This window comes from Protopterus annectens, chromosome 2.part1 (assembly GCF_019279795.1).
Source record: "Protopterus annectens isolate FY-2018-M chromosome 2.part1, PAN1.0, whole genome shotgun sequence".
NCBI classification, from domain to species: domain Eukaryota; kingdom Metazoa; phylum Chordata; order Ceratodontiformes; family Protopteridae; genus Protopterus; species Protopterus annectens.
The window spans coordinates 692647670-692791848 of NC_056729.1; the positions used below are offsets into that span (position 1 = coordinate 692647670).

The following is a 144179-nucleotide window of genomic DNA, read 5'->3' on the forward strand; positions in this document are numbered from 1 at the left end:
CTATCCTTCCCCCAAAAATAATGCAGTCAGCACCACAGGACAGTAGAAATAGCTGCTCTGCTCCCAACATAACATAGGTGCTCTGCCCCCAACATAACATAGGTGGCATCCAAGATATCTGCAAGTAGCTCCCCCCTAAATGAAATACCAGCCACAGTACCACAGAGCATCAGAACAAACTGTCATGGTTCATAGCATATAGTACTGGCAGCACAACAACCAGGCAGAACAGAATATGATCTTCCCTCAAAATAATGAGAAAGAGAGAGAGTACAAGCCCAGGTGAATGAAAGAGACAGGTGTTTGGATGAAAAAAACTTCAATTTTGCCATTGTCAGCATTATGACATGTTTGCTACATTGCATTTCCCAGTGTTTCTTACAAAAATAACAAGCAGAACAGATGCACATGCTAAACAAATAATTTATATCATTCAAAGTTTTAAAAAGAAACAGCGGCTTTAACCTTTTTGTTGTGTTTTATTTATTTATTTGTTTATTTATTTATTTACTTGACATTTAAGTAGAGGAGTGAACTGGTACAAATAACCTTTTCACCCTCAATCTAGAACACAATGGCAATATAATACAGAGATCAAAAATATCAACATCAATTAAAATTGACAGTTATAAAATGCAATGCTGTACACACAAGACAATGTGAGAAGCATGCACATATGAGATTAAATGCATGCACAGATATAAAATAATGATGTGCGCCACTAACATAACCAATGCAGGAAGTTAACAAACAGGATTAAAGGCAGCTGCAGTGTACAATAATTATGTGCCCCAGTAACATAACCAGTAGTGCTGCAATGTCAAATGTGTCCTGGAAAAGCAAACAGAGAAAAAAGTTAGCAGCAGGGAAAATTAAATCAGATTATATCAAAAGGTAAAGCCTCTTGTCAGGGTCAGAAAACAGTTATAACATTCTCTGAAACATCAGTATCAGACACTAGATTAACAGAAGCAGATAATAAAGAGCCAGATACCACTAGTGAAGGTCTCTGATTAGTCAAGACCTAAACTATTGATAAAACTGGTGAGTCGATGGTGGGGAAATGATGGGTTAAATAGTACTGTAATCTGGGGAGAAGCCATGTTGCCTGTCATGGACAATGTCATTTTTTGATGATGTCATATGTTTTTATTCATACAGTATTATTTCTAGAATTTTAGCAAAAGGCAATTGATTACTGTTAGGATGAAAGTTCCCTGCAGCAGGACTGAAGGTGGTAGGGAGGAGTAAAATGAAATAACTGTAGAGTGCTGTTTTAGTAGTCTGTGAAAGATTAAACATAAATGTTCTGGGTTTGCATAACAGATGACTCCCTAGATTAAGGATTTTAGGGTGAATAATGTGAAACTTGACAGTCCCCTGCAGCAGAAGGATTGAAGGTGGTGGGGAGAGATAAAATGAAAGTGTGTTTAAAATTGTAGAGTACTGATTTAGTAGTCAGTGAAAGATTAAATATAAATGTTCTGGATTTGCTTAACAGATTAAGGATTGTAGAGTGTATACTGTAAAATTGTGGGTGCTAACTGCTGGAATTGACATTTCTGAAGTGTTTTGTGGCTGATATTTTGGAAGTAGAGCAGTGAGAACTAAAACAGATTATCTAGCAGGGAGGATGGATTGATCAGTGCCCTGTTGTTTGAGGACCACATTGTTGAAATAGGGTTGGTTTTGGTTTCTTTGATGATTTTATTAAGTTTTGGGAAAGGGAAGAGATGGGAGTTTTTTTGAGGAAGAATTTATTTCTTGCTACAATTTCAATAGTGTGCCAAAATCTTTTAGCCTGAGCAAACTGAATATTTTGAACATGCTAAAGAAATTATGCTTTGGCATCACTGGTGTTGACACAAACTTCTCTCTTAAGTTTCAAGTATACTGAACTCTTATAGACATTATTGGGATCAACCTTCCAGGTCTTCCAAGCAACAACTGTAAGAAGATGGCTTCTTTTGCTTGCAATTTTATTTAAGGAGCAAAGCCTGCCCTATATAGGGGAATTAAGTTCAAGAAAGTAAAGAGGTAAATGTGTTTTTTTTACAGTTATCGAGAGGGTCACAATTGATAAGCTGGATTGTAATAGATGTGCTTCTAATAAGTATGGTATATATGTAATGTGTATTAATCTGGCTGTTTATAGAGCAGGAGTGACCAGGTGGTGACTAAACATTTATGATCACTAAGTTTGTCAGGCAGAACACTTATTATACCTAGTTTGTCTGCAATGCAGGTAATAATACCATCATGTGGTGCTTAGTTCTGATCCCTTCAGACTGTAATTGTGCGAGATTATATAATGAAATGTATCAGATGAGGGTAGAATTTAAATAACCTTTCAAGTTCATAATGAATGAGTCTGTGATGTTCCTTGTGGTCATCTGCGACATACTTTGTATGACTGTAAGACTGTATGAGGTTTAAACATTAGTACTGTTACAGTGTAAACGTCAGTAATACTGACATCCTGATACCATTTAATGTGTGCTGTCTTGTATTTCAGCATTTTGTCACAAGAAGATTCATAGTATTTTGCAACCTAACAGCAACTTTGTCATTATGTGAAACTACTGGCTTAAACATATTTTGTGCATGCAGCCTTACATTCTTGCATTTTAATGCATGGCATTTCATAATGTTTAAACTGCTGAACTGTTTAGCTGTTGGGATGAGGCCTCCATTTCCCACCTTGCTGTTAACATTCTTTTATCATAACAAAATGCAATGGAGTTACATAACCAGTTGGACAAAGTCTGTTTAGTAAGCAGGCTGCTTGTTTGCCTTCAGCAAATATAACATCTGTTTTTGTTTGTTTTCCTAACTGAGGCAGCTCTGTTTAAGCAGTATCTGAGTTGCCTGTGAACCCCGTTCTATACAGTAGTCTCCCCCTCGTTCAAGATTCAACAAACACACATTCTCTTACTTTGACATTACACAAGAACAAGGATATGGATAGTTTAGTATGATCGTGTCAGTGTGGTTCGTTTTCATTTATATAACTGTATGATTGCTTGTGTCGTAAGTGATGGTTTAATAAAGATGTTTCTTGTTTTAAAAAAGGGGATAGGATTTGAATAATTTATGTAATATTGTTTAGGTTATATGATATATAGCAATATATGTGAAGTATAATTTTTATTAATGTTAATTTAATGCAATTTGATTACTTTTGTATAAATGTAAATTTGCCTATGTCAAAAGTGACAATCCAATAAAGATGTTTAAAGAAAAAAAGAGTTTTCTCTGAAACTACTTTAGGCATTAGAACAATGGCTTGCTTTCAGAGACTGTCCTGATAAAATGTTACATATAGTTTAATGCAAATCAGTAGCTGTAATTCTAATCATCTCTTTATTGATACACCTGCAACCTGATACAATGCTTTCCTGGCTGCATTTATTTATTATTTGTTCACCGAGAAAGTTCGACTAGGACAGAGCCTATTTTCAGCAGAGGCTTGGGGAGAAATACTCCAGACGCATGTCTGTGGAATATGTGAGGAAACCCACACAAACACAGGGACAACATGGAAACTCTGCACAGAAGGCACCCCGGCCGAGAACTGAACCAGAGAACCTCTTGCTGTGAGGTGACAATGTTAATGCTTAGTGCTGAACAATTTTAGTACCTCCGAATATTATAAAGCAGAATATTCCAACATGAAATTTTAATTCAAAACAGGAGAAATTTTATACTTAGCTGGTTTTAAGTGCAGGTTCCATTTAGAATAAAGTAAATAAGTAAAAATGCTTAGGAGTAACCCAGCACAGAACAAAATCTTCAACATAAATACTCCAACATGAAATACGGTCTCCAGCTTTAGTTGAGTAGCAATCCAGTAATATAATTATAAGCAAGAATAATTTGTTCCAAGTGAGGTAGAATGCCTTTTAATTTAGACACATAAAAAGGTGTGCGCTTTCGCCAAAAGGCTTTATCAAACCATTAGCAAACAAGTAACAAAATCAACTGCTATCTAATATATAGTAAAAAGTTAATTGAATAATTAGTTTCAATGACATCACCACTCATCTTAAGGTCATAAACTGAATAAAACAAATACATAATAAAAAGCAAATAAAATACATAAAATACATAAATCAAATATTAAATAACACTCACATAAGAAATCAGATCAAATATGTATATTTGATTATATAGCAATCATAAATAAAATGATTAAAAGCACTCTAAGCATCAAATATATAAAAAATATATATGACAAATATATGATATATAATATATGCTAATACCCCAATCTATTTGACTGCTAACTTCCTGTTTTTCAAAACTGGTTTTAATGGAATTTTACCGTTCAAACCTGGACTGACGTGTGCTTTAAACTTAATTATCCATTTGATTTCTATTCTTTCCGTAAAATTTCTAACATCTCCTCCCCTAATACTAGGGTTATTCACCTGGAGGACCATGAATTGGAATGTGTGTTCAGTGCCAGTCTCAAGAACATGTTTAGATAAGGCATTAGTACCAGATCAGATATGTATCTGATATAGGTGTTCTCTTATCCGATCTTTGAGCCTTCTATCAGTTTTACCTACATAGAATGTAGGACAACATATGCACAATGCCAGATAAACTACATGTTCAGTATTGCAATTAGCCACTACCTTAAATTGAAAACATTGTGATGTAACTGGGTGGACAAACATATTATGCTTGTAAATATAGGAACAGAAATTACAGTTGTTGCATGGAGATGTACCATTTTTACAAGAGTAGTTAGGGACTGTCAATATATTGGGGTAACATAGCATTCTATGCAGATTTTTCTTATTTTTGAATAGAAATTTTGGGTTCTCACCCACTAGTTCTTTAATTGATGGGTCAGTAGTCAAAACCTTCCAGTGTCTATAAATAATTTCTCTGATATCTTTAAAATCATTGGTATAAAACATGGAGAATTTCTGCATAGCCTTTATTCATTACCCATATTCTCAGAGCTGGAATGTGTAGAATACAAATTTCTACCAAAATCAGAAAAATATGGGCATGCTCTCTCATTTCTATGAGCTTCAATGCTCCGATAGGTGCCATGTATTTCCTGTTCATTGTATGATCTATCTAATAACCTCCTTTTAAGATCTGTGAGTTCCTTATTATACCCTTCTTGCGTTGGATTAAGCCTGGAGGCTCTAATGGCCTGTCCTTTAATGATATTATTAAAGACAAACCTCGCATGCATACTTCTTCTGTGTAGAAGGGTATTCCTATAACAAGACTTTCTATATACTCCAGTGTTAAGTTTGCCATTGTTCAGCCTCTCTATGTAAACATCCAGAAAATTTATTCTACAAGTGGATTCTTCGATTGTGAATTTTAAATAATCTGTAAGTGAATTGATTTCATTATAGAACATATACAGATCACTTTTACTGCCTGTCCATAAAAGAAAGAGGTAATCTACAAAACGTTTATAGAAAGTCACAAATTTCTGATATCTTGGTAGCGGGAATAAATGGTCTCTTTCCCACATAGCCATAACCAAGTTGGCGTAGCTATTGGCACAAGATGTGCCCATAGCTACGCCATCTTTCTGTTTAAACATTTCATTCTTAAAGGCAAAAAGGTTATTTTCTAATACTATTTCTAGCAATGAGCATATCAGCTCTACCCTAGAAGAAGTAAACTCAGAATATTGTGTAAGATATGTATGTATATTCTGTATACCTATTTGACTGGGAATGACCGTAAACAATGATTTGACATCTAGTGTCACTAGGAAATATGGGAGAGTATCTTCTACTGAGGTCATTTTAGCATAAAGATCCAACAAAAATTGTTTTGTATCTTTAAGTATAAATGGATTCTTATCTACTAAGGGCCTCAAAGACTTCTCAATAAAAACTGAGATAGGTTCAGTGACCCAACCTCTGCCTGCAACTATCGGCCTCATCAGGGGATGTGTTGGATCCTTATGTGTCTTTGATAGACCTTGGATAATTGGCAAGAGAGGGTATTCTACCCATAAAAAAATATGCAGTTCTCCACTAATAACTTCATTCTCCTTTAAATTCTCTAAGGTGCTATATACCCACTGAATGTGAGCTTGGACATCTCGCAGGAAAATAGGCATATAACATTTTTTCTCATCCAACATCTCATGCATAAGTCTATCATATCCAGCCACATCCATAATTACTATAGGACCTCCTTTGTCGGCTGGTCTAATAATAATATTTCTATCATTTTTCAATCCATCAATTGCTAATCTCTGTCTATAAGTTAGATTCCCTTTCTTTATTGTGTGTGAGTGTACACACATGTTATAGACATCTTCTTCTACCATTTTAATGAATGCATCAAGTAAAGGATGATAGTTGGGAATAAATACACTAGGTTTAGAGAAACAAGGACCTGCAGATTTAGTAGTAACATTCTTAAACATCAATTTTAGTTGTACATTACGAACAAATAATTTGGTATCCAAAATAATATCTGTCATATCACTATGTGTGGTTGGTATAAACGATAATCCCTTATTCAAAAATTCTATTTCTTCTTTATCTAAAGGTCTGTGAGAAATATTCCACACTATGTTGGTGTTAATTTCTCCCACATTTTCTTCAAAGTGGGTCCTCTCTGTTCCCCACCAGATGCGTTCCTTTTTTGTCTTCCTCTGCTCATAGAGTGGCTCCTTCCCCTTCTGGAGATGTTGGTGATGGGGAAAGGAGGTGGGTGTATCAAATTCTGCCCACTAGTGGAGGGTAATACTTTAGGCCTAACTACTAATTCAGTGTTAGCTGGATTAGGCAAGTGGGAACCAAAATGTGGGCTATTCAGACCTAGATCTATAATATTACTATGTTGACTAGAACTAATATGGTCACAAATGACATCAGTATTAACAGAGTCTACTACAGGCAAAGCATTAGGAGCATCAGAAATATTAACAAATTCATTAACATAAACATTGACAAATTCATTGCTATGAGTAGTAGTATCTTTATCAACATTATTACTGTTCGTATCAACAATCGGAATGTTCCTAGTAGGAACAGTAACTGTAGAAGTATGCACAAGTCTATTATTCCCATTAATATGATGTTGCCTACTGTTAGAATTATGAGGCCAAGTAAAGACTTGGCCATTTGAAAAGTCAAATATGTCTCATTTCAACTTATGCCTCTTCTGTTCAAGAAGCCATTTCCCAAACAGAAACAGGCTATCAAGTAAGCGTTCCACCATACACTCTATCTCTACTGTTGGAAAATTGTCTATGATATCATTCTGTTGCTTTTTGATAATGGGCAGGATTCACGAAGGCTTGCACAGAGTGTAAGAGACGTGCAACACTCCATGCAAGCCCCGCGATCCAGGAACAGCCCTAAACTCCGTGTAAGAGACCAGCTAAAGCGTCTCTTACACGGACTGGGTGTGGACATGCTAAATACCTCACTTGCAGCCAAAAGGTATGCAAATGAGGTATATTAGCGTTCCACGAAGCAGAAACCAGTCAGTGTAAGAGACGTTTTAGCTGCAGAAATGTACGCAGTTGACAACTGAGTACATTTCTGCAAATTCCACAACGGAGCCATGTCAGCTCCAAAAAAAGGGTGCATATGTCTCAGGCAGCATGCCAATGGCCAAATATGTGGCCATTGGCAAGGTAACCCGATGCAAAAATATTAAAAATATAATTTTTTTTTTTTCGGCGATCGCCGATGTTTAAACCCAGCGCAGCCCCGCGCAAACGGGCTGCGCTGTATAAAACCATAAAAAAGAAGGTTATAAACCCACAAATGTGGGTTTCATGCAATACATGGAATGACAATGCAGGGACCAGCAGACCAAAAACAACATGGCCACCGTGTAGTGGTTGCTAAGGGGGGAAGCTGAGTCTAAGACATGTAACTAAGCATTAGTAGGCAATCTCATGTAAATGAGGGTTAGGATACTGAATCTCACAGTCACATAGCAAATGAGCACAGTCTGAGTAGTGTAAGAGATACATAAGGGGGAGGAATAGAGTAGGAGATAGGTGACATCACAGGGGGGAATGGTAGAAAAAAATGCAGTTCATTGGAGGTCAGTGTAACATGACAGATGACAGACACAGATCATGGAAAGAGGTGTGCCACTAGATAAGTCAGGGAAAGTCAAGAAATGGAAGGTGTACACTGTTACTTACACCAAAGTTTCTTGCTGGGCGTGCATGCGCACGTGTGTGCATCATGAAGCGCGAGTAGGGCAGTGTGCATGCGTGTAAGGCAGACTGAGCATGTTAGAACGTGTTGGGAGATGTTTAACACTGTTTGCGCTGGTGTGCACGCGTGTAGGGCAGGCTGAGCATGTTGGAGGCTGTTGGCAGATGTGTAACAGTGTTTGCATGGGTGTGCGCGCGCGTTTTAACCCGAATAAGTAGATTCTGAACCGTGTAAGCACGTGTGCATGCGTGTAAGCCACTGTGAGCGTGTTTCTGCTGGTATGCACGTTGCTCCCCCCTGAGGAAACAGAAAGGAAAAAGGAAGCAACAGAATTAATAGGAAGCTAGCAAGGATAACTGCTGAAGCTAGCAGGTGAAAACAATTAGAAGGAGGCAATTACACAGGCAGAATAGTAGCCCAGCCCAGCACTTAAAACACTGCAAACAGTAGTGCAGGATGTTTCTCTTAAGAGACGCTGCAAGACAGGAGTAAGCTAATAGAAGTGAAAAAGCTTCACTCAGAGCAGAAATGTTAGGGGCTGCCATAGCTGTCATAATGAGACATAGGCGACTTGCGGAGGGTGATGACAATGCAGATGGTGCCAGACAACCCACAGTGAGGAGACGGAGAAGAGTGTACAGGCCCATGGTCACCTACCACGTGTTACATGAGCTGGAGATAGTAGAGCGCTATGGAGTGGACAGAGAGCTCCTGCAGCAAATTGTTGAGCTGTGCAGGCCACGCCTCACACACAGAACCAACAGAGGGGAACCCATCCCAGTGGAAACCAAGGTATGTGTTGGCCTAAGAATACTAGCAACAGGTACCTTCCAGAGACCAACTGGCAATATGATGAGGATATCACAGGCATCAGCCTCCAGGGTACTGCACCAGTTCCTGGATGCCATGTCAGCACATGTCGGTGATCATGTATATTTCCCCAATGCCCGTGAGGTATTGGCCAGCAATATGTGTCTCTTCCAGCAAATAGCGGAATACCCTGAGGTAGTGGGTGCAATAGACTGCACGCACATACGCATCAAAGCACCAGCCGGTGAGCAGGGTAGGGCCTACATTAACCGCAAGGGCTTCCCCTCCATCAACTGCCAGGTCACGTGTGATGCCCAGGGCATAATAATGAATGTGTGTGCTGGCTGCCCTGGGAGTTACCACGATTCCCACATCTGGCATTTGACGCAGCTGTACCAGACATTTGCCAATGGGGACATCCCACACGGACACCTAGTGGGGGATGCAGGTTATGCACTGGAGCCATGGCTGATGACACTCATCAGAAACGCACACACACCTGAACAGGAACGCCATAATGAGGCACACGCACAAACACGTAATGTAATAGAGCGTGTGTTTGGGCTGCTCAAGTCACGGTTCCGGTGTCTGGACACATCTGGTGGAGCCTTGCAGTACACACCAACTACATGTACCCAAATTGTCATGGTATGTGCTATGCTACATAATATGATCTTGCGAAAACAGCTGCAGCAGGACCAGCATAGGGCTGGGCCAAACAGCCCCCCACCATTGCCAAGGCCATCACAGGCAGAGAGTGACTCGGAGGAGGAACAACCTGAGCCTGCCCCAGTAGGCAGAAGGAGGTGTGACCAGTATGCCCAGGCCTTGGCAAAGAGGCAACACATAGCACATACATTGGCTCAGTAGGAACCCTGGGAATGATACCCCCTCTGACTCACTCAAATAATAACATGGATGCCTAAAATGACATGACCTGCTCACAAACATGTACAGGGAAGTGTAATATGCGCATCCGACAGAGGCAGCCCTGCAGCACCACCTGAGTCATGAATGCCATGTGTTAAATAATGTAACACCATGTAGTATATGCACACCTGAGCACCCTGACTAACATCCACCCTCACCAAGTATGAAGCCACAAAATGACGATGGGATGATCAAGTGCAATAACTGGCTAAAGTAATGCAGTTAGTCAAAGGGGAGCCAATGTGTCTCAGGCTGGGAAGACATGCGGAGCTTGACATGATGCACCACCTGCTAGGGGTGGTGTGCACCTATCATACCATGCCCCATGGATACTGGCAAAGGCTGTCAGTACCCACAGCATGCCCTGAATAGGTAAGTCTCAAAACACAAACCCACCTTCACAGGTTCCGCAAGGGATAGGAACCTAGATGTAATGCTACCCAATGCCAGAAGTCTAAACAGCAAGATGTGTGCAGTGTAAATGCACACAGTATGGAGAATGTAGATACCAGTCCTGTAATAGAGAACTGGGTCAAGGCTCACATCAGCACCCTAACACTACCAGGTCACACCTCATACTGTGCTGTACAGCCGCAAAACATGGAACAAGCTACAAAAGGAGGGTGACTAGCAATAAATGTCAAGAATAATCACACCCCCATGTTGGTACCACAACAAGAAGAAGCATGGATTAGCCATGGTCAAATACCAATGGCTAAAACCGCCTCCCAGTATATAGCCTGCTGCAGACTACTGTCCTAATACCAGGAACTGCACCTGGCCTATGTTGGAATACATGAATATATCAAGCCCCCCAAACCACATTATATTGCTTGACTGAAAATACCCAGACATACACCGGGAGCATTATACTAGCACCAACACAGTAAGAGAAAAGTTCCCAGAATCCATAAACCAAAATGCCAAGGAACAATGTACCACTCCCACAAGAGGGGTAAGCATACTGGATGTGATAATCAGCAAAATGTGTACTGGATGGCAAGATGAGAAGTGTATCCCTCACCGGTAAGACCAGACCATAGAGTAATCACACTGGATATACACATCCTGACCCCAGTCCCTGGCCAGAATACCACAGTGAAAAACATGTGTAAAGCATAGGTTGCAGCCCTCCAAACTGATGTTGAATCCATGAAAGGCCCTGTGCAAGTGCAGAATATGGTGATACATACACATAAATACCTGTGACCTGCAGTAGTTACCATGTCTGACACATGCCTCGAGTGGATAAATGGTATTTGCAATGTATACCAATATGACTGTGTCTTACTGTGCAGGGGCTGCACGCGGTATGTGTCTATACAGTGTGGGTGTATATGGTAAAATACCTACAGCAGGGGATACACATCTGGTCTGGGCCATATAGTCTACATGTAGTTGATGTACAGGTGCTGCATGTTCTCACCTGTTGTGGGAGTGGTAACATGTCATTCCACTGCAATTCAGTGACCACATGCTGTGAACCCTTCAACTAGTGTGTTGTAGCTACAGTAATGCTCACGCACAATGTTTGGCTGGATGCAGTCCAGCCATATAAAGACAGTTCTTGAGACTGTCATATTGCCAGTGTTGTTATGGAAGATAGGTGGTCTTCCTGTGTATGGGAGGGTTGTGTGTGCCAGGCTATGAACCAGATGGCAGTACAACACACTGTTAGCTGCACATGATTAGGCCCTGATGCTTTGTGCTGTGCCAACAACCTGGAGGTGTGTGTATCTGTGGTGCCTTGGGATACCACCCCCCTGTCCATGTGTGTTACATGTGTAGGGGACGACAGGCATGGTATGGGGCATAACCTGTCAGTGATGGGTAATACCTGTGAGCCATGAATCAGGACTCTGGTACTGCACAGACATTGCAGTTCACCATGCTGAGGACAGTGTCCAGTGCATGCATCTTGCGGTGTACACTGCTGTTGTTGTGTAGCAGCACTGTTAGTGTCCTAACCTGTGTGATACCCGCGGAGGTGGCTATGTAAACCGTGTCCTGCAGCATAAGGCAGTATGTGTGTATCAAGGAGCTTTGCCAATATACATTGGGCCATGGGTGTCACGTGCAAGATGACCCTTGCACATCATTGTGGCTTCCCTAGCATGTAAGCACACGTTGACAGCCAGCGGATACCCCATGAATGACATTGGAGACTGAGCAGAATGTAGACATACAACACCCTTCCTACATATAGTGGTAGCATACCTGGTGAGGGTATGTTGGCAACCAAGATCAGGCTCATACTGGCCTGTGCCACATGCTGAGAGATCCATTCTATGTTCCCTATCATGTAGTCCAGGGAGGTATGTCTCAGGTCAGCCATAGTGGCATGGTCATTGAGTGAGTCATATGTGTCCATGCCTCTGACTGACCTGTATGCATGTGTTCTGTGGTGGACCATAGTGCCCCTGAGGCATATCACTGTGACCTTCACCAGATACAGCCTGTTGAGCGGGACCCCAGTGCAGCACCCAAGACAGGTACCTGACACATCTGTAGCAGGTGTGTTGTGTAGCCCAACAGGCTGTGAGTGTGTGGCACACGGGATGTGTGGCATGTGCTCTGTTCCGACGAAACATATGCCTGTGTGCCAGCTGCGGAGGTGTGTAATGCTCAGGCAGGATGCTATTCTGAGTCCCCACGTATGCCCCACTGTGTTCAGCATGCTGTCAGTGCGTGTCTATGTCTGACTTGTATTGTAGTCACTGTAATATTTTTTTATTTATTTATTTTACATTTGTTGACTGGGATAGTCCGACTGGATGCATGTCCATTTTCAGAGGGGGCCCAGGGAGAAAAGCTCCAAGGGTAGGCAGATACAGCATTACATAATACCAGCATTACATATTACAAACAGATTATTTACAGAGATTACATAAGTAAGCAAGTTAAACACGTTCCACAGGTTAAAGTTAGTCCTGAGCACAAGTCAGGATTAAATTAAATTACACAGTAAACTGGTTAACAGATTTTTACACATTTGAGTTAGCCAGGCTTGATACATTGACATAGCCAGTTAAGTGACAAATGATGTTTGAGTCTAGTTTTAAATTGACCTAAGGTGGAAAGTAAGGTAATATCAGCTGGAAGTGAGTTCCAGGATCTACTTACAGAGTTTGCAAAGAGAGAATCACCGGCTGTGTTATTAATTTTGCTAGTCTGAATTAATAGTTTGTTAGAGGATCGAAGCGGTCTAGGATTGTTATAGGGGGTGATAATATTTTTAAGTGCAGGAGCATTGTCCGGATTATAGAGGATTTTATAGGCCATAATCAGTTGGTTATACTGGATTAGGCTAGGTAGTTCAAGCCAACCAAGCTGATTTAGATTGATGCAATGATGTGTCCTAAAAGGCAGCCCAGTGGCAAACCCGGCAATGTCGTTGTAGCAAAGTGAGAGTTTGTTAAGGACAGTCTTGTTCAAATTCGAGAGTAGAGGGGATGCATACAGAAGGGTTGAAAGAAGGTGAGAGCGAGCTATGGCAATTTTAGCTGGAGGGGTTAGGAAGGCTTTTATTCTGTAAAGTGACCCTAGTTTTTATTGATGGTTTTGATAGTTTGGTTAACATGTAGGTCACATTTGAGATTATTGTCTATGATGACACCTAATAGTGTTGTAGATGGGTCAGGGGAGATTATTGTGCCATCATTTGATTTTATGGTAAAGGTGAAAGCGGTAGACCTATGTGTTGGTGAAAATAACAGCATTTTAGTTTTTTTGGGATTTAGGATCAGACGATGTTCAGAAAACCAGTTTTCTATTGTATTAAAGGTGGTCTGGGTAGCTGACCATAACTCTACTGGAGATGTGGCTGAGCAAATCAGAGTAGAGTCATCAGCATATTGGATACAGCTGACTTTTGGGATGACAGTATAAAGGTCGTTAATGAAGATGGAGAACAGCAAGGGCCCTAGGATAGAGCCTTGTGGTACTCTGAGGGTGTTAGGTAGAAGGTTAGAGAGTTTGTTCTGCCAGAGGCCAGCCTGCTGTCGACCATTCAGGTAGGATTGAAACCATTGGAGGGCTCCAGTATCTAGACAGAATGTTTGCAGGGTGTGGATTAAAAGTTGGTGATCAACCATATCGAATGCCTTGGAAAGATCCAAAAAGAGGGCTGAGGATATATAATTATTGTTGCGATTATGGTTTATGGTGTTAGTAAATGCTAGGAGGACTGAAGTAGTGCTGTGATGAGGACGGAAGCCATGATGAGTGTCTGCCATAAGGCGATTTTGGATTAGGTGGTGCATGAATTGTCTGTGAATACATTTTTCCATAATCTTTGCAAGTGGAGAGAGTATAGCTATTGGCCTATAATTGGAGAATTCAGTAGAGCTGCCTCCTTTGTGAAGTGGGATTACATAGGATATTTTCCAGATGGTGGGAATTTTAGCTTCTACTATGGTTTGATTGATTAGTATTGAGACGGGGTAAGCAATAGCATCAGCTGTATTTTGTAGGTACTCGGCAGGGAGTTGATCAGCAGAAAGTGTAGTGGGTTTTAATTTTTTGATCAAGGTACGGATAAGTGAAGTGATGACTGGTTGGAAGCTGAACGCAAGTAGGTTTCTAGGGGTGCTACTTTCAGGACCAGGGGAGCTAGGAGGTAGTTGGCTAGCTAGGGCTTGAATTGTCTCAGAATAGAATTGGTTAAAACTATCAGAAACATCTTCAGGGGTTTTATCAATAGTAGCAGCAGGGATTGGGGTTGAAGTTTGTCCAGGATGTAGTATATATGACATGCCACCTGACAGGGTATGGCATTACTGGGTTCAGAGAGCTCAGTCCCCAGATTGGCTGTGTGGTGGCATCCCACACATGTGTTGTATGTTCCTGGCCAAGGGTGATGGCTGACTGCATACATGTGGCAGCTGTGACATTGCCACATGACTCACATAAACCACAACTGGACCAAAGAGGTGATTCACAGGTTACCTTTGCACATGCTACCCTAGCAGTGTGATTGCCATGGTGAGTACCAACACATAGGGCCAATGGGGAACAACATACTGAAGGTGTGTATGTGTGGGTGTACTGCTACTGTTTCATAGCACTGGCATATATGACTGCACACATGGGTAAATGCCAGGTAAGACATGTGCAATGTGTCACAGGCAACGTACATGCGTACAGGACAGACAGTGACGTTCTGTCATGTGTAAGTTGACATACGTATCGTACGCTATGCAGATGTCACTAGGAGTCTACAGAAGCATTGTAACTCTGCATTGCAGGTGTAAGCAGTGTTCCAGGGAACCCCAAGCGAACATGCATGCAAACAAAGCTACAGTAAGCAGGGCTGGAAATAGTGCATTGTACAACAAAGAAGGGGTAACAATGCAAATATGTATGCACTATCAACATGTACCCAGGAATACACAGCGCAGATGCCCATGGTAGAACTGATATTATGTCATAGTTAATTGTGATTTGGATTACATTGGTACTGCACACATATCAACATGCGCAAACATCCACATTGCATAGTCGTTGTGGGCAACTTGACACCATTACTGTACATGCCCACCATTGCATATCACTACTTGCATTAGCTTCCCCCCTGTGCTACCCATGTATGCAGCTATCTGTTGACATCCTTACCACCGGCATGCAATTATGTGCAGCTGTTACACTTTGGTACGTACTATGGGTGCAGATGACAATTCAGAACATTCATACGGTTACTGCATCAGGCATGCTGGGATATACACACAGTCATATCAGCACACTGTACTGTTACCAACATGATACTACTAATACACTTCTATGTAGTCACCCTGTGCATCAGCAACGTATTTATCTGTTCCCGCAATGATGTTGAAGATTGCAGGAGGTGGCACAGTGTCATCATATGCACAGGGTGTGAATTAGGTATGCCTGAGTCTGCCACTGATACCACCAATTGACGTGTGTGTATGTGTGTTGATGAGGGGCAGCAGTACAGGGTGGGGCAGTGTTGGTGCAGTGTGTGCGTGTATGTGGTCGCCACAGGTGTTAACATTTTGCATGTGTGTATGCACGCACACAGTTCCACCTCATGGCTGCCATATACAAAGGTTTGTGGACAGCCACAGACTGCACCTGGCAGGTCATACAGATCAGTGTCTGTGGGCACGGACACAGTACCTGTGCCTGGCAGGGGTGCTACGGACTGTATCCAGTACTAAGCCAGACTGGGTACTGTCATCAGAAGCGGGAGTGTGTTGACTGGACACAGGTCCCTGTTGGGACTGTCCAGAGTCACGTGCACGTGGTCTCCTGGGGCGTTCCGATGACAGTACAGACTCAGCATTGCTGGGGCTGCTGCTGGCACTATGGGGGCATGCGTGGGCCTGTTGTCGTCTGCGCCGACTGCCAGCTGCTGCTGTTGCTGGCATATGGCCACGTCAATGCCACAAACACCCACCATTGCCCTGGCTCATGGACATTTGGTTGTGGAACTGCTGTAATATGTCCCCACAACATCTGTCTATGACATCGGTGAAATTATGGATAGCATCCGCGATGTCATGCATACTGTCAGTCATGGCTGTGCAACATGCTCTCAGCTCCCTCAGACCCTGTCTGGTGTACCTTTCCATACGCGACTGTGCCTGCATGACAGCCCGAAACATAGCTGAGGTTGACAGACCTCTTTGGGGATGTCTGCCAGAGGCAGTACGCTCACGGATGCTCCCATGAGAACCCATGGGCAACTGTCTGTGTGGTACCATCGCAGGACCCTGCCCATGGCTGCTGTGTGGGGATGCATGTGCCACAGGTACCACATTACCCTGGTCAATGCCCACTGTATCCTGTCCATCACCTAGGGACAATGGTGACAAAGGATGTACTGGCAGGATGACTGTGCTCAATGATGGGGTTGACAGCTGTGTACTGCCAATTGGCTGACCAATGGCGGACCCTGACACACCTTCCTGTACCATTACACAGATATCATCATTACCAGTACCTGTGGCACCAGATTCAGGTTCCCTGCTGCAGGACACCAGAGCAGCACCAGAACCTGTGGGAGGAAGACAGGAAACACAGTTTACAGTCTCCACACATTGTTACCAGTGATGCACTTATGCACACATGCACACATGGACACATGCACACATGCACACATGGACACAGGCACACATGCAGACATGCACATGTGGACACATGCACACGTGGACACATGCACACATGCACACATGCACATGTGGACACATGCACACGTGGACACATGCACACATGCACACGTGGACACATGCACACATGGACACATGCACACATGCACACATGGTCACATGCACACATGGACACATGCACACATGCACACGTGGTCACGTGTACACATGCACACGTGGACATGGGCACACATGCACACGTGGACACAGGCACACATACACACATGTACACATGCACACGTGGACACAGGCACACCTGCACACATGCACACATGCACACATGGGCACAGACACACCTGCACACATGCACACATGCACACCCTGCAGTATACACACAGAGCACTACTGAGTTACACTAGTGTTACTAGCACTATCAGGACTATTATAGGTATTGTTAAACACACTCACCAGCATGGATGGCCTGCCTTGCTGTAACCCTGGAGGGACCTGCAGAAATGATGAGATTAATGTCAGTGGGCACAACTATGCCATTGATACTGCATATGATACAGTGCAGTAGTACACCAGTTGCCTTTCACATGTCAGCTGCTGATATTGCCAGTATCACACATGCACAATTACATACTATGATGACAGATACATACCACAGACACACCTTACACATGCATAAACTAACAGTGTACAGAACAGTCAAGTGTACATATGGCATATTACCTGCATGCTCCATGTCGTGCTGCTGTGTGGATCCAGCCTCCATCATGATGCAGGTGTACTGCTGTTGCTGTTCCAGGGCTGGAGCCACAACACTGTCTGGTGAGGGGGGGATGTGTGGCCACCCCACCTCCTGTGGCAACCTGTTGCCTGTGGATATCCGACGCACGCTGATGGACACTTCTGATTAAATCACTGCAGTGATGTCGTACCTGCTCATATGTCCTATTATGCGTGCCAATGTCATTTACCCTACGGACAAGGTCTTGCCACATTGCAGCCCTCTCCTGCTGATTCTGACTGGTGCGGGAAAACAGGATGTCATACTCCCGCACCAGGCTCTGGTGTATCTCCTCATCTTCTGCTGCAGAGTAGGTGGGATTACGCTGATGCGCCATCTCCCTGGAAGAGAACACAAACAGGATATCAGCAGACTATGTCAGCAATATATGGCACACATACTATACATGATACTCATGTGTAGTGATATACTACTACTCCCATATGTTGCATGTGTGTGTGTCATGGTGGATACACAAGTACATGGCCAGATATCAGTGCTCAGCCAACACCTGTGCAACAATACCTGCCACATTCCACACAACATAGTAGCATGCCCCATCCGTCAGCACCCACTGACAGGTCCAATGCACAACCTCACTCTGGGGGTTCATCCCAAGGTACTGTATGTGGGACACCATCCACTAGTGTGATGTGGACACAAGTTACTCGGCCTGGATATACATATCCCACCACCACCACCAGCACAGTAGACCACTTTGATATGTATGTAATTAGACAGTTATTCACTTGTTAGGACTGAGATGGTATCCATGCAGCACACTGGGCCAGTGGAAGCCACAACCCACACTGCTGACCCCTTTGCAAATGCTTACCATGGACATGCCACAGATTGCATGGAACTTGCACACACATTTCTAACCCAGACCCTATGCACAAAGGTTAGGCATCCTGTCCGGTGGACCCCAGACAGAGGCAGATTGTATAACAATAGCAGGAGGCTACTGCAGGACAGAGCAGATTCACATTAAGGGAAGGCATCTGTGGTCAGCACTGGTACTACGCTACGGTCTCTCATAACAATGGCCACGGCCTACTCTGGGAGGGTAATGGCCACAAACACTATGGATAACCACAAGGCCTTCTTCAGTTATGTTACACATATGGACCAAATGCCTCAGATATGCTCTGTGTTAATACACACCTACTTAACATTCACCAAACACACAGATATTGGCAACATTCTTGCAGACAGGTTCGGTGCACGTATCCCCCATCTTTCTCCCCCACCAGTTGAAATACTTATCACAGCTGTATATAACCTCCCTATCATCTCACATGTCCAGGTGAGGGCTGCCGTCAGCAAAGCAGAACACACAGCATCACTGTGACCTCATAGTATCCCTGGATGTGTGCTACCTGCACTCCAAGAGGACATACAACCGCATATAAGACTGATAATCTATCTTGGCCGTACTACAGGATATGTACCTGGACACTGGCATACAGCAACAGTGGTCCCACACCACTAAGGAGGCACCTCTACTGACCCTGGGAACTACCACATCATATGCATAACTGGCCTGGTCTGCTAAGCTATGGAATTATTCAGTATGGGATGCATATGCAGTGATATCGGGTACCTGCAGACACTTGTTCCCAGCCAGTTTGCCTTTGTGATGGGCTGATCCTGCCTTTTGAACCTGGCTGACCTTTCAAAGCAGTCACTACAGCCATTGCTGAGGGCAACGCACAGACAACTGCTGCCAGGATCATGGCCTAACACTGATTGACATGTAATGTATAGTCATCCCCTTTTGGTGGAACTACGTACACACAACATATCACATGGACATACCTATAGATACAGACCTATGACAGATTTGGAGGGTTCACAGTATGCACACTATTAGCCTGCTACTTTGCATTACCTGTGTTTGTCGCAGCTGGTTGCATTACCACTGCTTCTTGCTGCTACTGTCACTGCTGACAACTTAGAGTCACAGTGTGTAGCGTGTTTTTTTTTTTTTTTTTTCTCTGTCTCGGTTTGTCTCTCTCCCTCTGTCTGCTTCCAGACAGTACAATGAATGTATTGCATGTGTGGAGTGTTAGCACAGGATGCTTTTGTAGGTATCTGCATAGGTCCATGTGATGGCCTCTGCACCAATTGTAAGCCAGCATTTGCTAATTGCATACAGCCAGTTGTGTACTGATTGCAGTTCTCACTGTGATTTCAGGATAGTGTTATAAAAGGGTATGTAAGATAGGTGTTGCCCTTTCAGATTGTAAGGGCGGGGACCATGCTGGTATGCTGTGGACACTGTTCTGTGAGTGTAAAGGTTAGTATCTCTCTCATGATTCAGGCTGTGTTGTAGATTCACATTTCTTCATTCCTCTCTCCTGTTCCCTGTAGTAAGTGTGTATGCACAATGACACCTACAACTATATATAGATATATATTTATATATATATATGTACATATACATACATTTATATATGTACATTAACTGACATTATTACCTACAAGCTACCAACTACCATGGCTGTATCTGTTCACACACTACTATTATGGGAATCCAGTAGTTTTGACAGTAATTCTAAATGACATGCTTTGGGTACTACACATCCTATATTCCCTTTACATTCATCCCTACTATTACATGTTATATTTATTTTAGCACAATGTTCTTGTATAAGAGTCATGGCTTAGTGGTAGGTCATACAGACTACTGTTTCCAAGGTCCTGGGTTCGGGACTGACAGTGGGATTTTATTTTGCTTTTGAACTGACTACAGGACCTGTCAATCAAAGTGACTAAGGCACTTTTAAGCAGTTGTAACCATGTTTGCGCTGGTTTGCACGGAGCTCACCCATGCGCACTGGTGGTTAGCTCCGAGCACACCCGCGCACACCCGCTTACAACCACTTAACAGTGCTTACTCTGGCGCACACCCGCACTATTTTCTTTGAAAGAAATGAAAATGGGGAGACAGGAAAGTGGTGAAAAAGGGGTCACAAAGAGGGTAAGACAGTAGGGAAACAAGCTTGGGATTTGCAGGAGGGATGTAGGTAAGGCCCATAGCTGCCCATTTCTTCATCAGCAACAGCTGTGCATATGTATGTAATTTGGTGTGACATTTGAAACCTTCCACCCCTGAGAGAGGTGTCAGGACAACAATAATACTTGTTGTACAGCCAATTGTAATTGATAGTTTCCATGTCCAGCAGACATGTGTGTGGAATGGGCAGCTATGTATGGGGTGTAATTTTTTTCTGGGTACAGAGTGCCCTTTTCTATTTATTTATTTTTTTTCAGGTGAGAGTGGTATGTCAGGTGAAGGAAGTCGGTACAGCTGGGCAGGTAGGTTGGGTAGGTAAACAGACAAGACAAATAAGATGCATACAGGGGCAGTGTATGACACGTGTGGGGGGTTACACAATTGACGGGGACGGAGGTTTGGATATCCAGAGCCCATGAGCCCACAGATGGCAACAGTGGAACTGATATCCCCACCCATAGGCAGTTGCCACTGTTCCTTCACTGCCCAGGATGGGGCTGTGCTGGGGTCTGTGTAGGCCGGGCAACAGGCATGCCCGTAAGTTGTGCCACCTGTGCCTCAAGCTGGCGTAGGGGCTTGAGAACAGAGTCCTGAATCTCCCTACGCACCACAGTCTGGACGCTATGGAGGGTGAGTGGTGGTTCTCCTCCGGCCACACTTGCAGAGGGGGGCGAGCCCCATTCCCTGCAGCGCTTCCACCTGCAGGTGGCACAGGACCACTGGAGGAGGGTCCAGACTGGGCACTAGTGCCAGGTGCACTCGCCAGCTGAGGTGGGAGAGGTGGGTCTGCTGGAACCCGCCTTCCCTGTCGTCCTATGTTTTGCATTATGTCATGACAGTTTGGGTTAGTGACATATAATACCATTCACAATTAGTTGTAACAGCATGCATTAGTATTCCCATTAACCAAACACCCAGATATTCACACCATTGAACAGCGAGCATAACACATGCATAATTTGAACAGCAATACACAGTCCAACAACATGCAGGGTTGATTGATGGCAACAGGCCATCAGGTTTGGATGTATGAACAGGGCAGATGCATCAACGGACATGCAAATATATATGACCCAACAGGACAAAATGTCCATGGGTGTTAATTGTGATTGCATATACCATTTTCACGTGGAATGGGTTATATGTGGTTATAGGGTGGGGTGAAGAAAATAATATTAACACCTTCGAATACCAATACATATGCTGTACATTTCTAATAGCTGCACATATATACACACTACTGTTCTAACTACAGTTTCCAATATGATAACTACTTCAACTTGGTGATAGGACTGTTACTGCAACATCAATATACATTTTATTGTTCTTCATACATATTCATATCTAGCTTTGTTCAGCTACATCATCCTGCTACATTTGCTTTATATAGCTATAGACAAGTGTGGATGTTTGGTATATCAAACAATCATACAATCTGCATATTGCAGACCAAGAGCAACATATCCAGATTTTGGGATACACATTCCAGATGCAGCAACACTTTGAACAGATTTTGCTGTTTGGTTTTGATTCTCACATGCATTTCATTCTGTACTGACTGCAGTATACTTTATTCAGGGGTTATTACTACTGTATTTCTGGATTCATGACACTTTCTCACACTCTCTCACTTGTTTTCATTTTACTATTCAGGATGGTACTTACTTCTAGGCTTTATTGACATGTTTTACCTGTAGTTATTACAATCCTTTCCAGCAGTCTCACTTCTGTCATGTTTCAGTATTTCAACAGGGATATATTTCACACATGTGATTTCATCATCTTCTGCAGCTATACTTTTCAGCCTGCTGCAGGTTGTGTACTATTTTCTTACAGGTGGGGCATTTTTATTTCAGAATTTATGTCAGACATTTTCATTTTTCTGTTTGGCTTACAGACTGCAACACACTTTTGTAATCAAGCAATACTTGCAAACATTTTCACACTGTTACTTGCACATTTTATTACTTAGTGACTACACTGCACTCTTTTGCTGACTGTCATACTTTTATATTTCTTTACAGTTACTGGTAGTGGATTACTGACCTGCCTGGCAGCGCAACCGCACCAGCCTATCGCCATAGGCTCTGTGGTTCACAGAACGGACACCTGCAGCTGTAATATAAATGAAGTAATATTGGAATACACATCTCCATAATATCAGCTAGTTTAATTTCTTACATACATAATTAAATGTAACTTACTCAGTAGTGGGGCATTGGGCATTTGCCGGGCCTCCTGGATCCAAAGGTTCAATTGGTCCTGCTTGCATCTCTTCAGGTCCGCATGGTGGTGACGGATCTGCTCACCAGTCCTTGGAATCCCTGTGGCACTGGTGAGATCATGAGCCAACCGGTCCCACGCCTCAGCCCTATATGCTCCCCACAGGACCTGGCCCTGCATGAGTTGGGCCTCATGATTGTGGACTAGGAGCCAGACCATGTACCTGGACTCCTCAACGCCCCACCTCTGTGCTCGAAAGCAGCTACCCTCACCTACTCCTGTCATTCTGGCTGCAAGTCAGTTCTATAATCGTTTATGCTGTGTATTCCCGCCTATGGGGCTTATATAGTCCATTTTTCCCGCACATATCTGTGATTGGCCATTTTGCAATTGTATCAACTTCACTAAACCTGCATTGTCATGCTCCAGTTTGCATTCATTCCTATATATTTGCTATTATTGCATTTATAGGTACTGCTGTCATGGCTTAGTGGTTCAGTACCTTGACTATGGTGTATAGTATCCTGGGTTCAAACCTCGCCACTACTTTTTATTTTTTATGACTGTCTAGACAAGCTGAGGGGTGTGTCTGTGCAAAGGCTGTTTTGATACGGCTTGCTCAACGTTGCCCATTGGTTAGCTTGTTTGCGCCGTGCGCAGCTCCGCGCAAACGGGGTACGCTGGGTTAAGCCTCATTTGGCTATCAGCATGCATATTACACTCAGCTCAGTTAGCGGCACATAGATTTAGCATGTTAAACCACTGCTCAGCTATGGGCACTCATTATGCACCAGTTAAACCACTGCTCACCTACGGGCAGATGCACTCACTCTATTAAACTGTAGCTCAGCTATGGGCACATCTGGCATTTTCTATTGTTTTGTTACCTCACATTTCTTCCATATAAATGGGCTATTTCATTACATTTTACATAAAATGTGATTTTATGTGTACATATTTGTCAGGGACTTGTTTCGTGCTTATTTTGCTACAAATAAAAATTGGTGTTGTAGGGGCTCGAACCATGAATGCCTGCTCTTCAGCCAACATCTCTACCGCTACACTATTGCTTCTTGGCTTACTTTGCATATTTAGTTCTTAAATGCTTTCCCACTGACTGCTAACTGTAGCTGCGCTACGGGCACACCCGCGCAAACGAGCGCACTCACGGTTAAACATCTTTACAATTTAAAAAAAAATTATGAGATGTTCATTTGTACATTTTATGTTCGTAGTCTGTGGGGGCATGTGTTGTGTTTATTCACATTTCCATGGACTCTGTCATGGGTGTTTACTTTGGGCACTTTTATTCTTCTGGGGGGCGTGTCCGCTTACAGGGCTCGGCCTATGGACATGCCCCCTACTGTCTTACATGGACTGTGTTAGCCTTCGGTGTGATTCAGCATGCTCTCATGAATATGCAGAGCATGCTGACATCACTCCGTTTAACTGCAGCCTCCGTGTATCAGTTATGACTCTTACACGGAGGCTTCATGAATCCTGCCCAATGTCTTTAAGTTTCACTTCTTCTGGTGAAAAGAACTCATATAATAATGACATATAGTTCAGGCTCACCTGTTGCCAGCAATAAAGGAGTTCGGGATACATAGTTCCAGTCATTGGCATCTTTAAAACACGGAGCCCTCTCGGTATTATCTTATTGTGGATGCACGCTTCGAAATGATAGCCTTGCATCTGTAACCATTTAAGTTTCAGGAAGTTTGTTTCCAATGAGGCGAAAGCCTCATTCTGTGCAATGTAGTTCACCGCATTGTGCGTATTGTCATTTCCTCTATCCACTACCGCATACGAAAGTAGTGGATTAGAGTCTCCAGTCACGCAACTCAAAAACCGATCCTGATAGGTAATTTCTTTTGAAGTTTTCCCTGGATTATATGGTAGTTCTATAGCATGTTCAAATCTCTCAGCCATGGTTCCCTGGTGGTAGTCATGATAAAGAGATATAAAAAAGCAACAAAATAAAAAACTGACCACCAAAGGATAAATGCTCCGAAGCCGGTCACAAAGCAAAAAAATAAAGTAAATAAGTAAAAACACTTAGGAGCAACCCAGCACAGAACAAAATCTTCAGCATAAATACTTCAACATGAAATACGGTCTCCAGCAACAGTTGAGTAGCAATCCAGTAATATAATTATAAGCAAGAATAATTTGTTCCAAGTGAGGTAGAGTGTCTTTTAATTTAGACACATAAAACGGTGAGTGCTTTCGCCAAAAGGCTTTATCAAACCATTAGCAAACAAGTAACAAAACCAACTGCTATCTAATATATAGTAAACAGTTAACTGAATAATTAGTTTCAATGACATCACCACTCATCTTAAGGTCATAAACTGAATAAAATAAATTGTTACAAAAATGTGTATTTGAATATATAAGAAATGCTAGTTTAAAAGCAAAGTAGTATATAATGCATTTTATTCTATTAATCATATAGTAGAGAGGATTAATTCATGTTTAAATGTAAAGTAGTTTTGAAACTGCAGTGTGGCTTGAAGCAAGCTGACTTTCAACCCTGGCAGATGCTAGCTTAGCAAGTTTTAATGTTTATGCTTTTCACAAGTGATTATCTGCTGGGTCAGGAAATTAAATGTGTGAAATAATGAAATCTTCTGCTCTTTCCTGCTGGGATGATTTGGCCTTGTATATGTATTACTGAGATAGCACGCAGCTGTGTGAGAAAGTGTAGCAGAGAACAAAGATGTGTATTAAAAGACTGAATCTGCTATTGTATTCGAACTGATATGAAACCTTGAAGAAGTAACTTTACAGAGAGACATTATGTCTGACTAGGTGGATAGCAAGGCCGTATTGTTACCAGAGGAAAACTTTTTAAAATATACAGCATCAGCAGTTTTAATGAATAGAGGACTGTAAGCTAAAGTGATATAGATGCCCTGTGACATACCACGTCAGTGAGGTGGGCACAGCTTGAATGTTAAACCTATATAAAATTGTGTGCTTCCTGTTTCATGTTAGACAAAATTCTGTACTTGTATGTTTTTTGCCTCCTGGTGTACACTAGTAAACTTTTGAATCTGAACCTCCTGTGTACTGAATTCTTGATTTTATTTAACAGTTTGGTCCTTCTTAGCCGGAATTCCCTCAGACAGCTGCAGATCAGAGTCTACTGGTGGTCGAATACTGCGCAGGAGAAGTTACCAAAACGGTTCTTCTTGGGTGAAAAGACCTCCAACTGAATTGTCATTTAAAGAGGCTGGCCACTTTCTGATCTGTGGCCGAAGAGTGGATATTGGACAATTCAATACCGGAGGCTCAGGTAGGAAGAATTTGCCTTTTTTCTGTTTTAGATCAGGGACTAGGTTACAGTATATTGTTGTCAAGATTTGTTTTGCAGATCAGGGACAAAAGGAAGTACTGTATAATTGGTCATTGATCAGGGTAACAGAATAAGGTAGGCAGTCATTCTAGATACACTGCAAACAGGAACTGAGAATTTGATATCACGTGATAAAAAAAGGGTTACGTAACATTTTCTTTGCCATGGGAAATCAGTGCACTAAAACATCGCGAGATCCGCCCCTAACCGAAGATGCAAAATACATGCAATCATAACGTTCCGATAACGTTAGGTATTATACGAAATGGGTTAACAAATATGAATTTGATGGTAAACTAGATAAAACTTCACTAGTTAAACTCCTTAAACAGCTTAAATCTGATGCGGGAGGTCAGGCAAAAAAGCAACGCCAATTAGGCATTCCTCATGTGCATAGGTGGATTGAGGAAGCAAATCGTAGAGAACAGAAGCTGAAAAATTCAAAAACATTGTTTTTAGACAAAGAAGATAATAACTTGGTAATAGCGACAGCTCCTCCTCCCTTGCCCCCTCCCTTACCCTTTTCAGGATATGAAGCGAGTGGACAGGCTGGTCCACCTCTGCATTATCCTGAAGTTTCAGCAAGACCACAACCATTTGTTAGAGATCCTATTGAAACTAGGTCCCGAACATGTAAAACACATAGGGGCACAGAATGATATCAAATAGAGAGAAACCTACAGGATGAGAGTGAGGAAGAAATATGCCCACTTATAGAAGTTCCAAATCCTCAGGCAGGACAGGAAGGGCAAAACCCAACACTCTTAGTATACAGACCATGGACACCGGAAGATATCCAGAAGGATACTGAGGGAATCCAGCATCCGAAAGTTAATTTTACGAAATTTTTAGAAGATTTACAAGGTATGAGGCTGAGTTACCACTTGAATGGGGAAGAAGTAGAAAAAGTAGTAAGACAAATTATAGGTCCAGATTGGCACATGATTTGTGGTGCCTGGAATCCTCGTAATGCAGAGCTTAGACCACTCCCACATAGTGACGCAGAGTTAGACAACAGAGTAAAAGGTCTAACAGACCAAATCTCTGAGAAATGGAAGCCTAGAGCAGACTGGACTTGCATTAATCAATGCATACAACAGGAAAATGAGACAATAGATGGGTACTATGCTAGATTATTAGAATGTTTTAATAATCATAGCGGTATGTCGGTTCCTGAGAACCAAACGAATGATTCCCCGTATGAACAATTGAAAAATGCATTTTTGAAAGGTTGCATTGCACCTATTAGTAGCTTCATTACAAAGCATATGATAGACCATCGAACAGGGAGGCTACAAGCCTTACTTGAATACGCTAGACATGCTGAAAGACATTTCAATAGTAAAAAGAAAAAGAAGCCGCAAGTCTTCACTGCTGGAGACGGAGCTGAAGTGTTTGTGTTACAGTCAGGTAAAAAGGGCAAGAATAATGCCCAGGGAAACAAACAGTCTGACAAACGATCAGAAGATTTTGAAGAGAGAAAAAAGAGAGGTGAATACTTCAAGTGTGGGAAAAAGGGACATCTAGCAAGGGATTGTAAGCAAAACAAAAAGGTAATTACAGAAGATAAGGGAGATGAGGACTGACTATATGATAGTGAAAATACATCATGTGAAAGTCAGAAATCATCAGGAAAAGTTAATAAACAGAAAACAAATATAAATGTGATAGAAGGAGTAGAGGAAGTGCAAGTAGATATGGAGGATGAAGAAAGTGAAATTTTGGACTTAGCATTATTGAGCTTAGAGCTCTACTTAGCAGATACGAAACCGGAAGTTACACTTTTGGTGGAGGGAAGGGAAGTCAAATTCCTGTGTGACTCAGGAGCGTCACGGACTTTGATACACCCTTCCAAGTTACCAGAACATTCTGAATCACCTGATTATATACTAGTGAAAGCAGCAAACGGACAGCTATACAGGGAACCACTTTCCCATGATATAGCAATAACTGACCCTGTTTCAGGTATGACCCAGAGAAGTAAAATTGTTGTTTCTGCAAAGTGTCCAGTAAATCTATTGGGCAGGGACCTTATGCAGATATTTGGCATAGCAGTATTTCCAACTGTACAAGGTATGGAGGCACAGAGACAAATGGATACCTTTGTAGTGCGATCGGAGGGTGAAACTTTTTACTGGTACAGCCAGGACCTAGTCACGACTTGTCCAGGGGCAGTAACCAAGGAACTGATGAATGTAGCCATCAGTAAAGCCCCCTCCCTTGACACTGATCGACAGCATTTGTTACACTGTACTCTATACTACTGTACTACACCAGGACCTGATAGAGAGTTTGAGCAAGAATTGTTTAGAAATCGTACAACTAGATTAGTATTGCGTACTTTGTACTGGGATACTGAGGGGAACAGTGTAGTTAGCTGTTCATTACCTCAAGAATTCCTTGCAATATATAGATCAAATTGATTACCGCATGTCAGCTTGACAAAGAACAAAAGTGTAAAATGGGCAGACTTAGGAGAAAAAGTAACAAGATGGGAAAAACTGACTGATTTAGAACTATCAGAACAAGGGATACAAAAACAAAAACTGAATTGGTTAACACAGACACATCCAGCTGTACACTTGCAATCTAGCGAGGACAGCTGATTAGCATTTCTATTAGAAGAAGAAGGAGAAAAGGCCTTATGTGAAATTCCAACAACTCTTTGGTCAACAGGCAAGTCAGATGTAGGACTTATTCGAACAGCAGGACCAGTTACAATAGTCCCAAAGTCAGCTTTTAGACCACAGAAAAGACAATACCCTTTGAGAAAGGATGCAGAAATAGGAATTAAGCCTATAATAGCAGCATTACTCAAAGAAGGAGTACTGGTAGAATCTCCTGATTCACCATGTAATACACCCCTATTTCCTGTTAAAAAAGCAAATGGGGAATGGCGGATGGTACAAGATTTACAAGCTGTGAATAATGCAGTAATACCTAGACCACCTACGGTGCCAGACCCACATACTTTGTTAAATTATTTAAAACCGCAACAGAAGTATTTCTCTGTGGTAGATATTAGCAATGCTTTCTTTTCGATACCTATACATCCTGATAGTCAATATTGGTTTGCATTTACATTTCAGGGTAAAAGGTATACATATACTCGACTACCACAGGGATATTGTGAGAGCCCAACAATATTTGCACAAGAAATGGCTAGCAACCTGACAGGGTTTACCCCACCGAGAGGTAGTCAAATTCTACTTTATGTAGATGACATCTTGCTAGCAGCCCCCACCCAGCAACAATGCAGGGAGGATACTGTAGCATTATTGAAATTTTTAGCAACACAAGGACACAAAGTAAACAAAAGTAAGTTACAACTTTGGAGAAAACAAGTTAGATACTTGGGATATGCAATATCCAATGAAGGTAGAATATTAGACGAGGAAAGAAAAACAGCAATCTTGCAAGCACCCAAACCAACAACCAAGAAAGAAATTATGTCTTTCTTGGGTATAAATAATTTTTGTTGGAGCTGGATACCAAATTATGCTTTGGAATCTGCTCCACTGACTGACTTGATATATAAAACACCAATGGCAGCACAAGATATCTTACAATGGACACCCGAAGCAGAAACGGCTTTCTGCAGGTTGATAGCTTCTTCATTAGTTTTAGGACTTCCGAATTATCACAAACGGTTCTTTCAGACCGTAGATTGTAAGCAAGGATACATGACATCAGTAATGATGCAACAACATGGGGATAAGCAACGCCCCATAGCCTATTATTCATCGCAGTTAGATCCACTGGCGCGATCTTTGCCTCACTGTGTACAAGCAGTAGTTGCAGCTGCAATGGCAGTACAGGCTTCAACCTCCGTGGTGTTATTCCACCCCCTCACATTGAGAGTGCCTCATGCAGTTGCAATAATTTTACTGCAAGAAAAAGTGGCATACCTTTCTCCTGCTAGACACCTTTCATGTATGACTATACTGCTGAGCCAACCTCATATGACAATTGAATGATGTACGACATTAAATCCATCAATATTACTTCCAACTCCTGTGGATGGCACACCACACAGCTGCCTGCAGGAAATTGAACAGTTAGCCTTACCTAGACAAGATCTCACAGACATGCCCTTGGATAATGCCGAGGTGACATATTATGTGGACGGCTCATGCAGAAGGGGTCCTACAGGGAAGACTCTGGTAGGATATGCAGTAGTTACAGACACTGAAATTTTAGAAGCCCAATCCTTACCACATAACTTATCTGCACAAGCAGTAGAACTAATAGCTTTAATGAGGGCATGTACTTTAGCAAAAAACAAGTGTGTAAACATATATACTAATAGTCAGTATGCTTTTTCTACAGTACATGTATTTGCACAACAATGGAAAAATAGAGGAATGATAACATCTAGTGGAAAACCTATTAATCATGTGCAATTTATTTTGGAGTTATTAGAATCTATTCAGTTACCTACCAAAGTAGCTATTTGTAAATGTGTAGCTCATACAAAACAGCAAGATAAGATTTCAAAAGGCAATGCACGAGCTGATGCAGCTGCAAAGCAAGCAGCCTCAGACTCAGAAACTTTACTTTTGAATGAGGAATTACAACCATCTGAGATTTTAGATTTAGACATGTTAAAAACAATGCAGACGCTTACTACAAAAGCAGAAAAACAAAAATGGGTAAAACGAGGTGCAATTCTTGAGAATGGACTGTACATTTCCAAAGAGAGAAAACCGATATTGCCGTCTAATTTATTTAGATATGCAGCTTTGTTGAGCCATGGGCAGTGCCATGTCTCAAAAGGGGGGGTGGTACAGTTAGTAAACCGAATATTCCAAACATATGGATTCACAAATTATACACAAAAATTTTGTGCAGCGTGTCATACTTGTTACAAGCACCATGCACAAGGGGCATTTAAAACCAAGCAAGGAAGTTTTCCTATACCACCATATCCGTTCCATACTATTTGTATGGATTTCATAGAATCGAATAAGTGTGAGGGAAAAAAGTTTTGTTTAGTTATTGTAGACATGTTTTCTAAATGGGTAGAAGCTTTTCCAACCAAAAACCCGGATGCAGCAACAGTGGCGAAAGCCCTGATAAAAGAGATAATCCCTAGATTTGGCATTCCGGAAAGGATTTATAGTGACAATGGCACTCATTTAGTGAATCAGACAATCCAGCAACTTGGGAGATTTTTTGGTATCTCCTTAAAGAACCATTGTGCCTACCACCCACAGTCAGCAGGACTGGTGGAAAGGTACAATGGTACCCTCAAAAATAAGCTTAGAAAGCTAGTAGAGGAGACCCAAAAGAATTGGATATACTGTCTGCCTTTGGCACTTCTGTGTATAAGAACAGTTCCAAATGTAAAGGGTTTGACTCCCTTTGAAATGTTTTTTGGAAGAGCATATTATGTGCCTCAGTGGAAAGCTCTCATGCCTGCAGAGCAAGAGGCTGACAGTTCATTAGCTAGTTATATGAGGAAACTGTTAACAAATAAATCTGTTTTGCAGTTTAACTCTTTTTCAGATAAGGAACAGACCAGACCGGTGGAAGCAGTCTTGGCCCCTGGGACGTTTGTGTGGCTGAAAGTGACGAAAAGGAAGAATTGGGCGAGTCCAAAGTGGGAGGGACCGTACCAAGTTCTGTTGGCAATGCCTACTGCAGTTAGAGTGGCTGAGAGGACATCCTGGGTTCATTTGATACATTGCAAACTGGTAAAGAACTTTCAACTTGATAAAACTTTGTGACTGATACACAACCAGACCAAGATGGCCAAAAACAAAGCGAATAGAAATTTAGATCAACCCCAGAGATGTTGCATAATCATTTTGTTGAGTGTACATTTATTGACTGTAATTGTGACAATTTTCCTCTTGTTGTGGTTTATCCTACACACAACCATACAAGTAAAAGTGGGAAGGCGTGATGAAACGTCTATAGACTGGCATCCAAATTTTAACACATACCTAGCCATGAAACGTGTTTATGCAGAGACTATGAACATTTCAAATTGCTGGGTTTGTACAGCTATACCAACAGCATATGGAGGACTGATAATGTCCGCTGTCCCTTTGGGGATAAATGAGACTTGGGAGAATTTACTCTTCGATACAGGAACTGTGAGATCACAGGACAAAATAGCTTTATTTTTACCTGTCACACAAAAAGGAGTTGTATGTTTTTATAAAAATGATACCCTCCAGGTGGGCTGGAGCAATTGTAATATAACCATATCTTACCGATGTTATATTAAGAATAGTAATGGCAATACTTTTTGCAATACTAATTATGACTCATATTTGAACTCATTGAAAACATCCATGAATGACATTTGCAAAAATCCAGTTTTGCTTAAACAATTGTCAGTTATAGATCAGAAAATGTTTCATGCAGGGCTGATGCGTATTAGTACTAAAGTAGAAAACTGTTATTTTATTTGTGGGAAAAAGGCATATAAATGGTTACCTGAGAATTAGTCCGGCAGTTGTTTTTTGGGTTATTTGGTTCCGGCAATAAGACATACTGCAGAATTACCTTTGGGTAAGATACAAAATGTGAGAGAAGCAGCTCGAAAACCTGAAGGTCCAGTTGAAAAATCTGTGAATCCAGTCGGAAAGATCAAAGCTGGCTGCAAATATCATAATGCCGTGAAAGACAAAAGCAAATTGACTAATATGGACTTGAGTGACAGTGTTATATCCTGGGCAGGAATATTCCCACCCTATGGAGCAGTCAAGTCGATCTGGGAGCTGAGGAAGTTGTCGAAACTTCTCGAAGTAATGAGTAATGCAACTTTTTCTGCCCTAGAACTGGTGACTGATGAACTGAATTTAATGAGAACTGTTGTGCTACAAAATCCAATGGCTCTTGACTTCACCCTAGCAGCAAGAGGTGGTACGTGCCCGCTTATCAAAGAAGAATGCTGTGCGTATATACCAGATAACAGGCATGAAATTAATAATCACCTAGAGGTAATTCAGCAAGTATCAGCCATGACTGAACCAGGCCCAAACCCACTGATGGACTTTTTCCAGAATCTTTTTGGGGGGTGGGGTTCCATCCTAATGAATATTCTGATTGCCATTTGTGTGGGTATACTCCTAATAGGAGCATTTGTTTGCTGTGGAATTCCCTGCCTGAAAAGATTAATCAAAGACTTTATTGATGTATCTGTTACTGAAACTTTGTACCAAGATATTGAGATTGAAAGATTGATCTCAGATGATATTTTTTCTGAAGTATAGATCGAATGACTCACCTAGCTGAAAATCCTAAGTGGAAGAAGTTGGGAGATGAAATGACACTATGCATACTTCAAAACAGAATAAAAAGTATTAATAGGGGGGAAAATTTTAGAAAAATGTGTATTTGAATATATGAGAAATGCTAGTTTAAAAGCAAAGTAGTATATAATGCATTTTATTCTATTACTCATATAGTAGAGAGGATTAATTCATGTTTAAATGTAAAGTAGTTTTGAAACTGCAGTGTGGCTTGAAGCAAGCTGACCTTCGACCCTGGCACATGCTAGCTTAGCAAGTTTTAATGTTTGTGCTTTTCACAAGTGATTATCTGCTGGGTCAGGAAATTAAATGTGTGAAATAATGAAATCTTCTGCTCTTTCCTGCTGGGATGATTTGGCCTTGTATATGTATTACTGAGATAGCACGCAGCTGTGTGAGAAAGTGTAACAAAGAACAAAGATGTGTATTAAAAGACTGAATCTGCTATTGTATTCGAACTGATATGAAACCTTGAAGAAGTAACTTTACAGAGAGACATTATGTCTGACTAGGTGGATAGCAAGGCCGTATTGTTACCAGAGGAAAACTTTTTAAAATATACAGCATCAGCAGTTTTAATGAATAGAGGACTGTAAGCTAAAGTGATGTAGATGCCCTGTGACATACCACGTCAGTGAGGTGGGCACAGCTTGAATGTTAAACCTATATAAAATTGTGTGCTTCCTGTTTCATGTTAGACAAAATTCTGTACTTGTACGTTTTTTGCCTCCTGGTGTACACTAGTAAACTTTTGAATCTGAACCTCCTGTGTATTGAATTCTTGATTTTATTTAACACAAATACATAATAAAAAGCAAATAAAATACATAAAATACATAAATCAAATATTAAATAACACTCACATAAGAAATTAGATCAAATATGTATATTTGATTATATAACAATCATAAATAAAATGATTAAAAGCACTCTAAGCATCAAATATATAAAAATATATATATATATGACAAATATATGATACATAATATATGCTAATACCCCAATCTATTTGACTGCTAACTTCCTGTTTTTCAAAACTGGTTTTAATGGAATTTTATCGTTCAAACCTGGACTGACATGTGCTTTAAATTTAATCATCCATTTGATTTCTATTCTTTCCGTAAAATGTCCAACATTTCCTCCCCTAATACTAGGGTTGTTCACCTGGAGGGCCATGAATTGGAATGTGTGTTCAGTGCCAGTTTCAAGAACATGTTTAGATAAGGCATTAGTACTAGATCGGATACATATCTGATACAGGTAATCTCTTATCTGATCTTTGAGCCTTCTATCAGTTTTACCTACATAGAATGCAGGACAACATATGCACAATGCCAGATAAACTACATGTTCAGTATTGCAATTAGCCACTACCTTAAATTGAAAACATTGTGATGTAACTGGGTGGCAAACATATTATGCTTGTAAATATAGGAACAGAAATTACAGTTGTTGCATGGAGATGTACCATTTTTACAAGAGTAGTTAGGGACTGTCAACATATTGGGGTAGCATAGCATTCTATGCAGAGTTTTCTTATTTTTGAATAGAAATTGTGGGTTTTCACCCACTATTTCTTTAATTGATGGGTCAGTAGTCAAAACCTTCCAGTGTCTATAAATAATTTCTCTGATATCTTTAAAATCATTGGTATAAAACATGGAGAATGTCTGCATAGCCTTTACTTCATTACCCATATTCTCAGAGCTGGAATGTGTAGAATACAAATTTCTACCAAAATCAGAAAAATATGGGCATGCTCTCTCATTTCTATGAGCTTCAGTGCTTCGATAGGTGTCATGTATTTCCTATTCATTGTATGATCTAGCTAATAACCTCCTTTTAAGATCTGTGAGTTCCTTATTATACCCTTCTTGTGATGGATTAAGCATGAAGGCTCTAATGGCCTATCCTTTAATGATATTATTAAAGACAAACCTCGGATGCATAATTCTTCTGTGTAAAAGGATATTCCTATAACAAGACTTTCTATATACTCCAGTGTTAAGTTTGCCGTTGTTCAGCCTCTCTATGTAAGCATCCAGAAAATGTATTCTACAAGTGGATTCTTCCATTGTGAATTTTAAATAATCTATAAGTTAATTGATTTCATTATAGAACATATACAGATCATTTTACTGCCTGTCCATAAAAGAAAGAGGTAATCTACAAAACGTTTATAGAAAGTCACAAATTTCTGATATCTTGGTAGCGGGAATAAATGGTCTCTTTCCCACATAGCCATAACCAAGATGGTGTAGCTATTGGCACAAGATGTGTCCATAGCTACGCCATCTTTCTGTTTAAACATTTCATTCTTAAAGGCAAAAAGGTTATTTTCTAATACTTTTTCTAGCAATGAGCATATCAGCTCTACCCTAGAAGAAGTAAACTCAGAATATTGTGTAAGATATGTATGTATATTCTGTATACCTATTTGATTGGGAATGACTGTAAACAATGATTTGACATCTAGTGTCACTAGGAAATATGGGAGAGTATCTTCTACTGAGGTCATTTTAGCATAAAGATCCAACAAAAATTGTTTTGTATCTTTAAGTATAAATTGATTCTTATCTACTAAGGGCCTCAAAGACTTCTCAATAAAAACTGAGATAGGTTTGGTGACCCAACCTCTGCCTGCAACTATCGGCCTCATCGGGGGATGTGTTGGATCCTTATGTATCTTTGGTAGACCTTGGATAACTGGCAAGAGAGGGTATTCTACCCAGAAAAACTTATGCAGTTCTCCACTAATAACTTCATTCTCCTTTTAATTCTCTAAGGTGTTATATACCCGCTGAATGTGAGCTTGGACATCTCACGGGAAAATAGGCATATAAAATTTTTTCTCATCCAACATCTCATGCATAAGTCTATCATATCCAGCCACATCCATAATTACTATTGGACCGCCTTTGTCGGCTGGTCTGATAATAATATTTCTATCATTTTTCAGTCCATCAATTGCTAATCTCTGTCTATAAGTTAGATTCCCTTTCTTTATTGTGTGTGAGTGTATACACATGTTATAAACATCTTCTTCTACCATTTTACTGAATGCTTCAAGTAAAGGATGATAGTTGGGAATAAATACACTAGGTTTAGAGAAACAAGGACCTGCAGATTTAGTAGTAACATTCTTAAACATCAGTTTCAGTTGTACATTACGAACAAGTAATTTGGTATCCAAAATAATATCTGTCATATCACAGTGGGCAGGATTCACGATGGCTTGCACGGAGTCTAAGAGTCGTCTAAGACTCCATGCAGCCATCGCGATCCATGAACAGCCCAAAATCCTGTGTAATAGACCAACTAAAATGACTCTTACATGGGTAGGGCGTGGATATGCTAATCACCTCACTTGCAACCGAAAGGCATGCAAATGAGGTAGATTAGCGATCCACGAAGCTGAAACCAGCCCATGTAAGAGTCATGTTAGGTGCAGAAATGTACTCAGTTGACAACTGAGTACGTTACTGCAAATAACACAATGGAGCCATGACAGCTCCAAATAAAGTGTGCATACGTTGCAGTCAGCATGCCAATGGCCAAAAATGTGGCCACTGGCACGGTAACCCAATGCAAACATGAAATAAAATTAATTTTTTTTTTCGGCGATCGGCGATGTTTAAACGCAGCGCAGCCCTGCGCAAACAGGCTGCACTAAATAAGACATAAAAATAAAGGTTTGAAACCCACAAATGTGGGTTTTATGTAATGCATGGATTTGCAATGCAGGGACTAGCAGACCGAAAACAACATGGCCACCAGCTAGTGGTTGCTAAGGGGGGAAGCTGAGTGTAAGACATGTAACTAAGCATTAATAGGCAATCCTATGTAAATGAGTTGTAGTATAGTGAATCACACTGTCACATAGCAAATGGGCACATTCCGTGTAGTGTAAGAGTTAGATAAGGGGGAGTAACAGAGTAGGACATAGGTGACATCACAGGGGGGAATGTCAGGAAGAAATCAAGCACATTGGAGCAAAGTGGTATGTGAAAGATGTCAATCACACAGCATAAAAAGAGGAGTGTCAACAGATAAGCATGGGAAAGTCAAGAAATGAAAGGTGTACACTGTGGTCAACACCAAAGTTTCTTGCTGTGCGTGCATGCATGAGTGTGCACGCTGGGAGGCGCGAGTAAGACAGAGTGCGCGCGTGTAAGGCAGAGTAAGCATGTAGGAGCTTGTGTAAAGATCTATTAACCTGTTTGCGCTGGTGTGCGCGCGTTTTAACCTGAATAAGCAGATTCTCATCTGTGTAAGCATGTGTGCATGCGTGGTAGCCACTGTGAGCATGTTTCGGTTGGTATGCATGCTGCTCCCCCCTGAGGAAACAGAGAGGAAAAAGGAAGCAGAAGAAATAGCAGGAAGCTAGCAGGGAATTCTGGTAGAGCTAGCAGGTGAAAACAATTAGAAGCAGGCAATTACACAGGCAGAATACTAGCCCAGCCCAGCACTTAAAACACTGCAAACAGCATTGTAGTATGTTTCTCTCAAGAGACACTGCAAGACAGGAGTAAGCTAGTAGAAGTGAAAATTGAAAAAGCTGCACTCAGACCAAACATGCTAGGGGCAGCCATAGCTGTTATAAGGAGACATAGGAGACTTGCTGAGGGTGGTGACAATGCAAATGCTGCCAGACAACCCACAGTGAGGAGACGGAGAAGAGTGTACAGGCCCAGGGTCACCTACCAGGGGTTACATGAGCTGGAGATAGTGGAGTGCTATAGAGTGGACAGAGACCTCCTGCAGCAAATTGTTGAGCTGTGCAGGCCATGCCTCACACACAGAACCAACAGAGGGGAACCCATCCCAGTGAAAACCAAGGTATGTCTTGGCCTAAGAATACTAGCAACAGGTACCTTCCAGAGACCAACTGGTGATATGATGGGGATATCACAGGCATCAGCCTCCAGGGTACTGCACCACTTCCTGGATGCCATGTCAGCACATGTCGGTGAGCATGTATATTTCCCCAATGCCCGTGAGGTATTGGCCAGCAATATGCGTCTCTTCCAGCAAATAGTGGAATACCCTGAGGTAGTGGGTGCAATAGACTGCACGCACATACGCATCAAAGCACCAGCTGATGAGCGGAGTAGGGCCTACATTAACCACAAGGGCTTCCCCTCCATCAACTGCCAGGTCGTGTGTGATGCCCAGGGCATAATAATGAATGTGTGTGCTGGCTGCCCTGGGAGCTACCATGATTCCCATATCTGGCATTTGACGCAGCTGTACCAGACATTTGCCAATGGGGACATCCCACATGGTCACCTAGTGGGGGATGCAGGATATGCACTGGAGCCGTGGCTGATGACACCCATCAGAAACGCGCACACACCTGAACAAGAACACCATAATGGAGGCACATGCACAAACACATAATGTAATAGAGCGTGTGTTTGGGCTGCTCAAGTCACGGTTCCGGTGCCTGGACACATCTGGTGGAGCCTTGCAGTACTCACCAACTACATGTACCCAAATTGTCATGGTATGTGCTATGCTACATAATATGATTCTGTGAAAACAGCTGCAGCAGGACCAGCATAGGGCCGGGACAAACAGCCCCCCACCATTGCCAAGGCCATCACAGGCAGAGCGTGACTCGGAGGAACAACCTGAGCCTGCCCCAGTAGGCAGAAGGAGGCATGCCCAGTATGCCCTGGCCTTGGCAAAGAGGCAACGCATAGCACATACACTGGCTCAGTAGGAACCCTGGGAATGATACCCCTCTCTGACTCACTCATATAGTAACTGGGACGCCTAACATGACACAACCTGCTCTCAAACATGTACAGGGAGTGTAGTATGTGCATCCGACAGAGGCAGCCCTGCAGCACCACCTGAGGCATGATTGCCATGTGTTAAGCAATGTAACACCATCTAGTATATGCAAACATGAAGACCCTACCTAACATCTCACCCTCACCAAGCATGATGCCATACTATGAAGACAACAAGAGCAAGTACAATAATTGGCTGAAGTATTGCTGTTAGCAAGGGGGAACACATGGCTGACAGCCTGGGCTGACATGCCGAGCAAGACATGATGCCCCACCTGCTAGGGATGGCACACACCTAGCACACCTGGCTGTGTGGATACTGGCAAAGGCTGTTGTCACCCCCACTGTGCCTCGAATAGGTAAGGCTGGAAACACAAACCCACCACCATAGGTAGCACAAGGGATAACAACCTGGACGTAATGCTACCCTACGCCAGAAGTCTAACCTGCAAGGTGCATGCAGGCCAAACCCACCACAGCATGGAGAATGTTAATATCTGTTCTGTAACAGAAACCTGGGTCAAGGCCCAGAAGAGCACCCTGATACTACCAGGTTATGCCTCATACCATGCTCTACAGCTCCAAAACATGGAACACACTACAATAGGAGTGTGGCTATCAGTAATTGTCAAGGATAACCACACCCCCAGGTTGGTACCACAGCAAGAAGCAGCATGGACTATCCACGGGCAAGTAACACTGGCTCAAACTGTGTCCCTGTTTGAAGCCTGCTACAGACCACACTCACAAACTCAGGTACCCCAGCCAGCCTTCCTGAAGACACTGCAGAGTATGAACGTCTCAACAAATACCAAACAAAGCACACACAAAGTATGACATAGGTGGCAATCCATTATGTATGGAAGAAGTAATCAGGGACCTAGGGACACAAGTGGGCACTCACATTGCCAAGGTGGCCAGGAAGACCTGCTATATTGCCCACCTTAATATGAAAGGATGCACATGTAGATCAAGAGAGGTCACTGTGCCCCCATACTCTTCCTTTATCAGGCCCATACATGACAACAATGCCCCAGTTTGGATGTACCTTACCTTACACCTGCAGCAGTTAGAAAGACCCCAAATGTACCTCACCAACAGGATAAAGGGTCCAAACATTTGACATCTGCAGCCTGGCTGAAGAAACCACAGCCCAATTCAGAAGCATACTGCCCAGTCAGAGGTGATGTATGCCTGAGTTACAAGGCCATGTCCAATCCAGAATGAATGGACATGCTCCACTGCAGAAACCCCAAATCCAGCAGAGACACCACAGTGAGATATCTGAACCTCCATACATAGATAAATAGGATGTGCTGGAGGGACAGATCCATAACCCAGAGGCTCCTTACACTCTGGAACAGAATCCCAGTCCATGATAGGCTGAGCTCCACACTCATACTCAACAAGATAAATCTGGTGAAGTGCATGGGAGATAGTAGGTGTACACTGGGGGCCATCCCTGTGTCACATCTAGTAAAGTAAACCCTACATGGGCATAATATGCACATTGCAAGGGGTGTCAAAACTCACACACAGTCTGTCCATGCTCAAACAAGGCCAGGGCAGATAGCCTAGTATGAACCTATGAACCTATGGCGATACAAATTGTGCAGGACACAAGGGATTATCACACAGCTGTCCTACCTGATGGTAGGAATCATGGTGATAATCCACAGATATGCTCTGCAGCACTCTAATATCACAAACAATACACCAAACCCACACACATTGCCAACATCCTACCTAACAGATTTTTTGCAAACTCAGCAGAGTGCTGGCCCCCTGACATTGCAGATGCTGAGGTAACAGCCAGCATCTACAAAGCACAGCACACAGCATCAATGGTACCAGATGGTGTCCTGGGTTGTGTCCAACAAGTACTGTAAGAAGAATGGAACACCAAATAGCAGTACTGTGCACTATCAGTCCTACTACAGGATATGTACCCAAAGAGCAGTGTACAGCAACAGTGGTCCCTCACCACAAAGGGGGTGCCTGAATGGATACTGCAAACTATCACCCCTCAACCCCGACTATCTAGGTTGGCAAAGTAATGGAGAGGATGATCATGGATCCCATGAATAACAAGATTGGGTACCTACAGACATTGGACCCTACCCAGTGTGGCTGTCATAGGGCAGATCCTGCCCCTTACACATGTCTGACTCATGTGAAACATGCACCAAGGCCTATGATGTGGGGAATGTGGATCACACAGCCTATCTGGACCTTGCTAAATCCTTCCATACAATACCCCAGTTGTTCAGTACAGATAAGCTCACCAGCCTAACTATAAACCCCTATCCAAGTAGATGGGTTGCAAACCAGCTCAAGGACAGAACTGACCTGGTCAGACATGCTGCAGCCATGTCAGACTGCAAACCAGGTACAACTGGCATCCCACAAGGCATGGTCCTGGGACCTCTCTTGTATGCTATATATGTCACATAGGTACAGGCCAACATGGAAGGACTCTGTCTGAACAGGTTCGCAGAGGACTACAAACTGCCCACCATATCGGACCCTCCAGCTGACACAAGCAACCTACAAAAGGCACACATAGAAACAGACAAGTGGTGCCACAGCCATGTCAACAAGCTAAATGCAGAATAGTGTATAGTCATTCCCTCGGGAAACACAGTACATGGCCGGAAATTACCACATAGGTGTTAACTCAGTAAGTACATCAGGAGCAATAAGAGACCTGGGGACACAAGGTGATATATATCCTGCATGTGACAACCATGTGTCTGTAGTGGTTACAGAAACATACCATATACCCACCTAATCATGAAGGTAAGCACAGTTAGGTCAGGGTAGGTCAATGTGCCTCTCCAGTCATCCATCAGCAGCCTCACAATTGCGTACAATGGCCCTTCAGGGATGTACCTTAGCAGACACCTGCATCAACTGGAAAGACCCCACAAATACCCCACCAGGAGGATCGCAGAGCTGTAACAGATGCCATGTGTCACCTGATTAAACAAACTGCAGCTCCATACAGTGCCATACTGCCTGGCTGGAGGTGAACTGTGCCTGATATATAAAGCCATGATCAAGCTGGTATCAATGGACATTTGGCACCATGTAAAATCTGAATGCTGGTGACCTATGCAGCTGACAGGCCTGAACCCCAGCACAGACATAAACAGGACATGCTGTACCGATTGGTCCATAACTCAGAAGCTCACTCCACTCACGACTAAACTCCCAGTACAGGTTATCCAGGGAGTCCCTCATTGACTGTCATCCAGAGGAATCATGATGACTGGATGGGAGATGGTAGGTGTACCCTGGATATCACCTGTATGTCACGGGTAGACAGAGGCACAGCACACTAACCTTGACATATGTCATGGCAAACACCAGTAAATGTGTGTTGAAGGACAAACACTCTCTGACTAGCATTACAAATGGACTAGGGCACATGGCCATTGTTTGTCACTGTCCACACAAGTTGTGGAATACATTAACAATGTCGAACAATCATGTACTATGCTGTCCATATCTGAACAAAATGAAACATGGTCATATCTGCACAACTGGCCCTCAACCAGTCTGGTGTGCTCACTATAAATATTACAAGCAGTGATAGGACTGAAACTGATGATACTGTCCACCACAGTGAAAGTACTGCACCAGTACACTATACGACAATACAACTGTTTGGTCAGTAGGAAAGGATGTTGACAACTGTATGCAAACTATCCCATGGCGACCCTGCAGGCACAGCATAATGCCTGTTAGGTTCAGACACAAAACAGTTGGGTAGTAAGAACACAACCTGATGTCCAACACTCAACTGTACATGTGAAATATAGATGGTGTCCACACACAAACACAAATGTGGTGGACCACAGATCCCAACATAAGGAAAGGTCACACTGGGCATGCTCGCACACTTAGATAAATGAGACGTGTCAGTCAAGAAGCCATAGAAACTGTGAACTGGGCATGCTCACACACTTAGGCCATGTCACAGTTCAGCAGTTGCACACACATATCTGGCATTTGTATGTATTAACACAGGAACCTCCCACAATACAGAAATCTGCCCAGTGCACACAGTGAAATTACAACAGATTCATAAGTAAAGTACTGGATCCCACTCATATGCAAACATCTTCCACAGTACACAAGTTGTTCATAGAGATAGGGAAGGCTATGGCAATAAAGACCCACAAACAGTATATGAGCGACAGATACTTGCATCTGACAGGCAAACTTATGGCTGTAGAGTGCAATACTAGGCTGTTGTCCCGAGGGAATACAGAAGGCTATCCACAGTGTATTTGGCGTCTGCCTCCACAGTACAGTAGGCCTATGTGCCTGTGCAAAGTTAATGCATAGATATGCTCACCCCTGTACTGATGGATAGTAACAGATGTACATACCTCTTCATACATAATGATGTCAGCACACTATACATATGTCAGGAGCAGAAATGATACCCAGTAATTTGAATAGCGTGCTCTGATACTGCGTCACTCACAAGTGTCATAACATAGTTAGGTAGGGGCTTGAATCCTGCAAGTGCTCAGTGTGTGTGTGACTGTGTGGGGGGAGTAGTGTGTGTCCAATTCCATGTGTAAGAGAAATGTTCCTTTTGGCAACTAGTACAACACAACACATGCTGCATATTCCACTGTCTAAACACTGATGATGTCAGCACCCTATAAGTACAGCAGGAGAAAGCAATCCTCCCAGTAATGCAAATAGCGTGCTCTGCTACTGCATCTCTCACAAGTGTCATAACGTAGCTAGGTAGGGGCTTGAATCCTGCAAGTGCTCAGTGTGTGTGTGACTGTGTGGGGGGAGTAGTGTGTGTCCAATTCCATGTGTAAGAGAAATGTTCCTTTTGGCAACTAGTACAACACAACACATGCTGCATATTCCACTGTCTAAACACTGATGATGTCAGCACCCTATAAGTACAGCAGGAGAAAGCAATCCTCCCAGTAATGCAAATAGTGTGCTCTGCTACTGCATCTCTCACAAGTGTCATAACGTAGCTAGGTAGGGGTTTGCATCCTGCAAGTGCTCAGTGTGTGTGTGACTGTGTGGGGGGCAGTAGTGTGTGTGCAATTCTATGTGTAAGAGAAATGTCCCTTTTGGCGACTATTACTACACAACACATGCTGCATATTCCACTGTCTAAACACTGATGATGTCAGCACCCTATAAGTATAGCAGGAGAAAGCAATCCTCCCAGTAATGCAAATAGCGTGCTCTGCTACTGCATCTCTCACAAGTGTCATAACGTAGCTAGGTAGGGGTTTGCATCCTGCAAGTGCTCAGTGTGTGTGTGACTGTGTGGGGGGCAGTAGTGTGTGTGCAATTCTATGTGTAAGAGAAATGTCCCTTTTGGCGACTATTACTACACAACACATGCTGCATATTCCACTGTCTAAACACTGATGATGTCAGCACCCTATAAGTATAGCAGGAGAAAGCAATCCTCCCAGTAATGCAAATAGCGTGCTCTGCTACTGCATCTCTCACAAGTGTCATAACATAGCTAGGTAGGGGTTTGCATCCTGCAAGTGCTCAGTGTGTGTGTGACTGTGTGGGGGGCAGTAGTGTGTGTGCAATTCCATGTGTAAGAGAAATGTTCCTTTTGGCAACTAGTACAACACAACACATGCTGCATATTCCACTGTCTAAACAATGATGATGTCAGCACCCTATAAGTACAGCAGGAGGAAGAAAGCCTCCCAGTAATGCAAATAGCATACTCTGCTACTGCGTCTCTCACAAGTGACCTGACATAGGTAGGGGTTTGTATCCTACAAATGCCATGTGTATTTTTGTCACACAGTTTGTCCATGTGTGTGGGGTGTTGTCCCCAATATTGCACAACATACATTATATCAGTAATGTCAATGCACACATGATGTATGTGTGTGCCACCTACACATATGTACCTGTGAACTGCAATAGTTCCCATGTCTGAAGCCTGCCTCATGTGAATACATGGAATATGCATTAGACAACTGTATGACTGTGGTGTTCTGTGCAGGGGCTACATGTGGTATGTGAATATACAGTGTGCATTGTAGATGGTGTCATCCCACCAGCAATGGATACACAACTGGTGTGGAGCATATAGTCCACATGTTGGTGATGAACAGGTGCAGCATGTTGTCACTTCTTGTGGGAGTGGTAATAAGCTGTTCCATAGCAATGCAGGGAATGAATGCTAAGAACCCTTCAGATAGGGTCTTGGAGCTAGAGTAATGCTCACACTCTATGTTTGGGTAGTCGCAGTCCACCCATATAATGGTGTTTGTAGAGATCGTCATATTCCCAGAGTTGTCAGGAAGGCCAAGTGGGTTTCCTGGGTATGGGAGGGTGGTGTGTGCCAGGCTATGAACCTGAAGGCAGTCTAACCCACTGTGTGTTGCACATGGAGAGGCTCTGATGCTTTGTGCTGTGCCACCAACCTGGGGGTGTGTGTATCTGAGGTGCCTTTGGATACACCCCCCCTGTTCTGGTTTGGTGCATGTGCAGGGGACGACAAGCATGGTATGAGGTATGACCTGGCAGTGATGGTGTGCACCTGGGAGCCTTGTACCAGGAGTCTGTTACTGCACGGATATTGCTGTACCCCATGCTAAGGGCAGTTTCCACTGCATGCATCTTGAGGTTTACACTGCTGCTGTTGAGTAGCATTTCTATTAGTGTCCTATCCCGTGTGATACCTGTGTAGGTGGCTATGTAATGTCAGCCTTGCATACAAAGGCACTATGTGTGTAGCAACAGCCTCTGCCAATATACAATGGCCCATGGGTGACAGGTGCAAGCTGTCCCAAACAAAGCAATGTGGCTTGTCCAGCATGTAATCCCACACTGACAGGCATTGGATCCCCTTTGAATGTCACCAAAACATATGTTAATTGCAGAAACTGATCATCCTGTCTACATATTGTGGCAGCATTTTTGGTGAGGGTAAGATGCTACACAAGGTCAGGGTCATACCAGCCTGTGCCACAAGCTCAGACAGCCCCTCTATGCCCCCTAACATGCAGTCCAGGGAGGTGTGTCAGAGGTCATACACACTGGCACAGACAATGACTGAGTCATACTTCTACATGCCTTGGAGTGACCTGTATGCTTGTGTTATGTGGTGGATCATAGTGCCCAATGGGCATCTCAGTGTGACCTTCACCTTGTTCAGCCTGGTGAGCAGGACCTCAGTGTACCTGACGATAGAGGTACCTCATACAACTGTAGCAGGTGTGTTGTCAAGCCGTATGGCCTGTGACTGTTTGGCACACAGGCTTTGTGAGCTATGTGTTGCACGTGCTCTGCTCTGGCTTAAAATTTGCTTGTGTGTCTGCTTTGCAGGTGTCAGCAGCTCAGGCAGGATGCTATTCTGAGAGTCCAAGAATGTACCTGTGTGTTTCTGTGTTTGGATTGCGGTCATGGCAGGTCTATGTGAGACTGGTACTGTATTCACTGTAGTATCCCACTCCACCTGACAGGGTATGCCAGTACTGAGTTAAGAGAGCTTAGCCCCCAGTTTGGCTATGTGGTTGCATCTCTCACATGTGTTGTAAGTGTATGGGAAGGGGAGAGGGTTGTCTGTGTACATGAGGCAGCTGTAACATTGCCACATGACTCACAGATTCACCAACTGGACCAGAGAGTAGATTGACAGATGACCTTTGCACATGCTACCATAGCATTGTGAATCCCATACTAAGTAACGACACATAGGGCCAATGGGGAACAAGGTACTCAAGGTGAGTATGTGAGGGTGTAGTGCTCCTGATTTTTTAGTGCTGGCATATATTAATGCTGTCTTGAGCAAATGCAAGATAAGTCATATGCAATGTGCTACAGGCAACCTACATGCAAACAGGACAAACAGTGACGTTCTGTCAAGTGAGACATGGATATCAGTACAGTAAGCAATACAGATGTCACTAGGGATCCACAGAGGCACTGTAAATCTGCACTGCAGGTGGAATCAGTGTTTCAGGAACATAACAAGCAAACATGCATACAAACAAAGCTACAGTCAGCAGGCCTGTATGTAGACTATGCTACAACAAACAAGGTGTATGACTTCCAGTAGGTAACAGTGCATATATGCAGGCACTATAACCCTGTACCTAGACATTCACAGGTCAGACGGGCTGGGTCCAGCCATACCCCCCACAAGTGTATAGACCACGTACCTTCGTAATGTTGAATAACTGACCTGATACACAAGTGCTCATACCTGTAATAATATACATGTCAAATAACAGACACTGAGCCCTCACTCAGCAGTTCCAGACTTAGTATGATGTATGCTACCTGTCCTGGCACCACAGTATCCTTGACATGTATGGAGACTCTCCCTCCTGTCATAGTTAGTTCTGTGTTTTGGTGCTGTCATGCATGGTATGAGGTGTGACCTTGTAGTGCTAGTGTGCTCTTGTGAGCCTTGAACCTGTTGTGTAGTACTGCACAGATATCAACATCCTCAAACATCCTCATTGCAGAGTTGAGTGTGGACAGCATGCAACTCGCAGTTGACATGACCATCATTGAGTATCAATATGTACATTTTCGTATCCCCTGTGCTACCTATGTAGGTGGCCATCTCTTGACAGCCTCACCACCAGTATGCAAAGATGTGCAGACAGTACACTATGATAATTACTATGGGTGTACAAAACAATACAATGACATTCATAATGTAACTGCATCAGGCATGCTGGTATATACCCACAATGATATCATTACACTGTACTGTTGTCAACATCATACTATTACAGCACTTCTATGTAGTCACCCTGTGCATCAGCACCATGTTAACCTGTTCCTGCACCAATGTTACAGATTGCAGGAGGTGGCACAGTTTCATCATATGCACAGGGTGTGTACCTGGCATGCCTGAGTCTGCCACTGATACAACCAATTGACATGTCTGTGTGTGTGTGTTGGTGAGGGACAGCAGTACAAGATGGGGCAATGTTGATGCAGTGTGTGCGTGTATGCGGTAGCCCTAGGTGTTATCAATTTGCATGTGGTATGCATGCACACAGTCCCACCTCATGGCTGCCATATACAGGTGTTTGTGGACAGCCACAGACTGTACCTGCCAGGTCATACAGATCACTGTCTGTGGCCACGGACATGGTACCTGTGCCTGGCAGGGGTGCTACGGACCATATCAGGTACTAAGCCAGACTGCGTACTGTCATCAGAAGCAGGTGGTTGGTGACTGGAGACAGGTCCCTGTTGGGACTGTCCAGCGCCACGTGCACGTGGTCTCTTGGGGCGGTCTGATGACAGCACAGACCCAGCATTGCTGGGGCTGCTGCTGGCTCTATGTGCGTGGCCGCGGGCTTGTTGTCATCTGCGACGGCTGCCAGCTGCTGCTGTTGCTGGCATACGGCCACGTCGACGCCTCAACCATCCACCATTGCCCTGGCTCATGGACATGTAGTTGTGGAACAGATCTAATGTGTCCCCCCAACGTCTGTCAATGACCTCGGTGAAGTTACGGATGGCAGCCGCAACATCACGCATACTGTCACTCATAGCTGTGCGACATGCTCTCAGCTCCCTCAGACCCTGTCTGGTGTACCATTCCATACACGACTGTGCCTGCATTACAGCACGAAACATAGCTGAGGTTGAAAGACCTCTGTGGGCACGTCTGATGGGTGGTACGCCCATGGATGCTCCCACGAGAACCCCTGGACGTCTGCCTGTGTGGTACCATGTCAGGACCCTGGCCATGGCTGCTGTGTGGGGATGCATGTGCCACCGATACCACATTACCCTGGTCAATGCCCACTGTATCCTGTCCATCACCTAGGGACATTGGTGACAAAGGGTGTATTGGCAGGATGACTGTGCACATTGATGGGGTCAACAGCTGTGTAGTGTCAATTGGCTGACCAATGACGGACCCTGGCACACCTACCTGTGCCATTACACAGGTATCATCATTATCACTATCCACAGCAGCTGATTCAGGTTCCCTGCTGCACAACACCAGAGCAGCGCCAGAACCTGTGGGAGTAAGACAGGAAACACAGTTTACAATGTGTACACAATGTCACCACTGATACACACATGCACACATGCACACATGGGCACATGCACACATGCACACATGGGCACATGCACACATGTACACATGGGCACATGCACACATGCACACATGCACACATGGGCACATGCACACATGCACACATGCACACATGGGCACATGCACACATGCACACATGCACACACCTCAGTATATGAGATATCAACACACAGACACGAACACACCTGCAATCAAACACATAGCACTACTGCTTCAGCCTATTATTACTGTTAGTATCAAGAGTATTGAAGGTAATGGTATTACACACTTGCTGTTACACCAGAAGGACCTGCAGAAAAGAGACATTTATTGTCAGTGGGCACAACTGTGCCAATGATACTGTGGGTATGATACAGTTCAGTAGTGCAACAGTTAGCTTCCACAGGTCTACTGCTGATATTGAGAATATCACTCTTGCACAATAATTACCAAGATTACAGCTACAAAACAAGGACACACCTCACACATGCATAACCTAACAGTGTTCAGAACGGTCAACTATACACATGGCATGTTACCGGCACGCTCCGTGTCCTGCTGCTGGGTGGCTCCAGCCTCCATCATTACACATGTATGCTGCTGCTGTTGCTGTTGGGCTGGAGCCACAACACTTAGGAGTAGTCCCTCCAGTCTGGTGAGGGGGGGTGTCTAGACACCCCACCACCTGTGGCAAGCTGCTGCCTGTGGATATCCGACGCACACTGACGGACATTTCTAATTAAATCACTGCAGTGATGGCGTACCTGCTCATATGTCCGGTTATGTGTGCCTATGTCATTTACCCGACGGACCAGGTCTTGCCACAGTGCAGCCCTCTCCTGCTGGTTCTGGCTGGTGCGGGAAAAGAGTACTGTGAAATCCCGCACCAGGCTCTGGTGTATCTCTTCCTCCTCTGTAGCGGAGTACACAGGGTTCCACTGATGAACCATAGCCCTGAAAAGGAGAAGGAAAATATGTCAGCAATATCTGTCAGCAAACTATGGCACACGTAATACACATAATACTCGATTGTAGTGATATAACTTAACCACCATATATTGCATCTGTCTGTCTATTGGGGGATACACATGTAAATGACCAGATATCAGTGCTCATCCGACAACTATGCAACAGTACCTGGCACACTCCATACAACAGACTAGTACACTGCAGCAGTCAGCACACTGGTTCAGGTACAATGCACAACCTCACACTGGGGGTTCGTATCAAGGTACTGTATGGGGAACATTATCAGCCCATGCACTGCACACAATGCACATTACATATTTCACTGGTAATGCACACTACTCTTATTTGCCATAACCCTACCTACACCACAGTGACATACAGGGTAACACAGCACAACATATGGCAATGTAGTATGTGTTGATCGCAATACCTCACACATATGTCTCTGGCCTCACACCAAGGACACACACTACCATGACAGACAGACAGTCATGGTGAGCAATCACACCAGTACATAACATGCACCCAGTCACTGGCACACTCATTCCACCTCACATATTTCATTTGCAATGTGTTCATGGGTGTGCATTGTGTCTTAGGTAGGTAGTGTGCTTTTGGCCCTGGGCTTACAGCAGCATACTGTTATGCTACCCTGCCCCTTGTGACACATGTGTTATGATCATACCTGCTCCTTACAAACAGTTACACAGGGTGACTCATATGGCATATTACCTATCTGCATAACATTCAGCAGGGGTATGTCTGACATCTACTTATGGAGAGCCTTGCTTCTTAATTCTGTGTGGTTTACAATAGGGTATGTCGTATCTGTGGGTAGGGTCCTGTACCTCCACCATGTGCTCTATACTGCAGTGACAAGGACGACAGACATAGGTAATTTGTGTTGTGGATGTTGGAGGTGTTACCATGGTTGTTAGACAACTGTCATGGGTGTGACCGAACTATGTATATCCAGCAGTGGTAACCTCTATGTAGGTAGTCTGTGTGCACTCTGTGGTCTTGTCAGTCACTCTGCATAGGTATTGTGTTTGAGTGCATTGACACAGTTACTTGTGTATGTCTGTGTCCTTCTCCATATCTGTAGCTGTCATGGGAGGTACATACCGTGTAGGACATTGTGTGGTGTAGAGGGGTACAGTGACCTACATGTCCATAGCTGACACACCATGTCCACTGACACATTCCATGTACAGGTATTACAGGACTAGTGTGCCACTGTGTATATCAATGGGGAGCCTATTGTACACTTGTTGCCCCTGTTTCCCCCTGACACATGCAGTGGTGGGCAGGCATGCACATATGTGGTGGTTACTGGTGTCAGTGTTTTTGAATGGGGTATGGTACTCCAGTATCCACACTGGTGTTCACTCCATGCCTTTGACACCAGGCACCTGTTGCAATACATCTGCACACATGTGCCTCACACAGTATATATATATATATATATATATATATATATATATATATATATATATATATATATATATATATATTGATATGTTTATATCTGTATATATATATATATATATATATATATATATATATATATATATATATATATATATATGCTTGTATATATGTATATAATATGTATATATAGATGTAGATATATACATATAGATGTGGGGAGAGAGGGGGAGAGAGTGAGAGAGAGAGTGAGAGTGAGAGTGAGAGGGGGTGGGACAGAGAAAGAGAGATAGTCATATACAGACATATCTGCTGTCAGTCAGATCTATCTGTATATGTATATGTATCTACATATATCCATGTATGTATGTGTGTATTACATATATCTGTATGTACATATTCTACCAGTCTCGATGTCTGTGCAGTAAGTGAAACCTGGTTCAAGGCTCCTGAGAGCACACCAGTGGTACCAGGCTATACCTCGTATCATGCTTTTTGGCCCCAAAACTCGGGCCAAAACAAAAAGGGAGGGGGAGTGTCCATATTCATGAAGGACACCCACACCTCCAGGTTAGTGGCAACACATGAAGCATCAGAGACCATCCAGGTGCAAATAACCATAGGCAAACCTGCTATACAACTGGTAGCATGTTACAGACCACCCTCCCAATCTCAGGAACCACAGTCAGCCTTCCTGAAGACATTGGAGGATATGAATGTCCCACCACACACCATCATATTGGGAGACTTCATCTACCCTAACATACACTGGGTGCATTATTCTAGCACAAACACCCTAGCCCAAAGGTTCCCGGAATTCACTAAGTCAAATGCAATGGGACAGCTAGTCTCCTCTCCCACAAGGGGAGATAATATACTAGACCTGATCATCACAAACATGGGGACAATGTGCTACACACCGGAAGTATACCCCTCACTAGTCACATCTGACCACAGACTAATCACCCTGGATATACATATCCCACCTCCCCCACAACACAAAAGACTACAGTGGGAAACCTCTCACATGCTGACTTTACACTTCTTAAAACTGAGTTGGTATCCGTTAAGCCCACTGGGCCAGTGGAAACCACATCCCACAATGCATACTCCTTCACAAATGCTTTCTACGGACATCTCCAAGAATGCATGGATCATGCAATCCCAAATAAAACCAAGACCCTCTCCACCAAGGGCAGGCATCCTGTCTGGTGGTCCCCAGCCATGAACAAATTGTATAACAACAGAAGGTAGCTACTGCACGACAGAGCAGAATTCCATAAAGATAAGGCATCTCTGACCAGCACTAGTAGAAATATATGTTCTCTCATACAAACATGCAAGGCCAACAATGAGAGGGAAATCGCTATGGACACTACAGATAACCACAAGGCCTTCTTCTGCTATGTTAGACACCTGGGTGGAAACCCTCAGATATGCTCAGAGTTAGTTCACAGTGACAAAAGCTACACTGAACACACAGATATTGCCAACATTCTGACAGACAGGTTCAGTGCAGATTTCTCCCCGCCCTCACCCCCACATGAGAAATTACTTATCCCAGCTGACTGTAACCTCCCTATCATCTCAGATGTCCAGCTGAGAACCGCCCTCAGCAAAGATGTAAACACAGCATCAATGGGACCCGACGGTATCGCAGGTTGCGTGCTACATGAACTCCAAGAGGAGCTAAACCCACACATAAAATGCTATTCAACCATAGCCTTACTACAGCATATGTACCTGGACACTGGCATACAGCAACAGTAGTCCCACTCCACAAAGGAGGCACCTCTACAGACCCTGGTAACTACCGCCCCATAAGCTTAACCAGCCTGGTCTGCAACGCTATGGAAAGAATCATTATGGAACTCATACACAGAGACATTGGGGACTTACAGACACTTGATCCCACCCAGTTCAGCTTTGTAGAGGGCAGATCCTGCCTTATGAACCTGGTTGACCTTTGCAAATCAGTCACTAGAGCCATTGACGAGGACACAGTGGTCCATACAGCCTACCTGGACTTGGCTACGGCTTTCAACACAATACCCCACTCTGGCATCATAGACATGCTCAACAGCTTAAATGTAAATCCATATGTCACAAGATGGGTTGCAAACCGGCTAACGGATAGAAACCCTGAAGTCAAACTCACTGGTGCCATGTCAGACTCAGAGACGGTCACAAGTGGTGTCCCACAGGGCTCTGCCCTGGGACCGCTCATATTTGACGTTTATTTCTTAGATGTGGAAGCAAACATGGGAGGGTAGTGGCTGACAATGTTCAAAGATGGCTGCATACTAGGCACCATAGTTGATACACTAGCTGACACATACATCCTACAGAAAGGCCTCATGGAAACCGACAACTGGTGCCAGAGTCATGGCCTTAAACTGCATGCCAAATAATGTATAGTCATACCCTTTCGGATGGACAAGGTACCCACATATTATCACATAGACAGTAACCCACTGAGTACAAAGTAATCAGAGACCTGGGGACACTAATCGATACTGACCTCTCATTTGACACCCACATTGCCAAAGTGGTTGGATAGACTTCCTACCTTGCCCACCTTATCATGAAGGGATTCACATCAGGGACATCCCAGTAACTCAGTCACAGTTGCTATGTCTGATCTCTTAACTATTCAACTATGGCAGTGTTTATCCTGCTCTGAGTATGTGTGTGGCTTGCCAGATGCTACTGTGACATTATTACCTAGTAGCTACCAAAGGGCATGGCTGTTTCTCATCACACAGTACTATTTTACAAATCCACTAGATTTGACAGTAAATATACATGACATGCTTTGTGTACTAGACTTGCTATATTCCCTTTACATTAATTCCTACTATTTTATGATATATTTCTTTCAGCACAATGTTCTTGTATAGCAGTCATGGCTTAGTGGTAAGTCATGCAGACTAGTGTTTCCAAGGTCCTGGGTTTGAGACTGAAGGAGGTATTTTATTTTGCTGCTGAGAAAACTACAGGCCTTGTCATTCAGAGTGACTAAGGCACTTTTAAGCAGTTGTAAGCGGGCTAGCACTGGTTTTCATGGAGCTCACACATGCGCACTGCTGCTTAGCCTCGCGCACACACGCTTAGCTAAGTGCACAGAAGCGCACTCCTGCTTACTACTGCTTAAAAGTGCTTACTCTCGCGCACACCCGCACTATTTTCTTTTAAAGAAAAGAAAATGGGGAGATAGGAAAGTGGTGAAAAAAGAGGCACAAAGAGCGTAGGACAGTAGGAAAACAATATCGGGTTTTGCAGGAGGGATGTAGGAAAGGCCCATAGCTGCCCATTTCTATAGCTGTGCATATGTTTGTAATTTGGTGTGAAATTTGAAACCTTCCACCCCTGAGAGAGGTGTGAGGACAACAATAATATTTGTTGTACAGCCAATTGTAATTGCCAGTTTACATGTCCAGCAGACATGTGTGTAAAATGGGCAGCTATGTATGGGGCGCAATTTTTTTGTGGGTACAGAGTGCCCTTTTTTTTTTTCAGGTGAGAGTGGTATGTCAGGTACAGGAAGTCGGTATAGCTGGGGAGGTAGGTAGGGGAGGTTCACAGACAAGACAAACAAGACGCATACAGGGGTGGTGTATGACACATGTGGGGGGGTTACACAATTGACGGGGATGGATGTTTGGATATCTCGAGCCCATGAGCCCACAGATGACAACAGTGGAACTGAGATCCCCACCCATGGGCAGTTGCCACTGTGCCTTCACTGCCCAAGACGGGGCTTTGCTGGGGCTGTGTAGGATGGGCAGCAGGCACGCTCGTGAGTTGTGCCACCCATGCCTCAAGCTGGCGTAGGGGCCCAAGCACAGCGTGCCTGATCTCCCTACGCACCACAGTCCGTACACTATGGAGGGTGAGTGGATGTTCTCCTCCGGCCACGCTTGCAGAGGGGGGACAAGCCCCATCCCCTGCAGTGCTTCCATCCACAGGTGGCACAGGGCCACCGGAGGAGGGTCCGGCCTGGGCACTACTGCCAGGTGCACTCACCAGCTGAGGTGGGAGAGGTGGGTCCACTGGAACCCACCTTCCCTGTCATCCTATGTTTTGCATTATTTAATGACAGTTTGGGTTAGTAACGTGCAATACCATTCACAATTAGTTGTAACATCATGCATTAGTATTCCCATTAACCAAACACCCATAAATTCAAGCCGTTGAACAGTAAGCATAACACATGCATAATTTGAACAACAATACATGATCCAACAACATGCAGGGTTGAGTGATGGCAACAGGCCATCAGGTTTGGATGTATGAACAGGGCACATGCATCAACGTACATGCAAATATGTATGAACCAACAAGACAATTGTCCAGGGGAGTTAATTGTGAATACACATACCCATTTCATGTGGAATGGATTATTTGTGGTTACATGGTAGGGTGAAGAAATATTTCATTAACAACTTCAAATACCTCTACATATGCTGTACATTTCTACTAGCTGCAGATATATACACACTGTAGGTCTGACTACAGTTTCCTATGTGTAAACTTCTGCATGTTGGTGATAGGAATGTTACTGCTACATCAATATACATTTCATTTTTATTCATACACATTCATATCTGGCTCTGTTCAGCTACATCATCCTGCTACATTTGCTTTATATGGCTCTGGACAACTGTGGATGTTTGGTATTTCATACAATCATACTATCTGTATATTGCAAACTGAGAGCAACATATCCAGATTTTGGGACACACATTCCAGCTTCAGTACTTTTTTCCACACATTTTGCTGTTTGGTTGTGCCTGTCACATTCATTTCATTCTGTACTGACTGCAGTATACTTTATTCAGGAGTTATTACTACTTTATTGGTGGATTCATACCTCTGTCTCACACTCTCTCACTTATTTTATTTTTACAATTCAGGATGGTACTTAATTCTAGGCTTTATTGACATGTTTTACTTAGTTATAACAATCCTTTCCAACAGTCTCACTTGTGTCATGTTTCAGAATTTAAACGGGGATATATTTCACACATGTGTTTTACTCAGCTTGTGTAGCTGTTATTTTCAGCCTGCTGCAGGTTATGTACTATTATATTACAGGTGGAACATCTTTATTTCAGACTTGTTTCATTTTTATTTTTGGATTACAGGCTGCATCACACTTATGTAATCACACAGTACTAGCAGAATCTCTCTTACACTGAAACTTGCACTTTATATTAATAGGTGACTACATTGCACTCTTTTTCAAGCTGTCATACTTTTATTTTTTAACAGTTACAGGGAGAGAATTACTAACCTGCTTGGTGGTGCAACCGCACAAGCCTATCAGCATAGGCTCGATGATTCGTGGAACGGACACCTGCAGCTGCAATATAAATGAAGTAATATTGGAATACACATCTCCATAATATCAGCTAGGTTAACTTTCTGCATAATTACATGTAACTTACTCAGTAGTGGGGCGTTGGCCATTTGCCGGGCCTCCTGGATCCAACGGTTCAGTTGGTCCTGCTTCCATCTCTTCAGGTCCGCATGGTGGTGATGGACCTGTTCACCAGTCCTTGGTATTCCTGTGGCACTGGTGAGATCATGTGCCAACTGGTCCCATGCCTCAGCCCTATATGCTCCCCACAGGACCTGGCCCTGCATGAGTTGGGCCTCATGATCATGGACGAGGAGCCAAACCATATATTTGGACTCCTCAACACCCCACCTCTGTGCTCGGAAGCAACTACCCTCTCCTACACCTGTCATCCTGACTGCAAATTGGTTCCACAATCAGTTATGTTGTGTATTCTCACCTATGGGCTTATATATGCCATTTTTCCTGCACTTATCTGTGATTGGCCATTTTGGAAATGTATCAGCTTCACAAAACCTGCTTTGTCATGCTTCTCTTTCCATTCATTCCTATATATATGCTATTACTGCATTTCTAAGAGCAACTGTCATGGCTTAGTGCTTCAGTACTTTGACTATGGTGCATGGTATCCTGAGTTCGAGCCTGGCCATTGCTTTTTATATTTTATGACTGTCTACATAGGCTAGGAGGTGTGTCTGTGTAAAGGCAGTTTTGATACAGCTTGCTCAACATTGCCCGTCAGTTAGCTTGTTGGAGCGGTGCACAGCTCCGCGCAAACGGGTCACACTGGCTTACGCGCCGTTTGGCTGTCAGCACGCATATTACGCTCAGCTCAGCTACGGGCACACAGTTTCAGCGTGTTTGGACTCTGCTCAACCCTGGGCACTCATTTTACACCTGTTAAACTACTGCTCACCTACGGGCACTCATTTTACACCTGTTAAACCACTGCTCACCTACGGGCAGATATACTCAGCTTGTTAGAGTGTAGCTCAGCTATGGGCACTTCTGACATTTGTTTTTTTTTTCACACATTTCTTCATAATACATGACCCATTTCATTACATTTTACATAAAAATAATTTTATACATGTACATATATGTCAGGGAATTGTTTCGTGCTTATTTCACTAAAAATAAAAATTGATGTTGTGGTGGCTCGAACCATGACTGCCTCCTCTTCAGCCGACGTCTCTACCGCTACGCTATTGCTTCTTGGCTTACTTTGCATATTTAGTTCTTATATGCATTTCCACTGACTGCTAACTGTGGCTAAGCGACGGGCACGCCCATGCAAATGAGCGCACTCACGGGCAAACATCTTTAAAACTTATAAAAAAAATATAACGTTCATTTTTACATTTTATGTTAATAGTCTGTGGGGGCATGTGTTGTGTTGTGTTTATTGACATTTACACGGACTCTGTTGTGGGGGTTTACTTTCGGGACTGTTACTCTTCTGGGAGCATGTCTGTTTGCAGGGCTCGCCCTACGGACACGCCCCCTACTGTTTTACACGGACCGTGTTAGCCTTAGGTGTGAGTCAGCATGCCCTCATGCATATGCATGGCATGCTGACGTCACACCATTTAACTGCAGCCTCCATGTAAGCCTTGTAACTCTTACACAGAGGCTTTGTGAGTCCTGCCCTATGTGTGGTGGGTATAAACGATAATCCCTTATTCAGCAGTTCTATTTCTTCTTTATCTATAGGTCTGTGGGAAATATTCCACACTATGTTGGTGTTAATTTCTCCCACATTTTCTTCAAAGTGGGTCCTCTCTGTTCCCCACCAGATGCTTTCCTTTTTTGTCTTCCTCTGCTCATAGAGCGGCTCCTTCCCCTTCTGGAGATGTTGGTGATGGGGAAAGGAGGTGGGTGTGTCAAATTCTGCCCACGGAGCATTTATCCTTTGGTCATCAGTTTTTTATTTTGTTACTTCCATTTAGAATAGTTTAATATCAGGCAGTGAAGTAACAGGAAATGAAAAGCACAACATGGTTGATAAAGCTGTAAGAATTATAAAAGAAGCCAAGATAAATAAATATAAATAATCTAGCATTTGAGCTAATGTAAAAGTACTAGGAATAACGTTGTTATCACTCGCCTAGGTATGAGGCACTATGCCTTTCTAGTGGTAGGTCTTCTAGTTCTCTTTAAAATACATAACACAAAATCTGACCAAAGATTATTGTCATGTATTTACATTAGGTATTCTGATTTGTAAATTTCCTGGATGTCATAAAATGGTATAAAATCTTCCCCTGTTGCTAACAAAATTAAGTCACAGGGGCAGTCTCCCTAGGGGCTGATATACCTGAAAGGTGATATCCAAGATTTTCCATGTCAATTCAAATCTATCAGAATTGTGAACTTGATTTTGTTTTGCTTTCAGTGCCACCTTTTGCATTATAGAAAGTTGTGTGGAATATCTCAGAGGACTAACTTATACTCATTTGCTGCTGACATCTGGAGGGCTAGCAACCCAGCGGTATAAAGGATTGGATCTAGATTATGTTCACTGTTGATGTGACACCCTAGATCCATGCCAAAATGGGGGAAAAAGGAAGTTATGGCTGGAGGGATGAGCCTGTTTCAGAAGGTGTCTTTTATTACAAAGGTGCTGCCTGCACCACTAGTCAAGTTACATATTTTAAGTACAAACTGAAAAGTTGATAGGAATATATACTTCCTTGTACTTCAGACATACCTCTCAACCTCTTAGCATAAAAAATCTAGACAAAGCCTAAAATAATGGGGGCATGATGCAACAAAAAGCTGTGTGCCATAAGTGCACTCGTCCAAGTATCTGGTAGTCTTTTGAGGGCCTTTTAAGTGCAACTTTGACCAATTGATGGGTAATCAGAAATTCACCCTAATCTGGCTCCTAGGACTCTGTTGAACAAAGACAGTCGGTAAACCACCTCCTGCCTGGTTTGGCATCTATGTCTCTAATGGACACAGATAACCTGTAAATGATTAATCTCCCAGGCCCATGCTTGCACTTATCAAGGGTATCAGAACTTGTCAGAGATTTGGGATGCATGGCTAGGCTTAAAAAGGCCCTTGTGGTCATTAGCCTAGTAAACACCTATGAACCTATGCGTGGGTTACATTTGGGTTGCATGGATAAGCAAGTGGTCGTTAGCCTAGTATACACCTATGAACCTATGAGCTTACAAGGGACAGAATTTGAAGTGATGTTACTAAAATAAGTTTAGGCAAATGTATCTAGTCATATAGTTGTAGCACATGATTTCCATACACTTGAGGGGCTACTGTGTCTTATATGTACGCTTACAAATGGATTTGCAGTTACACAACATGTCACGTATCCCAGAACACTGAGATATTCCCTTTCAGTTATCAAATACCATTGTTTGGACTCGGTTATTTGTCTTGTATCTAATTTATTACTGTGCTCAGAAAGTGGAAAGCCCATGCTGAACCAAATAAAACATTTACTAATTTAATGGAATCTTTTACTTTTGAACAAGGCTTAAACTTGATTCCATCTGCTAAAAGTTTCTTTTGAGACACTGCAAAGAGAATAAAATCACCCCACAATGAGATGCATATCATATACTGCTCTTGAGACAGTAAAAAATGGTGGCAGGCATTTGGCAGCTGTCTGTAATGTTGTTCTTTGGCTGAAGGAAAGAAATGTGAAGTGGTAGTGGTTACAGCTCTTCCTGACCCTGAAATGATTATTGTGAGATGGACAAAATGGAATGTGTAATGTGTAACAAAGAGGTACAGCAGTTACTATTGCTACTTGACAGTACAGTCTGGTATCCAGCTGAGGTACTCTGTACAGACTCTGCACCATCCCCACAATGTCCACATGAGTTTTTGTCAGATGATCCAATTCCTTCACACTTTAAAGATGCCTGTAGTTGTGCATGCGTGTGTGTGTGTGTGTCTGTGTGTGTGTGTGGGGGGGGGGGCATGGGTGTGTGTGTCCTGTAAAGGACTGGCATCCCACCCAGACTTACTTTCCCACCTTTATATCCATCACCTTTGATAGGTTTCAGCTCCCCTATGACCCTGAACTGGAGAAACAATGACTGAATTAAATCATGCTGGTGCTTTTCCATCAGGTACAACTATACAGTCATTTAGATGAACGAGAGGGACTGCAAAGGGGGTTATACATCATCTTAAACTTCCTTACATACACAAGTGTTTTTAAATACTGGGACCTAGAACTGGCCTGTAGTAATCTTGCCTCTTGGGAATACTGAGAAACCTTGAATTCACACTAAAACCATTCCCACTTTGTTCTTTTGGAACCAGTTCTATAGCCTTATTGTAAAGGAGAATCTGAACATAATCACAAACCATTGTCATTGTATTGCAATATCTCAAAGCTGCCTTGTATCTTTGAGAGGTAACTGGACACTCACTTCTTAGAGCAGCTTACAGTTTGACACACCTGTCTATCTGCAAAACTAGCTAGCTGTTGGCAGATGAACTACATTTCCCCCAACTTGTGATATTCAGTGATGAGGGAGTTTGAAGGTGATGAAGACATGCATTCTACTTTTTGTGTCATTTATATTTCAAGAAAAAGTTACTTCAAACTTGAGGAATTTGATTGATATGCTTTTCTGATGTTTATGTTGTCCCCTGTGGAAGATCTTCTAACTGTGGGATAATGTCCTTCGATATCTCTGACGGGGTTGAAAGAATTCATCTTTTTATCCCCTCTTCTCCACAGGATCCTGACTTATGGCTCTGTTAATAATAACCAGTCAGCTCACTCATTTAGTAGAGGCAAAGAACCAGGACATGGTAGTTCTTCCAGACAACATACACATGCACACACATTCATACCTATGGCCAGTTTAGATTATTCAGTTCAAGTACTGCATATCTTTGAAATGTCAGAGGAAACAGGAGAACACGGACAAAACTCATGCGAACATAGAAAGGACATGCATACTACATACTGAAGGCATTCCAGTTGAGAATCGAACCAGAGAATCTCTTGGGAGTGAGGGAACAATACTACCCACTGTACCACTGTGCCACCAGGCTAGCCACCAAGCCATGTGCACATTGGCCCTACATGACTGTCATGTGAACAGTCACACACTTATACAGGGGGGATAGACTCCACACAGAAGGCATCCCCATTCAGGAATTGAGACAGAGAATCTCTTGCTGTGAGGCAACAACACTACCTGCTTTGCCACTGTGTTGTCAGACTGGCTACCTGGCAGTGTGGACATTGACTCTATATTATTGTAACTGTTGAAGTGCCACCATGACTCCATTTGCAAAAATGGGAAAAAGGGGTTGTGGATGGATGGATGAATGAATGAATGGACGGAAGAACCAGACATTCTCAGACTAAGAGCCTTATGGACCATTTGTTCCTGCTTAGGAAACTCATTTAGTCTGTTTGCACTATTTGCTACACCAGCAGTAAGGGTTGGGTGTTAGAGAGCCTGTGGGAACTGGTATGGTAATTTAGGCTGAATGCTTGCTCCCCTCTGGCCTCAGTGAATGTATTTCAATAAGTAGTGTGTTAAAACTAAATGTTGCTAGACTTTAAAAGAGCTCCTGTGGAATGAATTAATTGTAATTGAGTGATTATTACAGAGCAATACATTAGCGTCTTTGAAAATTGTTTCACCTTTGTTCCACTCTCATTATCATATTTGGCAAATACTATGATGTAGTTCAAATTATGTACCAGAAAGTTGAACTTTGTTGAAATTTACAAAGATAAAGGTTTTGGGTCATTCAACAAGTATGGAGAAATTTTTAATAAAAAGTAATTTCACTCCTCTCATCTACTCAATAATGAATCAATTTGGCAAAATGTGAGAAGGCTACATGTAGAACCTTATCTATAAAAGTGAACTATGGCTGCCATCATTTGACTTTGGATGAGAGAAGGCTACTGGATGGCCTCATCCAAGACCACTCTTTGCCAATTATCAATCCTGATAAGAGTAGTGGACTGGTGATCATGGACAGTATTGACCATATTAATGGAATGTTTGATGTTTTTAACAATACTGATAAGTATACCCTTTTTTCTCTAGACATCTTTATTACATTTTCACATATGACAAAGGCAATCTTAATGAAAAACATACAAAATTATACCACTTTGTTTGCAAACAGTTTACATCATGGACACCCTTGAAACAACTGTAGTTGCAAACATTATACATCGCTTATAAACCTTCCAGTCATTGTCAGTTAAGCATCCTATGGCTTATTCAAATCCTGCCTCATAAACCTCATTCCTGCTCTGCATATATTGTTACCACAATTCCCATTTTTTCCTGTGTAGTTTGCTCCTTCCTTTTTCAAAAGATCCTGATTCCAGTTGTTTTATTTCTGTTACTATATTCACTACATTTAGTAAAGTTGGACTAGACTTTGATTTCCATTTTCTAGTAATTGCTTTTTTGGCAGCCACCATAATTAGACTCATTGAGGCTTTAACTTACCTAGACAATTCTGATTCTGTATCATAACTAAAAAAAATATCATCTCCCCAGTCAGTCCATTCTGCTCACCCAGCATGTCTGACAGAGCAGTCTGCATGGAATCCCTAAAGTCTGCCAGCTCATTACACTCCCAAAAATCTGTTCCCAGTTACTTCTTTCTTGCCTGTCAGACCTCCAACATTTGCTATCCACCTGAGGAAAAATTCTTTGGAGTTAACTTGGGGTATAAAAATACCTATGTAAGCACATTCAGGCAAAGATCCTAAAGCTTCTAGATTTTGTTGTATATTTGGGAGATATACATATATTCCCCCCACTGTCTCTTTGTGAACTGCTTATCTAATCTCTCTTCCGAATCCTTTCCAAGGTCCTCTGATTGATTCTTATAATTATCATGCAATATTTTATATGCTCTACTAATTATTCCTTTTTTAATGGCAGCTTCTGTTCTAGTTTCTATTAAAAACTCTACCAGTGCTGGTCTTTAATTTAGGAGCCCCCTATTTCTTTCTTTTTGCCTATACTCTGATATCAATCCTTGATAGGGAAGGCAATCTCTAACCTGCAGTCCAAATATATTTTTGGCCTCTTCCCATTCTATTACCTTTCCCTTTCTAGTTATTTTCTCCCAATACCTTGGTTCCTCTGCCAGTTTTCTCCAATAAATTCCAGCCCTGTCTTGTCTATTATCTGCATCCCTGACCACAGTCATCCCTATCTGCAGAGTCTATTTTCTCCATTCTCGTGCTGGTTTAGTTCTTAGAATACTCCCTACTGTTTTATGAATATAATACTCTGTATGTGTTTGGTGGTTCTCTTTAAGAGTCTGTATCCAAAATCCCAATCTCTCCTTATTTCTTGAGCTTCCTCCCTGTGCCAGCATCATTCCTTTCCACTTCAAATTATAGTTTTCTGTTTGTGCAGTGTATAAGAGCCTTAACTGTGTTGCTCTAAAATACCCCTCAAATTAGGTAGTCCTAGTCCACCTTGTTCTATTGGTAAAATCAGCTTATCCCACTTGACCCTTGCTGTTTTCTCTTCCCAGATAAAATCCTTCAACTCTTTTTTAATTGCTAACCACAACTTCTCCTCTGGTTGATAAAAATATGCCTGACCTGTGTATAAGACTAAAGGGACTAAAAACATTTTAATGGCTTGTATCTTAATATCCATATCCATGTAACAAAACTTCCAGTTTCTCAATTTTTGTATTATCTTCTGTTTAGTCTCTTCCCACATATCCTTAGCTGCCACCAGAGTAATTTATAATCCATACTCCTAAATACTTCATTTTATCATGTCCCCATAAGTATGGCTATCGTTGGCCCAATTTGTGTGTGAGTACATAATTTACTACTATTGTCTTTATTTTAGCTTCATTAATTTTGTATCCCAAGAAGATTTGAAACTATTTTAAAATGTTCCATAACGTTGTAATGTCCCTTTCTGGTTTTGTCATGTATAAAATAATATCATCTGCAAATAAAGCCAACTTTTCCTGACTACCATACCAATTCCTTGAATTTCTGGGTCCTTTATTTTCTTTGCCATTGGTTCTAAATATAATACAAACAGCAAAGGGGAAAGTGGACAACCCTGCCTTGTTCCTCTACTTAAACAGAAATCATCTGAGAGGACCCCACCCACTTTAATTTGCACCTCCAATCCCTCATATATTCTTCTAATCAACCTTATAATTGTATTAGGGAAAGCAAATGCTTCCATTGCCCTGCTCAAGAAGTCCCAGTCTGCTCTGTCAACTGCTTTCTCTGCATCAAGACCCACCAATAAAAGTGATACTTTCTTACATTCTGCTTCCCTTTGGATCATCAATATTCTGTTAATATTGTCAGATGTTTGCCTCCCCTCTACAAAACCACACTGATCCATATCTATCAATTCTGGTATCACTTTTGCCATTCTTTTAACCATTATAGACATAAACACATTATAATCATGATTTAGTATTGAAATGGGCCTGTATGAAACTATATACAATGGATTTTTACCCTCTTTAGGTATTACTATTGCCACCACTTTCTTCCAGGATGCTGGTACTTCTTTTCCTCTTAAAATACTGTTAAACAAAGCCTTCCAGATTTTTATTATTTTTTCCCTCCTAACTTCCAAACATCCACAGGAATACCATCTATTCCTGGGGACTTTTCTGTAGATTGGTCATGCATAGCTATTTTTATCTCATCTCCTCCTATCCTAATCGTCAGTAATTGAGCCTCATCTACCTCTAACATTGGCACATTTAATTCTTCCATAAACATTTCCATTTGTACCTTTTCTTGATTTCTATATTTCTCTGCTTTATACAAACTTTCATAAAATTTCCAAAATATTTCTAAGACTTCTACAGGGTCTCTTGTTATCTTCCACGTTATAGTCTCCCTAAGCTTGGTGACTGCCCTTTTCACTCTCTGTTGCCTAAATTGTTGTGCTAAAAGTTTTTGTTCTCTGGAATTATTAACAAAAAACAGTTGCTTAACAGCAGTCTTTTTAAACTTGTGCATATTATCAAGTAATCCCTTATTTTCTGTTTACCATTCTGCAGTTGCACCTTTTCTTGTTCTGAGAGATTTCCCCTCTTTTGCAATACTTTAACATTTGTCAATCTCTCTAAATAACTATTGTTACTGTTTAATACTAATAAATATACCCCTGTATCCAAAAAATGAAATTAAAATTGCATACATGAATGTTGTTTTTTTTTGTTTTTTTTTTTTTGCTTTGTATGATTTTTTTTCACATAAAGTTATTTCACCTTCTGTGTATACATTTCTGAAAGTTGAATACCCTATAATACCAACTATTTTTGGTACTACTAAAATGAAAAAAGGACTGATAGCCCACCCTTTAGATGTATTCTAGCTGCTGAAGGATCTAAGAGCTATTCCCTAGCAGGTTTCATTCACAGGAAGCAAAAATTAGTCTATGGTAGATATCCTTATATGTTGAAAACTCATGAGACTTTTCAGGAAGCTTTAAGAATAATTTTATAGTGCTGGACTGCTTGTAGTCACAATTGATGTCACTGACTTATTTTTATTTGTTCCCTACACCACTGGGCTAATTTTATCTACTTTGAAAGAGAACTTTATTAAAAAACAAACAAATGGTGTGGAATAGCCATTGCTGTGCACGCTCTACTGCATACACATTTGGTTCTGTGTTCTGGGAAAAAATCTTCATTTTCAAGTCAGAATATGAAAATAGTTGGAGCTTATGGGTTAAATTTTAGATGGCATTTGCATATTGGAATGATATTGAGGCCAGGTTAAAGGAGTTCTTAGATTTTATACAATCAGCTACAGCCTTTTTGAAATTTACTTATCACTTTTCTGTGGATTATTTTCATTAGCTGGATGCTCATGTTTCCAAGAATATAGAAGATTGTAGATTCACCTCTACAACATATAGAAAACCTATGGTTTCTAATTCATACCTTCATTATTCAAGTCCTACCCATTATATCAAAAAATGGGTGTTGTGAAAAAGCAAATGTTAAGGCTAGCAAGAATTATCACTAAGCAAGACATACTTTTGAAAGAGAATTGATGAAATTATTGCAGGATGCAACACTAAATGGTTATTAGACAAAGGTGCAGTGTACAAAAAAAGAAATCTGAAGGTAAATGTTTTGAAAGAAGTATATTTTCATTTATAATGTGGATGCATGCACAACTAAATGCATCAGATATCATAACTGGAGTTTATTCTTTCATTGTGATGAACTAAATGGTGTTATGGGTGATAAACCAAGTTTTGTTAACAAAAGGGACCCTAATATTAAAGGATAGTTAAAAAGATTTAAAACCACTACTTTTGAGGAGATTAATGACACCAAAAATCAAGAAGGGAGCATGTAAGCACCTATGTTGTAATCAATGTAAACATATAGTTAAAGGTGATGATCTATTAAAAGAAGATAATTATATTATAAGACCATCTAAATATTATAATTGTGGGTCAAGAGGGGTGGCTTACTTGGCTAACTGTACTATGTGTATATAATTTTATGAAGGGAAAACTGAAAAAACTTTAAGAAAAATAATTTACAAACACTATTATGATATTACTTTGAAAAATGAAAATTATGTTTTATATAAACATTCACAAAGTTGTTCAAACTTTAATAAATTTGTATTTGCTGTTTTGCTAGATATTCCTAAAGAGTGTGAATGTTGTAATCATTATAAATATATGGTAGCCAATTGAAATGTTGGGACCTTCTAGAGTTAGCCATGAAACATGGAGACTGAATGGCCAAAAAAGCAGACTTACATATATTAAATCTGAGATAGCCATTTCCTGGAATATTCCCTTTTCCTCAAGGTATAGCAATATTGGAGTTGGTACACATTGGGAGATGCAGGGGGCTTGCCTCCCTGCAAAAAAGAAGTTTAATGGATAAGAGTGTTTTTTGACATTCTCTCTTCTTTTGGGTATTTGGTCTTTTTTTCCACCTTGTTGGCACTCAGCATCTCAAGTGCCAATATTTCAATAGGAAGACAAATGTATACTTGAAGGTGATGAAATATTATTGGAAAATAACAATTCTGTTTTAAAGACACCTAAATATTAAACATGTGGGTCAAGAAGGGTGATTTATTTGGCTAGTTGCACTACCTGTAAGTCATTTTATGTAGGGAAAACAGAAAACTTTAAAAACAAATTTTTTTTACATGATTATGATAGTGTTAATGAAATGAAAATAATGCTTTTTATAAACATTCACAAAGTTGTTCAAACTTTAGTAAGTTTTTCTTTTCTGTTTTGAGGGATACTCCCAAAATCTAAGACTAAGAACTGGATATAGGGAACTATTGTCTCAGTTTAGGCTGAATTCTGCCACCCCCCCCCCCAACAGGCCTCATTTAATGCATTTCAATTAGTAATTTGTTAAAACACCATGCTGTTAGCCTTTAAAGGAGTCCCCAAAGAAGTAATACAATTTAATGCTAATAATTTATGCTTTGCTATTTATGTTTATCTATACAATGTTTTTATTTCATTCTTGTTATAAGAGATTATTTTGCTTTCCTATGTCTGACTGCAGCACTGAAGTTTTTGTCATGCCATACTCTTTGTCTTACATACATACAAGTATTTTAGATGTGACCAATAATGCCCTTCTAGCCTGCCAATATACCAAAACAGTTATTCCCATATTAAGTGTCCAGGTTGTTCTTAAAAAATATCTGGACTAGTTTTTGCTTTAATTTAATTTGTTAGTCTATTCCATGCATCAGCTACTCTCACAGAAAACCAATTAGTACAACTCCCATTCTTATAAAATCCTCAACATAGGTTGTCTAAAGATTTTTTTTTACTTTTTGATAGCCCCAAACATTTCTGCAGTAGTTATCTCTAAATACCATATACATATGTCTGAACTAAGTCTCCTCTTAAATACTTGTATGAGGCATTGCACAAGTTCAGATATTTTAGTCTTTCCTAACAACTTAAATTTTCATATCCATGGATGCCCTTGGTATTTTTTCCACTGTACTATTTCCAATTTACTCATGCGTGTTTCCTTATAAGGTTTCCATATTATTATTCCATACTCATGTTTGGGTCTAATGTAACTAAATAATCGTTTCATCATTTCTGATTATTTAGATTTTATAAAATCTTTTCATACAACCTAAAGTTCTATACCTGCCATTAACCAATTGGTTGATATAATTAGAAAAATTCAAAGCTAGGTTTGCCTGTATATCTAGATCTTTAAGTGAACCTACAATTTTGGTCACTCATTCACTTTTCAGTGTACGTCTCCCAAATATCATCTGCTTAGTTGTTGATGTATTTATCAGCATATTATTCTCCCATGCCCAAATAGTCAGTTTAGTCAAGTTAATTTGCAGATATGCCCTATATGTAACACATGCAATCAGTTTACCCATCTTCAGGTCATCTGCATACAGAACTGTAAAGGCACCTCAGATGAAAATGATAGCTCTGAAAGATACAACCTAACAAGTGTGGGTCTAGGACAGAACTCTGTAGGGCACCCTGACTGTAACCCAGAATTTCACCTGTCCTATTGCTGTATATTTGCCATGTCCTATTTGTAAGCCATGCAGCTATCCATCTTATCAAGAGTGCAGCTATACCTAGTTGCTCTAATTTATTGATCAGTGTTTTGCATGCGACCCTATCAAATGCTGAAGTTAAGTCTATATAAATTACATCACAGCAGAATTTTTCATTTATAGCTGTTATTATATTGTTATACATTCAATTCTGACAATAATTTATTCAAAATAACCTTCTCCATTATTTTTCCACAACATGAAAATAAATATATGGGTCTGTATGTCTTACTTCCCTGTCCCTTAAAGACAGGTTTAATGAGTACATGTCTCCAATCTCGAGGAGTCTTCCCATATTTAAATACCCTAGTGAATATCAGATATAATTGTACAGTAAGTTCATGCTGAAGTGTTCTCAGGTCATTATTACAAATTCCTTCTCCTTCCCCTGCTTTGTTTGGATCCAGTTTGTAGTTCTCTTTCAATATAATCTAATGATTTCAGTATCTGAGATTACCTGGATGTTGCTAGAACAATTTATTCAAACTGCATAAGAATTTGTAAATACAGCTATAATCAGTTGTGTCTGAGAATAAATTTATAAAATCTACACACAGTTTACCAGTTTGCATGTCTTTACTCCTTCTGCATCTTATGTATCTATGAAATGGATTCGTAGTATGCTCAATCTCTTTACACAAATTTTCTCCAATTTTTTTTTGATCTTGTCTCAGACTATATTTAATTTGTTCAGCTTGTTTATTTCCGTTTTCAGTGTTATAGTCCAACCTTTTTTTTATTTCTTATATTTAAAATAAGTGCCTTAGCTATTCTCAGTTTCAGTGACAGAGAGAGATTTGGTAATATGAAATGATCATGGAGTGCAGCCATTGCTCCTCTGTATTTAGAGAAGCCAGTTGAGGCTGTTTGGGTACCTTACGAGACTTCCCTATGGCACTTCCCACTGGAGGTATACCAGGCACATCCCCTTGAGAGGTGGAAATTGGGAAGACCCAAATTATATTGTTTAATTATATCTCTCATTTTGCTTAAGAATTCCTGGGAATCACAAAGAAAGATGTGGAGACTGTGAATTGGTATAGAGAAGCCTGGTCTATGCTGCCCAGCTTATCACTATCATGACCTTCACCAGGACAAGAGTTTAGAATATGATTATTATTCAAAGTATTTTTACTTTGAGGACCTAGATAAACACTTTGTTTACTAAGTATAGGTAACAGACTTGTTTGTAAGGAGCACTCAGATCTCCTTCTTAATGATTACAATGATTAGGCTCTACAAAGATGTTACTGATCAAAACAAATTATGACACTCAACATGGTGGCCACCACTATGACTGCAAAGTTTCTCCCACCTTTACTAAAATACTCATTAACTTGGAGAAATTTGCATTATTCACATTACATGACTAAGTTAGAAGCACAATAAGTGATGACAGAAATGACAGAAATGACATACACTTATTCAGCACCAATGTTCTCACTAACTATTGCAATTTTTTACCAAGCATAGATCTTATTTTGCTGGTAGATGCTGTTTATTTTGCTATCACATGAAACACTGACCCATTCTCTTCAGCATCTCCATAGGATGTAGCTACTAAGAATTTGCCTGCTTTTCCACTGTATTAGATGTGCTGTAGAAGCCAGAGTCAGAACACAAAAGTCGCTGTTGTGGTTTTCAACATCTCATATTCATCAGATAAGTTTAGTTACAGAACACAATTTAAAAGTTGTGGTTCTTCGACTAAGTTTAATTGCACTGTGCAAAGTTTGGTGAGAGACCTGCTGTCAAGAATGACTTGATTTCAGTCAGACATTTTTTCATATCTACCAAAAGTATAAACAAATATAAAGAAGCATAGCATGCCAGTGGAAAACGAAACCTATAATATTTAACATTATTTTACAAAGTTAGTCCCTAAATTAATATATAGTCTTTATATCGTTTATAAACAACTTTACCAGTATGTGGGTGCAGAAGCAAATTATCAGTGATAAAAACAACTGGACTAATGGTTGTTCTAGACAGCCTATGCTTTTAGGTATTAATGGGAATACAGGGGCATACAATTCAGTACTATTAAGTTTTGATATGGGATATAAATAAAACATGTGCCACAGGAAAATAAATGTATATTTCAAGAAATATTGGAAGTAGCCAAAGTCTCCATGATAACCATGTGAATTCCGAATACGTCTTTACCAAGTATCACATTTTATCCACTTGTTCTCACCAAATGTAAGACTGCTCATGTGCTTTCATGTGTGTGTGAGTGTGTGTGTGTGTGTGTGTGTGTGTGCGCGCGCGTTTGTGTGTGTGTGTGTGTGTGCATGCGTTTGTGCGTGTGTGTTTGTGCATGTGTGTGTGTGTGTGTGTGTGTGTGTGTGTGTGTGTGTGTGTGCGTGTGTGTTTGTGCGTGTGTGTGTGTACACATGTGAACTTGTATATGTATATAGATAATAATAATTAGTCCATAGTACTTTCTTATTGCTCCTGTGGTTTAATCATGTATTATCTGTTCTAAAGGGCAGTGGAAAATATATTTTGCTTGAGTCAATGTTTTTTATTGTTATTACTATTATTATTATTATTATTATGCACAGCTATTGGAGTAAAAAACACTTTTAACATTTGTCTTAGCACATATAGTAAAGATTCATCAAGTTTAATTAAAGTAATCAAATTTTTATTTTGCAAGTAAAAAATGCCTGCTGATAACCATTTATTAGAATGCCTGTATTGCCATATGCAACATTTTTTTAAAAGAACACCTCAATTTACAGTTAAATTTAAAGAGCACGTGAAGTTGCACTAAGCAACAAAGCCACAAAAGGCAAAAATTAGTGCTACAGACTTTAAACTAAAGTGTCCTAAACGACTTGCAAAATGTACTGGCTGCAAATAACAAGATGCAAAAATCTTTAACAGGTGATCCATACCCGAAACTCATTAAAATCACATTTGGTATCCACTCATGTAATACTTTTACCACTTTATAGGACACAAACAGTTCAAAAATAACAGGAATACTGACACAACATACATCGACCATAATAATAATAAATGGTGCATCACAATGTCAAATAGCTGTGTGTCAATGTTATGGGGATAAAGGGGTTTTGTCACAGAGTTCTTAAGTCCCACTGCATAACTGAACCTAGAGTCTTCATTTCATAGTCTACTAAAAGTTTCTTCTGAAGTTTCACATTTCAACACTGTCACAGTAGTTGTGCAGTAACATTTATTCCTTTGAGAAGCATTTAGAGCCCTGGCTAAAAAGAATGTTGAAAGGTAATCATTATGATTTTATCCAGTGACTTTTAATTTTTCAGAGCAGCTAACATAAGAAAGCAGAGTGACAGAACATATTTCTGATGAAAATATTGTGTTTGTTCCTTAAGTCTGAATGAAATGTGGAAAGTTGAATTGCCAAAATACAATGGCATAGGACTGTAGTAAGACTGTTTTGGTGAAATATTTACTTTTGTATTCTGCTTTTAAAAACTTGAGTTGATCAGTGCTGTAGTAGTTAAGGTTTAGCTGGCCCGCCATTCTGCTCATCCATTACATGTCTCCTCGAGTTTTACCATCCTTTATAAATTGCTGCTGTCCTGCTCCTATCGGATATCTGTTACTGGGGATGAGCTGCATGGTAGTTTCCTTTAGAGAATACCATCGGTCATGCCAAGTCGCCCAAATAATGCCATTGTCGAAACCATCTGGGCCAGCATCCTGTGCAGAATACCGACCATCTAACATGAAAACAGATAAAACTAGGTAAGGTTGTGGTTTTACAAAGTTATTATTATTTTTTTATTCTAGGTAAGAAAATTTCTTCATAATTAACAAATAATAGTTAATGGCTTAGCAGCAAACCTGTAGTTATGTTTTTTTTTTTAATGCAACACTCCAGCTCTGAAAAATATAGTATGTGGTTTGTAATACATCATTCATATGCTGCACTAAAGTAAGTACTATGTAGTGTACAATGTAAAGCAGAGAAACATGGATGTTTTTTATTTTTCCTTAAAGGAAAAAACACTCAGAGCTATGAATGCAATCTCTAGTCCTGGGAAACTGAGTGCTGCCTGTACTATCACAGTACTTATGCATTGACTCTTATTTCTTTGAGAAGTATGATGAGCCCTGGCTAAAGGAATGCTGAAAGTGAATTGTTACAGTTTAATTCAGTGACTTTTAACTTGTTTTTTTCAGAACAACTAACAGAAGAAAGCAACATGACAAAACACATTTCTGATGGAAATATTGTGCTTGTTCCTTAAGTCTGAATGAAATATGGAAAACTGAGATGCCAACATAAAACTGCATACAACTATAGCAAGACTGTTTCAATGAAAGCCTTTAGCTTTATATTTTGCTTTTAAAAACTTGAGATGATTGATGCTGCAGTACTTAACAGTTTAGCTTGTTACAGTTGTAGCAAGCAGTTTGCTAGGGTAGCAGACTTGATGAGGTAAAAAGCTGAGAAAGAAGAATATTCTGTGCATGGTAAAAACAGAGACTGATTCAATACTATAAAATACCAGGAATACTGGAGCGCATGTATAACTTTAGGTAATGAGATACTACTGTTTAATGGCTTAAATTACTTTTGATAATTTTCTAAGCTATGCAGTGGTAATCCTATGTTGTGAATGTTCGCTAATATGATCTGCACTAGTCAGTTTTTGAAATCTCTGGACTGTTGTCCGTCATCCCTCTTTTAAATCTTCAGCAGTTATCAAATACATTTAGATTACTGGTCTATATAAGTTCTGTAAATAGTGTGAGCACCTCCCTCCTCACCCTTTGCCACATTTTAATTTCTGTATATAGGCTATGCTGCAATAGTGCGTAAAACAGTGTCACTGAGCCACATAATTGCAATAAATACACTACACCTGTAGCTGATAATACAGGCATTACTACAGTCAGATGTTTGTAAGGAAAAGAGATACTCCTAACCTGTAAACAGCTGACCAAGACAGTCCTATCACTCTCCTTACCACACTACAACTAGACACTTCCTGTCTTATGGAAAACAGTTCAAGTGACATTTTAAAGCCTGTGTATGTTATGATTCCTTTGAGGGAGTCAAGTATCATTTAGTAGGGGTCCATAGTGATAAGCAAAGAAACTACAGCTTTAGAGAATGGGCAAATTTACATCAGCACTCGGACTGGAGAATAAATGATTTAGATAGAATCAAAGTCTAGAACATTCTGTAGCATAGAGGTAAGATTGACACCATTCCCAGAAAGTGCCCAGGTGAAACTTGTACTGGACTGCTTAAATAAACAAGATTTCTCTTGATAAATGCTGGAGAAAAAGAGAGGAACCAAGAAGAAATGTTTTCTGTTTTCTAATCAGCTTAAAGAAATATCAGCAAATAACAATAATTTTGTTTGAAAACAGCTTAAGAAAGCTTCTTTCAAAACAGCTGGGAAGTTTAGATTAATTTTTGGTCAAAATTTCTGAAGTAATTGATGCATTCCAATGTATGTGACTTACAAATAAAACTGTTGTTCCCATCACTATCTTACCCTTGCACATTTCTAAACATGTGCATCTTTCCAGCTGCTGCCCCCTGTTTCCCTCCCAAGCAATATCTCATCCTTCCTTGTATTACTGCTCTTGCTCTAAGTATACCATTGAACTGCTCATGGATGTGGTGGCCAAAAGGGTAAATGGCATGAGCTAATGCATAAACTTCTCTCATTAAGACGAACCAAAAGACATTCCAGATGGAGAAAAACATCACTGAGAGCCAGAACTATAGGTAATTTAGGTGCCTGGGCAGTCCCCGAGAATGGCATTGCCTTGGCTCTAAAATAAGGTCTTCTCAAATTTGACAATAAAAAAAAAACTTTTCAAAAAGAAAAGCAAACAAAAAATTTTCTGCTCTGACAATTTTGCAAACTTCTCACTACAAATGTAACAAGTGGGTTGTTATAGTACAAGTCCAACAAGCTCAAATGCAACAACAGCATTCATTTGTGAATGCTGTTACTGCACAAATGTACCGTTAGCATTTGCTGATCACCTTTTGCTCAGGGCAGCCAGCCCCTCATCCTGCCAAAACTACAGCTGTACTTGGAGCTGCCATGGAAACATGTCCTGTTAAGTTAATCACCTTCACAGACAGATTGGGAGCACGTTTCATGCTGCTAGATTTCTTTTCATTCATTAGTTGGCCAGGAAAGCCCCACTGGACTTGGAAGAGTTTCTGATAAGTGACTTGCTCAGAGTTACAAAGTATGCAGCTGGAGGTACAAAGAATCAAAGCCTGTACCATGGGCTACAGGAAGAAGATCATTATTAGGTCAGAGCCTTAGTCTTCTCCATTAACTGAGAGTGGCAGTCCCTGTTACCTAACATCATGGCAGTTTCCTTCCCTCCCCTCTTCTTCCCCAGCTGCCAACCTCCAGATGGTGTGTTCCTACATATTCTGCTCCCTGCTTTCTCAATTTCAAATGACCATTCCCACCTTTCTAGTTCTTTTCACTGCCTTATATCTGCGATGCTCACTCAGACTAAAGCACTTTTTGACTTTTATGCTTGTATTGCCTTTTGCCTTCCAGTCTTTAGCTTTTGTTCTTGATTTTTTCACTGACTTTTTCTTTCTTGCACACTTACTTCTGAAGGCTACTTACTGCATCTTGGAAACATAGGTGACAAGCCTCTAGGCCAGCCCTCAAATGTACTTTGTGAGCTTAGTTCATTATGCATAATCTGAGACTACAGCTTTGCTAGCACTTATTGAAATGCACTGAGGCAGAATTTATGTAGCTAAAATAATAACTTGATAGTTTACTATAGATGCTCAATGTCTTTGTTAGTTGAAAACTATCTGAATGCATTTGTGTTCATGTAGCCACCCTCACACAATTAAAAATACCAAGAAAACAAATGTTCTTTCAGAAGAATATCTTCTATAAACATATTTCCAACATTCTCCCTTTATTGGTCCATCCACCCCCCCCTGATATATGATAAATAACTAAAAATTACTCCTGGCTACATACTTAAGCAGTTTGCAGTAGCTATTATCGGGATGCATGTCCTACATACATTTAATTTAATTAAACGTTCAAGGAATGAGATAAAATGCCTTCAATGCCTTGTTACTTCTATACCCACTACCCTGGAAATTTGTTCTTTGACCTTATCCACAACAGAGCTGCCAAGCAGCTCTGCTACCTAAGGAAATAAAGAATTCACCTAGCAAAGAGTTATACCTATAACTGGTTGGTAAGGAGCAAGGAGAATCCTCTGGTTATGCATTGGGGATTCTTTTGACACAGGTGTAGTACAAGACAAAGCTAGAGGATTTGTGGTGATTGGTAGGGGAAATGCAGAGGACATAGAAAAGAATCTTATTAAGTAGACAAGTATTTCGATAGTCAGATATATACACAAATGGAAAGATCAACTAAACCAGGTTAAAATATACTGCAAAATAAGATACTTGACTATATTAGCAATAACTTCGTATGCTCTGCACATTGCTGTGAGATTTCTACGGACACTATTATTTTTTAAATGTTATCTGAAATGCAACATAACTACTTACAGATGGATTGACTTACCAAAATAATGTAAAACAATACAGACATAATGATTAATTCCCATTTTACTTGCAAGTGAAAAAATCAGGCTGTAAAACTTGAAAGGGCTATCACAAATTGTAAAACTAGTACTTAGCTGAGAAAATGAAAACATACTTTGATAATATTTTCCATTAAGATGTCCTGCGTGGCATCTATTCATCCACCAGCCTGATCCATCCTGCTGGGCACAGTTGCCTTCATATTTGTCATTGTCATTGTCCCAGGTGCTAAACTGCATGCCATTGTGAAATGTAAAGGTTTTGTCGCTTGGATCATCCCCAAAATCAAAACCATCAAATGCATCACCAGCTTCACCTTCTACAAAATAAGAATACCTCAAACGATATTTATCTGTTTCAGGCTGCACCTTGAATCCAGAATAGTCAGCATACCTTATAAAAAATGCAAAAAAAGTCAGCATACAGGCATTAAATGTGTAAACAGTACAGCAGGTACAAGTATTAGGTATATTTGATCATCAGTGGGAAAGCTGTTTATTATATATGCACTTCATCTCTTTAATACATTAACAAGTGGTTTGACATTATTATGTTCTTCACAATCTTGTGCTAATGTTTATAACAAAAAAATAATGGAAGATCTGATGATCACTCCGAAAACATATTCCAGCTTCATGTAAGGCATCCCTGACCTTAAATCCCTCATGCAGAATGACCTTGAAATAGGTATGTTCCTGACAGACTTCCTTTTGAAAATAACTACTGATTATACTCGGGAAGTACACAGTTTATTTCATTTTTTTTCTTCCAGTATTTACTAATGCTAATGACATCCACATGCTGCTTACTAGAATAGCATGGGTTTCTTTTATTAATTTCTTAGGAACAGAGAATATAGGAAGAAATTCCTCCATCAATGAGTGGTTTTGAGAGAATACAGTACGTAGCATGCTTACTTTTGAACTATTCTTTATTTTGCATAGTGCTCATGATTTACTTCAAATGTTTGCCATGTCCCTTGTAAAATTTTGATTTTCTAGTACATCACTGAGGATTATAGTCAGCCAATAATGCCAGGCATTAGAGTTTCATACTTATTGTTCAGAAAATGCACACTGGCAAAATCTGTTACTCTCTTAACTTTTTAGCTATATTAGAGTAATATTTATTAAATGTCCCTGATTGGTCTTAGGCCTTTGTTCCACTATACATTTTGGTTTTATCCAGAATTCTTGAGTAAAAGAGTTGAAAAGTATGATAATGTAGAATATATTAACAAAACAATGAAGCAAAGTAAGCTGAGCCATCACTGCGTGTGTTTCAATCCCAGTATAGAAGTACCAGTAAAGTTACAGACAAGCCTTCTATTAATCACCTTACATGTACATTATTATTAAAGCATATGGAGCAATCAGATTTAGGGAGGAAGAGGTTTTAAGCTAACTACTTTTAGGGTAATGTTTCCCCAGACACCTGCTCACCAGTGTGACAAAAACATTACATTAAAAATCATATCTTATGTCAGCCAGATTTAAGAGATTCTTTTCAGATTAAAGAAATGTTTATTAAAACTTGTCTAATAACCCTAAGTGTCATTATTTTTTTTCAAACTCAAGTGACCTAGCCTTAATTCAAAAAACAAAGGAAGAGATATCATGTTCCAGTGGGGATAACTCTAATTCTACATCTGTCTCCTAAAGTACAAATTCAAGATGTTATAACACATTGTCTAGCTGCATCTAACATCTCTCCATCCTATGCATGCTACAAAGGGCCTCAGATCTGCTCTAAAACACTACCTACCTCAAACGAACAACCATGGGCAGTCCACTTCTGTGTATTGCCAGACAAGGCTGACTAACCTCCAGACCCTTTCCATGAAATCACCTTTAACTGGTCTCAGCCAGTTCTTGCTCCAAACTGTCCCTACACCAACCAAATCCTAAGACTTTAGAAACCTGACTGATTGGATAATTATGGCCAGTGTTAGTAACAATGTCTTCCATGGTCAGCTAGGAGATAATATGACTGACCTTTTTCCTGTTGTACAGTTATAGTCAGTACTAGTAGCATTATCTCTTATAGTTGGTTGCCAGATAATAGCAATGGCCACATTCTAATTTTACCTGCTGTTTGTTGTGAAATGCATTCAAACCAGTGCCTCCCTATACTGTATCTCAAAATGTTATGTATCTTATTTCTATTCCTTTCTGTTTGAATGTTGTATTTGAGCTAGCCTCCCATGACTGGGGTTCAGCCTTTTAGTTGTCAGTTGCAGAAACTGCAAGCTTTCATTTCAGACCTCCTTTGCCAGCATTTAGTCTCTTCATGCATCCATTAATACCAGCCAGTTTACTAAGCTTCACTTTCTTATACTTTGGAAAACAGAGAAATATGTTTTGCTAAGTAAATGAAGTTATGTAATCATAGCAGCTGCATCATAAAAAAAGAGAAACTGCTACAAAGAGTTCATTAGCTATGCTAATGATTACTATTGTTAAAAACTACTAATCCATTCACAAAGCCAAGGTCCCAGATTAAATCCATACCTGGCATCTCTTCCTAATAAAATGTGCACTGATAACATAAACTGCAACAAAGAGCATATCTGAAGTGCATTCTATAGTAAATGATCTCCTTATCACACTTTCTCTACCCAGCCAACCCCAGCTCTTGCTGATTAATTACTTATTGTCTGTCTTAGAATTATGATTATTGATAAAACTTTTACAATTGTAGAATCACTTATATCCAAGCTCTTCACGTCAAATGCTTCTTTTACTGCAACCCACACAGATTGGTTTCACCCTTTATGTTCATATCACTGCCACCTCTCATACCTGGAAATCTGGACACGTAAGGCAAAAAAGGGGGACAGAGTTACCAAATGTAGCCTATAACCATTGTGTGAATGCAGTAAACATCTAGAAACACTTAAAATGTTTGACTTATGTCACCCAACCTTCTTACTCATGGATAATTATACATTAAACTTCCTGTAATATGACTTTCTCAGAGGACAAATACAAGTAAAACCAGTAAGACACCTATGCCCAATGGTCTACTTACAGATGCCATTATCAGTCCCTTTCATGTTTGAAAATCATGACATAGTTTTCAATACACAGTGTGCCTGAGCTGGCAAGGGTCTTGACTACTTATTTGTCTGCATCTTTAACCACAATTAAACCTCAAATCAGAGTAATTAGGTTCTGCACCAATTGTAGTTGATGTTTTGGATAAGTATGTCTTGATGTACTTTTTATTATTATTATACTTTCTACTATTTTCACCTTTAGAGTAGTTGTATATCCTTTATATATTTTGTACTATAATGTTGAATATGATGCTCTGTATATTTGTATCAGTCCCTTACTACTTTGTTGTTTAATATTAAATTACTGATCCTACAAACAGGGTTAATCATGCACTTGCTCAGAATTGATCAGTATCCCATTTTGGTAAAAAAACTAAAACAATGAATGAGAAGGTCACTGAAAACAAAATGAAAACTCCAGCAAAGCTAGAACTTCCACTGAGTGACCTCCCAAACCTCTTGTATCAGGGCACATAGGATATATGCAAATGATCCTTATGAACATCAGGTGTTTCAGCTAATTGGCAACTCTGAATGCCCATGAATTGTTTTGTCGTTTTAATGGACAATTTCAGGCCAATAAAGCCAAACCCCACTAGCTGTAGATATGCATATTTCGGCCTTATTATGACCTCATCAGCACAGCATAAGCAGAGCGTTTAACTAAGCATTAGAAGCACAGGGCTGTTATAACCAGTTGATGTCCATTGTCATTAGGGTCACTACAAAAATATCCAAACAACAAGTGAGAAGGTCACTGAAAAAAAACAATCAGTAAAAACAAAATGAAAATTCCAGCAAAGCTGGAACTTCCACTGAGTGACCTCCCAAACCTGTTGTATCAGAAGCACATGGGATGTATGCAAATGATACTTGGTGGATGCTTACAAAAGGGGATAATTTTCTTCATTTTCTGCCAGGTTTCTATGTTCAGTTATGTGTGTTTGTTCTTTCATTGTCTTACAGCCACTAATGATAATCTTTCAGTATGCCAATACAAGAAGAGAGTGTGTGCAAAAAAGAGCTGCCATCCCAATTGGAAATCAGATATGAGCAGGCTTTAGCATAGCTAGCAGTACAAAGTGAAATCTATTATATTACCAATAATGTGTATAAAGGCTGGAACTGTTTCAGACTGAGAGCATTCTTGTACAGAAACAAGGGTAATATGATACTACAATTAATGATGAAATCAGACTTTCTGTTTCAGATGATCATTTATACGACTAACTTAAAGGCAACACACAACCATAGAAATGGTACAGAGGTATGAAGTTACCGGAAAAGCATTTATGGAATCCAAAGTGGAGAATATCTGGCACCTGCAGAATTATTAATCTGGTGCCATTAAAAAGAAAACTCAATAACATCTAATAGATACATTATACATTAACAAAACATTTGATTTCTCTTCAGCCTTACTCCACAATTTCTGAATAAATTCATGTTTACACCTTTTGCCTTTTCTGGAAAGTATTGCAATACATGACCATCCACTCTTAAATCTGATTTTATTTAGATTTCTATAACATTAAGACATATATTGTATTAACCTGCATTACCTTGTTACACCGGACCAGTCTTTCAGTTCAATTCGCAACACATAAGGGTACCCAGTTTGTTGTGTTATTAAACTCATGCGCTCATTGCCAATCCAAAACTCAGTGGTATCAGTTGGTGAGAGATAGCCAAATCCCTCTTTGTACTGGAGCCAGGATTTTCTGAAATCAACACTACCATCCAATCTCTGAAAGAAAATAAAAACAAATAGATCACTGACAGCTGAAACCACTCATGTGAGCGAGCTGTCACTGTAGTGAGTGAGTGAGTTAGTGAGTGAGTGAGTGATTCTTGCTGACATCATACCCTTTGGAGAACTGTCCATCCATTGCCATATTGGTCAATCTTACATAGAACCAAGAACCTCTCTTTAGCATTTTGAGGCTTTATGTAGTAAAGACCTGTTTCTCTGGCACCTTTGTTTGCAACATCTTGACAATCTAAAACAAAAACAAAAATGTCAGACCAAACTTTTCTTAGTTGGGTTGAATTCTACTCAGTAAAGATGATTTTTCTGTTAACTGAACTTGCATTCCATTTTCAAAAGCTGCATCCTCAAGTGATTTACTTATCTTTTAAGAAGCTATGGGAGACACTAATTGTAGAATGTCCTATGCAAATCTGAGATTCTACTGAAAACATTTATGAAAATGTTTTAGACAGCTGAAACTCCCGTCTTGCAGTAAGTTGATATAGCTACACAAAATACTTCAGGAAGCTGAGGACCTGTTGGAAATATTTTGGGTTGGGAATTTAGGGCTCCTTTGAAATTGTCTAAGGTAATCATGACCTCCTTCCATTTTACATCATGGTAGGTGTACAGAATGTCAGTATGCATCACAAAAGGTGATGACATGACAGATAATAGCAAGTCCAAGTCTAGGGTATTAATCTACTTTACAAGAAAAAGCTAATCCCACTAGGTCAATGGCCTTTTCATGAAAGACCTTAGGTGGTATTCATACTGACTAGGGACTTGGAGAAAATTGGCCAGGGTGCCAGGGAACCTACTCTATTCTTCTTGATAAGTATTGTGAGATATTTTGCATCCAAATAGAAACCTAAAGTTAAAAATAAAGAAGAAAAAGAAGAAAGCAGCATGGAAGACCAAACAAGTAAATGTAGTCTTTTTTATAATACATAGCATGGAAAGGAAATGCATATCCAGGTCAAGTTGCAATACAGTTTTCATGTCTTGACAGCTTTCCATTCAGACACTAAATGCATCTTGTGCCAAGATCCTAATGCAAGGAACAACATAGTAAATTATGTCAATTTAGACTGTGTGTGCTATACATTTATTATTCAAGTTTGTTCAGTATGCCTATACCAGCTATCATTAGTTGTTATGCAACAAACATCTGAAACTTGGAATTTTATTACATATTTAATTTTTCATTTTTAATAGCTATGTTGATGCATAATAAAATTTGAAAATAGTTGGTGTTAAAAGTAAAACAAAGCAATGCAGCTCACACTCCAGTAAACATTTACAGTGTTACTCTCAAAGAAGCCAACTGGGATTTTCAACGAATAATTACATTTCAAATAGAAAACAAAAGGGTAATTAGAAAAATTCAACAAACAGAAAAATAGCAATAGCTTAAACAAGATGACCAAAGGATGAAAAGAAAACAGATTTTCCTGTGGAAGAAAAGCTCATCCAAAACTTCCCATAGAGGGGGTTGTACCTCCTGTTCCTTCCCTCAACTTCATATAATCAGTCCTGAGATTGCTTTATCTTGGGAAGAAGAAGGCATCTTTAAATGTTTCCCCTATTTGATTTTCTTGCTATTGGCTGATACACATCCTACTCCTGAACAAACCCAGATGTCCGAATGGGAAACTATAGTCAATAGATCCAGCGTCTCTGGAAATTTCTGCTATCAAGTAATGGTAGTGAGGGTGGCAGACATATACTGTAACCCCTGTCATGTGACGTAGAGTGATGCTACATTGAAAAATCAATTAAAAAACTATTGACTTATAGTGAAGGATGTACTTTATATATGTTTTTGTTTATCTGACACCTGTTAAACTGGTTAGTGAAGTGGCTTATGCACCCTTTTTGGTCATGACATATGTCACCAGGGCAAGGGTAAACTCAATACATATAGACATTTTCTAGTATAGCCAATCAGAATGTTTTAGAAGGTGATAGGAAGCCATAACACACACAAAAATCTACAAAGACATGGGGAAAACATAAAACGTTAGACAGTGATTGGAAATCAGGATTGAACCCAGGACCTAGTGAAACAGAGATCCTACCACTGACTTACTATTTTCAGTGATGTTTGTAGTACCTTATAACTCCAAAATTACAGTGGAGCTAGAAAATAAATGGGAAAATGGGATAGTGGTGTCCTAACATCTTTCTAAGTCAGATTTTTTGAGATAATAAAATATAGAAAAGCTTGAGAGTACATTGCATTAATAAACCTACCACAAAAGTCCCATTATAATTCAGTCATAATGCCTTTTCCTTTGGGGATCATAACTGTCTTCCAGAAGATCCTTTGTATCCTGTCTAGTCAAGCAGTGGTCTAAGGAGTGGGTGCTGGAGTAAGTTAGTACAGTGGTGAAAGATGGACTCTAGTTTCTAGCCAATGACAGATGGGCTAATGATAACTGGAGGAGGTCCCCAAAATGACCACATTGACCCATTAGTTATGGGGTATTTCAAAGCACTAGTAGCAGAAAATGTGACAGTGATACTTATTTTTTGCTTGCTTGTGCAGTGACACTTTGTTTACTGAATCTTGTCTGAATACCAAATAAATGACTCTGCCTTTCTTCCTTTAAATATCCACTGAATATACTTTACCTGTTATCATTTGTACGCTGCTTGTTTAACCTGTAATCCTATTATGTCACTATAAGTAGCATTGTATAGTTGTATAGAAAACAGTCCCTTAATAACCTTGGTTTTTAACTATAACACTTTTATTTGTTTAACAGGTAAGTGGACTGGCCCTTAATTTGCTTTTTTTATCCATAACCTGGACCATAGGGAAAAGGGTAAATGCACTATACATATATGGTCAGAGAAGCTAATCAATTGACATTATTTCTGGAAGGTGAAGGAAGCATGGGTACCCAGAGAAAACCCATTCAGGCACAGGGCAAAACGGTGTCCAGATCATGGCTGAAATATTTTTGGATCAGTCCACCTAACTTTGGAAATGAATGAATGAATTAAAACCCGAATTTCGCATCCCTTCCTGGCAACACCATACTAAGAACAGATGTATACTTTTCATAATAAATATTAACTGCTTACTTAACTTTTAGGAGCTAAAATACTCAGAAAGTCAAAATTAGTTATTTTTTCCTTTCTTTCTGTCCATCTATTCTACTGCTGTACATAATTATTTTGCATACTTTTTATAAGGCTAGGCAGTTGAATTGCAAACATTTCTCCCAGTAAGGTGCAACCTCCATCCACTCTTATAAAGAGACAAACTACGCACTTGACATTACCATATTCTGGAAACTAAATGTATTCTTATTTTCTTTGCCTAGAAAAGCGCGTTCTAAATAAGTCCATTTTCTTCTTTGACAAGAAAAATAGAATGTAAGCAAAGTCTACAGTACTACAAAAATTCTAAATGTCTCTCTGCATGTCATATTGAAATGTTTATTAAAACTAGTTATAATATACTTGTTCCCAGCACTGTTATTGAGCTCTGGATGGGTTCCCTGACATATCGCCCATCATGTACTCATTCATAAACACATGTATTAACCTCACCTAAGGGGTGAAGACCAGGCACTGGGGACCAAGCTATTTTCCTGTGGCTGCTACTGGACTTTTCCAGTTTTGCCCTTATAACTTTGCAGTTTGCATGTATTCTCTCTCTTACCCTCATGAGCTATTATGCAAACATTCACACTTTCCTTCTTTCACTGGCTGTAATGCAGTGTTTCTGTTACTGGCATCCACTAGAGGATACTGAAGCAAAGACAAAGTCTACCCAACACACACATGTACACACACAAACACACACGCACAAACGCACTGACACACACACACACACACACACACACACACACACACACACACACACACACACACACACACATGCACACACACACACACACACACACACACACACACACACACACACACACACACACACACACACTCCAGAGAAGGACAACAGTACATCTGCTACTGGATTTCCACACTGGCTCCCTTTTGTCTAATGGTACTACCTAAACCCCAGTTAACAGCATTCCTTATGCACCACTCAGTGGCTCTGATTAACTTTACTGTACTTGAAAATAGCACACACACACCAGTTTTTTTTACCTATTTTCCTACTATAAATGTGTCTCTAAATGTAGCTGCCTACAGATTAATGTTTGCATGTGCTACGACGCTGATTTAATTAGTACTGACTATGTTTCTCACTGTCAGTATTCCCCTTTAGGTTTTTCTGTCTGCATTTAGGTCATTTAATACATTAAAAGTCAGTATATTTTTGTTTCGTTTCTGTGCTGTTTGGCTATCATCCTTATGGTACAAACATATTATTTTGCGTTTCTCCTTTCCCATGTATATTACTTCATGTCCTCTAAACTTACTCCAAGACGCCATACTTTAGACAATTCTTCATCTTTGCCAAAGCCCTGTTTCACAACTTCTACTCAACCTCATCTCCATTTCTACTCCAGCTGGTGCAGAATTCTATGGCAGCTGGCCCCTTTTAATCTACTACTTTCTCTATAGGAAGAACTGATAACCTGTCTACTCTTACACTAGAACTGCCACATATCTAGCCAATGCCTTCTTAATTTCTACCATGTTTTTAAATCTACATCCTCCACAAAAAGAATATTTCATATACTTATGACCCCCTCAGAGAAAAAAAAAAGATTCATCAGCTTACCTGTTTATGCTGTCATACCCACCACCACTATTATGACCACCACCACCAGTTCTACAGTGTCGCTGTGTCTAAAAGATATTGTTATCTTTGGTTTTGCTGATTCACTTCAAGTTCCTAAAAGCTTCTCTTCTATAAAACCCATTTTAATTTCTTTGAGGATTAACCCATTAAATTCCTGTAGCTTCTCTTTTGTCCTATAGTTTGCTCATTGGTTCAGAGATTCTAATTAAGCTTACATTCAAGGAGAATATCAAGACATGCAACTCGATCATCCATTAGGAATGGGAAACTAACATATCCCCCATTAAGACGATTTTTCCCATGTATATCCTCAGTCAAAATTTGTAATCACCCATCCAGTCATCCATACTAGTTTTAAAAGCTGCTAGGAAAGTACTCTGCTTGAAACTAAGGGCACCCTACTCCACAAAAGGGAAATACACTGGGTTAGCTATCTGTCACACCATTTGTTGTTGTTTATGAGGCAGTATAGGTTTAGATGCCTGGCTTATCTCTGGTTCTGTTTAGATGAAGGAGTTCAAAGAATGTTTTGTCATTTATTGCAAGGAAAGTTAAGCAGACCTAAGTCTATATGATACTGAAAGGAGGGGCAGGGCTTTTAATCTATCAGCTTATCTAAGGGTATAGAGACTTGATTTTATTTATTTATTTATTTTTTTGGAGAGGAATCATTGCATTCTCTTGGGAAGATTTAAGTGCTTAGCAAGGTAAATGCCAAAAGAGGCAAGGTATTCAATTATGGATGTAATAAAGGAGGAATAAAGTGGGTCTATAACTACTGTGGATCTTGAGGAGGTATCACAAAGGATAAGTAGCACATGATAGCCACCAAAGAGGCACAGCGGTCAAAGAAAGGACTGTTATCACAAAGGTACTCACGTCCCTGGTGACTGTGTCAAATTTATGAGGGACATTATCTATATGATAAGTAGATTTAATGTTAACTTTATCAAAAGAAATGAAACTGCATTTCTTGGCATTGAGGATATGCTCGTGATTAACACACCAAACATTTCTTTGGTCTAGCCCTTGTTGTAGAATTTGAGTATAAGAATTGGATTTGATAATTGCCATAGCCAACTGATATCAGCTTTTGTAACAGAGAAGTATACGCCAAAGAGCAAGTGCCCATTACACAGCGCAAAGAGACACTGCTGGTGATGATTTTCTATACAGAGCAAATACCCCTGACTTTAATGATATGGTTTCTGTCGGATAGCCTGTAACCTACTGAGCAAACTATGTATAGTTAATGCTGAGTTGGGGGAGTCTGTCAATAAGTACAGCATGGATGATAGTATCAAAGGCTTTTGCAAGGTCCATATAGACTACATGGATTATATGCCCTTTATAAATGGCATGACCTCAGGACCCTTTTCATAACTCAGTCAAATTCAGCAGACATGATATGCTGAATAACATACAGTGTTTTGGGTACTGTCTTTTTACTCTACCCAACATATGTCACTGTGGGGGTAGGAGGCCTGTTGACACACAGTATTTCACACAGAGTGTGTAACACTAGCTGCCTTTACTGTGAAATTATTATGTCAGTTTTTAGCTGGTGATGTTTCTGTTTCCTCATATCCCCAAGAAGTCCTTTCTGCCTATATTTAGGTTATTAAATGTAACCATCCAGGAGTATCTTTTTGTTTTTATTTGTGTCGTAGTGATGTCACACTTATGGTACTAACATAGACTGGGAGCATTACTCTAGCTCCAACACCCTAGCCCAAAGGTTCCTAGAATTTATAAACTCAAATGCTATGGAACAACTTGTTACCACTCCCACAAGAGGGGAAAACATACTGGACCTGATCATCACCAACATGGGGACACTATGCTCCAGACCAGAAGTGCATCCCTCACTGGTAAGATCAGACCATAAACTAATCTCACTGGATATTCACATCCCGACCCCACTCCCTGCCCAGAAAACCACAGTGAAAAACTTTTCTAAAGCAAATTTCACACGCCTCAAAACCGAGGCGAAATCCTTCAAAGCCCCCGGGTCTGTGGAAAATACAGCCCAGACCGCAGAATCCTTTATAAACGCATTCTATGAACACCTTCAGGAATGCATGGATCATGCAATCCCAAATAAAACCAAGACCCAATCCTCCAAAGGTCTGGTGGACCCCAGCCATAAACAAACTATACAATAGAAGGAGGAAGCTACTACATGATAGAGCAAAATCCCAAAAAGGGAAGGCATCTCTGATCAGTATTAGCAAAAAACTACGGGCACTCATAAAATTGTCTAAGGCCAGCTTCGAGAGAAAAATTGCACAGGACACTAAGGATAATCACAAGGCTTTCTTTAGTTATGTTAGGAACCTGGGTGGGAATTCCCACATATGCTCAGAATTAGTCCAAAATGACAAAAAATACACCGAGCCCACAGACATTGCCAACATCCTAGCTGACAGGTTCAGTGCAAACTTCTCCCCCCTCTCCCCACCAAAAGGGCAAATATCTATCCCAACAGAGTGCTGCCCCCCTGACATCACAGATGCTCAGGTAAGAGCCACCCTCTCCAAAGCAAAAAACACAGCATCAATGGGACCACATGGTGTCCCGGGCTGCGTCCTACATGAACTCCAAGAAGAGCTAAACCCAAACTGTTCAATCTTAGCCTTACTACAGGATATGTACCCAAAGAGTGGCGTACAGCAACAGTGGTCCCTCTCCACAAAGGTGGTGCCTCAACGGATCCTGGAAACTATCGCCCCATAAGCCTGACTAGCTTGGTCTGCAAAGCTATGGAAAGGATCATCATGGACCTCATAAATAAAGATATTGGGGACCTACAGACACTGGATCCTACCCAGTTTGGCTTTGTTAAGGGCAGATCCTGCCTCTTAAACCTGGTTGATTTCTTTGAAACAGTCACCAAGGCCATTGACGAGGGGAAGGTGGTCCACACAGCCTACCTGGACCTCGCAAAAGCCTTCGATACAATACCCCACTCTGGCATTATAGATAAGCTCACCAGCTTAAATATAAACCCCTATGTCACTAGATGGGTTGCAAACTGGCTCAAGGACAGAACCCACATGGTTAGAATTGCTGGAGCCATGTCACAAGTGGCGTCCCACAAGGCTCAGTCCTGGGACCTCTCTTGTTCGGTATATATTTCTCGGCAGTACAGGCCAACACGGAAGGACTGTGGCTGACCAAGTTCGCAGATGACTGCAAACTGGGCACCATAATCGACTCTCCATCCGACACAAGCATCCTCCAAAAGGGCCTCATAGAAACAGACAACTGGTGCCAGAGCCATGGCCTCAAGCTAAACGCCAAAAAGTGTACAGTCATCCCCTGTGGCAAAAACAAAGTGCCCACAAATTACCACATAGGTGGTAATCCATTAAGTACAGAAGAAGTCATTAGGGACCTGAGGACCCAAGTTGATAGCAATCTCTCATTTGACAACCACGTGGCCAAAGTGGTTAGAAAAACATTTTATATAGCCCACCTAATCATGATGGGATTCACATCTAGATCAGGGGAGGTCATCGTACCTCTTGACTCATCCCTCATCAGGCCCATAATTGAGTACAATGTCCCTTTTGGGATGTACCTTACCAGACACCTGCAGCAACTGGAAAGACCCCAAAAGTACCTCACCAAGAGGATCAAAGGGCTCAAACAGATGCCATATGCTGCCCGGTTAAAGAAACTCCAGCTCTACTCAGTGGCATACCGCCTGCTCAGAGGCGATCTGTGCCTGACATATAAAGCCATGTCCAACCCGGAATTAATGGACATGCTGCACCTCAGAAAATCCAAATCCCATCGAGCTACGCGCTCGAGAGACTTGAACCTCAGCACTGAAATAAATAGGACATGCTGGAGGGATAGATTCATAACCCAGAGGCTCCCTTCACTCTGGAATAAAATCCCAGTTCAGGTTAGGCAGAGTCCCACATTGACTCTCTTCAAGAGGAATCTTGATGAGTGGATGGGAGATCGTAGGTTTACCCCGGCTATCACTTCTGTGTCACTGTTAGACAGAGGCACAGTATACTAACCTCAAAAAAAGGCATAGCAAAATTAATTTAAAATGGGTGGCGAAAGCCAAACACACTCTGGCTAGGCTTATAAATGCCCTACGGCAGATAGCCTAGTATGAACCTATGAACCTATATTTTCTGCAGTTCTCCTCCTTCTCCAAGTACACTGATTTGCATTTCTCTGAATTTATTCAAAGTCGTCATACTTCAGAAAACTTGTCAGCTTCACCAGAGTCCTAACTCACAGTTTGTGCTTTACACTGATGCAGAATTCTATGCAATTGGTAGAGACCTCCTCTTCCTTTCTTTGTCCTTGCAGCATTATTTTACATGCATTACACATGTAAGCTCTGTGGAACACCAGTGGTTCCTACCTGTCCTGTATTCACTGTAGTCTATACTAACTGTCGATGTGTTACTTTACAGCTAATTCTTTGTCACAACCATCAACTTGTGGTACATTCCTAGGCTTCCTACTTTGTACAGTAACAGTTTTGTTTATCGTACAGTGTAGCAATAACCGACGAGTGGGTGTGATATATTGAAGATTTACCCATGGTTGGTGTGGTTTAATCATGAGGGTAAAGCCCAAGTGATTAAACAAAAGGCAACCATGGGTAAATCTTCAATATACTCACACCCAGGAGACAATTAATGCTATTATATAGTGATATTATTTAAGAAAGAAATTACTTACTTTTCTTAAATAATGTATTTTTATAATAGCGCCCTGGTGTTCTTCCACATTGTTTCCACATTCTTCCAATTTGTTTATATACTGAGCATGCATATGGGACTTGCATTCATGAGCTTACACAATACAACAGTGCTTTGGAAAGCAAGTAATGGAGAAAGAAATATCAACATTGTTTCTTTTCTGCTTTGTTTTTTATTTATTTATTTTAACAACAAGCAAACTGTGAATGCAGAAACAACACAGTAGGAAGTTTAGAGACATGAGTGAGACAGAGTAAAAATGCAGGGAAAATCAAGTACATTTCTTTATTTTTGTATAACGTACCCAATTTTCCTTGCATTTTCAATGCCCTCCATACATACCTCTCCACCTCTTAGTTCAAGAAAACTGCAAAGCCTTAGCATATACTAATAGAAGAAAGTCGAGTTAGACTTCAGTAGACAGATGTTTTTCATGTTGGTATATGCTCAATTTTACAATGGGCACACTGGTTGGGCTGACCAATAAGCATGCACGTTTTTGCATACTAATGAGCTACCATCGTATAATATACAATAACCCACAGATCACTGTAAATTGATAGATTCTACACATAATTACAAGAGCTGTGTTGGAATACTACAGATGCATGCACTAGACAGAAACTGCACTCAATAAATCATACAGAGCTTACCTTTTCCAGTAATTTCTGAAATCTTGACTGTATCTCTACATGGCTCTTTACATGTTTCATCTAAAGCAAATGCTTTCTGCTTTAAGCTTGTAATCCTCAGGGCATTAGAATTCAGCAAGTCTTGTAATTCCCTAGGGAAAAAAAGTGCATCTCCTGTTAAATGGGATAAAAAGTGCATCTCCTGTTAAATTAGTTAGAAATGTGATTTGGAGATCAGTATGTCATCTACTCACAAATGCGCATTATTACTCAGTCTAGGATACTAATTAAGCATCTGGTATTACTATCACTTTTAGTACAATAAATAAATGTGTTTTGTTCTACGTTATCTGCTACACATTCCCCCATTTCTCCTTTTATAAGAAAACACATATTCCACTATGATCCACTGATTAATGCCCAGATAAACTTACAACCAGAAAAAATAAATGGCTGTATATTTAGCCAGACTAAACAAAAACATTGTTTTGCAGAGGTGTAAGACTCCTTATAACCCCCTGCAGGGGCTTCACCCCACTCACTCCAGTCTGTTGTATATAGTCACTCCCTGTTCACGCAACTGTAGAAAAAAAAGGATAATGTAAAAAAAATGTTCTGCAACAGCAACACAGCTGGCAAGGATTTCCAATTTTCAGTAAAGCTGTAATACTGTCTACTGGTTACTTGACCATCAGAAGAACATTCTAGAGTATATGTACTCTATTCCCATTGACTATGAACTGGCATTTATTTCACTGGAAATGATTGTGATGTCAAGTATCAGTTGATCACAAAAGCATCTGTGGCATTCCACAAGAAATTATATTGTACGTTTAAAGCTTTAACTTGGCAGGGATGGTGACACTGATTCTCACATAAAGTGAATGTGAAGGAAATGCTTGTAAAAAAATCACTTGTTTTTTATGTTAGCTGTCTGCATTTTAGATCTGTAAGGTGTCTAGAGCTCCTTATGCAGCCATTTGTAATAATACTGTAACAAACTGGTGAATGCCAAAAACACACTGTTCTGGAAACAGCACTATCTTGCAAATGGGTTTACTACAGATGATCAAAGCATAAGTGAACACACAGTTTATTGAATCCATTTTCCCAATCTATGTTCAACCTATGTACCCAGCCAACTAAATAAACTCTGTCCAGAGGTCCATGTACTGTGGAGTAGCTGATATTCCCATGTAGAATGCTTTCTATGCTGTGTAGGCTATGCTTCCACGGAGACTGCTTTTTGATGACTAGCTGATTCAGAGAAGCCGAATCAATGAACTAATCATTTAGTGATCAATCAAGAATGACTTTAACAAATCAACGAAGATAACAGGGTGCCACATGTGTAACAGGACTTCCAACTAGAAATGAAAGACCTAGAGATGCAAGGGCCACAATTTTGACCCAGAGCAGAAGGCATGCTTTGAGATACAGCAACCTCAGATGTTGTATGTTTTCTCTGTATTTACTTATACAAGCTCAGCCTTCTGATGATTGCAGTTATGTTCCTTACAATATCAACAGGCTTCCAGGTAAAAGTTGTTAAGCAGGTAAATATGTATACAGCATTAAATAAAAACACTAAAATCCTGTAATCCAAAATGGATTCAAGTCATTTGAATTACTATATGAGGATCAGGGGATAGATTTTTTTTAATACACTTGTTTGCCTAACTTGTATCTTTAACACTTATGAGATAAACCATATTAGTTTCTCTGGACTCTACATATGCTACATATATGCATATATGGTTTTATAACAGGTGACTGAATTTTAGGAAATTCAGACTTCAGATGGTTGAAATGTTCAACTTTCCGAAAACTCAAAGTATTTGTATGGAGATTCAGGTACAGTGGGGAACTAGGAATTTACCCTTTTCCCCACTGCAGTGCAGTCTCAGAGTTGGTATATACAATTTGCAGGGCATGTGGGGAAATTCCTCCACACAATGGATGCAGGGGAGTTTGTCCCTTGCAAAAATGTAGATTTTTGTTGTTTTGTCTCATTCGAGTTTTTTGAAAGTCAAACATATGGTCTGAACCTTATTAGGTTTGAGTTTTCAAAAACTCGATATTCTGACAAAAACCTGTGTGTGTGTGTGTATGTATGTGTGTGTGTGTGTGTGTAAAAAACATGTAAACATATAAACTGCTTGAGAGAGTATGTCAAATCTGTACCACATACAGAAAGAGGAGCTTGTGTACAGCACCAAAAAATAAAGGAAATACAGTATTTTACTCCACAGCAGCACAGAATGAAGCAGAGGTCATACAATTATCAAAACTTAGATTTGAAATAAGTCAGAATTAACAAATGAATAAACAGAAACAAACAATAGCTTGGGAAATTAAAGTATTCAACAACTGCCACATTAAAAAAGCAGATAACCTTTGAAGACACAGAACTCCCTCATTTTAGTTTCTGTAGTTTGTGTGTTAACTCTAGGTTCCCTTAATTTGCTGTTAATAGCTGCCTGCATTTAAAGTGGATTGTTGAGAGACAGCCTTACAAGACTCTCTGCAAATATATAGAGCTGAGTATATTTTTTTGTATTATTCTGTATTATGAAGCTAAATTGTTACTTAGATATCTGTTGTCTTACTGTTCTGCAAATATACAGATATCAGTATATATTTTTTTGGTTATAATTTGCACTGTGATTCCTCATATCTATCTCTGTTGAAACTGTCTTCCCCACCCCCTCTCCCTGTTCTTGGTTGTAGTTTTAAATTTGGTGGCTTTTGCAGTGCCCACCCCACTGTAGATTTGATCTAGGACACTCCCCCAGTCCCATCTCTTTACCGCATTGTACCTAATAAACCCTTTCTGCACTTGCTTTTAGTCCTTTTTAAATTAATTACATTTTTTCAAACTGTGTGTGGACTAATATTGCTACATACTCAAGTGTGCCAGCTTGCACTGCATGTGAATTGTTTTTACTACTGTTTTTGCTACTTTTCTGAAAAAAAAAATGTTCTGCTTTTACTGTATTTGTGTTTCTTCCTACTTTATTTTGCTTTTGCGTCATCTTAAAAGTACTCAGTTGTATTTATTACTGCTTGGTGTAACTCATTCTAAGCCTTTTAGTTTAAGCACTTGGGCTTCAGACCAGTTGTTTTACATTAAGAAGGTTTGTGGTCTGCACTGTAGTGGCAGCACAGGTAGCTTACATCCTTCTAAGTTGGGAACTGCTGATTGAGGGCTCAGTGTCTGTTATTCTAAAAGTGTATTAATTCTGGTTTAAGCACTTGGGCTTCAGGCCAGTTATTTTACATTAAAAGGGTTCATGGTCTGCACTCTTGTGGGAGGAGAGGCTGGACTCTGCCATTCTGAGCTGGGAATTTCTGGTTAAAGGCTTATAGTGCCTGCATATTTGAACTGCTTCTTACTGAAATTGGTACCCCTTGTTTGCTGTAGCATAGACTAACTCCAGGCCTGCTGAATCTAGCTTTGTTTGTATAACTTAAGCACTAATCCAGGCATTCTTTAAAGTATTCAATTGTAGTTACTACTGCTTGGTAGTAACTTGATTAAAGTGCAGCTACCATTCTAAGTCTTTTGGATTAAGCACTTGGGCTTCAGACCAGTTGTTTTACATTAGGAAGGTTTGTGGCCTGCACTGTGGTGGCAGGACAGGTAGCTTACATCCTTCTAAGTTGGGAACTGATGATTGAGGGCTCAGTGTCTATTATTCTAAAAGTGTATTAGTTCTGGTTTAAGCACTTTGGCTTCAGGCCAGTTATTTTACATTAAGAAGGTTCGTGGTCTGCACTCTTATAGGTTCATACTAGGCTATCTGTCCTAGGGCATTTATAAGCCTAGCCAGCGCTTGTGGGAGGAGAGGCTGGACTCTGCCCTTCTGAACTGGGAATTTCTGGTTAAAGGCTTAAAGTGCCTGCATATTTCAACTGTTTCTTACTGAAATTGGTACACCTTGTTTACTGTAGCATAGACTAGATCCAGGCCTGCTGAATCTAGCTTTGTTCGCATGCTTGTTGTTTGTTTGCTTGTTTTTTCCATGAAATGCTAATACCACCTAAAATGCAGCTTTTCAGTGCTTCTGTGGATCCCTAGTGATATCTGCATTGCTTACTGTACTTATTTCCTTGTTTCACTTAAAAGAAGGTTACTGTTTGTCGTTGTTGCATTTCAGTTACCTGTAACACATTGTATTTAAGTTACCTGGCACTTGCTCACTAAAGCAATTATATAAGTCAGCACTAAAAAATTAAAAGCACTACACCCTCACAAACTCCCCTTGAGTACCTTGTTCCCCATTGGCCCTTTTTTTTCAATTATAAAGGAATTCCCAAAACTATTCTAGCATGCCCAAAAGTCAGTTGTCAATCTCCTCTCCGGTCCAGCTGATGAATCTGGGAATCTTGAGGCAATGTTACAACTGCCTCATGTACACAGACAACCCTCTCCTCCTCCCAACAAATTCCAACACATGTGAGAGAGGCATCCATATAGCCAAACTGGAGGCTAAGCTCTCTCAACTCAGTACTGGCGTAACCAGTCAGGAGGAGAAGGAAACCACACTCACTACAATTCCAGTCTCACATAGACCTACCACGACAGCAAACCAAACACATAAACACACAAAAACATACTCGGAGGCTCTAAATAAAAATCTGCCTAAGCAGCAGAGACCTCCAAAGCAGACACCCAAGCAACTGCTACCCCAAAACAAAACAGGTGCAACACATAGCTCACAAAGCCAGTGTGCCGAACAGTCACAGCCCTTAAGGCTAAACAACACACCTGATACACTTGTAATAGGTGACTCTATCGTCAGGCACACTGACGTCCCGCTCACTAGGCTGAACAAGAAGAAGGTCACGGTGAGCTGCCTGTCAGGCGCTAGGATCCGCCACATAACACAAGCACTCAGGTCACTCCAAAGCAAGTACAAATATGACTCAGTCATTGTCCATGCTGGTGTGAATGACCTGAGACGTACCTCCCTGGACTACATGAAAAGAGACATAGAGGAGCTCTCTGAGCATGTGGCCCAGGCCGGTATGACCCTGACCTTGAGTAGCATCTTACCCTCACCAAGAATGATGCCACAATATGAAGACAAGATGATCGATTTCAACAATTGGATTAAGTATTGGTGTCATTCAAAGGGGATCCAATGCCTGTCAGTCTGGGATGACATGCTCAACAAGCCATGATGCTTCGCTAGGGATGGCTTGCACCTGTCACCCCTGGGCTTTCGGATATTGGCAAAGGCTCTTGCTACCCCTATAGTGCCTTTTTTAGGCAAGGCTCAAAAGACAAACCCACCTCCATAGGTATCACAAGGGATAAGAAACTAAGAGTAATGCTACTCAACGCCAGAAGTCAAAATCTCAAGATGCACGCACTCGAAACTCTCCTTAGCATGGAGAACATCGATATCCGTGCAGTAACAGAAACCTGGTTCAAGGCTCCCGAGAGCACCCCAGCACTACCAGGTTATAACTCATACCATGCTTTTCGGCCCCAAAACTTGGACCGAACCACAAAAGGAGGGGGAGTATCAATATTCGTCAAAGATACCCACACCTCCAGGTTGGTGGCACAGCACAAAGCATCAGAGACTATCCATGTGCAACTAACAGTGGGTGCAACTGCCTTCCAGTTTATAGCCTGCTACAGACCACCCTCCCAAACCCAGGAACCCCACTCGGCCTTCCTGAGAACACTGGAAAATATGAAGGTCTCTCCAAACACCATTATAATGGGCGACTTCAACTACCCAAACATAGACTGGGAGCATTACTCTAGCTCCAACACCCTAGCCCAAAGGTTCCTAGAATTTATAAACTCAAATGCTATGGAACAACTTGTTACCACTCCCACAAGACGGGAAAACATACTGGACCTGATCATCACCAACATGGGGATTCTATGCTCCAGACCAGAAGTGTATCCCTCACTGGTAAGATCAGACCATAAACTAATCTCACTGGATATTCACATCCCAACCCCACCTCCTGCCCAGAAAACCACAGTGAAAAACTTCTCTAAAGCAAATTTCACACTCCTCAAAACTGAGGTGGAATCCTTCAAAGCCCCCGGGCCTGTGGAAAATACGGCCCAGACCGCAGAATCCTTTATAAATGCATTCTGTGAACACCTTCAGGAATGCATGGATAATGCAATCCCAAATAAAACCAAGACCCAATCCTCTAAAGGCAGATGTCCTGTCTGGTGGACCCCAGCCATAAACAAACTATACAATAGAAGGAGGAAGCTACTAAATGATAGAGCAAAATCCCAAAAAGGGAAGGCATCTCTGATCAGTACTAGCAAAAACCTACGGGCACTCATAAAATTGTCTAAGGCCAGCTTCGAGAGAAAACCTGCACAGGACACTAAGGATAATCACAAGGCTTTCTTTAGTTATGTTAGGAACCTGGGTGGGAATTCCCAGATATGCTCAGAATTAGTCCAAAATGACAAAAAATACACCAAACCCACAGACATTGCCAACATCCTAGCTGACAGGTTCAGCGCAAACCCCCCCCCACCAAAAGGGCAAATATCTATCCCAGCAGAGTGTTGGCCCCCTGACATCTCAGATGCTCAGGTAAGAGCCGCCCTCTCCAAAGCAAAAAACACAGCATCAATGGGACCAGACGGTGTCCCGGGCTGTGTCCTACATGAACTCCAAGAAGAGCTAAACCCAAACATAAAACTACTGTTCAATCTCAGCCTTACTACAGGATATGTACCCAAAGAGTGGCGTACAACAACAGTGGTCCCTCTCCACAAAGGTGGTGCCTCAACGGATCCTGGAAACTATTGCCCCATAAGCTTGACTAGCTTGGTCTGCAAAGCTATGGAAAGGATCATCATGGACCTCATAAATAAAGATATTGGGGACCTACAGACACTGGATCCTACCCGGTTCGGCTTTGTTAAGAGCAGATCCTGCCTCTTAAACCTGGTTGATTTCTTTGAAACAGTCACCAAGGCCATTGATGAGAGGAAGGTGGTCCACACAGCCTACCTGGACCTCGCAAAAGTCTTCGATACAATACCCCACTCGGGCATTATAGATAAGCTCACCAGCTTAAATATAAACCCCTATGTCACTAGATGGGTTGCAAACTGGCTCAAGAACAGAACCCACATGGTTAGAATTGCTGGAGCCATGTCAGACTCCAAACCAGTTACAAGTGGCATCCCACAATGCTCAGTCCTGGGACCTCTCTTGTTCGGTATATATTTCTCGGAGGTACAGGCCAACATGGAAGGACTGTGGCTGACCAAGTTCGCAGATGACTGCAAACTGGGCGCCATAATAGACTCTCCAGCTGACACAAGCATCCTCCAAAAGGGCCTCATAGAAACAGACAACTGGTGCCAGAGCCATGGCCTCAAGCTAAACACCAAAAAGTGTATAGTCATCCCTTTGGCAAAAACAAAGTGCCCACAAATTACCACATAGGTGGAAATCCATTAAGTACAGAAGAAGTAATTAGGGACCTGGGGACCCAAGTTGATAGCAGTCTCTCATTTGACAACCACGTGGCCAAAGTGATTATAAAAGCATTTTATATAGCCCACCTAATCATGAAGAGATTCACATCTAGATCAGGGGAGGTCATCGTGCCTCTTTACTCATCCCTCATCAGGCCCATAATTGAGTACAATGCCCCTTTTGGGATGTACCTTACCAGACACCTGCAGCAACTGGAAAGACCTCAAAAGTACCTCACCAAGAGGATCAAAGGGCTCAAACAGATGCCATATGCTGCCCGGTTAACGAAACTCCAGCTCTACTCAGTGGCATACCACCTGTTCAGGGGCGATCTGTGCCTGACGTATAAAGCCATGTCAAACCCGGAATTAATGGACATGCTGCACCTCAGAAAATCCAAATCCCATCGAGCTACGTGCTCGAGAGACTTGAACCTCAGCACTGAAATAAATAGGACATGCTGGAGGGACAGATTCATAACCCAGAGGCTCCCTTCACTCTGGAATAAAATCCCAGAGTCCCTCACTGACTCTCTTCAAGAGGAATCTTGATGAGTGGATGGGAGATCATAGGTTTAACCCGGGTATCACTTCTGTGTCACTGTTAGACAGAGGCACAGTGTACTAACCTTGAAAAAGAGCATAGTAAAATTAATTTAAAATGGGTGGCGAAAGCCAAACACATTCTGGCTAGGCTTATAAATGCCCTAGGGCAGATAGCCTAGTATGAACCTATGAACCTATGAACTAGACCCCCCCCCCCTGCCAGGGTCAAACAAAAAAACGTTTCCAAAGCTGACTACAACCTCCTGAGTGCATGTATAAGCAGCTTCACTTCAACTGGAACTAGCACTAACGTCCAAGCCTTACACAATAGCAATACCTGACAGAACCAACTCATCTTCCTCAAGGAAGAATAAACCTGTCTGGTGGACAGCAGTAATAAACAAACTCTATAATAAAAGGAAATAATTTCTGTCCAGGACCAAGAAGGAGCAGGTGCCAAGTTGGAAGCAATCTATCCTTTGTCTGAACAAGCAAATAAGATCATTGGTGAAATCCTCTAAGGCTAGCTTTGAGTCCAAATTGGCCACATCCACTAAGGACAATCACAAGGCCTTCTTCACATATGTCTGCAATTTCCAAGGTAACACCCAAATCTGTTCTGAACTGGTGATCAAGAACACTACATACACAAACGCCATAAATATAGTCAACCTACTGGCATACAGGTTCAGTACAAAATTCACCCCCCCGCATCCTTCCACCAGTAAACCAGGACATCCCCAGCACCTGCCCCCTCTCCTCATCACCAGGAAGCAGATCTTTAATGCCCTCTCAAAGTCAAAAAATACAGCCTCCATGGGACCCAATAACATCCTTGTCTGCATCCTACATGAACTCAGGCAAGAGCTCTCAGCATCATTAGGCACCCTAATTAACCAAAGCCGGAGCACCAGCTTCATCCCAGCTAAATGGAGGACAGCCACTGTCATCCCTCTACTCAAAGGTGGAGCATCCACTGTCCCAGGCAATTATAGGCCAATCGATCTAAATAGCTTGATTTGCAAGGCCATGGAATGCATTATCATGGACCTTATAAACAAGGACATTGGCAACTTCCAAATGCTTGATCCCACACAGTTTGGCTTTGTCAAAGGGAGATCATGCCTGTTAATCTTGGGTGACTTCTTCAAAACAGTCACCAAAGTCATGGAAGAGGGGAAGATGGTGCACACCGCCTACCTTGACCTAGACAAAGCCTTCAACACTATTCCCCACTTGGACATAATAGATAAACTTTCCCAGATAGGCATCAACCCATATGTTAATAAATATGTAAAATTCACCAAGCCACAAAAACAGCGGATTTCGGGTCCTCAGCTCGAACAGGAAAATGTTATAAGGATCTTCAAAATACAGTCACACTCCTGTATCAAAAAGAAACTCCGTTGTCCATAAAACACAGGTTTATTGAAAATTCACAGAGACTGTACTTTGAAGATCCTTATAACATTTTCCTGTTCGAGCTGAGGACCCGAAATCAACCCATATGTTACCAGATGAGTAGCTAACTGGTTCACTGACAGAACCCACTCAGTCAAAATATGGGAAGCCACCTCTAGAAGTAGACCTGTAATGAGTGGCATACCCCAAGGATTGGTCCTGGGGTCTCCACTGTTTGTGATATACTTTTCTGAGATGCAAGCCAAAACCAGTGGTCTATGACTGACCACATTTGCAGATGACTGCAAGCTGGGCACTGTCTTAAATTTCCCTAGTAATATGAACATCCTCCAAGAGGGCCTTATCCAAACTAATGACTGGTGCCAGAAGCATGACTTCAAATGAATGCCAAGAAATGCATCATTATCCCCTTTGGGAAAAATGATGCTCCACTAATTATCACATTAATAACTATGTACTAAGCATGCAATCAGTGGTGAGGGACTTGGACACCCAGGCTGATAGCAACCTGAGTTTTGTTCATCACGTTGTTTCTGTTGTACGGAAGGCTTTCTATATGGTCCACCTCATAAGTAAGGGTATTTCATCCAAGAACAAGGAGATCATAACATCCCTGTATTCCTCCCTTATCAGACCCGTTATTGAGAACAGTGCTCCCTTCAGCATGTACCTTGCCAAGCACAAGCAGCAGCTGGAGAGACCACAGAGGTTCCTGATCAGGAAAATCCAGGGTCACAAACACTTATCGTACAAAAATAATCTAAAAGGCTTGTCCCTCTACTCAGTCTCATACAGACTGCTCAGAGGTGACCTGTGTCTGGCATACAAAGCTGTCTCAGACCCAGCCTTGATGGAGTCACTGTATATCCGTAAGTCAAACTCCACTTGCACAATCCACATGCAAGTCCTCAACCTGGTCTGTGACATTAACAGAACTTGTTGGAGGGATAGATTTGTGTCCCAAAGACTCCCCATCTGTGGAACAGAGTCCCTCTCCATGTCAAGCAGAGTACCTCACTAGCTCTCTTTAATAGGAACCTGGATGACTGGATGGGAAACAGAAATACACCCCTGGGATCCCACCTGTGTCCCTACCGGACAAGGGAAGCAGGTGCTGACTTTGTGGGAACATGAGTGAAATTCTTGACTAAGCTTATAAGGGCCTCTGGGCAAATAGCCTAGTATCATCCTATGAACCTATAAACAAGATTGTCAGGCAATTCTTGTTGGATTTGGGCAGTCTGAAGGAAATCAATCTTCTGCCTGCTACTGTAAGTAATAAGACCTATAACTACACCAAGACCTATAACTACAATAGGACCTATAACTACAACAGGACCTATAACTACAACAAGGCCTATAACTACAACAGGACCTATAACTACAACAGGACCTATAACTACAACTGTAACTACACTAGGACCTATAACTACAATAAAACCTATAACTACAACAGGACCTATAACTACAAGGACTAAATAACTACAACAGGACCTACAAGTATAACAGAACCCATAACTACAACAACATCCATAATTACAACAGGACCTATAACTACAATAAGACTATATCTACAGCTTAGTGCCAATAGAAGTAAACAAAACAATACCACATCATGTTGAATTTGAATCATCAAATCAGGTCTCCCCAAAAATAGTGAACCTTCTGTTTCTGATACGCAAAGTAGAAATCAAGTGTTTGTAAACTAAAATACCTTCTACTTCATATACACAAAGCTGAAGTCAAAAGATCATATATAAACATTTGTCATAAATAAATGTTTATGCAGGGAGATCTCAAACCCTCAATACTTATAATTACTTATAAAGTCATCATTGCTCAGAGAAAGAAGACAATCTTGCAAAAAAGTAAAGTAATTTGTCTTTTTTTTTTTTAGCAAATTCAGGGCAAACTCCTGTTTTTGAAACATTGGGCTTAAATTTGTTTGCGTTTAGTACTTGGTTATCAGAAGAAATTATTCCCCCATCAAACCAACTTTTAAATGAGCATTGAAAATGCAAAATATCTTGTTTTAACAGCCATGCTCTGTATTTGTAGCTCATATCATTTTTGTTAATGCAAATTCTGGTTCAAACTAAACATCTATAGTTAATGTTTAAAAAACACAATTATTATAAATTTAAGATAAAACACACAAAAATTGTGTGACTACATAACAAGTGACACAAATAAATGAAAACAATACTTCTTTTTCAAATAATTAAACAAATATGCCAACTTCCTAAGTGCAGAAATAAATGCTAGCATATGTGTGGTTGAGATAATATACAATGCTGGATGTGTTGTAATAAATCTCTACCTTGTATATGCCAAAGTGGATTATTGCCTACATTATTACATATAACATGAATATTCTATTATCTCAAGGTTTTGTGGCCCATAATGTAATCAAAATAACAGATCTTACAAAGCTAAGATGGCAGTAAGTGCATAATTATATTAATACAGCTAGAACTGTAATAGCAATTTATTTTTAAGCCCGCAAGTAACTAAGCACTTGGTTTTACCAGGAACCTACAGCATTTGCTTATGTATAAAACATAACATGTCTCTACCAATAATCAATCTTATTTTACCAGTGTGTGACCAGTGTGGTGGCAAAGGGTTCTATAATGTTAATGCAGGATACATAATGACCTTCATTTATACTGGCATATTTAATATACAGCAGCAGCATCAGAAATGTCACAAGGAACATTCTAGTCATTTGTCAAAGATGCAGATAAACATTATTGTGGTTATTTTTAACACATACCCTTTATATTATTTTCTTATTTCTAACTTTGTAATTAATACTGCAGAAACTACTAATCCCTCAATTGGATCTGACGTTACTGCTATCTTTGCATTATTATTCAGCAGACACAAATTATTACAATTCTAGATCTGCTAATTTCAGCACTCGCAACAAAAAGTTTTTCCCTATCATGCATCAGTTTAAATTCTTTTGTGATGCTATAAGACATATCAAATGCACATTTTGCTGGATAAGTTGTACCATATAATTAAGCATGTCTAATTATTTCCACTAGCACAAGAATTGTAGGTCAGTGCATGCTGTCCTTCCAGGCATACCTCTCAACTGTCCAGATTTTTGGCTCATATTTTTGGCCTGTTTCTCATAAAATTAGTGGATTTTTTTTTGGCACATCACTGGTATGATCTGAGGAATGAAGTCACAAAATAATACATTTGAGATTTAGACTTAAAATCCTTCAGGAAATGTATGTTAAAACAAACTAAGTTTATAAGAGCAATATTTAAAAAAATGTCCCTATTTTTGAGCCTTTGTCTCCCCATTTTGTCAGGCTTTATCCAGATTTTTTGCACTAAGAGGTTGAAAGCTATGCTTCCAGGTAGTCATGGTCCTTTCCTCAGTGGAGATGTTAGGGACACTGTACAGTTTAAGACTGTCTCAGGCTCATCTTATACCATAGCAACTTGCTAGGGAGCATACAAAAAGTTAGAAAACTTCCCATTCACTACACAGGAATGTCATTCACTCTGTTGGGAGAAGGAACTTCATGTGTATGCCACAACCACCACTTTTCTCCCAGAACTGTATATAGTGTCTACTTGGGTCTTAAGTACAATGTATACTCTTATGCCCCCTTATCTAACTGCTATGCATGCACTTACATGACTGCTATACTATCACTGGCTTCCATTATATGCAAGCGCACGTTGTCCCCCTCAGTGGAACGTATGGCATTATCCATACAGTCCTCTTCTCCAAAGGCAACCACAAAGCGCTGCAGACTCAGTCTAAACTGGAAATGAATAATGGTGAAGCTACAGACCCTCCCTCTGTGCCAACAGACTGTAATGCATGTTTTAATTCCTTTGTCATGTCTGTCCCCAGCTTTTTCATGAATGTGATTCTATATGTTTATTACCCTCTCTATGAAAAAAAAGCATAGTTCCTGATACTTTTTCAGGCCATCCTGTTACCACACATATTCAAAGTTACATGCACACAGACATGCTTGCGCACACACACATGTACATGTGTGTGTGCTCATACTGCTCTTGCGCACACACACACACACACACACACACACACACACACACACACACACACACACACACACATATCCTGTCATACATGCACATACACACACTTGCTCTACTTATATAACTAATTTCCAAAATGATGTTAGTCTCTTAGAATTGCATTAGCTTCTAGTGAAGACAAGACCCAGTACCATTTCTACTGCCATTTTCTGAAATGCCTCTATTATATCTATGTGTTTTTAGTAAAGGGGGTTCTAGAAAAGCAAGCAGTGTTCCTTATCAGAGTCTAACCATTTACCTGTTCAGAGGGATACTTTTTAATTTCTCCACTGGTGCAGGATCCTTTTCTGCATCTTATCAGCCAGTATCAATGCATTGCCATAGTCCTTCTTTGTGTTTAGTTTATCTAATACAACATATACTCTTCCACCAACAGTGTACTCTTCACTTAAACCTACATTGTATTTCTTTTACCTTCCACCAACAGTGTACTTAAACCTACATTATATTTATTTTACCTTCCACCAACAGTGTACTCTTCACTTAAACCTATGTTGAATTTTTTTTTTGCATTGACTATAATCTGACAGATTTTGCTACCTTCCTTTCATCCTTACTATATCCATGTCAATCCTTTCCAGTTGTTCCACTCCTACTGACTGCTATATAAAATTCTGTATTAAATATGTTACCTTCAGGTGTCTCTGCAATACTACCTATAAAATATGAAAAAGAATAAAACCCAAAGTTAAACGCAGCAGTGCCCTGTTAATTATATACCACATTTACTTGTTATAGGTTACTAGGCATGCAATCCAGGAGCCTAGCCCTAATTCCCAATTGCCCCAAAGCACTGTCTGGTTAAGTGGCTTGCTTAAGGTCACACAGCAAGCAAATGAAGGTGAAAAGTTTAAAACCTTCTACTTTTAGTACACGAAGCATTTAGTCCTGTGTGTTAACTGCTATGTTAAAAGTCTTCACCTGTGGCAGGATTTAAATCTTCAAACCTATCCAAATTACAAAAAGCACTTCATTTACAAACAGAGCTACGGAACTGAATTATGAGAGGAATGTTATTTATTTAATAACTGGTATAGACTGGACTGGATAAAAGACCCTTTTCAACCACAACCCAAACCAGCAGGTAAAATGTGTGTAAAATTACAAAAAAAATTGAAAACAAGGAATGAAGTTAATAAATAATGTGTAAATAAACTAGTTACAATTGGTATAATCTGGCATTTAATCCAAAAGTTGTGCTTATTTATTCTTTGTTGACTGATTTAGTCTCACTAGCTAGTAGTCTCTTTGCAGGAGAAATCTGAAGTTGTATTTATTCTGCTAAGGGAAATTTGGCTAGACATTAGGAAAATTTCCTGACTCACTTACCATTCAACCTTGTGCAAGTCATTTACTTAACCAGACAGTGTTTGGGAGCAAGTGGGAATTTTGGCTATTTTTTAACAGTCTCCTTGCAGGACTACAATTAGATAGCAACTGCATATAAACCTATGAAAAGGTAGCCTCAACAAGTATATCTGAAAGAGAAAATCCTATACAGCAAAGTACAGTGCAAAAAAATACAAAAAGTGGCATGTCTTCATTAAACAAGAAATAAAAAAATAAGAATTTTCTTCAGAAGCATGAAAAATATATTCAAGTAGCAAGATACCTGCTAAAAGCACTCTTGAAAAGAATATTTTTATATAATTTCCTACTCTAACCTTGCCATGGAATGGAATTTGTTTGCAGCTGTCCTGTGTGCCCTGCTGTACACGCGTTTATCTTGTTTAAAAGGTTAATACTGCACAAGTGCATTTACACATAGAAACAACACCACATAAAATTTATCCACCTCTTTTTGTTCATCTGTTTCTTTTTCTGCCTCTTAGCCTCACAAGTTCTGATATATTCTGCTAACCACATTTAGAATGGATTTTATATTGTAGTATAACTACAAATGGGAAAAATGGCTTTGCTGTGAAATGGATGCTTGTGCATACAGGTGTGCTTCATCTTTACTATACACAGACCCAAATCTGTCCCCTCGGTCGTTTTTTACATATTTTATTCAAGATGCGTTTTCACTTCGAATCTACACAGCTGTACAAAATCTTGCTAACTTGTGTATTTCCATAAAAATACTCTTGTTTGTCCTAATTTTAAACATAGTTTATAGAAATAGATAAATCAAGGAAGTGATCGGCATAACAAGAAATAATACATTTAGCAGATGTCTCTACGGCGTATGCAATAGTCATGACACGTTTTAAACAAATGCTATTGTACTGATTTTGCCTTGTAAATCGTGTGATTTTGTAATATAACGGTAATTACAACCACCAAGTAATGCCAGACACTACAGTTTACAACCAAACCTGTCAACTGTCCAGACTTTTGGTCTGTTACCTAAATATTTTTTTCTGACAAATCAGTGAGGACTGAATTCATTAAATAATGCCAAACATCCGACTTCCGGACTTGGTATCCTTCAGAAAATGCATGGTAACACAACATATTTTATTCTAGCAACTTTCTAAATTTATAAGAGGAATATTTAAAATTTGCCCTTATTTTTGAGGCCTTTGTGTCCTTCCCCAATTAGTTTTTAGCTACTTCCAGCTTTGTTATGCTATGAATTTTAGAGTTATGTTTCGACAAATTCTTCGGAGAAATATACATGACTACAACGCCTCTTATTTTGAAAAGTAAGAGAATTAAAATGATATTATTTGCAAAGATAGCCCCGACAAATTTTGGATCTGCCCCCCCCCCCCCCCACACACACACACACACACACACACACACTCACACACACCCACACCACCACCACCGCCGCATTCTGCGGGTAAACAGGTAGGACGTCTGGCTTTACCCACCACTGACATAACAACATGACCACCTTTAATATATCAAGAGCTAGACTACAGATTTGGATAAAAGGAGATACCGTTATACCTGAAACATAACTAAACACAAAACAAAATCAAAATAAGTAAAAAAAAACGAGAAAAGTGGCATATACATACTGGATTTCAGCTTCCCGAGTTGAAATGATCCTCTCAAATCTCATCATATCCTCCAACATGCTTGTGATTTTTTTGACGTAATTATCTGGAAGAAAACAAGACATGGGTAAAACTGACCTTGACAAAACCAATAAGCAAAAGTGTCTAGACCAAAGTGACAACTGTTACCTTGTGAAGCCTTCTGTGGCATTTGATTGCCACTTTTGATGTTTGAAATCAGCTGTTGACTCGTGGTGGTACGATTGGTTATTTGCTGCATCTGACTTTCAAGGATGTTTAAGTCTCTGTCCACCCCAGATTTGTATTGGTTGTAAAAATCGTAGACCCCGCATGTAGTCGGACAATACTCGCCCTAAAGCAAAAGGAAAAAAAACATAAAAACATCTAGTCATTTGCATGCAACTTGGGTTGCCACCTTTATAAATGTCCAGACTGGGACATTTCTTGAAGAAATGCGAAATTTTGCAGGACAGAGCATACCCACAACTGGTTCAAAGGACTGGACTTTACTTTTTTGCCAAAGTAAAAGGTCACTGTTGGAGACATTGAATTAATTCCGTCATCTGTTAGAAATTAAGGTGTTTCGTATACAAAAGAACTATTTTATGCTCATGGTATTTGAAACTTAAATAAATATTTTACTACTTTTCCTGAAATCTCAGGACATGTATTTGTCCCGACTCCCGCAGGACACAACTGTCCAAAAAGGGACTGTCCTGCGCAAATCGGGCAGGTGGTAAACTTAACATGCACCATTTTAAACCACATTAAAGGCACAAAACTTACAAATCGTTCGTCTAAGACGCAGCAGTTTTCTCTCGTTGGATACTGCAAGACAAACAAGGAGAAAATGCGGTTACCATTCAGAACTTCAATTGTCGTTAAAAGCAACAACAACGTCATTTCTAGAAATGAGTTTTTACACTTACTACTGCTAGGCAGTGTGAAAAAAAGAGGAGAAGGATGGTGTGCCGGCCCTGCCAGTACAGGGCAAACTTGTTCAGCAGTGCCATTGTGTAGTGGAAGAAAGTCCTTGCTGGCTCTGTAGAGAATGACCGCTACGATCACCCAGCCGTCTGATTTATCTGGTGAACGTTTCTAGTCCAGCAGTGAGCAGTGGGCAGCAAAATGAAGACGGCTTGTTTGCTCTGCCTATCGTCACCACTGTCCAGCCAACACAGCCCGCCCACGTCCTACCTTAGGACGCAATCCTTGACTTTTTTATGTTTAAAGAACAAAAGTCTGATAAGGGGATCGCTGGCAAAAAAAAAAAAAAAAAAAACAGCACTACCTTAATGATACCGAACCAGCCCCCCCCCCCCCCCCACATTCGTGAATATAATATTTACAAGAATAGTTATTTATTAAAATGTTTACTTATAACCAGAACTGTAGACACCCACTAAGAGATTCTAGCACGCCCGAAGAATATATTCAGTGCTTCAAAAACGCATCCTGAAAGTTAAAGCTTTTATTTACTTACATCATTCAATTAGTATATTCCCTGATCAGAGAGGTTCACCAGGTGTAAACCTGCTAGCAAAACGCGATGCATACTGGTGTATAAAGCTGATTAAAACTACACCGGGGCTCTAGGAAAAGCAGTATCTGAGAATCCCACCCACCACATCACTACTTTTTGCATACCCTACACCTTTCATGACCTGCATCCTTTGGCAACCATCATCAGATTAAAAATGATGATATTGTGGAGATAGTACCACCATGCCATGAAATGAAAGAAGTGGCCTACAAGGTGATGGCCCCAGCCAACATATATTGCTTATTTTATTAATTTATTTACTTATGCTTTGCTAATCTTATTGTCTCCCCTAAGCAAAGCACATTTACAGAAATTACTGGGGGGGGTCGTGTTAAAGTACCAAAACAAACAAAAAAAAAAAAACATGTGCAGCTCCTTACTTCCAACCACCACAGTAGCAGCAGTATTCACTGGCCTACATAGATTATTATAGCAATAACCCACGCCTGGGTGTGGGTAATGCTAAATTTACCCACGGTTGGTGTGGTTTCGACCAAACAAAGCCAACCGTGGGTAAATTTAGCATTACCACCAGAAGTGGTTATTGCTATTCATGACATTATTTAAGAAAAGAAACTATTACTTTTCTTAAATAATGGCATAGTATAATGCCTGTTTACTGCCCTTCCGCAGATGTCTGGCATCCGCGGCAGTTCTGATGGGCAAAAGCAACGGAGAATGCAAGATCTCCGTTGCTTTTTTGTTTAAGCTATGTTAAATGAGTTTAACATGGCGAGACAGTTTAAAATAAGCAGCGGAGATGTCCGTTGCTTATTTTAAACTGTCTCGCTATGTTAAACTCATTTAACATAGCTAAAAAGCAACGGAGATCTTGCTTTCTCCGTTGCTTTTTTTTAAAACACTGTCTCGCTATGTTAAATGGGTTTAACATGGCGAGACAGCTTTAAAATAAGCAGCGGAGATCTCCGTTGCCTATTTTAAAGCTGTCTCGCTATGTTAAACCCATTTAACATAGCGAACAATGTTTAAAAAGTTATACTAATGGAAAAAGTCCGGGCGACGGACCTTTTCCATTAGTATAACTCGATTTACAACGGGCACGCTGGCCAATCAGCGTGCACGCGTTTTGGGGTCATGGTATAATATAGCAATAACCCGCCTGGGTGTGGGTAATGCGGGATTTACCACGGTTGGCGTGGTTTGGTCCTGAGGCGGCCGAGGAACCAAACAAAGACAACCGTGGGTAAATCCCGCATTACCAACACCCAGAAGTGGGTTATTGCTATTATACTATGACATTATTTAAGAAAAGAAATAACTACTTTTCTTAAATAATGGCATTGTATAATGCCTCTTTGCTGCCCTTCCGCAGCTGTCTGGCATCCATGGCAGTTCTGATGTACTGCTCATGCCTACACAGTACATCATAGCTGTGGCCAAAAGCAACGGAGAAAGCAAGATCTCCGTTGCTTTTTACTGTTTCGCTATGTTAAATGGGTTTAACATAGCGAGACAGCTTTAAAATAAGGAACGGAGATCTCTGTTGCTTATTTTAAAGCTGTCTCGCTATGTTAAACCCATTTAACATAGCGAGACAGGTTTAAAAAAAAAGCAACGGACAAAGCAAGATCTCTGTTGCTTTTTACACACTGTGTCGCTATGCTAAAGGAGTTTAACATAGGGTGACAGCTTTAAAAAAAGCAACAGAGATCTCCGTTGCTTTTTTTAAACCTGTGTCACTATGTTAAACTCCTTTAACATAGCGAGACAGTGTTTTAAAAGAGACTTATACTAATGGAAAAAGTCCGGGCGACTGGACCTTTTTCCATTAGTATAAGTCGATTTACAACGTGCACGCTGGCCAATCAGTGTGCACGTTTTGGAATATTAATGGGGGGTTATGGTATAATAGAAATCTTGCCTTGTAGGTGTACCATCCTAATGTTGTAGTCCCACAATTCCTGGGGGCTGCAAGACCCCATAATAGACTTGAGTGATTGTTATGTGCAATTTGTTTGATTATTACACTGATAACTGACATCTGTGACAGGGCTAGCCACCTGGCAGTGTAAACACTGGCTCCAGATGACTGTCACTGTTGAAGTGACACCCTGACACCATGTGCAAAAATGGGAAATGGGGTTATGGATGGGATGGGGGAATGAGATCTGACACTCAGCTACATGCTATTCTCTTCTTTAATACCATGTGAAATTCAAAATGTATCAGTAAATAATGGAGACTCAAGAAGGTAGAGAATTGTGTGTATTTCCAAACAGACATTGCAGTTTTTGGAATCATAGATAAACAGTAATACAATATATTTTAGCAGGCCTGTTTGTGCATATCCATACTAGTTAAGGGAAGGCAAAAATGTTTTTATTTGTAGCACGTGTCAGTCTATTTATGTTTCTGTTACGCACTATAAGTAGACTTGTTGATGTCTAGTCATTTAGTCAAGACCGACTCTTCGTGACCTCAGTGTCTATGCACACTGTAACTATCTTTTATTTCATTTGTCCGTAGTATTATTTTTATCAGATATCTCTGCCATAATCTGACAGTCTTGAATGACCTTCCATGGTATAGCTTTTAGTTTCACTGTGATACATATGTTCCTTTGCTATGATAAACTACCATTGTACATTATGGAAAACTACAATTAAAATGACATAAATGTGGCCTGATATTGACTGGTAATACCAATTGTTTATTGAAATGTGTTTGTGTTGTTTTCAAGCTTCGTCTTTACAGGTGGCTTTGATTTTTATTCACAACTGCTTTCTATGTTTAGATACAGCAAATATTCCAGATGTTGCAGCATAAAGTAAAACATAAAGCTGTAAAAAATGAAAAACATCTAAATAAAAAAATATAACAACATCATCAGTTGAGTGGTTCAAATACATCAATACATTGGCAAAAATGGGCTGGATACCATGGATTAATCGGCTCTTTTAGGACAGGAAGGTATATGGTCATGTAGAGAAAGATACACTAGAAGCATCATCTTACAGGTGGTCCTCCTACAGACTAGAATCCAATGGAATGATGGCAGTAGGAGGGTCACTAATAACAGCTCTGGTTAAAATATTCTGTGCTATATATAATACAGCAACTGTGCTCCAGGAAGTTCCAGCCCAACTGAATTACAGTGCCTCATTCCAAAGGACACAACAGTATACACCAGAGTCAGGGGTCCCTGTTTGGAAATCAATTGTTTATACCTCTCTTGGTGTAGGTGGTTCACAAAACTCACATTTGTGCACAACCAAGTATTATCTTCCACGTTCTGACATCCGTGACAGGGCATATCCTGATCAGGTGAAACATTACATGCTACTGCTGCTGCAGAGACTTTTAAATTAATCTACGTCAAGACAGAAAATATTCACCTTTGTCTGAGAGAATACTATTGTATTTTTCTATACAGCAGAATCACAGTCTGCCCTACATTTCAGACACAGTTTGACACTTACCTCTATCTATCTTACTTGCACGAGCAAAAGGGTTTGTTTCAGTGCTACCTCACTCCTAGTATCTCACTATTTTCCCAAGATATCTGTTCATTGATGTGACAAACTATTTGCCCTTACTCAAAACTGAATTTTTCTTGATGACTTCACTCCATTTATTATCCAGATAGACATTGCATCTAATCTACTTATGGGCCATATATTCTGTCAACATTTCTACTTCTTCACCAGTTATGTTCAGTGCATGTTGACTAATTCTGCTACTGAATGGGTGGTTCTGATCAGTCTCATTAGGATCTCATCTCAAAGTCTAGTGTCCTTTCTGACATCATTAGTGATCACTGTCATGTATTGCCACAGATCTTCAATGTTAATAATCGCTCCATCGGATAGACACAGAAATGCGTACACACGCATGCGTGCGCGCGTGCACACACACACACACATACACACACACACACACACACACTAGTTTACATGATAGGTTAATATGCCCTTCAGTGCTACCACTCCTGCAATTTACATGATAGGTTAATATGCCCTTCAGTGCTACCACTCCTGCTTTGCAGTAGTACTGCCACCAGCCATACAAAGTCTGACAAACCCCAGTTACTATCCTTTTTAAAAAAAAAAAAACTTCTACAATATGAAAAGCAATGCCAGTTTTAGCTGAACACTCTTCTTCTTGCAGAGACTGATTCAGAAACTAGTCACCCACACTCATTATAAGTTACTCTTATATCAACAAATAAATAAATATCCAACCACAATCTTTTGCAAATCAACAAATATAATTCTTTGTTAAAGGAAACTAAATGATATAGTTTGAGAAATTACATGTACAGACAAGCTATGCTACTACACAAAGGAATATAAAATAAAGTACTGCAACAGATGGACAGTTTACAGAACACTAACGATCCAGCTAAATATTTCCTAAATAATGTTGGTTAAAATAATTATGAAAACCTCTCCACATATGTCTAAGAATTGCAATATGTAGCAGGCAAGCAAAATAGTATAAATGCATTACTGCAGAGAGGCATAAAGTTTCTGAAGCAATCATATTCAGGACACGACAAATACTGTCCAAAATGGCTTCTGTAATTTGAATCTTAACATCATGTGAATCGTATCACTTCAACACTTTAGAGATGTCTTAGGATGGATCATTCATTCCTAGTATATATAAAGTTAGCACAGCAGAAATCTGGCAGAATTTCCCTTTTAAAAAAATCAGATTTAATGAGTTATTAAATCAGTTGCATTACTTCTTGTCTTATCTTCGCCGTATTTCCTGGACTGCGGCAGAAATGGGTGTCTAGTGGATCAGTCCACTGCCTGTATTACCAAACAAAAATAAATAGCTACAGAAATAGACAGATTAATACAGTCTATGACACTTTCATTTCCCTGTCATTTGATATTCATCCAGTGGATAATAGCTCTCAGTGAAGTGATGTAATACCTTAAGTAACAGAAGAACATTACAGTTAACGACAGTTAAGTAGTAAAACAGTTATCACTTAATTCACATAGTTTTTTTCTACAGTATTTTATCTTATATATCTGCTGCTTTTCACAGAAACGTAATTGCAAATTTTATACAATTTTTGTATATTTTAGAGCTTGTTTTTGTACTTAAAAGTACAGTTGCAATTTTCTATACAGACTTAATATTTTATACAAGAAAATCTTGCTTTCCCTTGTGCAGTGAATTATGGTTGATAAAACAACATTGGCAATCTAATCTCCTTAGAGTATGACATATGAATGCAGTTAGTTTATTAAAGGTTCATACCTGGATAATAAAAATCACTGTTAGTTCACAGGTTTATAGGTTCCTACTAAACTTACAGCCAATGAGACCATCGAGAAGCTCAACTGCATCACCCACTACTGGTGGCAGTCTGACAATGTCCCCCTTTAAACAGACTTTCTCCACATGTCCCTGCTGAAAATTTGAGAGAACAAATCTAGTCATAGGTTCGTAGGGTCATAGGTGAGTACAAGGCTAATGGCACTGGTGCCAACACAAGGCTATTGAGATGATCCCCAGGATGAATTTCCTGTTACCCATCCACTCATCAAGATTTCTCTTGAAGAGGGCTAGTGAAGTGCTCTGCTTGACATGAATGGGGAGTTTATTCCAGAGTATGGGTGGTCTCTGGGTTAGGAACCTGTCCCTCTAGCAGGTTCTGTTTATTGTGGTGATGAGGTTGAGGTCCTTGGATCATGTGGTGCGGGGGGATTCAGTCTTCTTTGGGTGAAGCATGTCTAGCAACACTGGGTCAGATATGGCTTTGTATGCCAAGCAGAGATCACCTCTAAGTAGGCAATATGAGATGAAGTATAGCTGTAGTTTATTTGAGTCTGTCTGCATAGGGCATGTGTTTGAGTCCTAGGATCCTCTTTGAGAGGAATTTCTGTGGCCTCACCAGTTGTTGCAGGTGTCTAGTGAGGTACATGCCAAATGGGGCATTGTACTCTATAATGGGTCTAATGAGGGATGAGTAGAGAAGGATTATGACTTCTTTCTTCCTGGATTAGAAACCTTTTGTAATGAGGTGTGCCACACAGAAGGATTTCCTAACTACGCTGGACACATGGTTGCCAAAGGAGAGGTTACTATCTACTTGTGTCCCTAGATCTCTTATCACACCTTGGGAGTTGAGAGGGCTACTGTCAATGTGGTAGTTCGTGGGCACCGTGTTTTTCCCGAAGGGGATGACTATGCACTTTTTAGCATTGAGCTTAAGACCATGGTTCTGGCACCAGTCGTTGGTGTCTGTGAGGCCTTTTTGTAGGATGGCAATGTCAGCTTGAGAGTCAGTAATGGCTCCCAGTTTGCAGTAGTCTGTGAACTTGGTCAACCAGAGTCCTTTGGTGTTAGCCTGAACTTCAGAGAAGTATATACCAAACAGGAGAGGACCCAGGACAGATCCTTGTGAGACTCTACTTGTAACTGCCCAGTAGTCGGATTTGGAGTCTGCTACTTTCACCATGTGGGTTCTGTCCATGAGCCAGTTGGCAATCCATCTTATGATGTAGGGGTTAATGCCTAGGTTGGTGAGTCTGTCAATGATCCCTGAGTGGGGAATAATGTCGAAGGCCTTGGCCAGATTGAGGTAGTCTGTATGGACTGCCTTGCCTTCATCGACTGCTCTGGTGACAGATTCAAAGAAGTCTATCAGGTTGAGCAGACATGATCTGCCCTTCACAAACCCAAACTGTGAGGTGTCCAAGGTTTGAAGGTTCCCAATTCCCTATTTATGAGGTCCATAATGATGTGCTCCATGGCCTTACAAATCAGGATTATCAGGCTGATAGGGTGGTAGTTTCCTGGGTCAGTATTTGCTCCCCTTTGTGGAGTGGGATGACTGTAGAGGTGTGCCATTCAGTGGGAACAAAGCCTGAAGTGAGGCTGTGGTTGAACAGGGCACTGAGGTGAGGTGCCAGTTCCCTTTGTAATTCATGTAGTACACAGCCAGGTATATTATTAGGTCCCATGGAAGCTGTATTTTTGGCTTTGAATAGTGTGGCTTCTACCTGGGCAGCCATTATATTAGGGATTTGGCATTCCTTGGGTTTTGGGATGGGCCTTTTTGGGGGTGGGGGGGTAATGTTTACACTAAACCTGTCACCCAAGATGTTGGCAGTATCTGTTGGTTCAGTATAAGTGGTGCCATTGTGCAGTAGCTCAGAGCACCCCTGTGTATTGTCATGCAGGTTCTTGGCATAACTAAAGAATGCCTTGTGGTTGTCTTTAGCATCTGTTGCAATTTTGTTTTCATAACTAGCTTTGATGAGGGATTTCAGTATTTTGCTGAGACTTACAATGGAATTTTTCCAGTCTTGAGACTTTGCCCTTTTCTGCAACAGTTTTTTTTCTTCTGTTGTAAAGTTTGCTAATGGCAAGGGACCACCAGATTGGCATCCTTTTTTTGGAGGACATGATCTTGGTTCTGTTTGGTATGGCCTGATCCATGCACTTGTGTAAATGCTCATACAGCTCCTTGGTGTATGACTCAGTGGCCATACATCCTTTCCCCATTTGCGTGGGTGACGTGAAGTTTGACACCTCTGTCTTTAGAAGCTCAAAATAGGCTTTGGAGAAGTTTTTCACTGTGGTTTCCTTCATGGGGGATGAGGGTGGGATTTGGATATTGATTGTGATTAACTTAAGGTCAGATCTGACCAGGGAGGAGTTGATCACTGGTGTAGAGCAGCAGTTTCCCATGTTTGTAATGACCAGATCGAGAAGGCTTCTACCTCTGGTGGGGGTGAGAATGAGTTGGTCTAGGGCTTTGGAATTAATGAATTCCAGAAATCATTGGGCAAATGAGTTGGAGCAGGAGTAATTTTCCCAGCTAATGGAGGGGTAGTTAAAATCTCCCAGTATAATGGTATTGGGTTGAACCTTAATGCTTTCCAGAGTGTACTGGAATGCAGAGTGGGAGTCTTGGGACATTGTGGGGGATCTATAGCAGGCTACAACCTGGATTGCAATTTTATCCAGTGTTAGTTGTACCTGTAATATCTCTGATGCATTATTTTGGGCAACCAGTCTGGAGGTGTGCATAACTTTTATGAAGATGGATACGCCACCGCCTTTGGGCTTCAGTTTAGGTTTGGGGGCCAAAAGGTGTGATGTGCTATGTAGCTTGGTAGTGCTGGGGTGCTCTCTGGAGCCTTGAACCAGGTCTTTGTTACTGCACAAAGGTTGATGTTCTCCAGTTTTAGGAGTGATTTTGAGATTTAGGCTTCTAGCGTTGAGTAGCATTACCCTCAGGTTGAGTTTGATTGTAGTGGTTAAGGTGGTAAATTTGTCTTCAGGGCATTGCCTAAAAAAGGCACTATAGGGGTGGCAAGAGCCTTTGCCAGTATCTGGAATCCCAGGGGTGACAGATGCAGGCCATCTCTGGCAAAGCATTGAGGTCTGTCGATCATGTTATCCCAGGCAGACAGATACTGGATCCCCTTTGAATGACACCAGAAACTTAGCCAATTGTTGAAGTCACTCATTTTCTGCTTGTACTCTGGTATCATTCTAGGCAACAGTAGTATGCTACTCAGGGCTAGGGTCATACCTGCTTGGCCTACAAGATCCGAGAGCTCCTCCATGTCTCTTTTCATGTAGTCCAGGGAGGTACATCTTAGGTTGTTCACACCAACATGGACAATGACCAAGTCATATCTGTACTTGTGGAGAGACCCAAGTGCATGCATTATGTGGCAAATCCTGGCTCCTGACAGGCAGCTGTCCATAAATTTCTCCTTATTTAACCTAGTGAGTGGGATGTCAGTGTGCCTTACTATTGAGTCACCTATGATTAGTGGATTGGGTAGACTGTTCTGTCGTAGGGGCTTAGGTTGAGTGGCACACTGTTTATGTGGGCTGTGTGTCTTGGGGGTTGTGTTTGGGTGAGATGGTTGCTTGCATTTTTGCCTTGGAGGTCTTTGCTGTTTGGGCAGATTTTTATTGTAAACCTCTACAAAAGTGTGTGTGTGTTTTGTGCTACTATGTGAGAGGTGTGGTGGTGTGTGATCCGGAGAGCTATGTGTTCTATGAGGTGTGTAGTGTGTGTTAACCTTCTCCTCTTGAGTGACTAGCCCAGTCTTGGTTTGAGAGAGTGTGGCTTCTAGTTTGGCTATGTATGTGCATCTCTCACAAGTGGATGTGTTAGTAGGTAGGAGGAGAGGGTTGTCTGTCTACATGAGGCAATTGCTACATTGCCTCAGGATTCCCAAGTTCACCAGGTTAATAGGAGAGAGTGTAGGGAACTGACCTTGAGACATGCCTGGATAGGTGCTTAGTATTTAAGTACTGTAGCTGTTATGCTTCTTTTTAAGTTCTGAAGCTGTTTTTGTAAGTGCTATAACAGCTGAAAGAGGTTCTGAGGAAGTGTGGGGCTTAGAGGTCTGATTTGAGTGCTCAGAGATGAAAGCTAGCAAGATCTAAGGGAAAATTTGAGGAGCAGACTTTAAGGCACCGGTAATAGTTTACCCTAGCTGGGAGGTGCTGTGCGACCCACAAACCTGCACAAAGACGGTTCACCCAGGATGATTTTAACAGTCATTAGTGAAGTACTTTGCTCGATAGTACAGACAGCTGTATTTTGGAGGCTTTCATGGGGGATATGTGGGGTGAGACATCAGTCACACGACCTGGTATTGTTGAAGTGGTAGCATAGGTTTTTAGATGTCTAGAGCAGATGTTTGCTTAACCAACAGTTATGTTTAGGTGTAACAGTTTAAAGAACACTGGATCATTTATAGCACATATGGCTAGGCAGAGTATACCCTTCAGAAATCTGCATGAGACTGAATAGAGGGACATGGCTTTTATTTCATCAGAGTAGCTAAGGGTGCTAAGAACTGAGATCTTTTGATGAGGAAAATGTGAGATCTGTCAAGCTGGTTTAGTGAAGTAAATGCTTAATGGAGCATGATATTAATTGATGGGTCTAACTAAACCTTGTCACCACAATAAACAGGACCTGCTGGAGGGACATATTCCTGTCCCAGAGACTTCCCATACTCTGGAACAGGCTACCCATCTATGTCAAGCAAAGTTCTTCATTAGCACTCTTAAAGAAAAATCTTGATGAGTGGATGGGAAATAGGAAATACAACTCGGGGATCATGTCTGTGTCTCTGCTCGGCAGTAGCACAGGAAAATAACTTTCTTGGGTGGCGTAAGCCAGGGAACCTTGTTGGCTAGGCTTACGTAGGCCCTTGGGCCGATAGCTAGTACCTACCTATGAACCTATGTACCTATGAACATATGACACACTGCTCTGAGTAGCACTAGCTCCACTAAAGAAATATATTCACTGTTCACATATTGTTATATGTGAGAATAGTAAAAAATAGTAAAAATAGTAAAAATATCGAACTGCATTTGTTGGCAAGAAGGTGTGTCTAGCTACTCACTTCTCAAAACAGTATTTATCAGGACAGGAATGTTCACTTATTAGTGAAAATGGAGGTTTAGGGTTGGGAGGGTGGCTTAATGGCTAAGGTGTTTGCCTTATAAACACAAGGTGCAGGGTTTGAGCCTAACAAGGGATAATTGGCTAGGCTTAAAATAGGCTTGCAAGGGCAGTTAGCTTAGTACTAAACTATGAACCTATATACAGTGCTAATCAAGACCTAAAACACTTCCTGCAATGAGTCTGACAATCCTCAGAATGTTTAACCTAAGTTTAACTACTAGTTTTACCCACAATGAGTTCTGCACAGCAGTACTGATGCCCCTCCATTAGGATGGCCTTACAACCAGCTTGGGTAATTACAGTCCTGTCAGCCTTACAAGTCTTATCTGCAAAGCCATGCAACTTATTATAACTGTGCTCATAAACTTTAATATCATGAATTTTGTTAGACGTGATCCCAACAGTCTGGCTTTGTTAAGGGTAGATCCAATCTACTTCATCTGGGAAAGGAGGAGACTGTAGACGGTGGCCAGGCAGTGGACACAGCATATCAGGCCAAACTCTTCAACACCATTCCTCAAAATGGCATCAGACAAAAGTTAAAAGCTTTAGAAATTGGCCCATATGTGATAACATAGATAGTAAACTGGTTGGAAGAAAGAACCCAGACAATGTAAGTTGCAGTTGTCTCATCAGAAAGTATTTACGTGACCAGTGGTGTCACTCAGGACTTGGTGCTGGGACCTCTCCTTTTTGGTATTTACTTCTCAGATCTCAAAGCAAAGACCCAAGACTAATGCTAACAAAGTATGCAGATCATTGCAAACTGTGGACTGTTCTTTAAGTCACCTTGTGACACCCAAACCCTCTGGAATGAACTTTCCTTAATAAACTTTTACTGTTCTAAAATGGGCCCACACTTAATGTCAAAAAGTGTAGCATCATCCCTTTTGGCAGACAACCCCTCCCTTTCATCATACTATCTAGGCAACACACCTCTACAAAACAGAAATGTAGTTAGGGACCTAGGTACTTGTGTTGCTAGCTCTCTCCCTTTTGACTATCATGGCATTATAGTTGTCAGGGAATCCTTTTATTTTAGCCCAACTAATTGCCAGATGAATATTCTCAAGGTCTAAAGAGGTAATCACTCTCTTATACTTAGCATTGGTCAGGCCAATTATGAAGTACAATACCCCTTTTGGGTTGTAACTCACTAATCATTTCTAACAACTGGAAAGACCTTAAAGGCTCCTAAACAAAAAGATTAAAGACGTAAAGTCCTTGGATTACCAAGTGAGGCTGAAAACTCTATTCCTTTATTCAGTGTGTTATACAAACGTGGGAGGCGAGCAATTTCTTACCATGCCATTAGAAACCTAATTGTCCTACACCTCCTGTTTCTCCACAGGTCCAATATCTCCACCTGTACTTGAACCATGGACTTAAATATTCACAAACAGATAAAAAAACAAAAACAAAGCAAAACAAAAAAAAAAAACAACATGGTGGAGGGACAGGTTTATAACCCAGTGCCTCCCAAGCCTCTGGAATTCCTTGTACGTTAAGCAGCATGACTCACTATATTCCTTTAACTATAAACTAGACGACTGGATAGGTATCCAAATATTTACTCCAGGATTGACCAGTATGACCCTGACAGAGAGGCTGACAATGTGAGAATGTTCACGAGACTCAGTGGGTTTGAAATATCTATGAACCTGTGATATATTGGCTGAGTCCAATACTGAAGTGTTTGAGCATGTTTATCTGGCTATACTCTATAGTTTGCATTCTTTATTTAGTTACATATACGACACACACCTCCACACTCTATCTAAACCACTAAGTCATGCTCCAAGGAAACTGTTTCTCTTTATGGAGAGAAGCAACACCTTTTTTGTGGCATAGAAAGGCTGTAAACCAAATTTCAAGCCCTTGAGAACAGAGGGCATAGAAATAATCTCAAAAATCTCAGTTTGGTGGAAGGAGTTGAAACAACATATGCAGAGATCAAATTGGAACAGGTGCTGCAAAAATGTATAGCTGTTACTTTCTACTTCGCACCAAAAGAGCTTACAGAATTCAAAGGAGAATTATAACAGCAAGGGAAATCTTTCCAGGCAACTGATAATTAGAATTCTGGACTTCTGTGAGAAAGAAAAGGTATTGCCAAAAATCAAATTAAGATAGAACCAGCAAAAATGATCTTATACCTAGAAGAAGGACTGTTTAAGATTACACAACTTGTTACAGAAAGAAGGAAGTTATACATCCATTACACTAAATGTTTAAAAAGTCGAGACACAAAATCCCAATTAGAATTTCCTGTTAGCTTATATTTTATTTGGTTAGGTAATGCTTCCAAGTTCAAACCATACTTACAGGTTTATGTTCCATATTAGACAGTTTTGCTTCTTATAATCTTTTCCTGATGTTTAAACCTCCCTTGTATACAAATTTAGATTTTGTCCCTAATATATTTCTAAGCACATATAAATTCTGAAACATTTTCCACTGCTTATTAATAACTTGCTTAATTGTCATGATTATAAACAGAAAAGGACAAACAAGCTCTTAACGTAATAAATATTTTGTTCTAGAGAGTGGGACTGTGTTTTTTACTTTTATTAAATATACTAATTAATAATTAATTAATTATAATATAATACAAATATTCACTCAGTCTTGGTATGTATTTACACAATTGGTTGTGTTATTGGTTTACTTTTTGATGAATTTTATATGTTCTCACAAGACCTATTTTCTAGGGACTTACATCCTTGTGATATGATGGAAGGTAATGCTGAGGCTAATAATGGTTCCTTTTAGGGACAATAGCCATAGTTTACCAATGGGACTTACAAATGTTTTAATTTGATTTTCCCACCACGTTGTATCTGGTTCTTAATATACTTTCCTGAGGTCCCTCAACAACAGGTACAAATATGACTCTGTCATTGTACATGTGGGTGTGAATGACCTGAGATGTACCTCCTTGGACTACACGAAAAGAGACATAGAGAAGCTCTCGGATTATGAGGCCTAGGTGGACAAGACCCTAGCCCTGAACAGCCGCCTACCATAACCCAGAATGATACCACAGTTTGTTTGTGTCTTTTGGCTTTTCCCGGTTAGGGGTTGCCACAGCGGAACTCCAGTCTGCTAATGATTGGTAGTGGATTTGTACGTACTGGGTTACCAGCCCTGATGCACAACCTTCAACGAAGGCATGCCCCATTCACGTATGCCTCCACACAGAAGACGCTCTAGCTGAGAATTGAACAGGACATCTTGCTATGAGGCAACAACGCTACCGCAGCACCACCACCGCAGTACTTGATACCAAAGTACAAACAGAAAATGATTGATTTCAACAATTGGCTTAAGTTCCTGATGTCATTCCAAGGAGATCCGGTATCTGTCTGCCTGGGATGACATGATTGACAGACCTCGATGCTTTGCCAGAGATGGCCTGCATCTGTCACCCCTGGGCTTGCGGATGCTGGCCAAAGCTCTTACCACCCCAATAGTGCCTTTTTTAGGTGGTGTTCCAAAGACCAAATTACCGCCATAACAGCTACAAACAAATGCAGTTTGAGGGTCGTGCTGCTCAATGCTAGAAGTCTAAATCTCAAAATGCACTCTCTCGAAGCACTCCTTAAAATGGAGAATATCGACATTTGTGCTGTAACAGAGACCTGGTTCATGGCAGCAGAAAGCACCCCTGCACTACCAGGCTATAACTCGTTCCATGCCTTTTGGCCCCAGAACTTGGACCGAAGCTCCAAAGGCATTGGTGTTTCCATATTCATAAAGGATGTGCACACCTCCTGACTGGTAGCTCAACATAATGCATCAGAGACTCTTCAGGTGCAGCTAACATTGGGTAAGACAGCGATTCAGGTCGTAGCCTGCTATAGGTCCCCAACCATGTCCCAAGACTCACACTCCACATTCCTAAACACCCTGGAGAGTATTAGTGTCCAACCTAACACTCTCATACTGGGTGACTTCGACTACCCCACCATTAATTGGGAAAACTATTCATGTACCAATACACTTGCCCAACGTTTCCTGGAATTCATTACTTCCAATGCCCTGGACCAGATTGTTCTTACCTCGACTAGACGTAGCAACATCCCTGACCTGGTCATTACTAACATGGGCGACCGTTGCTCTACACCATTAGTCAACTCCTCCCTTGTTAGATCCGCCACAAACTAATCACCTTGGAAATCCACATCCCTCTCACCTGCCCCGCAAAAGTAACCACCATGAAAACCTTCTCCAAAGCTAACTTTGGGCTCCTAAAAACAGAGGTGGCTAACTTCATGGCACCCATGCAAATGGAGAATAGTTGCATGACTGCTGAATCATACACCAATGCACTGTACGAACACGTACACAAATGCATAGATCTCACCATACTCAATGGAACCAAGACGCTCTCCTCCAAAAAAAGGAAGCCAATCTGATGGTTGCCTGCCATAACAAACTCTACAACAGAAGGGGGAAACTGATGCAGAATAAGGTGAAGTCCCAAGACGGGAAAGACTCCCTTATCAGACTCAACAAAAAGTTGAGATCCCTCATCAAATCCTCTTAAACTAGCTGTGAAAACAGAATTACAGCAGATAGTAAAGGCAACCACAAGGCCTTCTATAGATATGTAAAGAATCTCCACGGCAATACCCAGATTTGCCCTGAGCTACTGCACAATGGTACCTCCTATACTGAGCCAACAGATATTGCCAATATACTGGCCGACAGATTCAGTGCCAACTTTACCCCTCTCACCCCACCTAAGGACCAATCACAATACCAGTAGATTGCCAGGCACCCAGTATTACTGATGCACAGGTAAAAACAGTACTGTCCAAGGCCAAGAATACAGCTTCTATGGGACCTGACAATATCCCTGACTGTTCTACATGAACTACAGAGTGAACTGGCACCACACCTGTGTGCCATGTTCAATCACAGCCTCACCTCAGGCTTTGTCTCTACTGAATGGTGCACTGCTACATTCCTCCCTCTCTACAAAGGAGGAGCGACTACAGACCCTGGGAACTCTCAACCCATTAGCCTGCTGAGTCTGATATGCAAAGCTATGGAACGCATCATAATGGACCTAATAAACAAGGATATAGGGAATCTCCAAGCTCTGGATCCCACACGGTCTGGTTTTGTGAAGGGTAGATCTTGCCTGCTCAACTTGGTCAACTTCTTTCAGTCAGTCACCAGAGCTGTGGATGATGGCAAGGTGGTTCATACAGCCTACCTTGATCTGGCCAAAGCCTTTGATACCATTCCCCATTCAGGAATCATAGAAAAACTCACTAAGCTAGGCATCAACCCCTATATCACTAGATGGGTTGCAAATTGGCTCACAGATAGAATCCACAGTGTGAAAATAGCTGACTCCAAGTCAGACTGCTGACCAGTCATGAGTGGAGTCCCACAGGGTACGGTCCTGGGTCCTCTCCTGTTTGTTATCTACTTCTCTGAAGTCCAGGCAAACACAAAGGGACTCTGGCTGACAAAGTTTGCAGACGATTGCAAGTTGGGAGCTATTATTAACTCCCCAAGTGATGTTGACATCCTACAGAAAGGCCTCACTTAGACCAACGACTGGTGTCAGAACCATGGCCTTAAGCTCAATGCCAAAAAATGTGTCATTGTCCCCTTTGAGAAAAACCTGGTTTCCATGAATTACCATACTGATGGTAGTCCACTGAACACAGAAGGTGTTATAAGAGATCTAGGAACACAGGTTGACAGGAACCTCTCTTTTGACCACCATATTGCCACTGTTGTCAGAAAGTTCTTTTATGTGGCACATCTCATTACTAAGGGTTTTGCATCCAGGAAGAAAGAGGTCATTGTCTCTCTACTCTTCTCTCATTAGGCCAATCATTGAGTACAATGCCCTGTTTGGCATATACCTCACTAGACACCTGCAACAACTGGAGAGGCTGCAAAAGTATCTCACAAAGAGGATCCTAGGACTCAAAAAACTCCAACTATTCTCTGTTTCATATAGTCTACTTAGAGGCAATCTCTGCTTGACTTACAAAGCCATGTCTGACCCAGCTCTGTTAGAAATGCTACATCTAAAGAAATCCCAATCCATCCGCACCACACGCTCCAGAGACCTCAACCTCATTACCACAATCAATAGAACAAGCTGCAGGGACATGTTCATAACCCAGAGACTGCCCATGCTATGGAATAGACTTCCCATACATGTCAAACAGAGCACCTCACTGGCCCTATTCAAGAGAAATCTTGATAAGTGGATGGGAAATAGAAAATTCACCCCAGTGATCACTCCAGTAGCTCTACTTGACAGAGGCACTGGAAACTAAGGTCAGATAGCATGATGCCAGGGTAATTCTATGGGTGAGGCATGTAAAGGCTCCAGGGCCATTAGCCTAATACACACCTATAAACCTATGAATTTATGGAGGGAGCACTGAATGAGCTGTTGATTGTAGACCACCTCATACAGAAAAAAGTTATACAGAGAGCTGATGGTATATTAATAAAAGGAATGGTTCTGACCATGGTACAACCCAACACAATTTGGTAAGCGTTTTGAATAGCACCCCATATTTTTTACATATAATAGTGACAGGTGTTCTCTAAACAAACAACTCAATTTTTCAACCCCCCCCCCCCAAAAAAAATATTTAAATTTAAATCCCTTCAGTTAGAGAATTTGTTTTTTTCAAGAATGTTTGAAAAATGGGAGTATTCCTAAGGGTTTGCTTTTGTTCAAGTTTCCTAATGGAGCAACTCAAAATTCCTCTTTATATTTGAAACTTATTTCCCTTTTTACAAAACAGGTTTTGAATTTTTGAAGATTCTCATAAAACATAACTCTACACAAAATGACAATTTGCATAGTGAGTTAGAAAATTTGAACCATTCCATCATGAGTGATTTGGTTTTATCAATTCATAAGACCAGTTACCAAAATATTTTTCAAAAATTAGAAGATCACACTACTTCTGTCAAGAATCATAAACGGGAAAAGTTAATTAGAGAAAAAAACGGTTGGCTGTGAGTACGGCCTACTCACTTGTGAAGAGTAGCCATTTACTTGATCATTAATCATACCTCTCAACTGCACAGATTTTTGCAGAATGTCCAGATTTTTGGCTCATATTTTTAAGGTTTGCTCCTCATAAAATATGTGTTTTTTTCTGGCAAATCACTGGGATTATCTGAGGACTGAGGTCACTAAATAATGACATACAAACTGAGTTTCAGACTTTAAATCCTTCAGAAAACATATGTTAAAATGAATCCTGTTACTCTAGCAACTTTCTAAGCTTATAAGAGTAATATTTAAAACATGTCCCTATCTTTGGGCCTTTGTCCCCCCATTTTGCCAATTTTTTCCATATTTATTGCACTAAGAGTTTGAGATGTATAATTAGGGCTCATCAGCTGGCAATATGTCAGACGTTGGCTTTATGAATGGTGGTAACAGTGACAAATGGTATAGATCCAGATCTATTCGGGAAACATTGGACATGTTAGACCATTTTGGGTAGGAAATGCCATTAATCTCTGACTCCAACTGTTTTCTAGGAAACATGGAACCACAGAGATCCGAATGGATGACAAGATGAAATCAAGAGAAGAGGAGCCATCTGTACTGAATCCTCAGTCTCACTACCAGAATTATTAACCACTGAGTATTGTACACATTTCTTTGACTTGAATTGTTATTGACTCCTGTGGTAAGTTGTTTGACTGTTCGAGTATTAATAGTATTAAAACTGTTTGTGATATTTTAAACTTTAGTAGTATGGAAATTACAGCTATGTGCCTAAATTCCTTTTTTCAAAAGGGTTCATGTTTCAACTGACAAAAAGGGCAAACATTCGATGTTTTAATATAACTGAAGCTATTTATGAGGAAGCCAAATTTAGCTTTCCTATTCACTAACAATACCATCACAGAACCTACAGCAATGTAATGTTTATAATCCACCTTTCACCCATGTATTTTCACATTTTGAAAATATGGTGGAGAACGATGTTCATGACCTACTGCCTGAAGCAAAAAAGATCCAACAGGTCATATAATGTCCCCTGTGCTGCACCATTTGCAGAAATAAATTATCTAGTGATAAATTATCTGTATCATGATAACTGGATGGATTTGTGATAATGGACACATTTTTATAAAGTATCAAAATGCTTAAGTTATTATGATGACAATTTTGATAGTTTTGATAGTGTTGTTTCAAAGAATGAGATCAAAGTGGCTTACAATATGAATAATTTATTTTTATACAAACTGTTTTTGAATCAACGGATTTTTTTCTTTTTCTTATTTATTTATTTTATTTTATTTGTTTAACATTTGTTGACCGGGAAAGTCTGACTAGGACAGAGCCTATTTTCAGTGGAGGCCCAGGGAGAAACGCTCCAGATGTATTTCTTTAGAATGTGGGAGGAAAGTGGAGTACCCGGAGGAAACCCATGCTAATGCAGGGAGAATATACAAACTCTGCACAGAAGGCACCCCAGCCGAGAATCAAACCGGAGAACCTCTTGCTGTGAGGTGACAATGTTAACCCCTGCACCACTGCATTGCCCAAAAAAGTATAAAGTGAACCTACACCAGTTATGCCTTACATATGTGGGATACCTAAAATTCACAAAGATTCCTGTTAGTCCTCTGTTGAGGCCTATTGTTTCAGCTACTGGTAGTAAATCAGAGCTGACTGCCATTTATATTAATAATATGTTAAAAGGTATCTTTGAACTATTTCCTCAACTCTGGAGAGACTCTTGGCATTTGTTAGATATTTTATGTTTGAAAAATGGTTCAATGGAGCATATTTGGTAACAACAGACCTACAGAAGTGTTACTGTTATACCTCAAGACTTAGGTACACAGTGGCTTAGGGACATTTTATTAGAAACAAAATACATCACAACTGAACACATAAAGTATTATGTGATATGGGTTCCACCTGAAATCATTGAAAGCTTGAAACATCGAAATTCTGATCATCGAGACCAGAACATCAAGTTTCAAACCATCAAAGATTCAAAGGGAACATAAAAAAAGACAAAAACTCTAAAAACTATTTTACGCAGGGGGCCTTCACCCCCTTGCACCCCCCATGTGGGGGGCTGCACCCCCACACCCCCAACTTTAATATACCAACTCCGAGATCGCACTACAGTGAGGTAAAGGGAAATCTCCATTTTAGCGCTATATGCAGAAGCGCTAAATTGGAGATTTCCCATACCCTGTCTGCAGTGCCATCACAGAGATGGCACATTCACAGACACGGTGTGCAGGGCACCTTGCTGCCCTGCAGAAACACTAGCTTTTTCCCTTGTTTACTTACCTTTTTCTTCCCCTTGACAGCATCAATGTTCTAAACACTCAATATGGTCAAAACCATATGTATTTCGATGGTTTATAATTTCGATGTTTTCAAGTGGAACCATGATATGATGGCTGTTGTTCTTAACTTTTTATGTTTGAAGGGGATTTTTTAAACAAAAATCAGATGTTGTAATGGGGGCAGTTTGCAAGCCTAACACTTTGTAAATGGGTAAAACATTTTGTTTTCAGTTTTAATTTTTTTGTAAATATGTATATTTATATGTTAGACTTTTGTACAATATGTTTATGTTGTGGGTGGGCGATGTTGTTCTTCTAAAATAATTTTTTTTGTTTTCATAGAAACAACTACAGAATTTTTGAGGTTTACATATTATTATTCACCAAGAAGCATACATTATTTGGGCATTACCATCAGTAAAAGTGTATCTGCTAGGTGTTTCAAGTCTAGTATCTGCTGGGTGTTTCAAGTCTAACATCTATAGTAAACAATCTTTTAGTAATTATTATTTCTATAATAATAGTGGTCATTGCTGGTGGATGAAAAAGAATATTGTGAAGGGTGAATTTGATAGACTTTCCTGTTTAGTGTCCATTGTTTCTACATTTCATATGGAAAGTTTATGATTAAACAACTGTTTCTGGAAAGACAATATTCAGATGATATAGCGGAAAGGATGTTGCTTTGCACCATTTTATAGAAGCCTATAAAGTCAAATGCAAAGGAACTTGTTGAGAAGGAGATGTACTATAAAGCTATGTATTTGTCCTTTTTTTCTTGTTTATTTTTTATTAGTTTCCCAATTATGTTACAACTTTAAACAAGCAATAAATATTACAATATATAAATCATGTGTACAACAGGAAAATATATGTTGAAACTAGTAATAGAATAAGTTTACTATTATAACAATTAAAATAAAAAAATATTTACAAAGGTGTCTAATCAGCTTAAATGAAATGTTTGTTTCTATGATGTAATCATATCATTTCAGTTAGAAATGTTGTCAATTTTCTCCAGGGTTTCCATTACATTCAACCAACTATTGAGGTATGATGTTGTTCTGTTGGTTCTGTTCTTTAGTGTATTGATGTCCATTTAACCAACAGTCAAAGTAAGATTTTTTAAAATTTCTTGAATGAAGGAGAAGATTGTGTTTTCCAATGTATGGTAATTATCTTTTGAGCATTGGTTAGTAAAGTCCAAAGAGTTGATGGTCTTTTCCTTGAAAACATATTTTGCTATAGGGGAGCTAATCAAAACCAATGATTTTGTTAATTTGAAATTGTCATTAAATACAATATGAAAGAAGTAATTTACATTACTCCAATAAGTATCTATTTTTTTACAAGCATAAAAAACATGTTACCAGTTTGCTTTTATTTATTTTTTCACATCTCCAACAAACATCTTCACTAGCAAACATTAGAGCTACCTTATGGGGGGGTAATAAAACTTCTATGTAGAACTCTCCATGAGTACAATTGCCAATGAAGTGACAATGTAGTGTGTTTTGAAGATATTAGTATAGATTTTTTTCTCATCATCTTCTGGGGATGTCTATTTACCAATGTAAACTAATTCCAATAAGAATTTTTATGATATAGCTTCACCTTTTTCCTAATTTTATAAATGTTAGTCAGATATCTATTCCCCTTGGTAAGGTTGATTTGTTATAGATATAATATATTCAATAAATTTAGGTATGTCTTGGCTGACTGAAATTTTAATTACTTCTGTTTTATTTAATAAGAATTGCTTCAGGGATAGTAAAGTTAGTCGCATGTCATTACTTATATTTAAATATGAGATAGGTAGTATATAGGACTTTACCCATTTCTATTAATTGATGCTATTTTTCCTTTTTTTGTTAATAATCATGGCATTAAGCAAATTATTATTTAGCATTGGAAAACATTTCAGCATTTCAATGAGCTTTAGCAGCATAGTAGGGAAAGACCTAAATGTATATACAAATAACGTTTAAGCATCAGGAGCAGATTAAAACAATTAAAAATCATCTAATATGGGACATAGGACAGCAGGCATGGTTCAATGTGAAACCTGCAAATAGTGCAGATATATTAAAGTGAGTAAATTTATGATTTTAGGATTATACAATATAGTGGCCAGTTGCAAGATGCATTATGACTGCAATACAAAAGGGGTCATTTGTATTGCATTTTAATCTTAACTATGAAGTACCAAGAACTCTGCTTGCAAACATCTAATATACACTTTTTATGTAGGCAAGATAAAAATAAATTAAAGGCTAAAACATATCAGCATAATTATTAAATCTGAAAAGAGACTCCACTAATGCACTCACTAAACAGTGTTATATGTTCAGATTATAATACGTTTATTTGGAAAAGGTATCTAAAAGAGAGAGAGTAAATTATTGGTGCAATCATTTATTGAATAAGGAGTCACACTGACAACTGACAATGGTGTCTGATAAATTACCTGGTTTGACTGAATCAGTTACGTTTACTAGTATTTTAAAATAACAAAAAAAAAAAACAGCTTTGATTAATTTGATTTTGTGGAACTATTGTCGTGATGAGTGGGTGTACTATAAAAATCTTATTTTAAGTGTATGATATATTATGAGGATGTCTTAGATACTATTGTTTTCTATTATTATAGAAAAAATATTAAATGTAAGTCAAATGATTTTCAAAGCTGCATTTGACAATAATAGATTGTTTACTATATGAAGGACACATGGAGACATGAATTTGTGGTTATGTGTGACAGAGAAATATTATAAAATTAAATAGACAATTCAGTAATACCACCCAAGATTATCCTGTTTCATGAAAGCAGTTGCCTTTGTGTTATTTTAGATGTAACATAAATGTTTTCCCTTTTTAAATAAATTACCACTTGATATATGCAAACATATATTAATATAAAAATATTAATGTTTCTAGTTGCATCTATTATACATCACCTATGTTGCTCTTTATAACTATCATCATCATTACATTACATAAATTGTTCAGTTCCTGCCTTCCCTTAAACCTCACTCCTCTTCCTGAACATTATTATGCATGTATAGTTCCCACAATTTCAATTTATTTCTATGTATTTTGCTCATTTCCTTTTCTAAAGATCCTACTTCCAGTTATTTTATCTCTGTTCCAATATTCAGTATTTCAAATAAAGTTGGTTTTGATTTTGATTTATATTTTCTAGTACATTAATTGCATAAAAAAGGCCTTACTATGTCTAGACAATTTAGATCCTGTGTCCCAGCTCAAAATAATAATTTCCTTACTTACACCCATTTGTTCAAGTTCAACTACTAATTTTAAAATCAGGCAACTCTTTACACTCCCAAAAAATATGTTGCCAGTTACCTGTTTCTTTCCCATCACACCTTCAACATTTGCCATCTACCCAAGGAAAAAATCTTTGAAGTCTGCTCGTGATAGAAAAATATCTATGCAGACATTTTCAAGCAAAAATCCTAAACCTTTTGGACTTTATTTCATACTTGGGAGACATGGGGTATAAACATATCTATGCAGACATTTTCAAGCAAAAATCTTAAACCTTTTGGACTTTGTTTCATACTTCAGAGCCATACATATGTCATCCAATTGTTCCTTAAATGGAATAAATATTTTGATCTAGTGAGCAGAAGTGTGTTTTTTGTATTGTTTGAATATTCACTCAGACTGGGTATTTACCTACACCATTCTCATGGTATTGTTACTGCTACATGCATGAGATATTTATATAAAGCTGGGAAATATGCATAAATATCAGACCTATTGCTAAACAGAAAAAAAAAAAAAACAAGAAAAAAAGTGTGTGTGTGTGTGGGGGGGGGGGGGTCAGTGTTGGACGATAAGTCCAGTAATCCAAAGAAGAATGAAAACACCAGAAACACAACAGACCATGACAATCCTTTATTAAAAGCACATAAAAGATTTCAAAATGCAAGTAAAAACTTTTACACTATGGCTTCATTGGGCAGATATCAGTGGTGTTATTTTACTAAATTTAAAGAAAAAGAGAGAATCCTGTGACCCATTTAATAAATTAATGCACCTTCTAGTTTAATTCCCACAGTAGAGGTTTTAAAGTCACCACACCATTTAATCCAGGTGCAATTGGTACTCTAAGCCTTAAAATCCATTTCAGTTCTTCACATTCAGTAAGATGTACTATATCACCTCCATGTAGTTGTTCACACCCAGTACTTAAAATCATAAATTTAAAATGATATAATTCTTCAGTTTCGGCTATATGTTTAAAAAGTGCATTAGTAACAACATGTATACATCTGATTACAAATTCTCTCTTTTAGTTTCCTATTTGTCATGCCTACATAGTGTGCTGAACATTGTGTACATTTTGCTATATACACTAGATGCCAACTATCACAATTACCATATGCATTTAATGTAAACTCTCAGCCATGAACTGGGTGAATAAAATATTTAGCAGTGCAAATAAATGCACAATAAATACATTTATTACATCTAAATGTCCCTTATTTGGTACTTTGGAAAGGCAGGGAATTCTTAGTTTGTTCTTTGTAACACAATTTATTTTTCAAATTTGATGGGTTTTTTTATATCCAAAAGTAGGTTTATCTGATATGACATTTCTCATCTGAGGAATATCTATAAGAATCGACCAATAATTATATATAATTTATTGAACAGCATGAGTATTCCTATTATATGAGCATGCAATGTTGCATCTTATGCTGAGATTCTCTTCTTGATATGGAATTGGAATAGTTATGACAAGAAAATATAGGTTTGGCTAGCATTTTGTGCATTTTAGTAACATAGCACTGAATGTCTAAAACATCTTGTGAGCTATAGTTTCTAGATATAAATTTCTGTGCAGTTTCATCAAGTTGTTCATTAATTTTATCATCTTGAGTGTTAAGTTTAGCTAGCCTTAGCATTTGATTCTTTATAACTTTGTTAAAGATAAAGGACGGATGCATGCTCTTTCTGTGAAAGTAAGTATTTCTTTTAACAGGTTTCCTGTATCGTGATGAGTTTATATGTCTATCACAATTTTTAAACAATCCCCCAGATTTATGAAGCCCTTTATAGCATGCAGGATTAGTTCAAGAGCTATTTTCAGCAATATGGCCGACGTGCGATCCAGGAATGAGCTCTTGTGCATGTGAGCTCTTAGGCTAATTCTGCATGGACCGAGCTCCTGTATGCAAATTACCCTCATTTGCAGGTGAAAACCATGCAAATGAGGGTAATATGTGATCCAGGAAGCTGGCAGCTGTCCATACAAGATGAGTGCAGTGTGCAGAAATGTACTCGATTAGTGACCGAGTACAGTTCTGCAATCTACAAAACGGAGCTATGACAGCTCCAAATAAAGGCTGCATAGGATTGATGAAGTATGCCAATGTCCAAGTAGAAGGCCATTGGCATTGCAAACTGTAAAAAAAAAAATAAACAACTTTTAATTTTCTTTTCGCGAGCTCGCCTGGTTAAGCATAGGGCAGAGACACGCAAACGGGATCGGGGGGGGGGGAGATAATAAAATAAACCTAAAATAAGCATGCTAACTAAAATCAGTATTCTGCCATGCAAGTCAATGGCAGGCAGAAGACAACCTGGCCAGTGAGCAATGGTTGCTAAGGGAGGAGGCTCAGTGTGGGACATGTAACTATGCATTAGCAGGCAATCCTATGCAAAAGAGGGAAAGGTTAGTGAATCCCAAATTTTCCCAGGGTGTGAGGCAGGTCCCAACAGTGTAAGAGTATAAATAGCTGGGTGCAAGACTAGGATATAGGTGACATCATGGGGGTGTGTGTCAGGCATACTGTAAGTGGATTGGAGACCTGTGGCTCAGGATTCCTCCTAGCTTAGCACAGCTAAGCTAGAAGTGTGTCTAAACCTGCCTAGCACTCTTTACAAAGTGTAAGAAGGTGTGCGCGCCACGCACCAGGTTTTACAGGAAATAAAAGGAAGTTAAACCAGGAAAAAACAGCTCTGTGCACATTTGAGCACTCCGTTTGCACGGCGCGCACACGGGCCTAAACAGGGAGACAATGGGAAGGGAAAACAGCAGTAGGAAGGTAATCAAGGAGAACTAGCTGAGCTGCCAGGTGAAATGTATCAGAATTAGCTAATCACACAGGAAGCAGACCAGCCCAGCCCAGAACACCACTATAAACCAAGCAAACACCTACCCCCCTGTTTTTTCCACACTCTACACCACCGGTGTATACAAGCGAGGAAATTTTAAAACTAAACCTACAAAATGAGAAAGGCTGCAGCAGGCAACAATAAACAACATGTGCAAGATGCTGAGGGTGGTGAGGATGTCAATGCTGCCAAACAACCCACATGGAGGAGACAGAGAAGAGTATACAGACCCAGGGCAACCTACCAGAGGCTACATGAGCTGGAGATAGTGGAGCACTATATGGTGGACAGAGACATCCTACAGCAAATCATTCAGCTGTGCAGGCCACACCTGACACACCATACTGGTCGACGGGAACCCATCCCAGTGGATACCAAGGTATGTGTAGGCCTAGGTATACTAGCCACAGGTACCTACCAAACTACAACTGGGGATAAAATGGGCATCTCACAGGTATCAGCATCCAGAGTATTCCACCAGTTCCTGGATGCCATGTCAGCACATGCCAATGAGCATGTATATTTCCTCAACACACTTGAGGTGTTGACCCACAATATGTGTCTCTTCCCCGAAATAGCTAACTACCCTGGGGTAGTGGGTGCTATAGACTGCATGCACTTATGCATCAAAGCACCACCCAGTAAGCAGGGTAGGGCCTACATCAACCACAGGGGCATCCCCTCCATCAACTGCCAGGTTATATGTGATGCCCAGGGCATTATACTGAATGTGTGTGCTGGCTGCCCTGGAAGCTATGATGATTCACACATATGGCAACTGATGCAGCTGTACCACAGATTTGCCAATGTGGACATCCCCTAAGGTCACCTAGTGGGGGATGCTGGGTACCCACTGAGCCATGGCTGATGACACCCATCAGAAATGCACACACACCTGAACAACAACACCACAATGATGCACACGCACAGGCCAGACATATAATAGAGCATGTGTTTGGGATGCTCAGGTCATGATTCTGGTGTCTGGACACATCCAGTGGAGCTCTGCAGTATTCACCAGCTATACCTAGCCAAATAGTAATGGTATGTGCTATGCTACACAATATGATTCTGTGGAAACAGCTGCAGCAGGAACAGCATGCACAGGGCCACTCAGCCCCCCACCAATGCCAAGGCCTGTACAGGTACAGAGTGACTCGAAGGAGGAACAAACTGAGCCTGCCCCAGTAGGCAGAAGGGGGCATGCCCAGTATGTCCTAGCCTTGGCAAAGAGGCAATGCATAGCATATTCACTGACACAGTAGGGCCCCAGGGAATGACACCTCTCTCTGACTCTCACAGACAGTAAAAGGGATGGCAAACATGACCCTACCTGTGCCCAACCATGTATAGAGAGTGTACTATATGCATTCAACATAGGCAGCCCTCCAGCATCATCCTCAAGTCCGGTACACATTCAAGGAAAGTCAATCAACCTACCAATTGCCAAATGGAGTAGAATGTGTTTTTACCTGTAGCTATGGTATGGATGTGAACATGCAAGGGAATTGGGTGGCCGGATGTCAAGGCAGCAAAAAATAGACACCCATAGAGGCAGCATGAGATCTGTAACACATACTGGAGTCACCGTAGCCAATACTACACAGGGTGACAAAACCCACTTTAGGAAATGGCCTGAGCAACAGGAGTGTCCATAAGAGCCACACATACCAGTCAGGAAGGCTCACATACCCAACAACAGCCTCAGCCAGCAGGACAGGTGAAGACAAACACAAACAAATGCTGTTCTATGGCCTCCGAATGTGCCCTATGGTTAACCCCTCCCCCAGGCCTACACAGACAGACTGCAGCAGGTCAGGCAGTCAGATGTATGTTGTGAAGGCTAGGAAGTCAGACACTAATATGTACGCAAACAAAGCTAGGATCTGTACTACACTGGTAAGCCCTAGCCAGCAGGATAGGTAAGACTACAGACTGAAATGGAGTACCTGACATACCAGTACAGTCCTAGCAAATGTGTACAAGTGTCAGGTGTGCCCCCACCATCCAACGTACACATAGAGTAACAGTCAGGTGTGCCCCCCCCACTCCTGTGTAGAACAGTAGAAACAGTCAGGTGCCCCCCCCATGCAGAAATGTAGCAACAGTCAATGGCAAATGACCGATGGATACCCTGTAGACATAGCATGCTACCTGTTGGTGTACAACAAAAGGTCAGCCTCATAGTACAATCAATCTGGATGTGATCCACACATGCAACACAGATGGCCATACTGGGCATGCTCACGCACTTAGAGGAATGAAGGCAATGTCAGTCAACAACATATTGAGAGGTCATACTGGGCATGCTCACACACTTAACACATGAAGGCCATGTCTGCAAACACCAGTGGACCAGACATATCTGGAAGTTGCAGTTCTCAGTGCAGACACGTCAGTATGCACCACTCCTGCCTTGCAAACAAAGTGGATAGGAATACAGACAAATATGCAAGGACAACACACTATAATAAGCCACAGGTACACGGGCAAAGATGTATGGAAGAGGGTGACCATGACAAGGAGCCATGCGGGCCTGTCCCAACTGGCACACAGCCAAAGGGCCCCCAACACATGAGGTGCAGATGTAACCTACTGCGGATACTAGCCACCAGTACCTGTCAGCATGACAAACTATGTGATGTACGTGCCAGCTGTGCAACAAGACTGTACAAGGAAGCAGCCATCTAGTAGCTGTATACACGCACCTGTGACATATGACCCTGTGTGTGCCCGCATGTGGCATGTCAACCCTTACATGAATGGGGTATGGCCCAAGCACACACTGCCCTCCCCATAGCAGTAGTATGACCAGCCTGCTGAGGTCATCCAATGTGAACTACACCTTTGGGAGAGCTATAGCTCAGTAATATGCATGGCGCATCCCAATAACTGTGTACTGCTGTAGTGACAGAGAAGTTAGTAGTAGTACTAACCCGAGACCTGTCAATTGTGTGAGTGCATGTTTGTATGTGTGCCTGTCTGCCTCTGACCGTGTAGAGTGAAATGCTTGTTAGGCTACTCACACTCTGTGCAATACATATATTCAACTTTGCCAAGGCTGCTGATGTCACTCACCTTGAAGTACACCTCTGGGAACATGCCAGCCCAGTAATCACCATAGCGCATCCTGTAACTGCATACTGCTGTAGTGTGATAAATTAGTTAGGTAGATGCTTGAACCCCAGCTCTGGCAACTGTGTGTGTCTGACTGGGTAAAGAGCAATGCTTTTTTGGCTACTCACACTCCATACAATACAAATACTCTATTTTGCCAAGGCTGCTGATGTCACTCACCTAGAAGTACACCTCTGGGAATGTGATAGCCAACTAATCACTGTAGTACATCCTGCAACTGTGTACTGCTGTAGTGCAATAAACTCGTAAGGTAGGTGTTCGAACCCCAGCCCTCACAACTGTGTGTGTGTGTGTGTGTCTGATTAGGTAGAGAGCAATGCTTTTTAGGCTACTCACACTCCATACAATACAAATACTCTACTTTGCCAAGGCTTCTGATGTCACTCACTAGAAGTACACCTCTGGGAAGTTGATAGCCCAATAATCTCCATAGAGTGTCCTGTAACTGTGTACTGCTGTAGTGTGATAAACGAGTTAGGGAGGTGTTCAAACCTAAGCCCTGGTGTCTGTGTGTGTGTGTGTCTGACTGGGTAGACAGCAATGCCTTTTTAGGCTACTCACACTCCATACAATACAAATACTTTACTTTGCCAAGGCTGCTGATGTCACTCACATAGAAGTACACCTCTGGGAAATTGATAGCCCAGTAATTGCCGTAGCGTGTTCTGTAACTGCATACTGCTGTAGTGTGATTTAGAACACTGGTAGTGTTCCATCTCCATCCATGCTAGTTCCGGATGTGATGTGTGTGTCTCAGTGTCTGTGTATGGCGCAATGCATTACAGGCTACTCACTCGCAGTACATTACAAATGCCCTACCTTGGTAGTCCTGCTGATGTCATTATTTGCGAAATACACCTTTGGGGAAGATGTACTTCAGTAATGTCCATGGCTAGTCATAAAACTGTGTAGTGCTGTAGTGTAGTAAAACTAGTTAGGTAGGGGTTCTACTCCCAGACATGACAGGTGTGTGCATGTGTTTTTAACTCGTATCCTGAGTAGAGGTGGTTGTGACACCTGTGGGCAATGTGGAGGGGTTTTGCTAATTTCATTTATGGCGGCCCTACTATATATCACAATGTCAACCATACAGGGATAACAGATGTAAATAGTTGAGAGGCTGGGGTGCAAAGCTGTATCCATACATGTGACATCAAGGCCTGCCAATCACAGTTAGCAACCCCACTGTGCCTTCACATGTGACTCACAATGGACATACCATGCCTGACAACATGACCTGTATGGACAGATGACACTGACATCAGGAAATGCTGTTAGCATGCTATCAATGTAGGTGCAGGGTAAATCTGCTGACCAGTACCACTCCCTGCCACATGTGGGCAAGACTGGCACATATAATGATAAGCTCTGTTCACAGCATGCACCAGACACCCCAGGTACAGTTCCACATGTCACTGTACATGCATGTGGGAGGAGTGCACATCCTAGACACCATCCAATTCATGGACTAGGGAACACATACATGGCAATTGATGCACAGCATTGGCCACACACAATAGTCACCCAGGTGGCTGGAAGACGGATGCAATACCCACCTGTGCGGGCAAATGCAGAAGCTACAGGCCTGTGCCACCATGCAGACCATTGTCATGTGGGCTGATGCCAAGGTATACCCATTGCCTACCCTTGTATAGCCTGCTGGCACTGTTGGCCACCACACATCCATGCAGTCATGCACCCATGCATGTCCGAACTGGACCCTATGTGTTCGTGTGCATGTTGTATGGTGCGTATGTCCACATCCACATGCACTACTCCCCCCAGGGCACAGAGAATCATGCTGCCTTATGTCTGACACCCCTTCATACTCCCTGCCCATATGATCTCTGTATCACCCATGTGGTGCATGTGTTCCCTGCACATTGATGTGTTGTGGCACTCCTGGCCCTGCCAAGTGTGTTAATATGTGTGTGCATCCCTATGTGAGTGTGCCAATGCTGACACTGGCACCTCTTCATGCAGACAGGCACGTGTACACCACTTACTGTATATCTACCATATCCCTGTTGCTGATGTCACTCTCCATCACATATATTTTCTGAGTGCTCCCCACCAGATAACCAATGTGGTGCATCCAATAACAGCATCAAACTGTGATAGCACTACATAGCTGTCAGGTGTTTGATACCCTGTGCTGGTAGGTGTGTGACACAAACATGTGTCAGTTTTACCCTCCACCCCTCCCTGATATGTATTTGCCTCTGTCTGCCTCCCCCACTCCCTCTCTGGTGGATGTGGAGGGCCACACCTGCATTACTTAGGCAGCAGCATGTGTATTTAATGTGATGCTCATGATCAGCTGATGGCCTCTGCACAAATTGCAGCCCTTCTCTAGCCGTTTGCATGTGGAACAGGTGTGGTAACATTCCCATAGCCAATTGCATGGAAATGTACTCCAATACCTGGCAATATCCTGGTAGTGTTGGCCCTTGTCTGTCAATGTGAGCAGGCACTAGAACTGTCGTTTGGCAAACAGCATTTCAGATGGGTTGGGGATTTACCTCCAACAACATACACTGTGGGAAGAGGGCAACAAACAGGAAGGGGATGTGCCTGACCTAACTACTAACTGTAAGTGCTGCTATACTGTATATGGAGTAATGGTGGATTAACAGTGTTTGTCTGGATATGCCTGTCGTACATGTCGCAATACCTGCCATGTCAGTTCCATGTATATCAGGAATCCCCATCTGCAGGCCCATCTGCAGACTGGGCAGTGTTGTGCCTTTTTTGTCATGTGTTAGCCACGATGCATCTATCCGTGGAATGCAGAAGGTAGTGTGAGCACTGCAGTCTCTTGATGGTGAAGGCCATGACAGTTACTGACTACATATCCCTCACTGAACATATGTTGCAACAAACCCTGTTACAATGGTAGATTAATGAGGGTATCACAGCAACATGTATATACTGGCCCTGTGTATGTGCTGTCAGCCACACCTCTGTCAGCCTTTGTACATATGTTGTGCATGAAGTGGTGCATATGTGCTGTACATCATAAATAGTGTCATCATAGCTGATAACACACCAGTGATATATCAGAGTGCTACACATGTTATGCACAGTAGTGGTTACACTTAATGCCATACCCTGGAAATTCTGTGGATGTTTGTACAGTACTAAGGTCTGTGTAGTGATGGTGAATGTCAGCAGTGTGTGTATTGTTAATATGTACTATGGCCTGTGTACAGACTGTGGTAGATGTCATTGTTCTAGCTCCCCTTCTATTTGTTGTTACATGCTGCCCCAGTGTATGGTACAGTTGTACCTTACATGTGTGTAGGGCCATACACACACATGTCCCATACCACAGACAGCCATCAGACCAGACTGTGTAACAGCCCAGTATATGTAGGGTTATTCTATGAGGATGGTGTAGGACAGATAGTACATATACTGTACTATTATGCTAGCATACCATATGTTGCTGTGGCTGTGTTCACATTGGTTGTGGTTATGCACTGTCACATAGGTGTATCCTACCCTGTGCTGTGTCATAGCTGTCAAGTCTGCTATATATGCAGGTACTGTACCATGATAACCTTAGGATGTCTGTCAGTAGCCAATGGCACACATGTTATGAGCAGATGCCACCTTCCACACACGCCGTGTCCGTGACAACAATCCCAATGACAACCTGTGTGATGGACATCCTTCCTGTGTGTGGGCATCAATGTTACAGACAGCAGGTAGCAATACCTCTGACAGGAGAACCTGCACACTTAGGGCAGCCACATATATGTAGGAGGATTGGGACATACAGACAGACTGTGAGAAGAGTGGTGTAATGCTTTACATAGTACTGACGTTACAGGGTGTGTGTGTGTGTGTGTGTGTGTGTGTGTGTGTGTGTGTGTGTGTGTGTGTGTGTGTGTGTGTGTGTGTGTGTGTGTGTATACATACTAGTTTACCTTGGACTGCAGTCTGTCTGCATAGCTCTCTACTGTGGGCCTACCCTCCTGCTGGACAAAGGTGTGCCTATCATGTGTCGTCTGTCCACCACACAGGTCCTGTGTTGGATATTACACTGGCAGTGTGTGTGTTGCATGCTAACAGTACATGGCTATATCCATTTGTGTACCTGATGTCATATTCCTGCATACGGGTATGTTGCAACACATCCTGTAACACCAGCATGTCCCAGGGTGTGTAACTGCAATATTGCGGGTATGGCCCTGTGTTCCTGCCTTTGTCCTCCACATATATGGCAGCCTTTGTCCTGCTGTGATACGGGTAGGGGTTGTTAGGTAATGGCCTATCATTAACTACTGCTAGCATTCCTACTATCATCCCAGTCATAGCGTGGACACCCACAACATTTGTTGGCCAGAGACCATACATGTGACAGATACATTGACATTACCACAAGTAATGAATGTCCCCCTAGGGCTTGACTAGAGGGTGTAATTGGAGGCTGCTGAACTACATCTGATATTGTTGACTGTTACGTATCGTGCAGGCAAATCCATTGTCAACTGTTGTATGAATTGAAGGGCTTAGGCTGGACACCATAGTGTGTTATATATCCACACTGTCTGCATCTACTGTTTTGTGTGGGCCTTGCATCTACCACTGGTTATATCCATCAACATCTATGTGCTGTCAGTAATGGCATACATTATTGTATGGTACACAAATAAAGGTTGTCTGTGTATACATACCTGTGTGTCATGTCATGTCCTTTGAAT

General features: G+C 40.8%; 1 protein-coding gene across 1 annotated transcript; it reads right to left on the reverse strand.

The window, feature by feature from the left end:
* Nucleotides 1-72527: 72527 nt before the first annotated feature.
* FGG (fibrinogen gamma chain) lies at nucleotides 72528-110009 on the reverse strand. Its single transcript, XM_044062433.1, has 9 exons — nucleotides 109816-110009; nucleotides 109673-109714; nucleotides 109055-109238; nucleotides 108887-108971; nucleotides 92393-92523; nucleotides 82397-82530; nucleotides 82093-82277; nucleotides 77588-77865; nucleotides 72528-73615 (listed from the first exon to the last, which is right to left on the reverse strand). The coding sequence occupies exons 1-9, from the start codon at nucleotides 109897-109899 to the stop codon at nucleotides 73428-73430; spliced, it is 1311 nt and encodes a 436-aa protein (XP_043918368.1). The 5' UTR covers nucleotides 109900-110009; the 3' UTR covers nucleotides 72528-73427.
* Nucleotides 110010-144179: the final 34170 nt, after the last annotated feature.

Bases quoted from the DNA above. Each gene is read 5' to 3' on its own strand.
- FGG (XM_044062433.1), bottom strand. From the start codon at position 109,899: ATGGCACTGCTGAACAAGTTTGCCCTGTACTGGCAGGGCCGGCACACC. The intron at 109,239-109,672 runs GTAAGTTTTGTG...CTTTTGCTTTAG, and splicing joins GCGTCTTAGACGAACGATTT to GGCGAGTATTGTCCGACTAC. The intron at 92,524-108,886 runs GTATGTATATGC...TTTTTTCCCTAG, and splicing joins ACTCGGGAAGCTGAAATCCA to GGAATTACAAGACTTGCTGA.